The sequence below is a fragment of the Papio anubis genome, chromosome 5 (genome assembly GCF_008728515.1).
Source record: "Papio anubis isolate 15944 chromosome 5, Panubis1.0, whole genome shotgun sequence".
NCBI classification, from domain to species: Eukaryota; Metazoa; Chordata; class Mammalia; order Primates; family Cercopithecidae; genus Papio; species Papio anubis.
Genome location: NC_044980.1, coordinates 93993258 through 94137436, shown reverse-complemented (window position 1 = coordinate 94137436; position 144179 = coordinate 93993258).

Below are 144179 nucleotides of genomic sequence, written 5' to 3'. Positions count from 1 at the left end.
CAAATCTGGAGGCACCATATTACCTGACTTCAAACTACACTACAAGGCCATAGTCACCAAAATAGCATGGCACTGGTATAAAAACAGGCACACAGACCAATGGAACAGAACCAAGAACCCAGAAATACACTACCTTTTTCTAACATACTATAGTTAAACCTTTGAGCCAGTGGTTTAAATTGTCTTAAATGTATAAGAAAAGAGCCTCATTTTTAGTAAATAAGTGTATTTTGACCCTCTTTGGACTTGCTACTTTTCTTATGAATAGGGAACAGACAGCAAAGGCTCTATACCTCAGAAATGATGGGGAGACAAAGGAATACTTTTTGCTGTTGATAGAAGGCAAATGTGCTCTGTTAAGTATACTCTGCTAAATCACTATTTACATGATCTTAAAGAGTGTTTAAAAATCCATAAAATGCCTCGACAACTACTGTATGAGACATACAAAATATTGTTATCATATATTCTGCACATGTGAAATAATATTTTCTTAAGATGGAACATAAAAAAAAATTGCTATTCTAAGAAATGTTTCGAAGTAATTCTAGAGTCCCCAATGGCAAAAAACAAAAAACAAACAAACAAAAAAACTTATTTTCTCACATGAGAAAACTTTAACCAATTATGTATGACCTTTTCTCATAATATGACCTTTTTGGCACAACCGACTTCTCTTCACTGAACCACTTTATTTTATGGTTTCTATTAGGTTGGTGCAAACTTACCTGCAGTTTTTTTCTATTACTTTAATGGCTGGTGCAAATGTAATTGCAGATTTTTTTCATTAAAGTAATGGAAAAAAACACAATTACGTTAGCACTAACCTAATACACAGTTTCAAATTATTTTCTTGTTTAAGCAATTCGTAGATACTTTAAACATTTTGCTAAAGGAAATATATTGAGAAAAATAAGAAGACAAAATGAATAAATGTATATATGGATACTAAATGAATAATAACATAAATAGGGTATACAAACATTTTAATTGAGAACTTTGTCAGGCACTGTTATGTCAGGCACTGTAAGATATCTATATATTATCTATCTATCTATAGATGTATGTATGGGTATGTGTATACATACAAAATGCATATACACACTTATATAATTTTATCTCCAAACAATCACACAATATTATCTTGAAATTCAGGAAGCATAAATAACGTTCTCAAGATCTCAAAGCTATTAATTTTGGAATAAAGATGTGTAATCCAGATGTCTCTGGTTCCAGAGATCATTAGCTCCAAAGTCTGTATTATTTTATGAACTTCCTAAATGATATATTCTAGTTCTAGCCACTTTTTTCTCCAAAGTACCTTACTTATTACCACCAGAATAAAACATAAAATCTCTTAAAATAATTATACACGGCCGGGCGCGGTGGCTCAAGCCTGTAATCCCAGCACTTTGGGAGGCCGAGACGGGCGGATCATGAGGTCAGGAGATCGAGACCATCCTGGCTAATACGGTGAAACCCCGTCTCTACTAAAAAATACAAAAAACTAGCCGGGCGAAGTGGCGGGTGCCTGTAGTCCCAGCTACTTGGGAGGCTGAGGCAGGAGAATGGCGTGAACCCGAGAGGAGGAGCTTGCAGTGAGCTGAGATCCGGCCACTGCACTCCAGCCTGGGTGACAGAGCAAGACTCCGTCTCAAAAAAAATAAAATAAAATAAAATAAAATAATTATACACAAATTTATTTCTCAAACATCTTTTGTGCCTCTTAATCTAAATAAGACTACATTCCTTCACTATAATTTAAAGATTGCATATCATCTGGCCTCTCTGTACTTCCCTATTTAAGTATATTTTCTTTGCATGGACTATGTGTTTTATTCATTTTGGTATATTTATCAGTCACAGCTCATGCCTTGCATGTATATGCCTCTGTGCTTTACTTCTAACCTATCATCTCTCATGCATCTTTTAATTTTACTTATCTGTTTAGATCTAGCTCATGTTCCACCTTCTCCGATCCAGATTTTTTTTTTTTTTTTTACAGTTCATTGGTTAAGACGAAGTTTCACTCTTGTTGCCCAGGCTGGAGATCAATGGCACAATCTCGGCTCACTGCAACCTCCGTCTCCGGGGTTCAAGCGATTCTCCTGCCTCAGGCTCCTGAGTAGCTGGGATTACAGGCACCCACCACCATACCTGGCTAACTTTTGTATATTTAGTAGAGACGGGGTTTCACCATGTTCACCAGGTTGGTCTTGAACTTCTGACCTCAGGTGATCCTACCGCCTCAGCCTCCCAAGTTGCTGGGATTATAGGCATGAACCACTGCGCCTGGCTTGTTTTTTATTTATATCTTATCTTCAGGGTCTACACTGCAGGCTCCAGAAACTGATTAAATATTTTTCTCTTGACTTGCTAACTACTATCTCACTTGATGTTTCCTCCTGCTTGGGATATGAAACAGTGTCTCCCAAGACATAACCATTCATGTATCCCCAATATTTAGGAACCTCCAGAGGAATATGCTTGGGTTCCTTTGATTTTAAACATTTTATATAATTTTTCGTAGAAAAAGTATTTAACGACAAAGTGGCATTTTCGTAGACTCCTGATTTGTGAAAGATTTGTTGTAAGAACTAGCAAAAATTCTCACACTTGCATCCACAGACTAGCCTGTAAATTCTCACTCCTGACTCCTCTCTAGGACAGAAGTGCAACAGAGAACAACTGGTGGATCCTGCAGCGTTACACCATCATCATATTCAACATTTGAAGTTTCGCTTGAATAGAAACTATTGCTTTCTTATATCATGATGAACTGTAATAGCTGGTTTTCTTTTACCAGTAATTTTCTCTTCAGGAAACTAACATTTATATATCCTAACATTTATCACTTCATTAATTATAAGAAAAAATGGTGAATCAAGACAATATCTGGGCTAGGAAACCATGTTGAGCAATAGGTTGTTGAAAAGTAAAGCAACAAACATGACTGTAAAGAAAACCATCCCAAGACGGTAAATATAATCACATTTCTACTTTGATTTTCTGTTTCCTTCAAACTCAAAATAAAGCTGAATGCATGATCCTGACAAAACCAAGCAACCACATATAAGTCATGAAAGTTTATAATATTTACATAATATTTATGTATCTGCTTTTTTCTATATAACTGATCAATCTTGACGTGTTTTATGTTTGTCCTAATACAATTTACACCTAAAATTCCCTTTCTATCTGCATGGAAACCATTGTGGTGCAAGACCTATCAATTCCATTCTAACCACCTAAGTAGTTTATTCATTCATTGAAATCCTGCATTTTGCAGACAGATTAAACCATAAAAAACATTACTTTCCTCATTTCATTCTCTCCCTCTCTCTGTTTCACTCCCTCTCTCTCTCTCTCTCTCTCTCTCACACACACACACACACACTAGCAATCCAATGTTTTGACATGAAAGGTCATGTTACTCAGTTTAGAATTTAAGATAACTTTTAACATGTTCACAAAGTTTCCAAATTCTCTCTTTTGTTTTCCTACCTGAATGCTCCAATCATCACATTCAATAAGATCTATTTGTAGATTTCTGTATATGTAAAATCCACTTTAATTTATCCACACTTGCTTATAATGTGCTTCCAGTCTGTAATGTCATTTCCTTACCCTCTACGTATGTGTATCTTACTGATTCCTTTGGAATCAGTTCACCACCACACCACCACCACCACCACCAACAACCCCCATTGCCCTCACATCCTTCATGGGTTTTCCCTCTGTTCTCTGTGCTATTGTCTGTAACTTTAATATTTCCTAGTGATATTTAGTTATAATTGTATGGATACATGTATAATTCCCTTTGTACTTAAAATTATAACCAAATATCTCTGTAAGAAGAAATGGTGTATTTATTTTATGCTCTTACTGAATTTTATATCTAATACATCTTTGATTTCCTGTTTACAGCATCCAAACAGAAAGCCACATTAATATAAGAAAGTCTACCTTGAATTATTGACAAAGGAAAACTATGTTTTCAACTACTCTGAATGACAAAATTCTTCCAGGATTTATCATATTTCCTGTATATCAATGTTGTTAAGTGAATTAAATATACATTTGAATCAAATGTCAGCATTCAAACGATTATAGTGGCTGGAGGTCAATACTGTATATGGCCAATAATTAATAACTAAAATTAAAATTTTATCACTGTATGAAACTTTTGATTTATATGATTCATGTATTACATTTTAATATAATCTATTAAATTATATATGATAAAAATATTTTGTATTATCAGGTAAAAAAATCACATTGAAATATATACACATATTTGCACTATTAAAAGTTGTCACATTTTTATTTATCATATTTTAAAGTAACTAAGACTGGAGAGAATTTATATACATACATACTTCCATGGAATTTCGCAGGATATAGATCGCATTGCACAATTAATACATGTAAGCCTTATATTTATTATGCTGTGAATGAGGATCCAAGTGAGAATGCCAGAGTTTTTCAATTTAGTTTTGATGATCTTGAATTTGTGCAAAAAGTTTTTTAAGAATGAGGAATTGTAAACAGGGATTTTAAAAGATTTCTAGGTGTGCACATTGTGTTTTATTTTTTCCTATCTTCATGACCAAGGATGACTTGACCTAGCTTTTCTGGAAAGGTCAGCTTCTAATACCTATTTGCATCCAGCCCTTTTATCAGTGTCTATCTCTAGAGATTTCTTTTTAAGTTGCTACACAGCAGTGTCTCAGTGGTGTCACATCATTGTCTCCTTGAACTGTGTGAAGGACAGTAATCATACAATATTCATAGGGATACCAACAATGAGAACTGTGTTGAAAATAAGGGATAATGTTTTAAAGATACAATATATCTATTTTATGTTCATTTGGTGCCAAGATTCCTGAAGGCTACTTCCAAATGCTTTTCTTTGTCACTATACTGATGCTCAAAGTACCTATTTTCAAATAGCAGAAATAAGACAGTGAATGTATTATGCAATGGTCTGACCTCCTGGTTTTAGAATGGGCTATATATGACCAATAAATAACTCTCATCCTGCTGCCTAAACAAAAGGCCTTCAAGGGTACCATCATTTAATTGAAAGCAATCTATTGTGAGTATTCTCAAGTCACCTGAAGTTTATTGCTGTTATTATTCAAAATAAAGTGGTTCTGACAATGTTATGGCATTTATTTGGGTCACAATTAAATGTTCAGGAGCAATAGTCCCGAGGGTGAAATGGTGCTTCAGGTTATACAGAATTACATTTTAAATGTCTAAAATTTGAAGAATTTTCTCATTTGAAATTGAGGTAACTTTTGTTTTGAAATGCTTGTAGAAGGAAGAAAGCTTCTTGGTAGTGTTTTCGGCATTATTTTTTATTCTGACTTAAGAGTAAACATTCTAACATTAAAATATTATTTTTAATAGGTGAGAAATGTCATCTAAAGGTAGTAATAGGTACTTTTAAATTCATTAATATAGTAATTTCCATAACAAATATTTTATTTTTTGTGATACCAAAGCAAAAAAATGTAAAAAACTTCAGTAGAAAATCACCCTATTGATTAATTTGGCTTTCAGTATTCATGGAGCTTCATAAAATGAATTCTTTTTATAATACTATATACCTAAAGGATTATAAATCATTCTACTATAAAGACACATGCACACATATGTTTATTTCAGCACTATTCACAGTAGCAAAGACTTGGAACCAACCCAAATGTCCATCAGTGATAGACTGGATAAAGAAAATGTGGCACATACAAACCATGAAATACTATGCAGCCATAAAAAAGAATGAGCGCATTTCCTTTGCTGGGATATGGATGAAGCTGGAAACCATCATTCTTGGCAAACTATCACAAGATCAGAAAACCAAACACTGCATGTTCTCACTCATAAGTGGGAGTTGAACAATGAGAACACATGGACACAGGGAGGGCATATCACACACCGTGGCCTGTCAGGAGGTGGGGGCCTAGGGGAGGGACAGCATTAGGAGAAATAAAATGAATTATTTACAAATTCTTTTTGATAATGAGATATGCAACTTGGAATAAAGAAATCACTAGTTAAAATTAAATTACCATTTTAATTATCCAAGGGCAATTTTGGTCATTTATTTATTTACCTTTAAAGTTTTTCTACAGAATCTAAAATATTGTAACCTCACAGAAAATGGGCTTCCCCCAACAGTAACGAATTTGTTTACAGACACATTTTATAAAATTTGCTCTTTACCTGATTATTCCATCAGTACAGTCTTAATGAAAATATAAAGTAGAACTAATGCTGCTCAAATATCTGTCAGTAAAAATACATAGACCATATATATTGTATAAATTAAGCATCTGGTCTCAGGATGGGTCTGAGTTCAGCATTGCTATTTCCTTACAAGGTGAGTTTTGGCAAACCACTTAATCTCTTAGGGATGAGGCTTCTAATCTATTAAATGGCTGTCATAATATTTAAATAAGGTTATGCCCTGAAAAATGATAAGCAATATATAAAGCGACTACTATTATTGTTATGATGCTCTGTGGGTAAATTGGTTAAAATATGTATGAGGTTACATTCCATTTCTTGGGATACATAATTGGCAGTGAATTCTTTTTATTTTAGATATTTTCATGATTTTTAACTCCATGAGTAAATATAGTCATTCCCAGTTTAAATAATAATATTGGCCCATAGAAGAATGAAAAGGGATGTAATACAATACACCTTTAGGTTGAAGAAAGTGTTTCATATATTTAGTATATCCATATTTATATTAAAATTGTCATAAAACATAATTTCTAGTATTTGGATGAAGACAGAGTCCCAGAAAGTTAAAGTGCCTATGAATAACACAAGTCAAAATGCAGCTCTCCGTTGTCAGATTTGTAAAGCAAACTAAGATTTTCCAGATGGTTAGGTGGATAAATTTACTCTGTAAACCCAACAGCAAGTCTTAATATTCAGATTTTGGAGCAAAGAGCAGACAACTTCAGTCTGGCCTTAGACCCTAAATATTATTTCTAACAAAGTATACCAAAATCTTTCTATTTGCAAGGTAATAGGCACAGTATAACCACTAATAAAACCAATGCTATTCTTTGACCCTTTTCTGTTTTGTTGTGACAGAAGCCTGAGGGAGAGAATTCATAAATGAATAAGTCCTCCAAGCTTTCATAATTACCATGATGTGGTAACTGTAAATTCTTGAACCACTGTAACTGGTGATTAAGTATATACCGTGACACTAAAAAGTATTATGATATTTTCATTTCTGCCAGATCAGAGATATGATGATTAATTTTATTTGTCAACTTGAGTGGGTTCAGGGATGCCCAGATCACTGGTAAAACATTATTTCTGGGTGTGTCTGTGAGGGTGTTTCTGACGGAAATTAGCATTTGGATTAGTAGATTTAACAAAGGAAATCTGCCCTTGCCAATGTGGGCAAACTCCATCCAGTCCATGGAAGGTCTGTCTGAATAAACAAAAAGGATGAGGAAGAGTCAATTTCCTGCTTCCTTGTGCTAGGACATTCATCCTCTTCTGCCCTGGTGATCCTGGTTTTTGGACCTTTGGTGTGGGACTGGGACTTAGATCAGTACCCACTCTCCCCACTGTAAGTAACATCATTGGTTCCCTTTGTCCTCAGGTCATTGGGCTCAGACTGAATTAAATATTGGCTTCCCTAGTTCTCCTGCTTGCAGAAGGGATATCATGGAACTTCTTGGACTCCATAATTGTATGAGCCAGTTCCCATAATAAATCTTCTTTTTATACCTCTCTATATCTTAATGGTTCCATTCCTATGGAGAACACTGACTAATACAGAGATTTATATTCATTGTGAACACATTCTAGATCTATTTATATTTTCTTCTAGGAACCAGGATAAACCAGAGTAATCCATATAGAACAGTGTTCTTTCTCCTCATGACACCCTACATAAATATGTACAAATATGTGTGCTTCATACAATAGCAAGGGAATAGAGAGACAAAATTCCAAAGCAGCTAGGAAAAGGTAAGACTCTGATGAAATATAGACAGAGTAGCAGGTTAACCACAAAGAAAAATAAAGTATTTCCCTCATAAAATATAGTAAGCAAGATAGCAAGACATGGCAGATGTTGAACAAGATAACGGAGGGAGCAAAACCTTCTAAATAATGCAATTGATTAAAAAATAAAATAAGAATGTGAAGTCTTAATGCACACAAGATTTTTAAATAATGCTGTGATTAGTAATAATGGTTCTGCAACAACAACAACAACACAACAGCATCTATTTTTCCATAGATTAGTACATAAAAAGGAACTCAGAACCTAAAGGAAAGGCAGAGCAAACACAGCCTGAATGGTACAAGAAAATAAATCTAACCCAGATAAATAATCCTTTTAACTATATCTGATTTCATGTATACTACTTGTGAAGCAAAAGTGGCAGGATGACTTGAACCCAGGAGTTGGAGACCAGCTTGGGCAACACAGTGAGATCCTGTGTCAAAAAAGATAAAAGGAAAGAAATCGACATAAACCACTGAGGAATACTGAGAGTCTGTGATAAAAAAAATAACTATACTTATGTTAGTATAGGACACAATAATTTACATTAATTATTTGGTTGTTTCTGTGAAGTCCAGAATTAAATAATTGAGAAGTTGAATTTTGATGCATAGAATGTTGCTACTCACACAGAAAATGTCCATAACAGGAATTACTTTAAAACAATTTTTAAAACTTCCTAAAATAATTTCTATTTTTAAAGCAAATTGACCATAGAAAAAACATTACAAATACAGTACTTTTTCCCAGATATATAATCTTACTTTGAATGTCCTTGAAGGACACTTTAAAATAGGGAACAAATTCATCCCTATTCACTTTATTTCTTAGTTCCTCATTAGAAAATGTATAACATGAGCTGTTCTTAATGACTATCACACATACATACACACAAACACACACACACACAAACACATAAATAATAAAACTAGTTCCATTTGGACCTCAGGGCATATATCTATGCATAGTGGTAGCTGGTCTTTGACTTTTGACGTTGGTGACTAATTTCTGCTTATTTATTACTTGCTGTTCTACAAAAGCACCAACACAAAGTAAACATTCAGTAAACACTTGGTAAGTAGTTAAGTATTGAGTAACGATAATAATCTAATGTACTCATGAGAATTTGCTAAAAAAGTAACACAAAATATTTTGCCTTGTGTATCCAGAAGTTTTTTCCACATATAGCTCTCTCACTAATACAGAGTTCAGACCTATAAACCACCATCTTACAGAACTCACTGAGTAATTCCAGTAGTTTGTCAGTGATCTTCATTAGCATTTAGTTTTTGAAGAAAATTATTATATTATCTGCCAGTAGTGACACCTGTAATGCTTCCTTTAAAAAATATCCATGTCTCTGATATACAAATGCAACTCTAGGGTCATGTTTCACATTTTTGCTCATGGAAGATTTTTAAATTTTTGTGACAAATTTTAAGCAAGTGATAGTAGGTGTTTTGAGGAAGGGGCTGATTTTCCTCATCTATCCAATTTGTTTGAGGCTGGTCTGAACCATTGTGTGGGTTTAATCTCTTTTTCTTATTTGCCTTTACATTTAATTTGTACTATTTCATAGCTTTTATATTCTTGTTTGAGTGATATTTATTTGTGAACTTTTAATTTTTACTATAAACTGGAAGTTTGAGTGTAGAGTTTGTGTTTTACTTTCCTCTATATTCCCTGAAATCTTGATGACATCAATTTTACATTTTAGAGGTAAAAAAATTGGAAAAGCATAACTGAGTGCATTTAAGTTGAAATGGATGTTGGTTGAGAGAATGCAATGCATCCTATTGGCTACGGCCAGACCATTTTCTCAGGTCAGATTTGTTTCCAAAGCTCCCTCCTTATTCCCTTGTCCTCTCTCTGCAAGACGAAGAGAGGAGCTAATGAACCCTTAGCAGTCAAAAGACAAACTTCCTCCTCAAAAAGAATAGCACTGCTTATTCACAGGGGCACACTGTGTGAACCAACCCTACTAAACCCACCAACAACTTTGTGGACTGGAAATAGGAAATACCTCTGTTCATTAACACACAAGGAGACTTGGGCCAGTGCTGTTACTGGAACGAGCATTCCCATAATGATGAACTTTCTTATTCTCACAGCATCTTTTCAGTAAAGCTTGTTATTTCATATGTATTTTTTTATTTTCAAATTAGTTTGTTGGCCAAAGCCTCAGAACACACAAGTATTCCAACAGTGGCTGGCAGAGATATTTTTGGATTAGAAATAAGTGAGGTATTTTTTATGTGCAAAAAATGTTTATTTTCAATTCCAGTGACTACACATGCTGTATTCTATTTTATACTCACATTTATTTCAGATCAAAGTGTCATCTGATGTAGAGCAGTTCAGTGGGCTGTGTTCTTTTCAGCCTGACAAACAGCAATTTGGTGCAGTAGGAACTTCTTATTAAGCTGTGGTGGGTTAGGGACTCCAGGGCTAAGAGAATTTTCATAAAAGACTGGCTGAAGCATTTGTGTTAGCTTAATTGTACATTTGCCCTTTGACTAAAATTAGGGATTAAGTCCCCTCCCTGGGAACTACATCTTAAGTTAGTAAGAAGCTAGACAGCACATTCTAATTAGATCTTTTATATTTCATACTGCCATGAGGTTTTTACCTTGACAACAGCACACCGTTCCATTATGCTCCATTTTAGAAAATATTTTTCCTTCATACTTTATGTAAGACTGCCTCTGTCTTATATTAATAGTGGCTCACCGGTTGTGACTATACATTGTGTAGGAGATTGACTAGCAATTGAGTTGTGGTTATGCTACATAGCACCTTTCCCTTTCCCTTATTTCATTTTGTCAACTTCAACACAGCATGGCTTTGCTTAACAAAGAACTTTCTGAGGGTCTCAAAGCTGGTCAGGTAGCTCATTAATAATGTCTCTCAATATTTGCTTGATCCAGTTTGGGTAATACTTCAGAATTCTCAGGATCACCTGAAAACATCTTCAATTTTTGCATTGTTTTGTCAAAACAACATTCTTGAAAAGAAATATCTGTTACCATAGAAGCTAAGATTATATGGTGCAACAGCATAAAAATAACTTTAAAAATGGTGATGGTATTCAAAACTACATTTAATATTATGTTCCACTGTAATATATTTTTTTTTCTTACTGAATAATAGAGTACTGATTATTAAGGATTATTTGTGGGAACAGTACTCATTTTGTCTTTATTTTTTCCTTCTCTCGGAATTTTTATTGTTGCTGTTGTTCTGGATCCTTTGTAACCTGTTCCTGGAAGAAAAAGGAGAGCCACATTCTGCGTTGAGTTATAATCTCACGTTTCCTAGGTTCCCACATCCTCCCACTGATGCTTGCTTCTACTTCATAACGGAGAAATGAATCACCTATACACATAAGTAAGAAAATGACATGCTGTTTTGTAGTTAGGCAAGGTTTCCTGCATAATGGTCATGTAGAAACAACAAATTATTTCCTTCTGCAGAAAAGAATTCTATATTTGTTTTTATTTTAATTTCTTTTGAAACAAGGTCTCACTCTGTTGCCCAGGCACAGATTACTGCAGCCTTGACTCTTTGGGCTCAGGTCATCCTCCCACCTCAGCATCTTGTGTACCTGGGACTACAGGCACATGACAACATGCCCAGATAATTTTTTGTAGAGATAAGGGGCTTCACCATGTTGCCCAGACTGGTCTTAAACTACGGGGCTCAAGTGATTCACTAACCTTGGTCTCCCAAAGTTCTGCAATTAAAGGTATGAGCCGCCACTCCCAGCCTAAAATAATTATTTAACTTACAATCTGTAACATAAGGAAATGAGAAAACTAAGTTCTAAGAGCCCATTTGGAACAAACATTATATGAACCTATAATTATGTCTTTCTCTAAAGTAAGAATATATTACTAAATTGTATTTTCCAGGAAACAGAAAGGCAGCAGGCTGAAATCATAGAAGGAAATACAAAGAAAATATAAAATGTCTGCTTCGCTATTAATTAAAATGAACACTTAAAAAATCTTTAAATTAGACTTTTTCTCAAATGTGTAAAGGCAGCATATATCTCATTCTCTTTCCTGAGGCTTTCTATGGCAGTTCTCCTCTGTGAGGGGCAATGTGAAATGCATCAATGCTGCTAAACTCTCTAAGTCTATTCCCAAATGCAGGGCTTATCTTCCAACCAGGCTATGGAATTATTTCCCTTTGTATTACAATAATTTATATAGAAACTTTTATCTCTTTGAGTTTTAATAAGTTGAGTTTATGACTGATAGTTCAGACTCTAAAATAGAATGCATTTTATGGCCTTCAGGCGCAGTTCTTATACAGCAAGATGAATAACAAAATCAAATACTTGCCATACATTAAAGTTGAACACAGTTAAAAGTGCTTTAGATACTCAAAACTTACCAGAACTGAAGTTAGCACAACAGTGGAAGTAAAAAATTGCATTCCTTTAAATTCTTATTTGTGATATTAAGATGAATCTATATTTCTTAACTCTCTCATACCCTTTTATAGCAATGGATTTTGCAATATATCATTTATATAGTGATGGAGGTCTCAAGAATTTCCAGTTGGTAAAATAGTTCACATGGTATTACCTAGAATTGCAATCTTCTTATCCAATTTTGTACAATTCCTTAAAAATCTATGTAAGAAACCATCACAATAGGTTTACTCTGACTTACAGAATAAAAGAAAAGTAACCCAACATGTAAAATACTTCCAGGAATACTACCTTCTTTGCAATAGTATTTTTTTTCCTTTTCAACTGTCAAATGGATCTAGAATTTTGACCTGTCCTTGAATAATTGCAGTTCCAAATGAATGAAATTATGATAAGAAAAAAATAACATTTTAAAATCTGTTTTTTAAAAATGTTTCTATAATTACTCAAATAATAGAGGAATACAATGTGGGAAAAATGTCAAACCTTCCCAATAAAGTGAAAATATCATTGTACCTTCATATAATCCTATTTTCCTCCCTAGAAATAACCACTGGTATAGCCTGGTTTATACATGTCCAGACCTTACTGTATTAATTTACAAACACCACACACACACATAAACACACATGATTTTTGTTACCCTGTTTTTAGTAGAGTTTTTAATAAACCGAATTAGATCATATGTAATTTTCTCTGAATTGCATTTGATGACAATATGACTTGGAGATTTTCTTGTGTCAGTATGTTTAAATTTACTTATTTCTTTTAAAATATTAAACAGAATTCTGTGGTATATGTGTAATTTATTTTACTCAACCATCTTTTCTGATGGCATTTCATTTGACTTCAAGTTTTTGAAATTAAAATGTATTTTTAAATCTTAGAGTTCTAGAAGTGTTTTTATTTTCTCCTAATTCTTTGAAAATACAGTTTTTCTTACATTTATTACTTGAAATTTATGTTTTTAATGTTGCTTGAGAAAAATTTCTAACTTTTAAAATGAATATTCAATTTTCTTCACACCATTTATCGGGTAGCCCATTTTTAACTAATTACTTGAAACTTCATCTCCATCCTACACTATTTTTCAATGTACACAAAAACCACTTTCGGTCTTGCTGTAAATTAGTAACCTACTGACAAAAACTCTTTAACCTAAATTATCATTAGCTACTGTCAAAACTCCATTAAATGTTGTGCAGGTATCAATGTCTCAGTGCCAAATGAAGAATATACTTTCTTATAATATAGGTCTTAAATTTATCTCTTTATGGCTCAGCTGCTGAGACCTGCCCTCCTCAATTCTTTCAGATATCTGTAAATGATTTGAATGTGGGGATAAACTTAGGGTAATTAGGTATTCAAGAGCAGTTTTCTTTAGGGCCTGTACTTTGCTTATTTTTTGAGTCTTCTAAGCATCACTTCCTCTCTCAGAAATTAAATCCTCTTATACTGCCTCCAGCTACCTAGAAATATGTGTGAAATCCGTAGAGACCTCCTACAGGCTGAGTTCACTTGTCCATGCATCCTTCATTTAATTAAACATGTATTGTTCTTATGCTATGTCTAAGGCACTTTAAAGAAATAAATGTTATCTGACATGGTGACGCTACACTGCCCCACTGGTGACGAAGGGAATTAAAGGGCAAATGAGACAGATAGGGAAGCAGGGATTGTAACACTCCTGGGTCTAGCAGCATATCTAATCATCACTGCATTGTTAAGGTTGGCTCACCAAGGAACAGAAACCACAGAATTCTTTATATGGGAAACAAAATAAATTTTAGAAGGAGGAAAAAACGCACAAGAAAATTAGAAAATTAATATCCACTATTGAGTATTAGAGAAAGCACATGTTAATTACTTATTTTTAGGATGGCAGCTCTGCCTTTAAATCTCAGGATTACTAGAAAGATGAGATGTAAATGCTAATACATACCAATTTAGAGGGAGAAGTTGGGATTCATCAAAACCAGTTAGAAAAACTGACTAGTAATCGTGTTGTAAAAAAAAAAATTCAAAAGGATTGTAATGGAAAAAAAAAAAAATGAGGGTTCTTATCTCTAGGAGCCCTTATATTCATTCTATTGAAAGTTTAAAACATAATCTAAATTAAGGAACATGCATTCTATACACAGTCTTCTGATTTTCTCTAACTTTAAAAATTGCCTTTAATTATCCTGTAAAATTTCCTGTGATCACTTTCCACATCTTGTCAATTTTACCAAGGGGAAGAGGAATTATAAGAAAAAGAAAGAACCAGAATAAATTGGAAGGCAAGAAATGACAGTTCTACAACCTGATTCCCTCTGACTAAAGACATTCTCATTTATGCAGTGAATTTATGTGTGTTGTCTGTGTGTATATACATACACATAATTAGTTGTCTTCTTGTGTTAGACCTAATTTAGTGCTCTAATTTCTGCTGATATTGGAATGGTTACTATTCATCTGTTATTTCTCATATTTGCTTTCCTATGTTTATTTGAATTTTTTTCTTATTATTGAATTTTGGTTTTGTTATATTTTTATAAAAATCCTTTTCTAAAATACGTGATTTGCAAATAGTTTCCCCTAGTCAGTAACTTATTTTTTATTTTCTTAACAGTGTCTTCTGACAAGCAGAGTTCTTAGTTTTTATGAAGTTTTACGTGGTCGATTTTTATTTGTAATTTACTCAATGTATATCAACAGGAATGTATTCAATTTAAATCACTTATGGAACTGAGCTCATGATGTATCATATAAGGTTTACATACAAAGCCTAAGGTCATAAATATGTTCTCCTATGTTTTACTCTAAAAGTTGGGGGGTTTCAGTTTTTGCTTTGCTTCTGAGCCTATAATGCATTTTGGGCTCATTATTGTATATGCTGTAACTTTGGGACCAGCTTATTTTTTTGAATATGGATATCCAAATTTTCAGCAAGATTTTTGTGTAAAAACTATCTTTATTTCACTAAATTGCATTTGCAGCTCTGGAAAATAGACGTATATGGTTGTGTCTATTTCCAGACTCTATTTTGTTCCTTTGACTTATTTGTCTATTTAGACACCCATACCATCCTTTCTTTCCTAGACAAGCTTTAGAATAAGTATTGAAATCAGGCAGTGTAATTTCTCCAAGTTTGCTCCTTATTTTTCAAAATTGATTTTAACTATTCAATTTCCTTGTCATTTCCACTTGAATTTTAAAACCAGCATTATTTTATTAAATGTCTGCTGCAATGTTGAATACAATTGCCTTTAATTTATAGATTGATTTGGGGAAAATTGATATCTAAATAGTGTTTAATCATCCAGTCCATAGACACATATAGTTCTTCATTTATTTTTCTTCAAATTTCTCTCTGAAACATTTTTCAGTTTTTATTGTATGTGCTTTTTAAAAATTTTGTCAGCTTTATCTCTAAGTTTTTCATTTTTTGATGCTCTTGCCTATGTATAGAAAGAAATTAAAATGTCTCTGCGTGTGTATGTATACACACAAATATATACACACACAGACACATTTTAATTTCCAATTGTTCATGACTAGTACATAGAGATATAGTTCATTTCTCTCTGTTACTTTTACATAGGTTTAAGCTCTATGATAGATTATTTTGTTTCAATAAATTAATTGTATTTTTAAATTTTCATATAACAAGGAAAGCGTCCTTATGTTTGCCTATGTAGTTTCAGTTTCTGGTGTTTTTCATTCCTTTCTGTGGATCTGGAATCCCACTCGGTATGATTTTCATCTGTCTTAACATCTTTGGCAGTTTTTTTGTGACTATGAGGGGTGTGGCAAAACCTTCATCAGGAACTACCATCTGTCCCTTGATCTTGATTCACACAGAAGAAAAGCCATTTCTGCAGCTACTGGCTGGGGTCAAAAATGCCAACGTCTTTGGCAATTCAGGTAACCTAGATCTGTTGGTAATACAGTCTTCAAGCATTTGTATGTCTGAAAAGTCTTTACTTTGCCTTTAATTTTAAAATGAATTTTTATAGGAAACATAATTTTAGGTATATCTTTTTTTTCCCCTCAACACTTTAAGGAATATATCTGATCCATTGTTTCTGACAAGAAATCACATTTGCTGTTTGTTTTTTTTACTGTAGCCTGTAGCTGCTTTTAAGATTTTGTCATCACTCTTTAGGAAATTTGCTTATGATATATCTTCATGTTTTGTTTAGTTTTTATTTCAGACTTGTGCTTGAGGTTCTTTGAGCTTCTTGGATCTGTGAGTTAATAGTTTATATCAAATTTCAAAAATACTCAGCATTATTTATTAAGAGTTTTAAAAATTCAAAATCTATGAATAGCTTAATTTACACGTTCTCAGTGCTGTAGAGTTGTTCTGCAGTCCACCAATGCCATTTTATTTTTTCAGTCTTTTTTCTGTCTGTGTTTCATATTGGATATTTTTAACTATTTATGTATAAAAATTATCAATTTATGAATCTTGTATTCTGCAATATCTAATGTTATGGAATCTTTTGCTGTGTATTCCAAATTTCATAATGTTTTTTTGGAATCTCTAGAAATTTCCTTTGGGTTTTGTTTTCTATATCAGCGATTTTATTTTTATTTATCTTTTTTTTTTTTTTTTTTTTTGAGGTGCGGGGCAGGGGCGGATATCACTCTGTCACCCAGGCTGGGGTGGAGTGGAAGGATTATTGCTCACTGCAGCCTCAAACTCCTGGGCTCAAGGGATCCTCCCACCTCAGCCTTCCAAGTAGTTGGGTTTAGGTGTGAGCCACTGAAATAGTGATTTTATAAAAAACAAACAACAACAACAACAACAACAACAAAAAAAAAACCGTGCTTCTCACAGAAAAAAGCTAAGCTCCTCAGTCTATAGTTCTTTAAACAAAGCAATCTGAGATTTAGCTGGAGGTAAGTATCACAATTGTGCAGAGCACCTTGTCTTCAATACAATTCAGTGACTCTCTATTTGTAGGCGAAGATAAGCCTTATTCTTGTTTTGTTTAGGAGGGATATATACATTGAGATGAGAGGCAAAACTATTTTCCATAAGATTGTTTCATCTTGGTCATTTTATTTTCCTGTCAGAATCATGCACATGCATGACTCCTGAGACTTTGTTTCACTGCAAACCTTTGCCACCATCAGCATTTTCACACATAAATGAATGCTCCGCTTCATGAAAAGAGAAAATACGGTTCTGGAGTTTAACCGGTTGTGAAGGTTTTACCACAGCCTTCTCTTGGCCATCAGTATATATCCCTTTTGGAGGCATGAGTTTTCATGTGCTGCTTAAGACAATCTTTGCATTTGAATGTTTTCAGAGACATCTGTCACACATTTCCTCTCATGCTTCATGTGATACTGTCTCTTTGTGTTTCTCTCACATTTCAAGAAGCTCAATCCATGGTTTTACCTCAGAGGAAAGTCTTGTCTGACACACAGAGCCCTCTGAACCTATCTTCTTTCTTTCAACCTGCTGGGTGAACCGAAGTGTCTCCCACATCCTCATGGTTTTCTTGAAGAGTGTTTCATCAGTATACTGGCACTGAAAAATTTTCAGCTGCTAATGTTTCTTAAAACTCGTCTTCCAAAGTTCAAAATTACCTACACATTATTTTTACTGATTTGATTCTGTTTTGAATTTTGGCCACAGCCAATAGTGACAGAAATGTCTTCTCTTCTGTGTGAATCAAGATGAAGGGACAGGTGGTAGTTCCTGATGAAGGTTTTGCCACATGCCTCATGGTCACAAAAAACCTGCCTCTTCCCCACCCTGTGTGTTTGCCCAGATGGCTTTTAGCTTCTAGGTCTTGTAATTGGCAATGACATTGGGTAAGGAGGGGAACATCTCTCGGGAACTGCAGAGGTGACACAGGGCAGGGCTAGGTTCTCACAGTCTAAGGGGAGCTACACTGCCTGGATCACCCAAGTGGACAGCTCCAGGGTAGTAGCTTCTGCACCAAGGATGGACACTGCCTGCTCCAGCTCTCAGGACGAACTCCAGCTGTGACATGAGTGCACTTTCAGGAGTGGCCCAGGGTTGGGTGTGTGGGAGTTGAGTCTTTTTTATACCTCCCCTAATTCTACATAATACGTTCGACCTTTCCTGTAGCTTCTTAAACATACAGAATACAGTTATAATACAAGATAAAACATTCATTTATAATACTCCATCTGTGTCTTTTGGGGATATTTTTCTGTCAGCTGATTTTCATTTTATGGTGGGTTGTACTTTTCAGCTTCTTTGCATGACTGTAATTTTTCAACAAAAACAGACAGGAGGAATTTTATCAGGTACTGCAAATGTTTGTATTGCGATAAATACACTGAGCTTTGTTCTGGGGTGCAGTTAGCTATCTTGGATATTGTTTAACTCTTCATGATCTTGATTGAGAATCTTTTTAGGTGTAGCCAGAGAAGTCTTTAGATTAGGACTAATTGTGACCCCTACAGATTCAAAATCTTTATGAATATTATTCTGAACAAATTTTGAAGATTTCTAATTTAGTTTTTGGGAAGAGGATTGATTCCCAGTCCCATGTGAGCTTGGGGTTTTTCTCCTTAATCCTCTCATAAATTTCCTAGTAGGAATTGTTCTTCCAAACCCTTTTTTTTTTTTTTGTGGTGGGGTTACTTCCCCTGGCCTCAGATTATTTCCCTTTGTGTATAAATTATGCAGTCTTCAACTCTATCTTGAAGGGGACCGTTTATCATTATCTCAAGATGATTCTCTGTGTCTCTTTCTTCTCTCTTGTATTCTGCCTTGCTAACTATTGTTGCCTTGCTCTCCTTGGTCTCCTAGATTTATCTGCTTAAAGAGACAAGAAAACCAAGTTCCACATGATTCTCCATCCTCAAATCGCTAGCTGGGTACTTTCTCCATGCAGTAAGCTGGGCCAGCATAAGACCCACCTTGTTCAATTCTTTTCTCTCTCAGATCACTAATCTTAATTGTCTGATAACCTATGTCTTAAAACTTTGGTTTTACATGTTGTATTGGTTTTATTGTTGTTTAGGGGTAAAGGATAAATCTAGTACTGTTATTATATCTTAGCTAAAAACATTAAAATTTTTTAATTTCATTAAGTTCATCTGTCTTTTATCTTTTATTGTTTATAAATATCATGCCCTATCAAAAAATATTTACTAAGCACTATAAATATTTCTGCTCAGTTTTCTTATATATTTTTTGTAGTTGTAACCCTTACACTTAGATCCATTATTTATAGTGATTTAGTTTTGTATATAGAGTGTGGTAACAGGTAGGTTCATTTTTATGCATTTAGGTATTTAATAGTTTCATCAACATGTCTTGAAAGTTCATCATTTATGCATTGAATTACCTTGATAGTTTTCTGAAAAGTTAATTTACCCTATGTGTGTATTTCTATTTTGGCCTTCCTATTATTTTATACTGGCCTATATTTCTACCATTATATCAATATCACACTACTTCTGTTAATATAGCTTTGCAGTAAGTCTGGAAATCAGGTAATTTTAGTTATCTAACATTGTTTCTCTATAAAGTTTAAGAGAAGTTTGTTGATTTCCATTTTGGTTTAGATGACTTTAAAATTTTAAATAAATTTAGAGAGATTTGAAATCTTTATGATATTGGGTCTTCTGATCCATAATAATACTACTGTTTTTAATTCACTTAGGTCTTCCATAATTTCCCTTAGCAATATTTCATACTTTTCATTGTGTAAAACTTGCACACTTCCTGTTAAATATATCCCTAAAAATTTATTAAATTTGATACTGCTGTGTAGAGAGTTGTTTTTCATTCATTTCAATGTTCATTTGTTTATTGCTTGTATTCAGCAACATGATAAAAGTATTTAATAGTTCTCAAATCTTTTTTGTAGATTTTTAAAAAGATTTTGTACATAGAACATATCATCTGTGAATAAAATAATTATTAAAGCCCTTATTTATTCAACTTTTGGTACTCTCCTACTTCTTCTGAGACTAGTAGACAGTATTAGGCAATTTGATATTGTCATACTAGTCAACAAGGCTCTGTTTTTAACTCTTATTTTTCTCTATGTTTCATTTGAGTATTTTATATTGTTTTGTTTTCAATATAACTGGTCTCTTCTACAATGTCTAATCTGCTGTTAATCCAATGCAGTGTATTTTTCATTTCAGATATTATGTTTTAAATGAATGGAAATTTATTTGAGCCATTCTACATATATCCTATGCCTCTCATCATTGTATTCATCTTTTTCTCTACTGTCTTAAATGTGATACCTATTTATAAATTTTTTAACATCTGTGATTGATAATTCTATTATCTTGATTTTTGATTCTGTTTCTAGTAGTTTATTTTTCTCCTGGTTGAGAGTCATGTTTTTCTGCTTCTTTGCATGTCTGTTGAATTCTTGATTGGGTAATGAACATTGTGGTTTTACATTATTGGGTCCATAGTTTTATTGTATTCTTTTAGTGTTGGATATTCCTTTGGTATCCAAAGTAAATACTTTGTCATTAGATTAATTGTTTCTAAGCATGCTTTTAAGCATTTCTCTCAGATGTAACAGTTTTTTAGTGCCTATTGTTTACTGTGTGAAAACTGTACTTTCATATTTTTTGCATACTTTTTGTTTTTATTTTTTAATTTGAAGATTGGAGGGAAAATCTATTCTCTCTTACTCTAAGAGAGTTGCAATTTTTTGTTGTTTTAAGGGTTTTCTTCACTTAATATGGGATAAATATTGCTTCATGTAAATGTGCATTTATGTCATCACATTCAATTAATGATTACATCAGAATGTCTGGGTATTTTAACAATTATCAATTCAGAATTGATTTATCTCTAGGTTATTTATAATTTTCCAGGATCGAAAAAAATTTCAAACAGCATCATCTATTGAGAATGAGTTAGAAGTTGTCATGACTTTGTAAATATTTAATTATTTCCTATTTATTTAAAATTCTAATAGCACAATTTGATGGAAATAGTCATTGTTTTCTTATTTCTATTTCCAGGGTATTCAGATAGCACATTGGTAAAATTTGGTAACTAATACATTGGTTAAAGGGTGATAATCAAATGAATTAAGTAATGTACAAAGTCTTAACATGTACCTAAAGCCACTAACGTCAGTTAAGAGCATGGAAATAAGGGGAAATATTTAAAAATACTTTTTAAAAAATTTTAATTCATCTTTTACTTGACTATATGACACACAGAAATTAGAGAAAAATTTGATACCATTTACTGACACCATTATTTAATTATTCTTTATTCCTTTCTGTCTATAATCTGTAATGTCAGAAGCCGGGAGAGAGCCAAGAAAATATCTTGTAAGTGTAGATTATTCTGAGTATCAATCACCAGAGAGGGGAAAAAAGAGCTAAGTTTAATACTTCCTTCCTCTTTTTATAACACCTCTCAATTACTTCCATGTGCAACTGATACTTTAAAAACTTTTACCTTCAAATATTCACTTATATTTTAGCTTTTGAGATTTGAAGTTGCTGCATATCAATTTTTAGGCATTTCTAAAAGCATTTTATCAAGTGCAGCAAGAGGCTAATAGTAGAGGAATAAGAACATGATGTAAATGAGGGTCATATTTCCTAGATGTGTTATTATATCATCTCCAAATTCAAGCAATTTTTATAGTTTCTTACAGTGAATCTGTGGTAAGACTGAAAAATAGAATTTTATAATCTGTGCTCCAATGTCTGTATGGCTTGAAACAGTTAGATACTGCAAATCTTACCTAAGGTTTTAAAAGGAAAAACGTAACCCAGAAATGAGATAATAGTCTGCAGTTATTGACGCATTTGAGTAACTTTGCTTATTTAAAATATAGAGAATACAATATTGACTTGCATATCACAGTTGAATTTTTTTCTGTCAAAAGACACCCAAACAATAAAGCAAGTCACCAGGAAACTTGCTTAAATGAAAGTCTTTAGAAAGATAAATTATGCAAAACTCTTTTTCATTAATATAAACAATGCAATTAAGTACATTGGGAAAGGTAAGAGTTTTGACGAATTTAGATGTTGATGAGAGTAAAGCCTTTGTGGTACAGAAAGATTATCTCAGTGTAAAAGACAGAGAGACAATCACAGACACATTCTCTCTTCCAGGATTTTAAGATTTAAGGGTATTAATTGGAACAAAATGTGATGTGTCCAAATGCAGTAACAGTCCTATAGATGATTCTAAATAATTTCCTTTTTAGGTTATCTATGGATGGAAAACAAACTATACCAAACAGTGACTTAAGACACTAGCTATCATTTATTCTGCTCATGAATATGGAAGTTGCCTACACTCAACTGTGCAATTCTCATTTGTTAACTCATACAGTCACATCAAGAGGTGCCTGCAGTCTTCATGAAGGCTTCTTCCCTCACATGTTTTGCACTAGAATGAAAAGATTCAAATATATAGACACTAAAACCAGTGGAATTACTGGGTCTCTCTCTTTCTCTTTTTGTGGTCACTTTCTGTGGTCCTTTCATATAGTGATCATTTGATAGCTGGCCTTTGTACATTGTAACCAAGACTCCCAGAGAGAACTACTAGAAGATTCATGGCATGTCATAATCTAACCTCAAAAGTCACTCAGAGTCATTTGCACAGCATTTTATTAGAGAATACAGTCATAAATACCTATCTAGATTCAAAAGAACAAGTTTTATTTAAATCTCTTTATGGGAGGAGGATTAAAGGATTCATAGACTAACTTGTTCCTCAGTTGGATCAGTAAAAAAGAAAAAAAAAATTAACAGACATATTTTTAAACCAAGAAGTTCACACTGAAATTGTTTTGCTTTAGAGAAATTTCATGGTGTTGGGGAAAAAATAGTGGATGTAAGCAAACAAACATATTCACATTGTCCAGACAACCAAAAAATTCTAAACTTTTAAAGATAATGAGCATATACTTCTGTAGCTAGCCTGTGCTTTATCAGCCTAATTACCTAAAGTATAACTAACAATTCAGTGAGAGAAAAAAAGTTAAAATAGAATTTTTTTTCCAGAAATTTATATTTTACTAAAATAAACTACTTTATGAAGTGTTTCTTAAATGATTTGGACCTTTGGGTCATATGTTTCAAAGCATATAAATTTTAATCAATGAACATCAGTTTACCATTATTTCAGTCTATCTTAATGACAAAGACAAAAGAGAATGCAGTATTATACAAGCCTTACATGTCTGGAAGAATATGGAGTGTATGTATTTTTTAATTTTTTAAAAAATTATTTATATACATTTAAGGGGTACAAGTATAGTTTTGTAATACTATACAACATGGATATATTTTGTAGTGGTGAAGTCAGATATTTTAGTATAACCATCACCCAAATAATGTACATTGTACCGATTATATAATTTCTCCTCTCTCACCCCTCCTCTATCCTCCTATGCTTCTGAGTTTCCATGTCTAATATTTCCCACTCTATGTCCATGTGTACACATTATTTAGCTCTCATAAATAAGAACATGTGGGATTTTACCTTCTGTTTCTGAGTTGTTTCACTTAAGATAATGCCTTCAGTTCTGTCCAAGTTGCTGCAAAAGACATGATTTCATTCTTTTACATGACTTCAATAATATTCATTGTATACCATAATTTTTTGTCCAATAATTTGTTCATGGAAACATAAGTTGACTCCATGTCATTGCTATTGTGAATAGCGCTGTGATAAACATACAAGTATAGGTGTCTTTGTGATATAATAATTTCATTACCTTTGGGTAGATAAATAGTAGTGGGATTGCAGGATCGAAAGGTAGTTCTACTTTTAGTTCATGAGAAATCTCCATACTGTTTTCCATAGAGTTGCAATAATTTGCTTCCCCAACAGCCATGTATAAGTGTAACTCTATCTCCACATCCTCACCAACATCTATTATTTTTTGTCCTTTGAGTAACAGCCATGTTAACTAGTATAAAGTGGAATCTCCTTGTGGTTTTAATTTGTACGTTTCTGATGATTAGTTATCTTGAGCATTTTTAATATAATTCTTGGCATTTGTGTGTCTTCTTCTGAAAAATGTTGGAAATAGAAAGGTGAGGATATGTAGATTTTTTTCTATTTATTCACTTTTTGGTTGTTTAGATCTTGGCTTCATTTTAACTATTTTTAGATGAATTTTAGATTATAGAAGAGTTGTAGAGATAGAAGGAAATATCTCTATACATCCTTCACCCAATGGCTCCCTATGTTAACATTTTACATTACCATGAGTATCAACACAAGAAAATAACTCTGGTACCCTACTATCAGCTAAACTAGAGACAGTATTCAAATATCACCAGTTTTCCCACTCATTATCTTGTTGTTTTCTTGAATATAATTAGTTATTCCACAATACTTTTAGTTAGCATGTCTTCTCAGCCTCCATATTTGAAATAGTATTAATTTTTCCTTATTTTTCATGACCTAGTGTATTAATGTGTTTTCAAATTGCTGATAAAAACATACCCAAGACTGGATAATTTATGAAGGAATAAATATTTAATGGACTTACAGTTCTGTGTGACTGGAGGGGAGCTCACAATCATGGCAGAAGGCAAGGAGGAGCAAGTCAAGTCTTGCATGGATGACAGCAGGCAAAGAGAGAGTTTGTGTGGGGAAATTCTGCCTTATAAAACCATCAGATCTTATGAAACGTATTCACTATCAGAAGAATAGCATAGGAAAGATCCACTCCCATGATTCAATGATCTCCCACTGGGTCCCTCTGACAACATGTGGGAATTCAAGATAAGATTTGGGTGGGGGCACAGCCAAACCATTTCATTCTGCTTCTGGCCCATCCCAAATCTCCTGTCCTCACATTTCAAAACCAATCATGCCTTCCCAATAGTCCCCCAAAGTCTTAACACATTTCAGCATTAACTCAAAAGTCCACAGTCCAAAGTTTCAGCTGAGACAAGGCAAGTCCCTTCTGCCTATGAGTCTGTAAAGTCAGAAGCAAATTAGTTACTTCCTAGATATGATGGGGTGTAGGCATTGAGTAAATACAGCCATTTTAAATATGAGAAATTGGCAAAACAAAGGAGCTACAGGCCCCATGCAAGTCTGAAATCCAGTGGGGCAAGTATTAAAGCTCCAAAATAATCTCCTTGGCTCCATGTCTCACATTCAGGTCACACTGATGCAAGAGTTGGACTCCCATGCCCTTGAGCAGCTCCACCACTGTGTCTTTTCAGGGCATAGCCTCTCTCCTGGCTGCTTTCATGGGCTGGCATAGAGTGTCTGTGGCTTTTCCAGGCACACGGTGCAAGCTGTCAGTGGATCTAGCATTCTTGCGTCTGGAGGATGGTGGCCCTCTACTCACAGCTTCAGTTGGCAGTGTCTCAGTGGGGACTCTGTGTGGGGATCTGACCCCACATTTTCCTTCTGCACTGCCCTATCAGAGTTTTTCCATGAGGGGCCTACTACTGCAGCAAACTTCCAGGGACTCCCATTCATTCTCTGAAATCTAGGCAGAGGTCCTCAAACCTCAATCCTTCACTTCTGTGCACGTGCAGGATCAACGCCATGTGGAAGCTACCAAGACTTGGGCTTCCATCATCTGAAGCAATAGCCCAAGCTGTACCTTAACCTCTTTTATTAATGGCTAGAATGGCTGGATGCAGGTCACCAAGTCTCTAGACTGCACAGAGCAGAAGGACCCTGGACCCAGCCCACAGAACCATTTATTCCCCCTAAACCTCCAAGTCCATGATGGGAGGGGCTGCCACAAAGGTCTCTGAAATGCTTTGGAGTCACTTCCCCCATTGTTTTGGTGATTAACACTTGGCACCTCGCTACTTATGCAAATTTCTGCAGCTGGCTTGAATTTCTTCTCAGAAAATGAGATTTTGTTTTCTATCCCATTGTCAGGATGCAAATTTTCTGAACTTTAATGCTCTGCATCCCTTTTAAAGCTGAATGCCTTTAACAGCACCCAAGTTACCTCTTGAATGCTTTGCTGCTTAGAAATGTTTTCCACTAAATTCCCTAAATCATCTCTCTCAATTCAAATATCTAGGGAAGAGGCAAATATCTAGGGAAGAGTCTTTTTGCTAACACATAACAAGAGTCACCTTTGCTCCAGTTCCCAACTAGTTCCTCATTTTCATCTGAGGCCACCTCAGCCTGGACTTTATTGTCCATATCACTATCAGCATTTTAGACAAGTCATTCAACAAGTCTCTAGGAAGTTTCAAACTTTCACAAATTGTCCTGTCTTCTTCTGAGCCTTCCAAACTATTCCAACCCCTGCCTGTAAACCAGTTCCAAAGTCGATTCCACATTTTCAGGTATCTACAGTAGCACCCCACTCTACTGGTACCAATTTACTGTATTAGTCTCTTTTCTTGCTGCTGATAAAGACATACCAAAGACTGAGTAATTTATTCAGGAAAAAAGGTTTAATAGGCTTACAGCTCCACGTAGCTGGGGAGGCTTCACAATCATTGTGGAAGGCAAGGAGGAGTAAGCCACATCTTACATGTGTAGGAGATCAGTCAGGGTGGTGGAAAAATTTATAAGAAAATTTACAGGACAAGACACAAACCCTCTTGGAAGGTCTGGAGGTTTTGCAAAGCTTTGGGAGAGAACAAAAGTTGAAGGCAGCTAATTCCCTTACCCTGAGGCAGAGGGTGAGAAGTAGATGCAAGGGAGTATTAAGGAGTTTATCTAGGTAAGTTTATTTATTTATGTTGTCAAGAAACTGACCGTTGATCATCCCCATGCAAGACTGCTCCTTGAAAGTGGGGATGACAACGTTAATTATCCACAGGTTGTGTTGGCTCCAAGCCTTTGCCATGAAATATACTGAATAAATATAAGCAGCTCAGGCTTATCGAGACTGCACTCTCTCTTCAGCATGTCAAAGCTGAGCAGTCCCCTAGCCATGCTCACACAAAATACCTGTGTCTGTGTATTCCTTTCATCCATTGCTTGTCCAGAGTCTGCAGGACAGACACAGCATACATAGATGTCAGCAGGCAAAGAGAGAGTTTGTGCAGAGAAACTCTGCCTTTTAAAACTATCAGATCTCATGAGACATATTCACTATCAGGAGAACAACATGGGAAAGACCCACCATAATTCAATTACCTCCCACCAAGTCCCTCCCCAACACGTGAGAATTCAAGATGAGCTTCAAGTGAGGACACAGCCAAACCATATCACCTAGAAACATTTAAATAATTCTGGTCAGTTACATTGTAGAATGTCCTCCATTTTTTTTTCTTCTGAAGTGTCTCCATTATTAGATATACCTTATATATTACTGGAAGCAATACCACAACTCTGATATATCCTTCCTACTATCTTGTATCAGGTAGTTCTTGGTGAAGATATGTGTTACTGGTAATGTTAACTTAATCATTGGTTAAGGTACTGTCTGAGTGATTCTCCATTGTTACTTTTTTCCGTTTATAACCATTTAATATTTTGAGAGGGACATTTGAAGCTATGAAATATCTCTTTCTGCTTAAATTTTTACCCACTAACTTTAGCATCATCCCAATGGATATTGCTTGTGAAAATTATTAATGTGTGGTTTTAATACCAATCTTCTGTTTTTATCATTAATTTTACATTTGTTACTCAAACTTATTCTGTCATGAACAGATATATTCCTGTTCTCCATTTACTTATATATTTAGTTATTTGTATCACCATGATCCTAGAAATTTCTCTTTTTCAAGTATTTTGGTTATTTTAGTTCCTTAGATTTCCTATATAAATTTGAATATAATATTATTGATATCTACCAAAAAGCCTGAGAGAGTTTTGTTTGAGATTCCATTTAATCAGTGGATTATTTGGGGAAAGAACTGACATCTTTACAATATTGAGTCTTTCAATTCATAAGCATATGTATCTCTTCATTAATTTAGGACTTCTTCAGTATATTATTTCATTTTCATGCCTCTGATAAAGACATATCCAAGACTGGGAAGAAAAAAGATTTAATTGTACTTACTTAGGCCTCAGAATCATAGTGGGAGTTGCAAGTCACTTCTTACATGGTGGCAGCAAAAGAAAGAATGAGAAAGATGCAAAAGTGGAAACCCCTGATAAAATAATCAGATCTCACAAGACTTATTCAGTATCATGAGAACAGTATGGAGAAAACCATTGCAATGATTTAAATTATCTCCCACCAGGTCCCTCTCACAACATGTGGGAATTATGGGAGTACAATTCAAGATGAGATTGGGGTGGGGACACAGAACCAAACCATATCATTCTGACCCTAGCCTCTCCAAATCTCATTTTCTCATATTTCAAAAGCAATCACTCCTTCCCTACAGTCTCCCAAAGTCTTAACTCATTTCACCATTAACCCAAAAGTCCACAGTCCAATGTCTCAACTAAAAAAAAAAAAAAAAGACAAGTTCCTTCCACCTATGAGCCTGTAAAATCAAATACAAGCTAGTTACTTCCTAGATACAATGGGGTACAGGTATTGCATAAATACATCTCTTCTAAATGGGAGAAATTGGCCAAAACAAAGGGGCTACAGGCCTCGTGAAAATCTAAAATTAAGCAAGGTAGTCAAATTTTAGTTCTCCAAAATAATCTCCTTTGACTCCATGTCTCACATCCAGGTCACGCTGACATGCTGTTCCAAGAGGTAGGTTCCCATAGTCTTGGGAAGCTCTGCCCCTTTGTCTTTGCAAGGTATAACCCTCTTCCTGGCTGATTTCATGGGCTAGCATTGAGTGTCTGTGGATTTTTCATGCACACTGTTCAAGCTGTTGGTGATCTACCATTCTGAGGTCTGGAAGACAGTGGCTCTCTTCTCACAGCTCCACTATGCAGGGCCCCAGTAGGGACTCTGTTTGGGGGTTCCCACACCACATTTCCCTTCTGCACTGCCATAGCAGAGTCTCTCCTTGATGGCTCTGCCTTCAGCTTTTATTCTCTCCCAAAGCTTTGCAAAACCTCCTAAACCTCAATTCTTGACTTCTGTGCACCTGCAGTCTCAACACCACATGGAAGTTGCCAAGGTATGGGCTTGCACCCTCTAGAACCATTGGCTTAGGTATAACTTGGCCCCTTTTCGCAATGGCTGCAGCAGCTGGGATGAAAGACACCAAGACCCAAGCTACACACAGCATGAGGACCCTGGGCCTGGCCCATAAGATCTTTTTTTCTTCCTAGACTTTGAGGTCTGTGATGTGAGGGGCTGCCATGGAGATCTATGACATGTTGGAGATATTTTTCCCATTGTCTTGGGGATTAACATTTGGCTCCTTGTTACTTATGGCAATTTCTGAAGCCAGCTTGAATTTCTCCTCAAAAAACTGAGGTTTTCTTTTATACTGCATCTTCAGGCTGCAAATTTTCTGAACTTTTATAATGTTTCCCTTTTAAAACAGAATGCTTTTAAAAGCACCAAAGCCATCTCTTGAATGCTTTACTTCTTAGAAATTTCTTCTGCCATATAGCCTAAATCATCTCTCTGTAGTTCAAAGCTTCAAAAATTTCTAGGGCAGGGAAAAAATGCCACCAGTCTCATTGCTAAAACATAACAAGTGTCACCTTTGCTCCAGTTCCCAAAAATTCCTCATCTCCATTTGAGACCAACTCAGTCTGGACCTTTTTGTCCATATCACTATCAGTATTTTTGTCAAAGCCATTCGATTAATCTCTAGAATGTTCTAAACCCTCCCACATTTTCCTGTTTTTTTTTTTTTTTTTTTTTTTTTTTTCTGTGCCCTCCAAACTGTTCCAACCTCTGCCTGTTACCCAGTTCCAATATCACTTTCACATTTTTGGATATCTTTTCAGCAATACCCCACTCCTGTTACCAATTTACTGTATTAGTCCATTTATATGCTGTTGATAAAGACTTACCCGAGACTGGGAATAAAAAGAGGTTTAATTGTACTTACAGTTCCACATGTCTGGGGAGTCCTCAGCATCATGACAGGAGGCAAAAGGCACTTCTTACATGGCTGCAGCAAGAGGAAAAATGAGAAAGATGTAAAAGTGGAAACTCCTGATAAAACCATCGGATCTCATGATACATATTAGCTACCCTGAAAACAGTATGTGAGACACTGCCCACATGATTCAAAGTGTCTCCCACTGGGTCCCTCCCACAACACGTGGGAATTATGGGAGTACAATTCAAGGTGAGATTTGGGTGGGAATACAGAGCCAAATCATATCATTCAGTTTTTCCCATAAATAGTTTCTTTTCCTATTTCATTGGATTGATTATATTCTGGCTTGTATGGTATCAGATCATAATTTATATATTTGTTTATCTGTATTTAATTTGCCTTTTTGCCACGTTTGCTTTATTATTCTTTGTCTAATGTTTTCACCAGTTTGAATCTAATGTACACACTTTTCTTTAAAAAACATCAATTGTTTTGTTCTGAGATTTGTGTTTTTATAGTTTGATGATTGTCATTAATTCTGAAATATTCTCAGTCACTCTTTTTTAAACAATTTCTCTTGTCTTATTCTCTTTTATTTTCCTCTAGAATTCTAATTACACGTAAGTTAGACCATATGGTATTGCCAGACAGCTCTTGAGTGTTTTATATTTTTCTTTTTGTTTTTCAGTCAGTATAATTTCTATTGTCTGAATTTTCTGATTTGAGTTTATTGTTCCCTCAGGTGTTGTACAAAGACAGTCTTTATGTCTCTGTTACTATGTTTTTAATTTCTAGTATTTCCACTTGAATTTTTTCTTTTGTTTGATTTGTATCCTGTACTTGTATTGTTTTAATAATTTATTTTTTATTGGTATAATTTTTTCTACTGCAATTCCCAATATGATCCTGAATATTGTATACCTTTTCCATGGGATGTTTTAACATATCAATCATAACTATTTTAAATGCCTTAGTATAAATTCTAATATCTGTGTCATTTAAAATATGGTTTTGATTATTACTTGGTCTCTTAGCAGTGTGCTATCTCAGATAATTTTGTTTGTCTTATAGTTTTCGTTGAAAACCATCTGCAATCTGCTTAGGACAATACACACTGCAGTAAACAGTTTTTTAATGCTGAAAATGGTTATACCTTTTCTCTTGAATGCTTTCAGTGCAGGAGTTTAAGCTAACTAATTAATTAATTCAGGTGATGAGCTGAGAAGAAGTATATTGTTGCTATAGTTATTATCAATGCATAATAGGATGCACATTCATTTAGCAATACCATGTGTTTAGTGTATAGATTGGTTTGACCCTGAGTCTTGGCCTTCCTTTTACATTGTGCCTCAGAGAGTGTTATTTTTCACATGCTCTTACTCTTTTCTAATCCTGCTCTCTGCAGTTCTCAATCATTACTTGTTTTTCAAAGCTTGGCGGCTTGGCTCCCAGTACTTGACAAGCATTCTTAAATGGTTTTGTCAAACTTTAAGTCTTAGGCAGTCACAGTACCCTAGGTTTGGGAAATGGCTCCTACTTATTTCTTTTCACCTCCATTAGATTAGTTCAGAGTCCAGTTCATGGATCTTCACCTGATTCAAGAGTAGATATTTTTCCCATGTTTTATTCTAGATGCAATAAATTTTCTCCAGTATCATAAAGGCAGTGGTGTATGTTGCCCACCTCTGCATAAATGAAAGCTTTTGCTCTGTAGTGGATTTAGAGGAGAAGCACTCAAGTGGAGTCTTCTCTAACAGAACTGCTATTGCCCTCCTCTACATTTGATCTACAATGGAAACTTCATTAGGACTCATTTTGATAGTTTTTGTGAATATTCAGTGAGATTGTTGATAAACGCTTTCCACAGAGTGTAAAATACCTCATTATCTGTAACACCCAGGGCATTACAATGTCCCACCAACTCAAATGCAGCCTTCAACAATTTGCATTATATATGCTGAGCTCCTGTTGCAAGTACCCATTTATGTCTTCAGTAAGTAAGCCAGCACTCATTTCTCTCTCCCTCCAGGTTTCTCTGCTGTCTCTGCAAATTGCTATCTCTAATGAAATTTTGGGGCAGTGGGTTGATCTGAATGAAAAAACATGAAAACTGTTTTTCCTAAACTTTCACTCCACAATCAACATAGAAGACTTCTGTGTCTAAATGTGTAGGTATTTTTCCCCCACATGCCAAGAAAGCAATAAATTCTGCAACTGGATGTGCACTAATTCAAGTCTGGCACTGTCTCCCTGGAGATAGCATCAGATCGTACAGGTTGAGGGCTCAGTTCCACAAAATTGCCTTCCACTTCTGATGCCAACCATGAGCCCCAGGTTTTTTTACGTGTGTTTATGATTGACCCACTATAAATTGGGGCTTTCACAGCACCTCTCTGGGTTCAGTTAATTTGCTGGAGTGGCTCACAGAACTCAGGGAAAATGTAACTCAAGTTTATCAGTTTATTATAAAAAAAATAATGCAAAGGGTACAAATGAAAAGATGCATAGAGCAATGTATGGGCGAAGAGGCATGGAGCCTTCATACTTTCCTCATGTATGCCACTCATCAAAAACCTCTACACGTTCAGCTATCCAGAAGCACTCTGAATCTTGTTTTATGAGGGGTTTTATGGAGGCTTTATTACATAGGCATGATTGATTAAACCATTTGCCATTGGTGGTCAACTGAACTTTTAGCCCGTCTCTCCCCACTGAAGGTTTAGGAGTGGTACTGAAAGTCTCAGCCCTCTAATCCTGCTTTAGTCTTTCTAGTGACCAACCCAATCCTGTGGCTACCTAGAGGTTGTCAGCCACTAGTCAAGTCAGTAACATAGAAAATTTTATAATACTGGATATTCCAAGGATTTTATGAATTGTATGTCAAAACATGGGGACTGAAGACCAAATACATGTATTTCACAATATCAGAATTGCTCTGTCAACTTAACTTTATAATGGGTTCAAAACTGGTCATGAATTTAGAGTTTGTTGCATTTTATTTTATTGAAAATATGAGAATAAAGTACCTTCAACTTCTCAACATCTAGAGATGAAGACAGAAGTTTCATTTGTTCACTTTTGCATGGTTTAGAATTTTAACAATAGCATACATGACATTAGAATAGTCCAGATATGTTTAAAAATATATACCTACCATAAATGCATCTGCTTAGTCCCTTGTAAAAATTAAGGTACAATAAACAATATTTCTTGATTTGTAATGAGAAAAAAGTAGTTTAAAAGGATAAATAAAACAAATATTTTAAGAGAACTCCTAGTGATTATAGTGTTTCTGACTAAAGTATGATGCAAACTAGCACATGTAAATGTGTACCAAGGGCAGGACCACGGAAAATATGTTTGCTTAGGTTATTTCTACATTTTGTATAGATTTTCTGTGAGAAAGTTTCCTAAACTTTGCAAATAAAGAATCTGGAGAATGGAAGAGAGATGAAAGGACAAGTTGGAGAAAAGGGGTGAGTTTCCTGATGAAAGGTAATGTGTGTATTGTTAAGAGTAAAGGATGGGAATGGTGGCTACAGAATGTCAAGTGAAATGTGGAATGAGAAGAACTAGAGGAAGAGGGTTTTCAAAGTGTTGTGAATTACAAGAAAAAGTAATAAAATGTTATTTCTGTGTAAATATCTTTTGGCTGATAGATTGATGTTTCTTTGACTATAAGATTGTTTTCTGACTAGGCAATAGAGATTCCAGGATCTAATTTCAGAGTTAAGTGTTTATATGTAAATCCACCAAATGTTTAGAGTTCTTTTATAGAGTGTTAATTAGACTTTTCATTTCTTCATTTTACTGTTTTTATTTAATAAATTTTCACGAGATAAAATATAATATTTTTATGATAAGAAAATCAATAAGAGCTATTTTTAGAAGTCAGTCTTTAAATTGAAGTCCACCATAGTGTGGAAAATTAATAAAGAAATAAAATGACAATATATACCAAAGTGAGAAGTTTGTCACCACCTATCTGGATGACCTTATATTAGAGAACAAACTTCTTTAAGCTTCAGTTTTCACACAAATTAAATAATAACTTTAAATTGGGTTTGTTATTTTTCACAACTATTCATCAAAAAACTCTAAGACCTAGAGGGTGGCACCAGGGGCCTCAGCAGAAAGCCCCTCAGGACTACTTCCTTGTTTGTTTCTTTGTTTGTTTGCTTTAACATTAAGCTGCCTGTTAATTTTAAAGTAAAGCTACTGATGTACAAAATCAAACATTAAAAAATTTGTGACCTAAAGCAATTTTAATTCCTAAATTGACAAAACACTCTGAGACATTTTGTTAGTTTCCTAGAATAGTCATAATCAAGTACTACCACAAACTATGTGGTTTAAAAGCATATATTCTCTCAGAGTTCTGAAGATCAGAAGTATAAAATTAAGGTGTCTGTAGGCCTATGATCCCCCTAAAGTTCTTAGGTAAGAATCATTTCTTGCAACTTCCTAGCTCTGCTGGTTGCCAGTAATTCTTAGCATTCTTGGACTTGTAGATTCCTAAATTCAATCTCAGACTCCATCTTCACATGGCATTCTTCCCTCTGTGAGCCTGCATATATTCAACTCTTCTTATAAGGACATGAGTCCTACTGGATTAGGACCCACCTTAATCTAATATCACTTTATTTTAGCTTGGTTACATCTGCAAAGACCTTGTTTCCTGAAAAAGTCACATTACAAATATGAGGCATTAAGACTGCAATATATCTTTTAGAAGGACACAGTTCAACCCACAACAGACACTAATGGGGTAAGTATCACATAGCATGGTTTGGCATGGAATGGCACAGCATAGCATAGCATATTTGTTTTGAAAGACCTATAGTAATTGAGATGTTTAAAAGATATGTTCTTATCTGAGACTGACACGTTTTAGCTATATGAGCTTGAGCAAGACTCTTAATTTTTCCAAAACTAATACCTTTATCTGCAAAATGCAACTAATAATTTTACCTATCTCATAAAGCGCTTGGAGATTCATGAATTTATATATGTAAAACACTTGGAACAGCAAATGATGCATAGCAGATGTCCTGTAAGTATTTGTAATTATTATATTTGTAATATATAATAAGGCTGTATAAATTAACTGCCAAGTTAGAGACTAACTCTTTAAAAGAGAATTGAATTCAATGTAGAATGAAGTAACACGGGCGTCCTCGAATCACACTGAACTTGAGCCTTCAACTACCACTAGAGATTGGATAGATGAAAAGAAATGTTTCATTTTTGTAAAGTGATGTAGATGAGCAAAAGTAATTACTTTCTGTAATTTTCCCTCTGTATTCAAACAGAAACAATTATTTCTACTTGATTTCAATGTTTTTCAACATGAAAACATTTACTATTCCTTGTTATAATTTTTCTTTAAAATATGTATTACAAATCATAAGTGTTTAATTTCTAATGGCATGTGAATATACTCTGCAAAAGAAAATAATGAACTGAATATTTCTTGCCCATTCTTTAAAAAATTCTGGAAAATACAGGGTGGAGTCACAAAGATAGTCAGCTTTATAAACTAGTGTAGTATCACAGGTTTTGAGTAAATGAATAATTATTACATATGCATATAATTATGATATAATGTACACATACTTATATATTATTATATAATATACTCTACATATAATTTCTATTATCTAAAGAAAGATTAAGAGCAATTGGCTGTATACAATGACTTAATATTTTTCCATTTTGAGATGTAAGCAAATGCTCAAATTTTAAATTATTTTTTGAATGTTGATCAACAAGTATTCAGAAATGTGCTAGCAAATATGAGACATGGTTGTGTTTCCAAATCTTATATTTAAGTAGAGGGATATTTAAACACATGAAAATACATGTCACTCAGGAATTCGACAGCAATGCAAATACTGACTGGAGGCATCACAGGGCAAAATAGTACTTCATAAAATGTTTAATGAGAGTCTTAGGGATTTCTATCAAAATCGTATGAACTGCTTTCTCTTTCTTCATCATGGTAAAATACATATAAATTCTGCCATTTTAATTATTTTAAGTGTATTATTAAGTGGCATTAATTACTTTCACAATGTAATTCCAATGTTGTCCAATCATGTCCAACCATCTATTTTCAAAACCTTTTTAACACTCCAAACAGACACTCTTTGAGAAGTAAGCACATATTTCCAATTCCCCTTTCCCCAACTCCTGGTAACTTCTAAACGACTTTCTCTCTTTATACATTTACCTATTTTAGATATTTCAGATAGATTGGAATATACAATATTTGTTCTTTTGTGTCTGTGTGATTCCACTTACCACAATGCTTTTAAGTATAAATCATTGTTGTAGCATGTATACAAATTTTATTTTTTATTATGGCTGAATAAATATCCCATTGTATGAATATACCACATTTTGTTTATTTATCTGTTCGTGGAAAGTAAGTTGTTTGCATCTTTTAGTTACTGTTAATACTGCTGCAATTAACATTGGCATGGAAATATTTGTTTGAGTCTCTGTTTTCAGTTATTTCAGGCATATATCTAAAAGTGGAATTGCTAGGTTGTATGGTAATTACATGTTTAAATTTTTGAGGGAACGCCAAACTGTTTTCCATAGTGGCTGCTTCATTTTACATTCCCATCAGCAATATAAAAGGATTTCAATTTCTTACATCTGCACTAACACATATTTTTTATTTGTTTCTTAATAATGGCCATTCTAATGGGCATGAAGTGACATCTCCTGGTTTTAATTTGCATTTCCCTAGTGATTACTAATGCTCATGTGCATTTCTCTTTTGATTAGTGAATATTTGAAAATCTTTTCATGTACGTATAGCCCACTTTTATATCTTTATTGAAGAAATTTTTATCCATTTACATTTCCCATTTTTAAATTGTATTGTTTATTTTTGTTCTTGAGTGTAGGAGTTCTTTATACATTCTGAGTAAAAGCCTTTCTCAGATATATGATTTGAAAATATTTTTTCATACTCTGTAGGTTTTTTTTTTTTTTCTTGACAATGTCCTTTGTGGCACAAAAGATTTTAGTATTGCCACAGTCCAAGTTGTCAATTTTTCCTTTTTTTTTTTTTTTTTCATTGCTTTTAGTGTCATATATGAGTATCTGTTGCCAAAACCATGAACATAAAGGCTTATGTTTTGTCTGAGGTATTTTATAATTTTAGCTCTTACATTTAGGTCATTGATACATATTTAATCAAGTGGTCTAATTGTGTTCTTCTGCATGTGGAAATTCAGTTGTTTCAGTACCATCCATTCTGATAAACTATTTTTTCACCATTGGTGGACTTAGAACCCTTGTCAAAAATCAATTGGTCATAAACACGTGGTTTAAACTCTTAATTCCATTCGATTGGCCCATATGTTTATTCTTCTGCAAGTATCAGATTGTTTTGATTATGGAAACTTTGTAGTAACTTTCCAGAATAAAAAGTGTGTGTTCTTGAACTTTGTTCTGTTTTTCAAAATTGTCGTGGCCTTGAGGGGACCCTTGCAATTCTGTATGTATTTGAGAGTTGGCTTTCCTGTTTCTGCAAATAAAGGCTTTTGAAATTTTGATAAGGAGTGTGTTGAATCTGTAAATTGATTTGATTTTTTTTAATTGCTCATTGCTGTTTATAGAACCACAACTAGATTTTGTGTGCTGATTTTGTACTATAATTTTTTTTTAATTTTTAACTCCAATGCTTTCTGAATTATGTGGAGTTTTTAAAATTATGTAACATCAAGTTATCTCTGACTACAGACACTTTTATTTTTTTCCTTTGCAATTTCAATGCTTTTTATGGCTTTTGCTTGTTTAATTTCTCTGGCTACAATTTCCAGTAAAATGTCAAATAACAGCAATAAAAAAAGCATGTTTGTCTTGCTCGTTATCTTAGTGGGAATGCTTTCAGTCTTTACAATGGCATAGATACTTGTTAGTGTGAGATCTTATAAATGTTCTTTGTTATTGTTTAGAAAATTCCTTTGTATTCCTACTTTTCTGTTTTTATCATGAAAGAGTGCTGATTTTTGCCATGTTATTTTTCTGAAACAACTGAGATAATCATTTTTTTTTCTTTTTCTTCCTACTAATGTAAGATATTATGTAGATGGATTTTTCTATGTTGAACTATCCTTGAATTCCTTAGATAAATCCTGGTTGGTCATAGTGTATAGGTCTTATATGTTGTTTGATTAGGTTTGCTAATATTTTCCTAAGGAGTTTTGCATATGTATTTATAAGGGATATTGTTCTGTGTTTTTTCTTTTCTTGTGATGTTTTTATCTGATATTTCCATTGTTAGCTTCATAAACTGAATTTTAAAATATCTCTTTATTATCAAGGTTATTTTGGAAACAGTTTGATTTTTGTTTTGTTTTGTTTTGTTTTTTCTTTTTTTGATATTTGTTATGATTAACTACTGAAGACATTTGGTCCTGGTTTGCCAGTTTGGTTGATCTTCTCAAAGGCCCAACTCTTGGGTACCTTGATTATATTGTCTGTCTATTCTCTGTTTTATTTCTCCACTTTAACCATTATCATTGTTTTGTTTCTGAAAGCTTTGGGTTTGGTTTTCATTTCTAGTTACCACTTTGTTGGTATTTTCCCTAGTTCCTAAAGATGTAAATTCCTTTTTGTAATTCCTCAAGATGTACATTTGGGCTACTAATTTTAGATCTTTTTTTTAAAATATAGGTATCTGCAGCTATAATTTTCTCACTGAGCACTGCATTTGTTACACCTATCAAGGTTTTACATGTTGTGTTTTATTTTAACTCATCTCTAAGTATTTTCTAATTTTTTGCAATCTTCATTGACACATTCATGGATTAATATTCATAAACAAAACAAACTTAGAGTTACAAAACAAAATTACAAAAATACTAAATTCTGTACTTGTCCATATATTTACCTCTACTGGTGATATTTATATCTTTGTATTGCTGTGAATTACATCCAGTTGCCTTTCATTTCATCCTAAATGTTCCTTTTGGCATTTTTTGTAAGGAATGTCTAGTGGTAATTAACTTTCTCAGATTTGGTTATCTGAAAATGTCTTAATTTTACTTTATTTCTCAAGGATAGTTTGTCAGGTATAGAATTCTTTATTGACATTCATTTTTTTTTATTCAGCATTATAAATATATAATACTCATGCCTTTGGCCTTCAAGTTTCACTTGAGAAATCAGCTCCTAATCTTGTTGAGGATCCTTACATATGATGATAAATCATTTCTCTCTCACTTCATTCAAGATTGTCTTATCTTTGGCTTTTAGCAATTTGACTATACTGTGTCTTAACGTGGGTCTGCTTAATTTTATTATACTTCGATTATGTTGATCTTCTTGGATTTGCATACACATGTACTTGATAAAAAGGGTAGTATTTTTGTTTCATTTATCTTCAATATTCTCTCTTCCCCTGTTTTCTATTTCATCTAGTTCTGAGACTTTCATAATTTGTATGTTCTTGAATTGATAGTTTTCATCAGGTCACTTAGGCTCTGTTAAGTATTCTTTATTACTTTTTTTTTCTTTCTGCTCCTCAGAGTCAATAATTTTAACTGTCCTATCTTAAAGTTCACTGATTCTTTCTTCTACCTCCTCAAATCTGCTGTTGAGTCCATATAACAAAACATTCACTTTGGTTATTGATTTTATCTCGAGAGGTTTTGCTTGGTTTCTTTGAATATATTTATCATTTTAATATTATTGTCATTTTGTTTAGACATTGTTTTGTTAATTTTGTTAGTTTTTTATTTCTTTCTATTTCTTCTCTTAGCTGTTTAGCATATTCAGGAGAGTTGTTTAAAGATTTGTCCAGTCAATCGCATGATTGGGCTTTCTCCAACAGTTTCAAATGCTGTAAGAGAAAACCATAGAATGGACATCTTAAACAACAGAAATTTATGTATCACAGTTCTGGAGGCTGGAAGTCTGAGGGTAAGGGCCTGGTGGATCTGGTGTCTGGTGAGGGTGTGTTTCTTGGTTTGCAGATGGCAGTTTTCTTATTGTATCCTTTCATTTTAACCTAAAGAAGTCCCTTCAGCATTTTTTTAATAGGGCTAAAATGTAAAGAGCAGGGAGAATGAGTGAGAGAGAGATCAAGCTCTTACGTTTCTTCCTATAAAACTTCTAATCCCACTCATGATGGCTCCACCTTTGCGACTTAATCGTCTTCCAAATGTGCCATGATTTAGCTCCATCACATTGGGGGTTAGGATTTCAACATATACACTTGATGGAGAAACAAACATTTAGCTCATGGCATATTTTGTCAATTTAATTTTTTTTCCTTTCCATAGGCAGGTTTTTTTTTTTCCTGTTTATTTGCATGTCTTGTGATTTTGTTACTGTTTTTAAAAAGTGGACTTTTGAATGCTTTAATGTGGCAACTCTGGAAGTCAGATTCTCCCTCTTACTCAGGATTTGCAGCTTTTTTATAGTTGAAAGTTTAATAGTTCATATGTTTAGTGACTTTTCCAAACAATTGTAAAAATTGTATTCTTTGTCATATGTGTTCCCTGAAATCTCTGATCTTTTATCTTGTTAACACTTTGGAAGAGATTTTCTTGATTGTCATGAGCTAAAAACAAGTAAACAAAACAACAACTACAGAACAGGGAAAAAAAAGCAAACCAAAACACACTTCTCTATCAATCATTGCAGATTGGCTCTGTGCTGGGGGACTTCAAATCTCTGCCAGGTTTCCAAATTAGTCTAGCTCCCAACACAAAATATTAGGAGCATCTCAGTTTTTCTGAGCAAATATCTTGCCCTGGTTATGCATGTGGAATTCTAAATTCTCTTGTATACACAGATGTTCCTAGTTTTCCAAAGAATCTATCACGACTTTACTTACTGAAATTTAGATGGTATATAAAAATGAACAGCTTTTCCACACTACCCACAGTGGGGTCCATATGGCATTGTTCTGTATTCCTGTCAGTCCCAACTTAAAAGGAAACCTTCGCAATGTCCGGAGCCCCTCATGTCTTGCAAATAAAGGAGGAGGATGTCCTTAAGTTCCTTGAAGCAAGAACACGCTTAGGAGGTTTGTGGTATTTATATCAATAAAATATAGTAAAACAGTTTTAAAGAGAATATATATATATATATATGTATGTATGTGTGTGTATATATATGTATGTATGTGTGTATATATATACACACACACACACACACATATGCCTTTAAACATACACACACACACTCACACACACATACATAACCACTGAAAGTTGAACTAATAAACAACAAGCACCTGGGGCAAAAGTTACTCTCTCTCTCTCTCTCTTTCTCTCTCTCTCTATCTATATATATATATACACACACACCCCATATATATATAGATAGATAGATAGAGAGAGAGAGAGAGAGAGAGAGAGAGAGAGGGAGAGAGAGTAACTTTTGCTTCAGGCACTGTGTATATACATAGATACACATACCACATAGATATATAGAGAGTAACCATATATATGGGGTGTGTGTGTGTACATATATATGGTGTAAAGAGATATGCATATATTGCATACATATAAATATATATGTATATCTATCTATATATTTATATGTATGCAATATATGTCACTTTTTTTTGGTCTTATGTAGGAAAAACAGAGACAAGTACCATATGTTAGTTCTTCAGGTAGACCATTTAACAGCTCAGAGCAGATAAACAAAATGCTTTATATATAAGGTTTGCTCTGCTTTTTCAGGAACTGGAGACCAAGGTCCCACACTGAAAACACCAAGTTGCTACCACTTCAAGACGGCTACTGTGTCAGGGAGGTGGTGTGATAAAGGCAAGTAAAAAAACTCAGATTTTTTTGACAATTTCAACTTGCCTTTTTCTTAATTTAACATTCACTTGGTTGACATAAACATTTGACTGTTTTTTAGAATTCTCTCAAAGTTGTTTCTAACGATTTATATTTATTTGTTGCTACTTCTAGGGATGAAGGAGAGATTGGCACTGCCTACTCTACTATTTTGTGGATGTTACTCGGAGATTCATAAATTTTTAAAAAATATTTATTTTTGCTATATTATGCCTATTTAAAATCTAGTGAGTGAAGATAAATCCTGCTTGGTCATAGTGTATAGCTCTTATATGTTGTCTGATTTGATCTGCTAATGTTTTCCCAAGGATTTTTGCATATGTATTTATAAGGGATATTGTTCCGTGTTTTTCTTTTCTTGTGATGTTTTTATCTGATTTTGGCATTGCTAGCCTCATAAACTGAATTTTAAAATATCTTTTTATTGTCAAGCTTTTTTGCTAACAGTTTGATAAGTTTTTTTTTTTCTTTTTTTTTGACATTTGTTATCATTAACTACTGAAGACATCTGATCCTGTACTTTTTTTTTTTAGGAGATTTTATGAATCTATGTTTCCATGTATATATACAGGTAATAACTATATATTTATGGAATACAATATGACATCATGATACATGTATACATTGCGGAATGATAAAATCAGGAAAATTTTAAGAGGTATGTTAAAATCTCTAGCCAGACACATAGGTGAGATCCTTCTCCTACAAGAGGCCAGTCTAACAAGACTGAGAGAGGCAGTAGTCTCATCTGATTCGCAGAGACCAAGACAGTGAAAAAATGAATATACAGAAAAATATATTTCAAATAAGCAAATGATAAATCTCTAGAAACTTACCCAAGTGAAGCGAAGATATGTTTTTTACCTAACAGGAAATTCAAAATTACGTTATTAACTATAGGCACCATTTTATGTTATAGGTCCCCAGAATTTATTTCTCCTATGAAATGATTCCCTTTCTTTCATATAGGGGCCAACACTTGTTATCTTTCATTTTTTTAAAGGTAGCCATTCTAGCAGGTGTGAGATAATATCTTGTTGTTGTTTTAACTTGCATTTCTCTGATGACTAGACATGTTGAACTTTTTTTTACATACCTGTCAGTGTGATACAACTCACTGCAGCCTCAACTTCCTGAGCTCAAGTGATCCTCTCATCTCAGCTTCCCAAGTAGCTGAGATCATAGGCCTGTGCCACCATGCTTAACTAACAATTTTGTCTGCTTTGTATAGAGACTGAATCTCACTATGTTGTCCAGACGTGAACTTATAGGCTCAAGTGATCCTCCTACTTTGGCCTCCAAAACTTACTGGGATTATAGGCATGAGCCACCATACTCAACCCTTTTGTCCATTTTTATTGATTTTTTTTTCTTGTTATTGACTAGTTTGCATTTCTTGTATATTTTGGATGTTAGCCCCTTATCTGTTGTATGATTTGCAAACATTTTCTCTCTACCTGTAGGTTGTCTCTTTACTCTGTTAATTGTTTGATTTGCAGTGTAGAAACGTATTAGTTTGATGGAATCTTATTTGTCTATTTCTGCTTTGCCATCTGTGCTTTTGGAGTTTCTAGCCAAGAAATCACTGCCTTGTCTAATCTCATGTAGCTTTTCTCCTATATTCTCTTCTAGTAGTTTTACAGTCTCAAGTATTACATTTAAGTCTTTAATTTATTTTCAATCGAATTTTGTATAAGGAGTGATATAAGGGTTCAATTTTATTCATATGCATGTGGATATTGGGTTTTCCCACAACTATTTATTGAAGAGACTGCCTTTTCCCCCATTGTGTGTTCCTGGCACCGTTTTGGAAAATCAACTGACCATAAATGTCCATTTTATTTCTTGACCCTTTATCCTATTACATTAGTGAATGTTTGTTGGGTTTTTGTTGTTGTTATTGTTGTTTATTGTTTTGTTTTGTTTGTTTGGTTTTTGCCAGTACAATGCTGTTTTGATTACTACAGTTTTGTAATATATTTTGAAGGTTGGAAATGTGGTAGCTTGAGCTTTGTACTTTCTGCTGAAGATAATTTTGGCTACTTGGGGTCTTTTATGGTTCCACACAAATTGTAATTTTTTTCTATTCCTATGAAGAAAGACATTGGAAATTTGATAGGAATTACATTGAGTCAGTATATCACTTTGAGTAAAATAGATATTTTAACAATAATAATTCTTCCAATGCATGAGCACCAGATATTTTTCAATTTATTTGTGTTATTTTCATTTTTTTGTATCAATATACAGGTTTCAGTATACTGATTTTTCACTTCCATAGTTAAATTTATCAATTTACTGATATTTCATTTTTTGATGTTACTGTAAATTAAATTTATATTTTTTCAAGTCTTTTTTTCTTAGTGTATAGAGACACTACTGAATTTTCTAAACTAATTTTGTATCCTGCTACTTTATTGTGTTCTTTTATTAGTTCTAACAGATTTTTGGTGTAATCTTTGAAATTTTCTCTATATAAGATTGCTATAAGATGTGTGGAAATCAGAGAAAATTTTACATCTTTCTTTTCTATTTAGATGCCCTTTTTTTTTTTACCTAGTTACTCTGGCCAGGACTTCCAGTACTATTTTGAAAAGAGGTGATGATAGTGGTCATTTTTGTCTTGTTCCTAATTTTAGAAGATATGCCTTCAACTCTTTATCATTGAGTATAAAGTTAGCTTTGAGCTTGTCATGAGCTAAGAAAGGAGAAAGAGAAGTGTAAAATAAGTTAAATTTATATACCAAGAAAAACGTTTACATTACAAAGTAATAAGTGAGACAAAAAATAATGAGGGCCTTTATTGTGTTGAGAAACATTTCTTAACTTATCTTTACTTCTTTTTATTTTTTTTTTCTGTATGCTTTTCAGATTGGATGATTTCCAGGGACCTGTCTTTGAGTTCCCTGATTCTTTCTGTTGCTTGAGCTAGTCTTCTGTTGAGTCCCTCTACTAATTTTTTCAGTTCAGTTATAGCAATTTTCAACTCTACAATTTCTGTTCAGTACTTTTTTAAGTTTTCTATCTCTTCGTTGAAATCTTCAGTTTATACATGCATTGCTCTCCTAACCTCAATGAGCATCTTTATGACCATAATTTTGAATTTCCTGTTAGGTAAAAAACATATCTTCACTTCACTTGGGTAAGTTTCTAGAGATTTATTGTTTGCTTATTTGAAATATATTTCCTGAATATTCATTTTTTTCACTGTCTTGGTCTCTGCGAATCAGATGAGACTACTGCCTCTCTCGGTCTTGTTAGACCGGCCTCTTGTAGGAGAAGGATCTCACCTATGTGTCTGGCTAGAGACTTTAACGTACCTCTTAAAATTTTGTGTTTGACCAAACTACTGTCTATGTTTTCAGTGGCTCCCTGGAGATTAGAATAGGCCACATCCCCCACTCTGATAAGTAAGATAAAAGCCAGTCCCTCTAAATGTAGCTGGAAAGGTTGGAAATGTATTGCAGTTTTATCTATCCTCATGGTAAAGCTGAGAACAGGCTCTTATCTCCCTCTCTTTCTGCAGTAAGCCTGAACAAGGATCTATGTCAAATGCCTGTACTCATATTCATTTTGTATGCTCTGATCTTGGGGAGATAGCTGCTGGATGTGGGCCCATTTTATGTCTACTTCTTTATTTTTTTGTGGTCTAGGGCCCTCACAAACACAAATATCCATTGAATCCCAGAGCTACATTGTTAAGAAGGTAGTCCCTTGAGCAGTAGCTATAGGAGTTATGGCATTATGTGCTTCAACCATCTCTTTTCAGGATGAAAGGTAGACCTGGATATATCACTGCAGCAAGCAGGAGGAAAGGCTCAGGAAGCTTCAAGCCCTGGCTAAGGCTACCAAAGGGCTACTATATGTCTATTCTGTTAACTCCTTGATACAAATTTATTAGAAGCAGGGCATTAAGAAGACGCTGAAAGAGAATACAATCAACTTCATTTCAGAGAGAAAACAGAAACTGTACATTCCAACCCTATATCTGCACTGCTTTAAGGGGGCATAGCCACTAGAAGATACTGCACATCATTTTAAAACTACCTCTTTGTTCTGTGATCCAGAGACCCTTGGATATGCCTAGTTCTTTCTGCCCCCAGAGATAAGATGCTTAGGAGGCAGCCCATCTGGTGGGATCCACAAAATTTGGTGCACTTAATGTTTGGCTTAAACCATTTTCTGGCGGAAGAAAGAAACTTCATTTTTAAAGCCCCATTATCTTCACCATTCTTGAGAGATAAGCCGTGGAAGTACTTGAATGATTGCTAACAATTGTACTTTTTTTTTTTTCTGTGTTCTAGAGAGACTTACATATGCCTAGTCCTCTCTGCTCCCACAGCTAGGAGGATTAGAATGCAATACCTTGGGTAGAAGCTGTAAAAGTTGGAGTGTTTGATATTTGGACAAACTCTTTCCAGAATGAATTGATAAACTTGATGTTATCACTGGGGCAAGCAGAAGTAGAAGTCTTGGAAAGTGCTGATCTGCTTCTCAGACTGCTGGAGGGTCACTGTTTGTTTAATCTTTAAGTCATCAATGTATGTTAGGTAGAAGTCAGGCTATAAAGTATTCACTGCAACAGTGTGTCATAAACCCCTTATGGGGAGAAACAAGGAGCTGTTTTTTCAAGCCCCTTCTCTGCACTACGGCTGGAGGATAGAGCCCCTAGAAGTGCTTGCACGTGTATATAAAACCACTCATTTTTTATTTCTTGTGGACAAGATAGACTTTTACATGGTTAATCTCCTTCACTACCAGAGTTAGTGAATTAAGAATCAAATTAAAAGGAACCTTAGAGTGAGGGCATTATATGTGTGGTCCAAGCCCTCTTCTCCATAGGCAGAGCTGAGTGTTTGGGATTTCCTTCCTGACTACATGGTGCAGTATCTGAACAGGGCCTGTACCTGGGTATGCCTCAGCTTTTACTACCCATTCCATGTGGATGTTTCCTTAGCTGCTCCGTGAGTAGGTGTCTCTCAACTATTTCTGAGTTTCTTGCAGATGGAATTGATACATGAATAGATGTTTATTTGGTACATTCATGCTTGGAGTGAGTCAGAAAGCTCTTTTTCCACCATTTTGTTGACATCTCCCATAAAGTCATTTTATTAAGACATTCACTTCATGAAAATATAGATAGACCTAGAAAATAATACAAATAAGGGTGTTTTTTTCTAAGATGGCAGATTGGAGGAACTGTTAATGTGTCTGTCCCACTTGGAAGGACAGAATAGTGTATAGAAATTCACACTGTGACCTGTTTTCCAAGGAACAATGCAGGAAGTTAATAGGAAAACTTAAGTAATCCATAGACCATTTGAAAGAAGTAACAAATCTAAAGCCTGCTCTCTGAGACTGTAAGTCCCCAGAGTGTGAGGAGAAAGAGACTGCCTCTGGGATATATATTCCCACTTGGGAATCTGAAAATCCAGGTCACAGGAGACATTAAACCTACCCAGAGCTGGGACTGATTTAGGGAATGAGAAGAAACCTGAAAGTAGAAGCAGCAGCAGGAAATACTTTGCAAGTATTCCCAGTCTCCAGTGTGGGCTGAAGGAAGCCAGTCCTGATTGTGTCTCATAGGTGACTTTGGGGAAGTCAGTCAAGTAGCTCAGGGAGGGGTCACTATGATGAGAATGAAGCTCCTAACTGAATTTCATAATGTAATCTCAAGTGGGGATGAACTCCCTTGACCAGAACCCAGGGGCTGAGCGGGAAGTATGCTTCAGAAACAAGCACAGGAACTGGGCACCCAGCCTAGTGAGGAGATAGGGAGGCCATAGTTGCTATCTCTGAAGGGTAAGCTTATAGCCTGGGCAGGTCTGAGTTCTGTGCACAGACGGCCTGGGTCTTAATCTGGTGATGTTAGTGGAACAGTGTGGGAGTGACATTGTCCTTGCCAACTGCATGGAAGCTGGGTGAAGCTTACAGCCATCTGCTACTCCCCGCTCCCTTTGCACACTCTTCTGTGAAGCAGAGGCAGTTATACTCACCTTGGGAACACTACTCCAGTGACCACAGAACCACTCCCTGACCCTCACAGGGGTCACAGCTTCTTACTCTAGGAGAGTCAGAGCACAGACTTGACTGACCTTGCTTCTACCTGGTCGTGCCCATCCACCCACCCTGGTAGCTTAACACAAACAACATAAACTTTTGGGAGCCTTATAGCCCTGCTTATTGCCTAAGAATCCAGAATATTGAAGAGGGGCCAAGATGGCCAATTAGAAGCAGCTATGATCCAAGATACTAACAGAGAAGAATGAAAGGGGAGAGTGAATACAGTACCTTCAACTGAAATATCTAAGTTCTCACATTGGGACTGATTAGGGACATAATTTGACTGCGGACAATGAAGAAAAGCAGGGTAGGGTGATGGCCCACTCTGGAGTGTCAGGGAGCCAAGGAAACCCCCACCCCTAGCCAGGGAAACTGGGAGTGATTGTGTAACTCCAGGAAACCATGCTTCTCCCATGGATCTTTGCAACCCATGGATCAGGAGATCCCCTTGTGAGCTCATGCCACCAGGACCTTGGGTCTTACACACAGAGCTGTGTGGAGTCTTCAGATCAGCCGCTCATGCACACACAGAGACCATGTAGCTTTACATACTCCAGCACAGGGATCCCCAACAAACATGTCTGCAACTCATGTAAGGCTGGAGGTCTGCATACAACCCTAGGAAGAGGGTAGAATTCAGAGAACTGAGCATCGTTCTGCAGGTTCCTCTTACGTGACACCTCATGGGATAAGAAAACCTGTTTTGGAATTCCAGTCAGGCATTGGCAATAGGATGGAGCCTGCATGAGATCAGGCTGAGCCTCCGCAGGGAGAGGCAGGTACACCATCTCTGCTGTTTGGTTGACTCAGTCATTCCAACTTTTGGACTTTGGAGAGTCCAAATGGTCCAGATAAGAAAGGGTCCCCGCAGCAGTGTAGCACAGTGGCTTTGCCAGATCATGGACAGACTGCTTCTTTAAGTGGGACCCCAATCCATTCCTCCTTACTGGGCAGGGCCACCCAGCCAGGGCCTGTAGCTATACCCATCTGCAGGTATTACGGAGAAAGCTCTGCTCTCTCTCTGAGACAGAGTGCCTGGAGGGAGGGGACAACAACAACAATAATAACAAAACCACATACACACACACAAACCCATCCAAAGGTCAGCAAACTCAAAGATTGAAGGTAGCATATAAGCCCACAAAGATGAGAAAGAATCAAAGCAAAAATGCTTAAAACTCAAAAAGCCAGATGCCCAATTTTCCTCCAAATGACTGCAACACCTCTCCAGCAAGGGCTCAGAACTGGGCTGTGTCTGAGATGGCTGAAATGACAAAAGTAGACTTCAGAATGTGGAAATAACAAACTTCACTGAGCTATAAGTACATGTTGTAACCCAAGGCAAAGAAGATAAGAATGATGATTTAAAAAATACAGGAGCTGACAGCCAAAATAGCCAGTTTAAAGAGAAATATAATTGACCTGTTAGAGTTGAAAAACACATTACAAGAAGTTCACAATGCAATCACAAGTATTGGTAGAATAATAGACCAAGCAGAAGAAAAAATCTCAGAGCTGGATCACTGGCTTTCTGAATTAAGACAGGCAGACAAGAAGAGAGAAAAAAGAATGAAAAGGCAAGAACAGAATCTCTGAGAAATATGGTATTATGTAAGGAGACTGAATCTACAACTAATTGGGGTACCCGAAACAGATGGGGAGAATGGAACCAAGTTGGAAAACATACCTCTGGATATTATCCAGTAGAATTTCCACAACCTAGCAAGACAAGGAAACATTCAAATTCAAAAAATGCAGAGAACCTCAGAAAGATACTCCATGAGAAGATCATCCCCAAGACACATAATTATTAGATTCTTCAAGGTCAAAAGGAAAAAAAAATATGTTAAAGGCAGCAAGAAAAACCAGGTCACTGACAAAGATAATTCTATTAGGCTACCAACGCACCCTTCAGTGGAAACCCTACAAGCCAGAAGAGTTTGAGAACCAATATTCAATATTGTTAAAGAAAAAAATTCCCAACCCCAAATTTCATATGCAGCCAAACTAAGCTTCATAAGCAAAAAGAAAAAAAAAAAAAAAAAAAAAAGGTTAACATCCTTTCTGAACAAGCAAATGCTGAGGAAATTTGTTACCACGCTGGCCTTACAAGAGCTTCTGAAGTAAGCACTAAATATGGAAAGAAAAGATTATTACCAACCACTTCAAAAACACACTGAATTTCTCAGACCAGTGGCATTATAAAGCAATCACATAAACAAATCTGCATAATAACCAGCTAAGATCACGATGACAGGATCAAATCCACACATAATAATACTAACCTTAAATGTAAACAGGCTGAATATCACAATTAAAAGACACACAATAGAAAGCTGAATATAGAATGAAGACCCATTGGTATGCTGTAATTAAGAGACCCATCTCACATGCAGAGACACACATAGGCTCAAAACAAAGGGTTGGAGGAAAATTTACCAAGCAAACAGGAAACAGAAATAAAAGCAGGGGTTGCAATCCTAGTTTCTGTCAAAACAGGCTTTAACAAACAAAGATCAAAAAAGACAAAGAAGGGGATTCCATAATGATAAATGGTTTAATTTACAAGAAGAACTAGCTATCTTAAACATATATGCATCTAATACAGGAGCACCCAGATTCATAAAGCAAGTTTTTAGATACTTTCAAATAGACTTAGACTCCCACACAATAACAGTGGGAAAATGCAACACTATGCTGACAATTTTAGACAGATCACTGAGGGAGAAAATTAACAAAAACATTCAGGAACTGAACTCACCTCTGGATAAAGTGGACCTGACAGATATATACAGAACTCTACACCCCAAAACAATAGAATATACATTATTCTCCTCACCACATGGCAATAACTCTAAAATTGATCAAAGAGGACTACAAATCACTGCTCAAGGAAATAAGAGAGGACACAAACAAATGGACAAACATTTCATGCTCATAGATAGGAAGAATTAATATCATGAAAATGGTCATACTGCCAAAAGTAATGTATAGATTCAATGTTATACCCATCAGGCTACCATTAACTTTCTTAGTAGAATTAGAAAAAACTCCTTTAAATTTCAAGTGGAACCAAAAAAGAGCCTGCATAGCCAAGACAATCCTAAGCAAAAAGAACAAAGCTGGAGGCATCACGCTACCTGACTTCAAACTGTAATACAAGGCTACAGTAACCAAAACAGCATGGCACTGGTACCAAAACAGAGATATAGACCAATGGAACAGAACAGAGTCCTCAGAAATAATACCACACATCTGCAGCCATCTGATCTTTGACAAGCCAGACAAAAACAAGAAATGGGGAAAGGATTTCCTTTTTAATAAATGGTGCTGGGAAAACTGGCTAGCCATATTCAGAAAACTGAAACTGCACCCTTTCCTAACACCTTATACAAAAATTAACTCAAGGTGGATTACAGACTTAAATGTAAGACTTAAAACCATAAAAACCCTAGAAGAAAACCTAGGAAATACCCTTCAGGACACAGGCATGGGCAAAGACTTCAAGACTAAAACACCAAAAGCAATGGCAACAAAAGCCAAAATTGACAAATGGGATCTAATTAAACTAAAGAGATTCTGCACAGCAAAAGACAGTATCATCAGCGTGAACAGGCATCCTACACAATGGGAGAAAATTTTTGCAATCTAACCATCTGACAAAGGGCTAGTATCCAGAATCTACAAAGAACTTAAACAAATTTACAAGAAAACAAACAAACAACTTCATCCAAAAGTGGGCAAAAGATATGAACAGATGTTTCTCAAAAGAAGACATTCATGTGGCCAACAAACATATGAAAAAAAAAAAAAAGCTCATCATCACTGGTCATCAGAGAAATGCAAATCAAAACCACAATGAGATACCATCTCATGCCAGCTAGAATGATGATCATTAAAAAGTTCAGAAACAACAGTTGCTAAAGACAATGTGGAGAAATAGGAACACTTAGAGAATGTTGGTGGAAGTGTAAATTAGTTCAACCATTGTGAAAGACAGCGTGGAGATTCCTCAAGGATCTAGAACCAGAAATATCATTTGATGCAGCAATCTCATTACTGGGTATATACACAAAGGATTATAAATCATTCTGCTATAAAGACACAAGCACATGTATGTTTATTGCAGTACTGTTCACAAGAGCAAAGACTTGGAACCAACCCAAATGCCCATCAATGATAGACTGGATAGAGAAAATGTAGCACATATACACCATGGGATACTATGCAGCCATAAGAAAGGATGAGTTCATGTCCTTTGCAGGGACATGGATGAAGCTGGAAGCCATCATTCTCAGCAAACTAACACAGGAACAGAAAACCAAACACTGCATATTCTCACTAAGTGGGAGTTGAACAGTGAGAACACATGGACACAGGGAGGGAACATTACACAACGGGACCTGTTGGGGGTGGGAGCTAGGCGAGGAATAGCATTAGGAGAAATAACTAATGTAGGTGACGGGTTGATGAGTGCATCAACCACCATGACACGTGTATACCTATGTAACAAACTTGCATGCTCTGCACATGTATCCCAGAACTTAAAGTATAACCAAAAAAAGTAGCCCATAAAAAAACAAAAATAAAATGAATCACATATTTGGAGGTAAAGCACTCCTCAGCAAATGCAAATTCTGAAATAATAGAAAGCAGTCTCTCAGACCACTACACAATCCAATTAGACCTCAAAATTAACAAATTCACTCAAAACCACACAACTACATAGAAATTGAATGACCTGCTCTGAGTGAGTCTTGGGTAAATAATGACAATGACATTAAGGCAGAAATAAAGAAGTTCTAATGAGAACAAAGAGACAATTTACCAGAATTTCTGGGACACAGCTAAAGCCATGTTAAAAGATAAATTTATAGCACTAAATGCTTACATCAAAAAGCCAGAAAGATATGTAGTTAACAACCGAACATCACAACTAAAAGAACTAGAGAACCAAGAGCAAACAAATCTCAAAGCAAGCAGAAGACAAGAAATAACCAAGATCAGAGCTAAACTGAAGAAGGCACACACACACACACGCACACACACAAGCCCTTTAGAAAATAAACAAATCTAGGTGCTACTCTTTTGAAAAAATTAATAAAATAGAGAGACTGCTAGTTAGACTAATAAAGAAGAAAAGAGAGAAGATTCAAATAAACACAATCAGAAATAAGGAGGATGTTACTACTGACCCCACAAAAATACAAACAACCAACATAGAATACTATAACCACTTCTATGTATATAAACTAGAAACTCTAGAAAAAGTAGATAAATTCCGGGACACATATACTTTCCCAAGACTGAACCAGGATGAAGTTAAATATCTGAATATACCAATAATGAGTTTTGAAATTGAGGCATTATTAGATAGTCCACCAATGTAAAAAAAGCCTAGGACCAGATGGATTCACAGCTGAAATCTACCAGAGGCAAAAAGAAAACCTGAGACTATTTCTACAAAAACTATTCCCAACAAATTGAAAAGAAGGGACTCCTCCCTAACTCATTCTGTGAGATCAGCATCAACCTGATATCAAAACCTAGCAGAGATTAAAAAAAAAAACAAATAAGGATAATATTTTTGGTGAGCAAAAATCCTCAACAAAATATTGGCAAGCCTAATCCAGCAGCATTAAAAAGCTTACCCATTACAATTAAGTAGGCTTCATCCCTGGGATGCAAGTGTGGTTCAGTATACAGTAATCAATAAATGTGATTTATCATTTGAACAGAACTAAAGGCAAAAAAAAAAAAAAAAAAAAAGATTATCTTAATAGATGTAGAAAAGGCCTTTGACAAAATTCAACAGCTCTTCATGTTAAAAACTCTCAATAAACTAGGTATTGAAGGAACATACCTCCAAATAATGAGAGCCCTATGTGACAAACCCACAGCCAATATCAAAATGAATGGGCAACAGCTGAAAGCATTCCCCTTGAAAACCAGCACAAGAAAAATGTGCCCTGTCTCACCACTCCTATTCAACATAGTATTGGAGGTTCTGGCCAGGGCAATCAGGCAAGAGAAATGAATATAGGGTATTTCAATAGGAAGAGAGAAAGTCAAACAATCTTTGTTTGCAGATGACATGATTCTGTATCTAGAAAAGTCCATCATCTCAGCCCCAAAGCTTCCTAAGCTGATAAGCAACTTCCGGAAAGTCTCAGGTTACAAAATTAATGCCCAAAAATTGCTAGCATTCCTATACACCAACAACAGGCAAATCGAGGGCTAAATCAGGAATGAACTCCCATTCTCAATTGCCACAAAAAGAATAAAATACCTAGGGATGCAGCTAACAAGTGAACTAAAGGACCTCTTCAAGGAGAAATACAAACCACTGCTCAGAAAGATTAGAGATGACACAAACAAATGGAAGAACATTTTATGCTCATGAAAAGGAAGAATCAATATCATGAAAATAGTCATACTACCCAAAGAAATGTATAGATTCAATGCTGTTCCCATTAAACTACTATTGACATTCTTCACAGTATTAGAAAAAATATTTTAAAATTTGTAGTAAACCAGAAAAGTGCCTGAATAGTCAATGACAGTCCTAAGCAAAAATAAAAATTCTGGAAGCATCATGCTACCCATCTTCAAACAATGCTACAAGGTTATGGTAACCAAAACTGCATGGTACTGGTACAAAAACAGACACATAAACCAATGGAACAGAATAGAGAACCAAGAAATAAGACCGCACACCTGCAGCCATCTGATCTTTGATTAACTTGATAAAAACAAGCAATGGGGAAAAATCCTATATAAGAAATGATGCTGGGAGAACTGGCTAGCCATATGGCAGAAAATCGAAACTGGACTCCTTTTTTACACCCTACAAAAATCAAGTCAAGATGGATTAAAGCCTTAAATGTAATACTCAAAACTATAAAAACCCTAGAAAAATCTAAGTAATACCATTCAGGACATAGTCACGGACAAAGATTTTATGATTAAGATGACAAAAATAATTGCAACAAAAGCAAAAATTGACAAATGGAATGTAATTAAATCAAAGAGCTTCTGCACAGCAAAATAAACTATCATCAGAGTGAACAGACAACCTACAAAATAAAATTTTTGCAATCTATCTGACAAAGGATAGATTTGCATCTAATAGTCAGCATCTACAAGAATCTTACATAAATTTACAAGGAAAACCAATCTCATTAAAAAGTGAACAAAGAACAAGAACAGATACTCCTCAAAATAATACATACATGTGGCCAACAAACATATGAAAAAAAAGCTCGACAGCACTGATCATTACAGAAATGCAAATGAAGACCATGATGAGATACCATCTCACACCAATCAGAATGGCTACTATTTAAAAGTCAATAAACAACAGATGCTGGAGAAGTTGTGCAAGAAAAGGAGCACCTTTATACTGTTGGTGGGAATCTAAATTTGTTCAAATATTGTGAATGACAGTATGGGGATTCCTGAGATCTAGAGGCAGAAATACCATTTGACCCAGCAATCCCATTACTGGGTATATACACAAAGGAAAATAAATCATTCTATTATAAAGATACATGAACAAATATGTTCACCGTAGCACTATTCACAATAGGAAAGACTTGGAATCAACCTATATTCTCATTAACAGTGGACTTGACATAGAAAACATGATACATATACACCATGGAATACTATGCATCCATAACAAGGAATGAGATCATGTCCTTTGCAGGAATATGGATGCTGGAAGACATTATCCTCAGCAAACTATCACAGGAACAGAAACCCAAATACCACAAGTTCTCATAAGCAGGAGCTGAATGAGGAGAACACATCAACATATGGTGGGGAACAACACACAGTTGGGTCTATTGGAGGGAGAGCGTCAGGAAGAATAGCTAATGGATGCTTGGCTTAATACCTGGGTGATGGGATTATCTGTGCAAAAAACACCTTGGCACACCTTTACCTACATAACAAACCTACACATCCTGCACATGTACCCTTGAACTTAAAAGAAAAGTGGGAAATAAAAAAAAAGAAACCAGAATACTTACCCTGGGCAACTTAGAGAAGGCTCAAATCCCACTGTTACTACTGCAGCTGGTGCTCTTTTGAAAGTAACACCTCCTGGCTTGAGGCCAACCAACACTGTCCATTAAAATATCTCTAGGTAGAATAACATGGCACTCAGGAAGGAGAAAATGACTGCACAGGTAGCTATCACCACCACCCACAACACTCTGGATCTCAAGAGATCCTGATTCTGTCCACGTGACAAGTTCACTACAATTATAAGTAGCATTTGAGTAAGCCAGCACACTGTCTACAACAAGGAATCTCACAGAGTCTATGTCAATCTCCACCCCCACCCATTAGAGCTGGCACTGGTATCCACTGCTGGGAGACTTGAAGACAGATCACATCACCGGCTCTCTTGCAGATATTTTCCAGCAATGGCCCAGAGTGTGGAAGCCCCACTGGGTGGCTCAACCCAGAAGAATAACAGCAATCAATGTAGTCTGGCTCTCAGGAGCTCCTACTCCTAGTGGAAGAGGGAGAGCACTACATCAAGGGAACACCCTGTGGAGCAAAAGTATAAGGACAGCAGTCTTTGAGTCTCAAATCTTTCCACTGGTGGGAAGTTTCTTTCAGCAGAGGCACAATGGCAGGCTGGAAACAGGAGAAAAAGTCTGCATCTCTATCCTCTATCCCAATAATCAGGCAGTCTGCATGCTCACAAAGGGTCTAGGTGAAGGGGTCTTTGTTCCCCTCTTTCCACCACTGCAGGCAGAGCTGGAACTCCTCCCATGGCAAGTCAGCATGGATGCAACTGTAGACAGCCTTCCTGGAAAAATTAAGGGTGATTATATCCCCACAGGAAGAGCACTCCCCAGTTTCAGGCTCGAACAAGGACAGTGTCACAATTTCTCTCTACTTGGAACATCAACATTCCTACAGATTAGAAAAAAAAAAAAAAAAAAAAAGGTGCCTGTCTGACTTGAATAGCTGGAACACTGGACAGGAGTGAGGTAGATAGCTTTCTTGTTGACCCAGCAGAGGAGCTGAGGTCACTGTCACCCTTCTTTCTGATAAAACCTCAGTGCATCTAATTGTGAGCTCCCACAGACAACTTTATCAAGGCTGGGGCCTCTGCCCAACACTGGGTATTGCATCTACCCACCTGCTTTAGCTACAACTATTTTTTTTTACCCAGGGGTACATCCCCTACTGGTATGAAGCCTGAAGCATCAACTTGGTAAATAGAAAACTGAGGAAATAATAAATAAATTTAAAAGTACACATAATGGAGGAATTATTTAAGCTTCAAGAGATCCTTGCCATTCTAACCTCATAACAGACAATAAGCTTGACCGCACATGAAGTACATAACTACTACAATCAGCATTTGAGAAAGCCAGCACATGACTACTCTATATAACCAAGGAAATCATAAAGAATTTTCCATCCTAAAAGCACCAGGAACCAAATTGGGTTATAATAAACTATAAACATTAAAGTCACATCCTTAAGAGAGAGAGAAAAAAAAAACATAATCAAATCAAAAATAAATTCAAGAATAATTGGAATAGTCTACCAAAATTAGAAGAAACAAAAAAAAAATTAATTCTGGTAATGTGACAAAATAGTGCTCCATAACACCTCTAAACGATCACAGTAGCTTCTCAGCAACATACCTAAACCAAGATCAAATATGTGAAATACCAAATGAAGAATTCAGGAGAATGATTATTCTTTATATTGGTTTTCACCTTTCTCTGCTACCTACTCAAGGAGATAGCAGAGAAAGGTGAAAACCAACATAAAGAAATTAAAAAGCAATTTAGGATGTGAATGAAAATTTTCCAGCGAGATATAATTCATAAAGAAAAACCAATCAGAACTTCTGTAAATGAAAGATGCAAATAGGTAAATTTTTAAAAATGCAGTGGAACATTTAAACAATAGACTAGAACAAGTAGAAGAAAGAATATCAGAGCTCAAAACAAGTCTATTGAATTAACCTAATTAGACAAAGATAAAAATAAAGAAGCAAACAAACAAAAAAACAAATTCTGCAAGAAATTTGGGATCACATTAAACATTCAAACCTAAGAATAATTGATGTTCCTGACGGAGAAGAGAAGGCTAAATGTCTGGAAAATTTACTTGAGAGAATAATTGAGAAAAACTTCCCTAGCCTTGCTAGAGATTTAGATATACAAATACAAGATGCTCAAAGAACTCTTCGGAAATTGATTGCAAAAAGATAATCACTAAGGCGCGTTCACCAGGCTACCTAAAGTCAAAATGAAGGAAATAATTCTAACAGCTGTAAGATGAAAGCATTAGGTTACCTGCAAGAGAAAACCTATCAGAGTAACAACAGACTTCTAAGCCGAAACCTTACAAGACAGGAGGGTCTTTGGGTCCTATCTTTAGCCTTCTTGAACAAAATAATGGTCAGCCAAGAATTTTGTATCCTGCAAAACTAAGCTTTATAAATAAAGGAAAGATAAAGTCTTTTTCAGACAAACAAATGCTAAGGGAATTTGCCACTACCAAACCAGCAATATAAGAAATGCTAAATGGAGTTCTAAATCTTGAAACAGAAGCTTCATGTGCACCAAAATAGAACTTTCTGAAAGCATAATACTCACAGGGCCTATGAAACAATAACACAGTGAAAAAATAAAGTACCTAGGTAAAAATTAACATGTTGTATAGAACAGTACTTCCCATGTGGATATTAATGTCGAATGTAAATGGCCTAAATGCAACACTTAAAAGCTACAGAATAGCAGAATGAATTTTAAAAACCATCAACCAACTATCCATTGTCTTCAAGAAACTCACCTAACATGAGGATTCTTAAGAACTCAAGGTAAAGGGTGGAAAAAGATATTCAATGCAAATTGAAAGCAAAGTGAGCAGGAGTAGCTATTCCTATATCAGACAAAACAGACTTTAAGCAACAACAGTAAAACAACAAACAAAAAGCCGACACAGAAGAACATTATATAATAATAAAAGGATCAGTCCGACAAGAAGATATTACAATGTTTTATTTATATGCACTTAACACTGGAACTCCCAGATTCACAAAACAATTGCTACCAGACTTAAAAGATGAGATAGACAACAACAACAAAATAGTGGGGAACTTCAATACTCCACTGAGAATAGAAAGTCAACAACAAAAAATGGACTTAAACTATACCCTAGAACAAATGAAGTTAATGGATATTTACAGAACATTCTCCTCAACAACTGCAGCTTACACATCCTTCTTATCGGCACATGGAATATTCTCCAAGATAGACCATACAATAGGTGGCAAAACAAGTCTCAAAAAACTTAAGTAAATTGAAATCATATCAAGTATCTCCTCAGACCACAGTGGAATGAAACTGGAAATCAACTCTAAAAAGAAACCTCAAAACTATACAAATACATGACAATTATATAATCTGCTTTTGAATGATTTTGGGGGTAAATAATAAAATCAAGATGAAAATTTTAAAAATGTTTGAAATGAATAATAACAGTGACACAAGTTATCAAAACTTCTGAGGTACAGCAAAAGCAGTGCTAAGAAAAATGTTCATAGTGTCAAATGTCTACATCAAAAGTCTGAAAATCACAAATTAGCAAACTAACGTCATACCTCAAGGAACTAGAAAAACAAGAACAAACTAAATCCAAAATCCAGCAGAAGAAAGAAAAAAATAGTAGAGCAGAACTAAATTAAATTAAAACAAACAAACAAACAAACAAAGAAGATAAATGAAACACACAGCTAGTACTTCGAAAAGATAAAAAAAATTGATAAACCATTAGTGAGATTAACCAAGAAAAGAGGAGATAAAATCCAAATAAGCTCAATTAGAAATGAAACTAGAGCTATTACAACTGATAACACAAAAATACAAAATATCATGTAAGGCTACTATTAACACCTTTGCACACATAAACTAGAAAATCTAGAGGAAATGGATAAGTTCCTGGAAATATGCAACCCTCCCAGATTAAATGAGGAAGGAATGGAAACTGTAAACAGACCAAAAACAAGAAGTGAAATTTAATCTGTAATTTAAAAATTGCCAGCAAAAAAGTCCAGGACCAGATAGATTCACAGCTAAACTCTATCAGATATTAAAGGAAGAATTGGTCCCAATCCTACTGAAACTATTCCGAAAGATAGAGAAAGAGGAAATCCTCCCTAAATTATTCCATGAAGCCAATATCTCACTAATGCTAAATGCAGGGAAAGACATAATAACATAACAACAAAAAAGAAAACTATAGCACAATGTTCAATCTATGAACATAGATGCAAAAATCCCCAATAAAATACCAGCTAATTGAATCCAACAGCAAGATAATACCTCATGATCAAGTGGGTTTTATTCCAGGAATGCAGGGATGTTTTCACATATGCAAGTCAATAAATGTGATACATCACATATTATACAATTTCTAGAAGATAATATTGGAAAACCTTTTCAGGATATTGGCCTAGGAAAAGCATTCATGACTAAGATCCAAAAAGCAAATGCAACAAAAACAAAAATAAATAACTTGGACCTAATTAAACTAAAAAGTTTCTGCATAGCAAAAGAAGTAACTAGCAGAATAAACAGATAATCCATAGAGATGAAGAAAATATTTGAAAACTATGCATTTGACAAAGGACTAGTATTCAGAATACACAAGGAACTCAAACAAATCAGCAAGAAAAAAAATAATCCCCTGAAAAAAATGAGGAAAGGACATGAATAGACATTTCTGAAAAGAAAATATACAAACAACCAATAAACATATATAAAAAGTTCAACATCACTAATCATCAGCAAAATGCAAATTAAAACTACAATGAGATACCACCTTACTCTTGCAAGAATAGCCATAATTTAAAAGTCAATAAACAATAGATGTTGATTTGGGTGTGATGAAAAGGGAACACTTTTGCACTGCTGGTGGGAATGTAAATCAGTATAACCTCTGTGGAAAACAGTATGAACATTCCTTAAAGAACTAAACATAGATTTACCATTCAATCCAGCAATCCTACTACTGTATATCTACCAGAAAGAAAAGATGTCATTATATGAAAGAGACACATGCATGCGCATGTTTGTAGCAGCACAATACACAATTACAAAGATATGTAACCAACCTAAGTACTTCATCAACCAAAAGATAAAGAAAATGTGGTTTATACATACCATGGAATACTACTCATCCATAATAGAAATGAAATAATGTCTTTTGCCACAGCTTGGATGGAGCTGGAGCCCATTATTCTAAGTGGAGGAACTCAGGAATGTAAAACCAAATACTGTATGTTCTCATTTATAAGTGGGAGTTAAGCTATGATGACATAAATACATACAGAGTAATATAATGAACTTTGGGGACTCAGGATGGGAAGGGTGTTTGGAATAAAAGACTACATACTGAGTATAGTGTATACTGCCCAGTTGACAGGTGCACTAAATATCTCATAACTGATCACTATAGACCTCATCTATGTAACCTAAAACCATCTGTACTTGGCCGGGCGCGGTGGCTCAAGCCTGTAATCCCAGCACTTTGGGAGGCCGAGGCGGGTGGATCACGAGGTCAGGAGATCGAGACCATCCTGGCTAACATGGTGAAACCCCGTCTCTACTAAAAAAAAATACAAAAAACTACCCGGGGGGGGGTTACTCGGGGGCAACAAAATTCCCCCCCACACCCCACACCGGGGAAAAACGAAAAACCCCAAAAAAAAAAAAAAAAAAAAAAAAAAAAAAACCATCTGTACTTTAAAAACTATCAAAATAAAAAATAATAATTAAAAAATAAGGGTGATAACATGCAGACATAAAGACTGACAAGAAACGTTAAGTTCTAATAATAACCTGACAATTGAAACTAAAAGTCAATGAATTATCATACCTTGCCTAACTGCTCTTTATTTTATATACATTTTCCTCTAACAAAACATGGAGCTAGTGGGGAGTTTAATTATATGACAAAATTGGGCCTAGAATTGAGGTCTGCTAGTTGACAACGCTGTTTTAGTAGATCCACATCAAGGAGAGGGATGAATTTAGGGCAGAAGAGAATATTACCAATATGGTAAGTATTTTTTTCTTGACTTATTAAAATGCTGTATTTTTGCAATCTGTATCTGTTTGCTAGGGCTACTACAACAAATTAGCACCGGCTGGGTGGCATCAACAACAGAAATTAATTATGTCATAAATCTAGAAGTCATAAGTCTGAGATCAAGGTGCCATTAGGTTTGATTTCTTCTAAGACCTCTCTTCTTGGCTTGTAGATGGCCATCTTCTGCCTGTGTCTTCACATAGACTTTCCTCTGTGTCTTAATGTCTTCTTCTTGAAAAGAAATCAGTCATACTGGAGTAGGTCCTACACTACTAACCTTATTTTGGCATAATTACCTCTTTTAAAAACTCTATCTCAAAATACAGTTACATTCTGAGATAACGAGGGTAAGGACTATAAGATACAAATTTTTGAAAACCCAATTTTGCCCATAACACAGTCTTTCTAACAAATTTCTCTATTACTTTAGCAAGAATTCTGAAAATTATGTAGTTTATACAACATATTTTTTTGAAATTTATAGAATTATTTCACTTGAGTTAGCCCTGGGATATCTAGGTCTCACTGATAAGACAAAAATAATTCAGAATATATGTGATATTTAGCTTCTAGTTCCATTTAATCACATTTTTATTGACCTACATAATAAGATTAAAATATTTTCAGGGTTCCCTGTATTATGACCATTTTGAACTACAACAAATTTCATTGTGACCTCTCTTCTAAATGTATGAAAAGCTTGAAACACTACATAATGATTCTAAAGGCCTTGGGTTATAAATAGTTTAGTGTTACCATATTTTTCAGCAATTTGTTACTCTTGTTTTGTAGTGTGAGTTCAAAACACATTAATATGAGAGGTTTAGATGATTAAGTTGTTATAAAATGGTTAACTACTATGAACTATGATTAAATATAAGGGATTTTCTGAGAAAATGCCATTCTGCTTTTTTGACTTAATTTCTGTTAATAGAATTTTAAAACAGATAATTTTGAGTTAGTAGACTATTAGTATTATGCAACCCAAGGGTAAAAAGTAGGCTAAGTGTTGACTCATTAAGCGATTAAGAAATTTCAATTCACCTCTTGAATGGCCTCCAGTATTATGACATTACTATTTCCTATGAACAGACATGTGTAAATTACTTACAATGTTAATATACTCCTTTAATTAATTATGCAAAATTTCTGAACTGCATTAATTGTCTTTTTGTGAATAAATAATTTAAGAAAAGAAAATATTACTTATTGGTTTTCAGAATGTCTTTTTGATAAAAAAATACTAATACATTCTTGAAAAATGTTTTCTTTGTGTTGTTGGATATTTGGAGGAGTTAATCAAAATGGTATTATGAATATAACGAAGACATATCGGTGAAACTCTGAGAGTTTAAATCTGAAATTCTCCAAAATCTACTTGTTATCCCAGCTACTCAAGAGGCTGAGGCAGGAGAATCGCTTGAACCCAGGAGACAGAGGTTGCAATGAGCAGAGATTGTGCTATTGTATTCCAGCCTGGGCAACAAAAGCAAAACTCCGCCTCAAGACAAAACAAAAAACAAAAACAAAACAAAACAAGCAAATAAAAAAAACATATAATTTTTGTGCATTATATGTTTTTTCTCCCTTTAATTCTAATACGTTTAATTTCTAAACATGGCAGAAAATGGCTCAGATGAAACCTTTTTTGTGTTTATTGGTGCAAGGTTTTGTTTTGTTTTGTTTTGTTTTCCTTACACTCCCTTTTGGCTACAATTTTCTATGTAACTAATTTCTAGTGGTAAGACATATAAAACGTTCTCCTATGGAATTCATTGTTATAGGGAAAGTGACAACTGATGCCAATAACTGCCTTTCTTTCTGCTTTATAAACAGATATGGTGTGTGAAACTAGGGCAGCAATTTTGCAGTTGTGTTGTACAAAGTATGAGAAAGAAAGTTATTCCTCTGAGGTTGGTAGGTGGGCCATGTGGTAAAAAAGTATAAGAGAGCATGCATTAGCTCTTTTCCCTAATGCTCTCCCATCCTCTCCCCACTCTCCCCAGACAGGCCCCAGTGTATGTCATTCCCCTCCTTGTGTCTATGTGTTCTCATTGCTCAGCTCCCAAAAGAGATAAACAAATTATGATATACTATATATCAGTATAGAATAGAATAGAAAAGAATAAATAGAACAGATTATGTTAACAGGAATAAAAAAGAGGGAACATTTTTACTACACACAACATGGATGGATGTCATAAATATATTGCCAAGTGAAAGAAACCAAGCAGAAAAGAACACATATGTATTACTCCACTTATATGTAGTTCAAAATCTGCCAAAGCTAATCCATAGTGTTTTAAGTGAGCAGTTGTCTCTGGAGAGAATAGGGAGTAGCAACCAAGGAGGACACAAGGATAGTTTCTGGGGTGCTGGTAATATTCTATTTCTGCACCTTGGTGGTAGATACACAGGTATGATTGATCTATGAGAATTCATCAAAATGTATATTTATAACATAATTTCCATCATTGTAAGTATATTATAATTTTTTTTTGTTCTTTGAGACGAAGTCTTGCTCTTGTCGCCCAGGCTGGAGGGCGCGATCTCAGCTTACTGCAACCTCGGCCTCCTAGGTTCAAACGATTCTCCTGCCTCATCCTCCCAAGTAGCTGGGACTACATGTGCCTGCCACCATGCCCAGCTAATTTATTTATATTTTCAGTAGAGACGGGGTTCCAGCATGTTGGACAAGATGTTCTCAAACTCCTGACCTCAGGCGATCCATCCACCCCGGCCTCCCAAAGTGTTGGGATTACAGGCATGAGCCACCGCGCCCGGCCATAATATACTTTTTAAATATTTAAAAACATATAAGTAATTACACCTGAAGAAAAGGAGGAGAAGCATGGAGGGGATGGGCTTGGAAACAAGCCTTCTTCGATTCTGTCTTGTGGCATAATTTTGTCTTTGAAATCATGTGAATATTTTACATATGCAAATAAATAAATTATGTAAAATCAAATGTAAGGCAGAGTCTCCGGTAGTACATTTGAGGAGCTGAATCAAAAGAAGTAACTCCCTTATGCCAGGAATATTTGGTCATGCATGGACAAATAAACACTTGTTTTTTTAAGCCATAGTCAATAGGGTTTTCTGTGTCATACAATGGGATGCATTCTTAACAAATAGATAGTTTAACAATAAATAGTTTCTACAATGGGATACATTCTTAACACCTCATTGTGTAAATTATATCGAAAAAAAGTAGAAAGAAAAAAATGAAAAAGAAGAGAAACAAATATATCTATCTTGCTCAGTAATCAGGAGGTCACTAGAATATGTAGCGCCAATGTGTCTAATTAACTGGGCATTTCTCCCGAGACAGCAAGATATCTGCTGAAGCTTTAGTCATTATATAAGAATGCACAGCTGGAGAAAAGGGGAAATACAGATAATGATGTCATTGTGCCTTACCTTTAATAATGATTAACTTTAGGTTAACTTGAAAGGGCTAAGGGATGTTCAGATAGCTGGTACAACACTTTTTATGTGTGTCTGTGAGAGTGTTTCTGGAAGAGCTTAGCATCTGAATTGGTAGACAGCACAAAGATGATCACCCTCGCTGGCATCCAATCTGGTGAGGCAGAGGAAGGGCAAATTTGCTCTCTCTGTTGGATGTGGGTCATCCATCGCCTCCAGTTCTTGGACACTGGCACTCCTTGCTCTCGGGTCTTCAGACTTGAAGTAAATTATACCACCGGCTTTCCTGGTTCCCCAGTTAGCAGATTTGTTGGCCTCCATAATCAATTAATCTGTCTCTCTCTCCTATTATTTCTGTTTATCTGGAGAACCTTGATGAATACACCTTTTTTTTTTTTTTTTCTAAGAAAAAAATAAAAGATTTTCCTGATAGATATCACTTTTCATTTGTTCTCATCGGACAAATCCATGCCTCAAGTCCACCGTTTGCTATAGAGAAAGTGTGAAATCAGAGTGGACGTAATGTGATGGGTGTAATGTGATGGATTTATTGCCACAATAAACTAGATCAAAATGTTGCATTTAAGAAGAAAGTAGAGGTGAATAGAGTTAAGATAGACAGAAGTGTCTGCAACAAACATTTAATAAAACAACAGGAATTTCCAGTCATTTTTTTCTTTATAACGTTTGACAAGTAAAAAATAAACAAATGTCAAGTATACTATGCTAAAACAGATATTGTAGGCAAACTGGATCAGAAAAAAGAAAAGTGAAACAGAATAATACATAAGCCCATCAATAAGTTTTTTTAACAAAAAAAAAGAAACAAAGTATAAATATAGTATGTTATGTAAGGTCTTATTTAAATGCTTTTTCTATGGTTACTGAAATGTCCTTTTCTCTGACAAATTATAGAGGACAAGAGCTCAGATATTGAATATTTAATATATTTTTAATTTCATATTTTATAGTAATTGCTAACTTCCTAGTAAAAATGTCACTACGTAACTAAATTGTTTCATATTCTCAAGCATGCTGAATAAGAAAAAGAACCAATAAAAACAAATATTTTCTAATTTACAGGGTCATTAGCCCTGATACCATCAATCTTAGTTAGCATACATAATAGCACAAAAATTACCAGTAAATAGTTCTTCAAATTTATTTAACTTTTCAACATAATATCTGATATTTTTCATAATTATAGGGGAAAACCTTTGCTATAGGGAGATTCAGGAGTTGGGCATAGAGACATATGTCTGCAGTTCAGCTACTCAGGAGGCTGAGGTGGGAGGATTGCTTGACCCCAAAAGTTTGAGGCTGCGGTGAGCTATGATTGTGCCATTGAACTCCAGCCTGGGCAACAAAGCAAGATGCCGTCTCAAAAAAAAAACAAAAAAAAAAAAACAAACAAGTATATACATAAATGAATAGCTGTTTTAAAAAATAATAAATAGGTTCAGGGATGTGAAGAAAACTAATCTCAATCCTTGAAGTTGTTGGGATAAAGATAACAGTTATGAAAATGATGAGGATGATATATTACATTTTTATTATGCTTCTGATAAAAATCTTTGTAATGTATTTTATATTTATTTGCAAAAAAGTTATCTTTGTTTTACACGTGAGAAAGCTGAATTCAAAGATGCTCAATAAATCATTGATAGATTGCAGGTAACAAGAGACAGAGATGTAAGCATTCACTATTGGTTACTGACATCTCTTCTGAAAAATCAACATTTCATTAATCAGGTGTGTTGAATTCTTTCAATAAAAGTAATCATTTGGAGTGGGAAAAACATTCAGACTCAATATCATGTAAATGATATAAGTGGAATTCTTCTTTTGTTAGTTCAGTATTTTGTCACCATAAAATACTTGTGAAAATATGATAACAACGAGTTGGTTCAGTACCAAAGTTTTAAATTTTTTAAAATTATTTTTGATATTTACTTGACTCAATTTTAGTAAATAGTTTATTATTATTCTGACTCCCACTAGACACTAGATAAACACAAAATTAAGTGGATTAAAAGAAAATTTTAAATAAAAGGAAGTATTTTACGTTTAATATATTTAATCTGTCTAAAGTGTTTGAGAAAACCTGCTTATCTCCCTTTATTCCAGGGAATAAGCCTTTGATTCATCATAATAAATCAAGAAATCACTTAAGATAAATTTCAAGTCCTTATCTTTGTGATCAAAAAATAGATAATAGGCATGTTTACAATTACTTCCATTACATACTGTGAATTAAAATAAGTTAAACAAGTGATATATTATAAAAGTGTGGAGTTCTAGAATTGCAAGATATTACAGAAATTACTGAAACATCTTCATTTTATAGTGAAAAATTCAAACTCAATAAAATTAAACAATTTATCCATGTCCCCAATGCTACATAATACAATTCAAGATGGAAGGTGCCGTTTCTAACCACAAAAAGGTGAGAGATCATCTAACAATCTTGGTTTTTAACAATTCTCTATATTTCATCTGGAATGTCTGCCTAGCATATGAATTTCAAAAAATATATCTTAGTTAATTTAACAACAAAGTTTTACTGTAGATTTAAGGAAAATATTTTACTGTACATTTTCTAACATACCCACACACACATTTGCATATCCTTAGCAGCTCAGGAGAAGACTTAGATAAGTATTTGTTTAAAAATAGTATTACATTGCCAATGAATGTAGATTCTCTAAGATTTCTAATGTTTAATGTTTTATTCTATCATATGACTAGCAAAAAAAATCAGTATCTTTGTAGAGGGTCCATTTACATCTTACATGTTGTCAATAGTCTAGACTGAATGAGTATATCCCAATAATTAGGCTATTTTGACTTCTATTTTTATACATACTTTTTGTAACTATTAATTGTCACTGTTTTGATGTACACACATGTATATTCTTGTTACGAGAGAATAATAAATGGCGCTAATTTCAAAAATCACAAATGGAGAATGATGTAATGAAAAGGATTGATCAATTGATTATCTAGAGTTAACTGATTACGTTTAGAATAGAGTAGAATAGAAATAATTAAATTCCTTTTCCCAAGGGAACTTGCCAATCATTGCAGTTTCATTTTACAAAGTAGGCAAGACGTGCATTTGTGCTGACTTTTTTTTTTTAGTCTGTTTGTTTCTGTTTTTCCCTCTTAATTACCTTACAGCTGAATTTGATATTTTTTCAATTTTATACAATTATTATAATTAATTTAAATTTCATACCAAATAATATAGTGTTGCTTATTTTCTAATATCTTTGTCAGGACTCTTTATTCATTTAGGCGCCAGTTATTAGAAAATTTAAGCTTCGATCATATAAGAGAATGTTATCAATTTATTAATACTGTAATCAAAACTCCAGCTAAATATGCTGCCATTTACTTGGCATACAAGTTAAAAAACTGGCTACATGGGAGACTCAATGTAATTAAAATTGATGATTTAAAATGGAGTTAATTATGCACAGTTGTTTTCATAAAAATCAAGTTCCTGATGGCACACATTCCTCTGCAGACCACATTTATAGAGGCATCATTAATACTTAATATTTATAGATGTAATATATATTGCTATAAGTGAAAGCAGAGCTAGGTTTCCTGTCCTAGTGATCACTTATCTATATATAAATTTAGGATGATCCTGAATCAGAGAAGTTAAAGATAATAATGAACAAAGTAGTTTAATATTTTAGAAGATAGGAAGAAAATAAAAGTATTTTTATTTCCATTTATCTTAAACATCATGAACATAAAATTATTTATCTTAACTTCTAATCACTCATTTGAATGCAGTTAAAATTATTTGGTCAAATATAAATAAATATAAACATAGGAACACAAACGTTGATGGTGTGACATCCAAATATAATATCATCATAAGCAGTGTTTTTCTGAGGGAAGTAAAGAAACTATCATACTGATCTTAGTAAATTTTAGCCTACTATTTTATCTAATTTTGTTTCATTTGCAAATTTTACCCTGAAAGATAATTTCAAATATTTAAAAGATAATAATGTGGGAAAGTAGTAGAATTAGTCTATATTATTCCAAAGAGAGAGATTGAAATAAGCCTCTGAAAGAAAATCAGATTCTAAATCAAGAAAAGAAGTGTATTTGTGTATTAAATTTACCATCAATTTCACACACACACACACACACAAAAGCTAAAGCCCTGAGATAGAAGCATAGATCATAGGGGATCATAGTTGAGTACATGTAAATCAAAAAACAGTTTAAATGAGTTTGCTAAATAACTAACAGTTATGTGATTATTTTCAAAAGCATAAAATGTTGAATTCACGAATAGGCCATAATTCATCAAGAAAAGACAAAGTAAATTAAGTACAACAAAAAGGCCACAGAATGAGAAAGATGAATAAACTTTCAGACAATGTTAATTAATAAAAGTAATTGTTACACTAAATTGGGCAAAGATACAGCAACCAATTATAAATAGCACATTGGTAAACTGGAATGTCCAAGGTTAGAGTAATTGGGATGGTGAGTAACTGGAAATAACCATATATGAGAAGCCACTATATTAATGACAATATATACTTTGGAAAAGATAATATTATAAAATATATACAGTCAACCGCAATATTTGTTAGTTAAAATAAATGGCGGGTTTGTTCTTGCAATCTTACAGAAAAATAAGAATGAGGATCAAAAGTACACACCTGCAAGTAAATAAAGTTTATTTCATTAAAGAAAGAATTTTGTAATGTTTTCAATAATGGAATGTAATATTTTTGAAATAGTATTTCTACTTCGTTAGAAATGTTCATTAAGGTTTATGTTGTGGGGTAGGTGGGTGCTATTAGGTGATGGTATTCGGATATGAGGATTTTGTGAGGTGATTGGGTCAGGAGGCAGATTTATTATGAATGTGATTAATGGCTTTATAAGACAGGTCAAAAGAAATTATTCTCTTCTTTCTCCATGTGGGGGCACAGTGAGAAGGCATCCTCTATAAAGCAGGAAGCAGGCCCTTGCAAGACTGCGAATCTGTTGGGACCTTGATTTTGGACTTCTCAGTCTTCAGAATTGTGAAAAATACATTTCTGTTGTTTCTAAGTTACCTAGTTTATTATATTTTGTAATAGAAGCCTGAATAGATTAAGACAACGGTTGGTTTTGAACAGATTTTGTTATTAGAATATCTGAAGCCCCATGTAGTTCTCTAAAGTCATCTTTAATTGTAACTAGGAATGCATGCTCATTTACATCATAAAAATCAAGGCCATAGTAGTGTTTTGTAGCTCTAGAGGTAAGAATTGAGTTTCCATGACAGATACATGCTCAATATAACATCCTAATGTAAGTATACAAAATAGCTAACATGTTTTGTAAGAAAATCAATCAAATATTTAAATGGAAATCATGCAAAATCTAAAAGAAAACACTGTAAGACAAGAGTGAAGAAATAATTTATTGTTATGACTGAACCCAATACAAAAATAGAAAATATAAATACGTTTGCAACATACAAAAAGAAAAACTCCATGAAAAAAAACTGTAAGCAAAAACAGAGGATAAAACACTAGGAAAAATGCAGCAAAGAATCAGTATCATTAATATATAAATATCTAAAATATGCAATGCACAAACAATAACATAATAGAACAAAGGGAAAAAGAGATTATTCAAAAATTTAAGTAAAGTAAATATAAATAGTCCTGCAAACACTAGAGTGCTCAATATCCTCATCATTAGAGAAATGCAAATGAAAACCATATAGTTAGAAGCTAGCTTTATAGCATGTTTCATTTGGTGTTACTTACATAGGCGTATACATTTTCAAATGTTCACTGAAGACTCGCACATTTTAATCTGTACAATTAAACTTAATTAAAAATAAAACAAAGCACAAGCACAAAATAGAGATTTTTGGGGAAGGATTTTTCATACTTTGAGAAAACACAGAGTATCACACTGTCAAACCAGAATTAATTTAATCACAGATACCACCCAGTACCAACCTTTACCCTTATTTCAAAATATACAGGCCATTTGAAGCTTGTAAAACATTATTTTCTTGAGGAAGTTCAAGACTGTCAACAAAGTGTTATAAAGATTCTTTCTGTTCTGTATTAGAATGCATTCTGAATGTGATTTAACATGCTATATTTAAGCAATTCATGCAGAATATTACCTTCACACAGAGAGATGTTTTATTGATGAACATATTCCTGTAATTATCCTATTAAATACACAACCTATATGAAAAGGTCTAGCCAAACATGCCCAAATTGCTGCACCATTTTACATTCCCCCCAATAGTGCACAAAGGTTTATCTTTCTCCACATCTTCGCAGACATTTGTTATTTGTTTGTTTGTTGTTGTTTGATGGCTCTTCTAACAGGTGTGAGGTGCTATCTCATTGTGGTTTTGATTTGCATTTTCCTGATAATTGGTTATTTGAGCATTTTTTCATATATATGTTGCCCATTTGAATGTCATCTTTCAGATTTTCTGTTGTTAGCATCTAGAAATACAACCAATATTTGCATGCTGGTTTTGTTTTCTGCAACTTTATTGAATTCATTTATTAATTCTAACACTATGTTTATCTATGTGTGCATGTATGAATCTTCAGCATTTGCATGTGCTAAAATAGATACTTTTACTTCTTCTTTTCTGATTTGTCTTTTTTAAAGTTTTTATTGTATAATTACTTTAGCAAGGACTTCAGCTACCACATTGAATAGAACTGGCAAGAATGAAGTATTCTTACCTTGTTCTTTATGCTGGAAAAACATATTCAGTTTTTCATCATTTATAGTAATATTAGTGTGGGCAGTTCCTACATGGTCTTTACTATGTTGAATAATTCTTTTTTTTATTCCAGGTTTAAGTTCTTTAAATCCAAAAAGGGTGTTGAATTTGTAAAATGATTTTTCTGCATCTATTGAGATGATCACTTAATTTTTAACCTTTGTTCTGTTAATGTAGTATATTGCCTTGACTGATTTATATGTGTTGAATCATCTTTGTGTCTAAGTCATTAATTCTAATTGGTTGTGGTCTATGATTCTTCTAATGTTCTACTGAATTCAGTCTTCTAGTATTTTGTTGAGAATTTTTGTAACTATGATTATCAGGGATATCAGCCTGTGCATTTCTTTTGTTATAGTTTCTTTCTTTTGCTTAGATATCACAGTAATGTTGAGTCCATTAATTATTGTTTAAATGTTTGGTAGAAATTTCCAGGGAAGCCATCTTGTCTGGAGTTTTTCTTTACTGAGAGGTTATTTGACTGCTTTTCAATCTCCATGACAGCTATAGGTTTTTTCAGATTTTATATTTTTTCATAATTCAGTTTTGGTTGGCTGTATGTTTCCAACAATTTATCCATTTTTTAGGTTACTCAGTTTGTTAGTGTATAATTCTTCCTAGTAGACTCTTAACAATCCTTTATATTTCTGTGGCATCAGTTATAATGGTTCCTCTTTCACTTTGATTTTATTTATTTGAACCTTCTCTCTTTTTTCTTTTCTACCTCAAGGTTTGTCAATTTTGTACATCTTTAGAAGGAAAAAGAAACCTCTATTTGATTTTTCTACTGTTTTCTGCAGTTTTTTTTCAGTTTTTCTAGTCGAGATATAAATTTACATTGTTTATTTAAGATGTTTCTTGTATTTTAATGTTGGCATTTACTGTAATAAACTTCCCACTTAATACTGTCTTTGCTGAATTATATATATTTTGATATGTTTTCTTTTCATTTTTTTCAAGATTTTTCTAATTTCCATTCTGAAAAGGAAATCAAGTAATGGATTTATTCTTTCACTCATCGGTTGTTAAAGAGTGTCTTGTTTAATTTTCATGTATTTGCAGATTTTCTTGTTTTTCTTCTGTTAGTGGTTGATTTACTTTCATTCCATTGTGGTCAGATAGAAGATATTTGGTTTGATTGAAATAATACCAAATAGGATTCAGTAAGACTGGTTTTGTGACCTAACGTGATATATCCTGTAAAAAGCTCTATGTGTGTTTGAGAAGACTATGTAGTTTGCTTATACTGATAGAATATTCTGTATATTCTCTAAGGTCCAGTTTGTCTAAAGTGTTGTTCAAGTCATTTGTTACATTATTATTCGTTTATCTGAATGCTATATCTATTTTTGAAAGTGAGGCATTGAAATCTATTTTTGTGTTGCTGTCAATTTCTCCCCTTAGTTCTGTCAATATTTTCTTTATGTGTGTGGGTACCTTAATTAAATCTGGGTACACACACACACACACACACACACATAATCATTGTTATGCCTTTTTTGTGAATTGATATTTTTGCTATAATACCTTTCATTCTTCCATTGTCTTTCATGGCAGTTTTGACTTAATGTCTCTTTTGCCTCATATAAGTACAGTCACACCTGCTCTGTTTACTATTTGCATGAAATATCATTTTCCCTCCGATCACTTTCAGGCTCTGTATGTCCTTAAATCTTACGTGAATCTCATGTATCTCATACAGTTAGGTCTTATTTCTTTTTATTCATTCAGCCACTCTATGTCTTTTGATTCAGAGGTCAATCTATTTACATTTGAAGTAATTACTGTTAAAGAAGGTGTTATTATTGTCATTTTGATCATCTTTTCCTGTCTACCTTGTAGGGATTTTTTTTCCCATTCTTTTCCTCTCCCACTAGCTTCATTTGTGTTTAATTGATATTTTGTGATGGCATGCTTTGATTCCTTTTTCATATTCTTTTGTGTATCTCCTATAGGAATTTTCTTTGTGGTTATCATGATGTTTTCATAAAACATAATTTATGACAATATAACAAACTATTTGACACTGATAACAACTGAACTTCAGTCACATACTGTATTAGTCAGAGTTCCCCAGAGGAACAGAACTGATAGGATATATGTATTAATATATATGAAAGGGACTTTATTAAGGATAATTGACTCACACAATCACAATCACATTTACACTAGAATTAAAAGTAGAGGCTCAGTTGAAATCCCAAAGCCTCAAAAGTAGGGAACAGGACAGGGTAGCCCTCAGTCTGTGGCTGAAGGCCCGACACGCCCCCTGACAAACCAGTGGTTTAAGTCCCAGAGTCCAAAGACGGAAGAAGCTAGAGTCTGATGTTAAATAGCAGGAAGCATCCAGCACTGCTGAAAGTTGAAAGCCCGAAGACTCAGCAAGCCAGCTTATTCCACCTTCTACCACCTGTTTTTTTCTAGTCATGCTGTCAGCTGACTGGATGGTGTCTCCCTCCCACATTGAGGGTGAGTCTTCCTCTCCCAGTCCACTGACTCAAATGTTAATCTCCTCTGGCAAAGGAGACTAACACCTTCACAGACACATACAGAAACAATACTTTGCATCCTTCAATCCAATTAACACTGAATATTAACCATGACACATTTAAAACCTCTACTGTTTTGCTTCCCTTTCTCACATACTTAATGTTACTGATGTCATAAGTCATATCTTTATAAAAATATATCTATTAATATTTTATAATTGTTATTTTAAATAATTTTATATTTAACTTTTATACTAGAATGAAAAGTGATCAACACACCACTGCTACAGTATTACAGTATTCAGTATTTGTCCGTATATTTATATTTACCAATGAGTTTTATTTTTGTATGATTTCATCTTGCTGTCTAGCGCATCTTGAGTTTTAACATCAAGGACTCCATTTCACATTTCTTATAAGGCAGAACAAATGATGATGAACTCTCTCAGATTTCATTCATCTGGAAAAGGCTCTATTTCTTCTTCATTTTTGAAAGACAGTTTTGTCAGATAAAGAATTTGGAACTGAAAGTTTTGAGTTATTTTTTTTTTTCTGCTAGCAGTTTGAACGTCTCACCCATTCCCTTCTAGTCTTCAAGGTTTCTGCTGACAAATCTACTGATAATATTATGGGGGCTCCGTTTTATATGAAAAGTTACTGTTGCTGCTTTCAAAATTCTCTTTTTGCTTTCTACTTTTGACAGTTTATTTATAATGTGTTTTGATGTAGACTTCTTCAGGTACATACTACTAGTTGTCCATTAGCCTTGTTCAATCTGGATATCCATTTTCTTACCTAGATTCAAAAAGTTTTTGACCATTACTTCAAATAAGCTATCCACTCCTTTTTAATTTTATTCTTCTGGAATTACTATACTGTGTATAATTATTTTGATTTATGGTGTTCCATAAGTCCTTTAGGATTTCTTTACTCTTTTCCATTGTTTCTTCTTTTGGTTGTTTAGACTAGATAATTTCAAATGACCTGTGATTGTTTCTTCTGCCTCTTGAAATGTGCTGTTGAATTTTTCTAGTTAAATTTTAAATTTAGTAATAATAGTATAACTACAGTTTTTAGTTATAATATTGTTTGGTTATTTTTTAATATTTACTATCTCTGTTGATATTTTAATTTAGTTCATGTATTGTTTTTCTGAATCTGATGAGCATCTTTTGATGGTATTTTGAACTTCTTGTTTCTTCAGGCTCAATTTCTAGAGGTTTATTATCTTCCTCTATTGAGTAAGTTTTCCTTATTTATTTGTGTGTTTTGTGTTGGACACTACACATTTAAGAAAACAAAAACAAAAACAAACAAACAAACAAAACACTTCTTCCAGTGCTACAGACTAACTTCAACAGTGAAATACCTTCACCTATTAGTCTGGTTCAGGATTCTGAGAGCTTCTCAAATTTTTTCTATGAATGTATTTTTCTCAACTTGCGCTTGTAAATTGCAAGTAGAGGTTTTGCCAGTTTCTTTTTCTCAGGAGCTTATAAGTTTTTTGCTTTCTCTGGTGTCTGTCTCTAGTACTGCAGATTCTCTGAATCTGCTGGAAGATGCTGGAAGATTCTCTGAATCTGCTGAAAGATTGCTTTCCCTGGTGTCTGTCTCTAGTACTGCAGGTTCTCTGAATCTGCTGGAACTGAACTTGGTCTCAGAGAGTTCCAGGCTTGTGCAATGTGCCAGACTCCATCAACATTCTAAGATGGACAAGACAAAAACCAGTCCGTTAAGCAGCCCTCTAACAAATGATAATATTGGACACATACTCAATTCTTCTCTTTCTTCTTTCTTTCAAGGAGGAGTCTTCTGAGATGTGTCAGCCTCTGTCTGCTGTAACACACGTCCTCTGGAGTAGCAGCAAGCTGCTTATCTCTCTCTTGTTTTCAGTGACCCTCAGGCATCTATGCTGGGATTTATCAGTACTCCAAGACAAGTGAGATAGAAAACAGTCCCTTGGGAACCATCTTGTAAAGCCAGAATGGTAGATTTATTCTTCAACTCTTTCTCTCACCAGGAAAAAAAAATACAGGAGTTACGAGTTTTCTCTCCTACTTCTGTAGTGAGCTGTGGGGAGGGAATATGGCTAGTGAGTGAATGCTAATCTAAATCACTCATTGTCTTTGCTCTCAGTGGGTCTTAAACATATACCCTTTCCTGTCAGTGCTGAAATGCAAGCAAGGTAGAAGCTACTTTTTCAGGTATCCCCCTAGAAAAGTCAGAATGTTGGACATATAGTCTAGTTTTTTTCTTTCTCTCCCCATTGTGTAGCTGGAAGAAAGGGTTTTTTTTTCCACTTATAAATTATACTGTGATATGAAGGAGGGAATGGGCTATGGTGAGTGAGTCCCCTGAATTTCCCTACCACCTTTGATGTGACTTGTTTCAGACACACCTCAGATAGAGAAACCTCTTAATTTGTTTGTGGATTCCTCACAAAGTAAATTGGTCCATGTATTACTGTTGATTAAGAGTCTCCATGGATGGAAGAGGCTCTGAGGCTTTCTATTTGCGATCTTGCTGACCACTAGTTTACCTTCTGAATTTAGACAATATCTCCTTGTAAATGACTTCTCAGATTTTTTTCACAATTTGCTTAAACATATATCCTGTCCTGTCAGTAATATTTTCTGTAATATTTTATATAAAATAAGAATAACAATGCTAAGAAGACTACAGAAAGTATATTGTTTTAAAGCAAACATATAAAGTAATATTGACACTTTTTGTTGTACAGATCTGTATGTTTTGATCCAAGTGCAGATTTGTATAAACACCACCACCATCATAATACAGAACAGTTGTATCTCCAAAAAACTACCTCGTGCTATCCCTTTTAATCATATCTTATTCTCAGTTCATTCCCTGGCAACTGATACAATAGATTTGTCTTTTCCACCCCCATGATCCAATCACCTTCCACTAGGTCCCTCCCTCGACACATGAGGATTACAATTTGAGATGAGATTTGGGTGAGGACACAGAGTCAAACCATATCACTCCCCTTGATTTTTCTCTGCATTTTCTTGAGGGGTTTACAGTGTTGAATATAGTTTGATGTGCTTATTTGTCATCTGTGTATATTTTTTGGTGAAGTGTTGGTTCAAGTCGGGTAGTAACTTTTCTATTGCCACTGGGTACTGGGTACACTTTATTCTTACATTTGTATGTGCATGAAGTATTGTTATTTAGTACATGGGTATACTAGTATATTGTTATTTAGTACATGGGTACATAGCCAGGAAACCCACAGATTCCCTTGTTTCATTAACGAATATGGGCAGTTGTAGGTATCTGATTAAGGTATGTACTTCATAATTCAAATCCTCTTTTAAGGTAGCCAGTGGGTTTTTGAGTGAGCCTCTGTATGACTTACTTCAATTATTTCTTTAAATTATCATAGAGACTTTCAGAATAGTCCATACATGACTATTTTCTGCAATTATGTTGGGCCCATTTTCTTCACTCTACTGCAAGGCCAGGGCAAAGGCTCAAGACTCAGAAAACATCAAAAAACACCCTTGAAGGAGTGTCACTAAGCATTTTTAAAAATCATTATCTAAATATTACTCAGCTTTGCCCATTGTGCAGATGTTCTATTACCTTGTTCTTTTAGGGCATATGACAACTGTCTCCAAATAATGTCACATTCAATCCCGGAACTCTCGATGGTGAGTCAGCAGTGTGTTCTGTCATGGCTGGAAAAGAATGCTGGGAAACAAAGCAAGGGAGAACTGGAATGCTTCGTGTTTGGTAGTGTGGGGAATGACCTTCCCCTAAGCTTCCCTCTGGTGCATGTAATAGAACACACCTTTACCATTTTATAGATGATGTCTCTTAAGCTTCTCCTTTTATCCAAAATTTTATGTGCATACTCAAGATATAATAGCTATTTTCATTCTCAAGATTAATTGATGTATTTCCATGGTGACACACTTTCAAGCAAAATTCAGTGATCAATAGCAATTGTCTTTTAAGTAATCTGCAAGGCAGCATTTAATTACAGAACCACAAAAGTCTCTTCCAAGTAGTGGTGTAATAGTCCATTTTCACGCTGCTGATAAAGACATAGCCAAGACTGGGCAATTTACAAAAGAAAGAGGTTTAATTGGACTTACAGAATGCAAGGAGGAGCAAGTTACATCTTTTTTTTTTTTTTTTAGAGGGAGTCTCGCTCTGTCACCCAGGCTGGAGTGCAGTGGTGAGATCTCGGCTTACTGCAACCTCCACCTCCTGAGTTCAAGTAATTCTCCTGCCTCGGCCTCCTGAGTAGCTGGAATTACAGGTGTGCACCATTACGCCCAGCTAATTTTTTTGTATTCTTAGTAGCGATGGGGTTTCACCATGTTGGCCTTGGTCTCCCAAAGTGCTAGGATTACAGGTGTGAACCACGCGCCTGGCCACAAGTCACATCTTACTTGGAATGGCAGCAGGCAAAAAGAGAATGAGGAAGGCACAAAAGTGGAAACTCCTGATAAAACTGTCAGATCTCGTGAGACTTGTTCACTACCACAATAACAATATGAGGGAAAACTCGCCCACGATTAAGTGATCTCCCACCAGTTCCCTCCCACAACGGGTGGGAATGATGGGAGTACAATTCAAGATGGGATTTGAGTAGGGACACAGAGACACATCATATCATTCCACCTCTGCCCTCTGCCAAATCTCATGTTATCACATTTAAAAATCAATCATGCCTTCCCAACCATGCCCCAAAGTCTTAAATCATTTCAGCATTAACTCAAAAGTCCACAGTCCAAAGTCTTATTTGAGACAAGGCAAGTCCCTTCTGCCTATGAGCCTGTAAAATCAAAAGCAAGCTAGTTATTTTCTAGTTACAATGGGGGTACAGACATTGACTAAATACAACCCTTCCTAATGGGAGAAATTGGCCAAAATAAAGGGCCTACAGGGCCATGCAAGTCCAAAATCCAGCAGGGCAGTCAAATCTTAAAGCTCCAAAATGATCTCCTTTGACTCCATGTCTCACATTTAGGTCACACTGATGCAAGAAGTGGGTTCCCATGGTTTTGGGAAGTTCAAATTCTGTGACTTTGCAGGGTACAGCTTCCCTCCTGGCTGCTTTCACAGGCTGGCATTAAGTATCTGTGGCTTTACCAGGTGCACGGTGCAAGCTGTCGGTGGATCTACCATTCTGGGGTCTAGAGGATGGTAGCCCTCTTCCTACAGCTCCAATAGGCAGTGCCCCATTAGGGACTCTGTGTGGGAGCTCCAGCCCCACATTTTCCTTCCACACTGGCCTAGCAGAGGTTCTCCATGAGGTGAATCTTCCTACAGCAACCTTTTGCCTGGGCATCCAGGCATTTCCATACATCTTTTGAAATCTAGGCGGAGGTTCCCAAACCTTAATTCCTGACTTCCGTGCACCACCAGGCTCAAAACTAGGTGGAAACTGCCAAGGTTTGGGGCTTCCATCCTCTGAAGCAACAGCTGAAGCTTTACCTTGGCCCCTTTAAGTCATAGCTGGAGTGGCTGTGAAACAGGGCACCAAGTCCCCTAGACTGCACACAGCACAGGGACCCTGAGCCTGTGCCACAAAACCATTTTCTGTTAGGCCTCTCAGCCTGTAATAGGAGGGGCTGCCATGAAGACCTCTGACGGGCACTGGAGACACTTTCCCCACTGTTTTGGGGATTAACATTCAGTTCCTCGCTACTTATGCAAAATTCTACAGCCAGCTTGAATTTCTCCTCAGAAAATGGGTTTTTCTTTTCTATCACATTGACAGGCTGCAAATTTTCTGAACTTTTATGCTCTGCTTCCCTTATAAAACTAAATGCCTTTAACAGCATCCAAGTCAACTCTTGAATGCTTTGCTGCTAAGAAATTTCTTCTGCCACATACCCTAAACCATCTTTCTCAAGTTCAAAGTTCCACAAATCTCTAGGGCAAGGGCAAAATGCTGCCAGTCTCTTTGCTAAAACATAACAAGAATCAGCTTTCCTCCAGTTCCCAACAAGTTCCTCATCTCCATCTGAGACTACCTCAGCCTGGACTTTATTGTTTATATTACTATCAGGCTTTTGGTCAAAGCCACTGAACAAGTTTCTAGGAAGTTCCAAACTTTCCTATATTTCCCTGCCTTCTTCTGAGCCCTCCAAACTGTTCCATCCTCTGCCTCTTACCCAGTTCCAAAGTTGCTTCCACATTTTCGGTTATCTTTCCAGCAGTGCCCCACTCTACTAGTATCAATTTCCTGTATTAGTCTGTTTTCACAATGCAGATAATGACATACTCAAGACTGGGCATTTTACGAAAGAAAGAGGTTTAATTGGACTTACAGTTCCACATGGTTGGGGAGGCCTCATAATCATGGAAGAACCCAAGAAGAGCAAGGCACATCTTACATGGAATGGCAGCAGGCAAAGAGAGAATGAGGAAGATGCAAAAGTGGGAACCCCTGATAAATCCATCAGATCTCGTGAGACTTATTCACTACCATGAGAACAGTATGGAGTTAACTGCCTCCTTGATTCAATTATCTCCCACAGAGTCCCTCCCACAACATGTGGGAATTACGGGGGTACAATTTAAGATGAGATTTGGGTGGCAACCCAGAGCCAAAACCATATCAAGTGGAATTCTAGTTTTGCTAATGACTTGATTCTGTATGCCATGTGAAATCATCTGAGGGTTAGTTTATAGCCGAGGCCATAGACCATTGTAAGTCTTTAATGCTTATTTTTGCATCAACAATCATTCAAATTTAAATTTTGGTGAATTAATGAATAAGGGCAGCCTAACTCATGGAAAGAATGAAGTTTTATCAAAATGAATGAGTATCACAAGTTTCTAGGCTTCCTTTTTAGTGAAATATCAGTAAAAATAATTTATTTTTCTAATTTGAAGGATACTGCTATTTCTCTTGTCCACTTAATTCCAACAATTTTCCACTGAACCAGGTCTTGCTGGTTTCATTAGCTGACCTCTCCTCATTATAGGTTACTATACTCTTACATATACTACTCCATGTATATTTCTTGAGGAGAAAATTATAATACCATCACTAAGTGCACTGAATTACCCATAATTGTTATTAATCTCATCATTCTGCAATACTATATTATGATAGTATACCAGTGAACTTAAGTGTCTCTGTGGGAAAACCACAAATATATATTTTGAATAACTCCATACATGTTAATCCATGATATTGCAAATTATACCTATCAGAGCACCAAGGTGGAAACCAAAAAGATGAAATCAGTCAAGTTTTTCTTGGGTTGTTAGTGTCTGAACTATACTTGAATAAAAATCTATTATAAATCTGGTATTTAAGAAATACTACATTTGAGATAATGTAAATGAAAAGTTAAAGTTCTGAACATTTTTGATGAAAAATCAGGTTGAAAATTCATTTTTGAAAAACTAAACTGCATGAGCTAATTTAGATGATTCAAATCACATTTCTGAGCTATTTTGATATAAAATCAGCTACAAAATTATAGTTTCAGAAATTACTTTGTGATAATTTTAATGAAAAGCTTAATTCATAAAATTCCTTATGAAACACAATGTATAAAAAGCAGTGAAGAATCACATGATTCTTAAACTACTAGTTTGGTTTCTGGAAACTATTACTTTCCATGAGTTTTTGCTCTTGGCAAGGTAATAAATGATGAATAGATGACACTGATGACAAATAAATGACAATGATGACTTGTTAACAGCATTCAAGACTGTTGCTGAAAGTATTTTCTCTACTTCAGCATTTTAAACATTCCCTTGGTTGATATTCTGCCACCACTCTAGTCCAACCTATAAAAATCTTTCTCTTGTGTTACTCAAATACACTTCAAAACAGTACCTCTACTCCTTCCTTTGTTTACCATCCTTAGTCTCTTCATAATACAGCCACCAAAGTGAGTCTGCTAAAATATATCAGATCCTGAGATTTCTTGTTTCAAAACCTAGCAAATTCCATCTCTCTGAGAGCAAAAGTCAGTATCCTAAAATGATCTATAAGCAAATATATTTTCTCGCCTTCTGTTACCTCTTTGACCCCATCTTCTCTTATATTATCTCTCCTTTTTCTGTTGAAGCCATAGCGTCCTACATGCTGGTTTATAAACATACAAGGCAAGTTGCTATCTCAGAGCTTTACACTTGCTGTTTTCCTTCACTACAATTTTATTTCTCGTGGTATTATGGCCTGATCACATATTTACTTCATGTTGCCACTCAAATGTCATTTCTTTAATATATCTTTCTCTAAGTATCCTATTTTTCTCCTTTGCTTATTCTTGCTCTCTTTTCCTTGTTTAGTTTCTTTGCATTTATTATTCTTTTGAGAACTTACATATTTTGCTGATTTTGTGTTGTATTATTTTCCCATCTAATATAATTTATGTTTCATGTGAGCAAAAGTTTTTCTTTACATGATCACTGGTAAATTTGCACTGCCTAGAGTAGCGAGTACATACATAATATACACACTTCTTTTAGAAAGAAATTATTTTAAGACATTATGATTGTGCCATAGAAGTGTGTATGAAGGAGTCTTAGTGCGGGAACGTTAATGCTTAGAGAGGGTGAAAGATTTGAAAATTATTTCTACTCATTTATAATGTATGCACTAGCAGAAATAATGGTAATTGTAATGGAAATTTATGGATGTGTGGTTCCCTGTATGCGTTACTTTTCAAAGGCCTCTTAAATCTCTGATTTTCTAAGGAATCCACAAAAATGTTAAAAGGTAACACACCCTTCAAACAAAGAAAAACTGTACTCCCTACACTTTGCAACATTCACTGTGGTGGGCTGCCTTCCCCTTCTCAATACCTCTTATGACCAGTTGTTTAATGGTAAAGATTTGTTCCATTCTAATTATGAAAGGATATTTTTTGTTTGCTAAGCTTATTTGCAATATTTATTAAGGTTGTTATAAACATAACCAAAACTTAAGCATGTAGACTTGATTTTTTTATATAATCACAGGATTGCAGGTTAGGGAATAAATATAATATTGTTTAACTAGACACAGTTAAGAATATTAGCATAAAAAAGTACTCTTTGACTTGGGAAATTTTCACAATGTGGTAGAAACTATGCTTTCTAACTTTCATATGATTATTCTGTAATTATGAAAGCATTTTTATGCATATTGAAAAACACCTTTCAAAAAGTTTTAAAGTAATTTACTGCTTAATATTAAGTAACTATTTGTATCATGATATCCAACTGATATTCTAAATAATTGAAACAAATAAATATTTAGCTCATATTGTCCATATAATTAATAAAGACAAAAATATCAGGAACTGATAATAACCCTCTACAATGTAATACATTTATGGGACTCTATGTAAATGTGCGCGTTGATGTCTCAGAGAATCTCTTTGAAGCTTATGACATATATTAGTTCCTATTTTTGTATGATTTCAAAAATCTTAAGCAGTACTCAGATCTGTGTGGGATATAAGTGAACAAACAGTTTAATTTATCTGACTCTGTTCCAGATATTCTTCATTGTATTGTGTTCAGACTACCAACATATCTGTTAGTGTTCTGCAGTTGCTCATATTATCAGCTTTATGCACTTGCTCTTGCCACTCTGCGCCTTTCTATTAATTAAGGGTGGAATACAGGTGGGTTTTTGTTTGTTTGTTTTTTGGTTTTTGGTTTTTTTTCCCTGTTTTGGAATTGTATTTACAGCACAACATTATGACAATGATTTAACATTTCTGAAAGTCTATATTCATCGGAAGTATTCTTCATCACTTTATGTTAACAAAGCACAAGGAAGGTAAATGTTTGATCTGGTACAGATAAATGATAGAACAGAGAGTGTTATCTATAAATGAGAGTCCAAACTTTTCTATTTTCTAAAATTTAAATTGCATAAGCCGTTTTCAATAGTAATGCTATAAGAGATACAATATATGAAGTTACATTTTTATTTATCCTTGGACATTAAAAATTGTGCTAGATGTAAACTTCTCATTTTAATGCTCTACGAAATCTTATATTGTCATTTAGCTATCTGACACCAGCACTCTCTGAGACGATGCTAATGCCAAATTAATGTAATAGTCTCTAGAATTGTAGAAAAATAATACTATGAGATAGGGACAGTGTCTATCTTGATCATTGTTGATTTTCTATTCCTTAAGCCAGTACACGGTACTGTGGAAGAGACAGATAAATTTTGATTAACAATTAAATACCACCACCTGTACATTAAAAGACGTGGGAGAGATAAATATCAGTCAAAGATGCAGAAAAATTTAGAAAGCAGTAACACATTTAATACTGCACAAATCAAATGGCTGAGTATGGGACATGCTTAGAAGTGTATTCACTAAGAAATATTAGTTGCATTGACTTTATGTTTCATGGAGAGTAGGACAGTAGGAGAGAATTAGACAATATGTGATCTTAAAACCAATTAAAATGAGAAAACTTACCACAAACTGTCAGAAGAATTTGGTAGTGTTAATACCAATTCTGATTTATAACCAGGATTTTTTTTTCTAAGTATAACAGGGTTGTGACTGAAGCCCAATATTGAGAGTAAAGTTCTTAATAGCCAAAATCAACATTTGGAAAGTCTGTAACCATTGGGCTCAGCCACTTTCATAGAGGTTCCCTTTGAAAGGTGCTCACACCATCATCGTCATAAACACTCCTCAATCAATAGAAAGGAAGGTTAGAAGAAAGGTAGCCACATTTTGAAGAGGAATTTCAATCTGTACAGAACTGAGTAGGCATAGAGAAGATGAGTCGAAGCAAGTTCTTCTACATCAAAAACTGAGCAAAGTGGAGTCCCACATAGGGTCTTCCAAAGTATTCACAAATACATTTGAAAGTGAAAACAAATTCAGAATCCAGCCCTTACAGATTTTTGAAAGCCAGTCTTTGTAACAAAACAGCAACAGCCTTAAAAAGGATTACTTTGTCACAAAGCATCAACAGCCTTAAAAAGGATTAACTACCGGCCAGACAAGTAAAGGAATCTTTATCCTTTTCATTTTCTCTCTTATGCCCCTCAGTACTAGTGGATTCAACACATTGAAGAGAGCTGACTAGATGAATTTCAAATACTAACCATGTCTCTCTTGCTATCTGGTGAGCTTTAACAGCGTATTAGGGGTGAAGGAAGAATCGTCGAAAATAGATTCAATTTAGTCCTAAAAAAATGTTTAAGGTCATTCTAATAACCCAAGGTGCTAAGAAGGAGAGCTTGGACAAGATGCAAAGTTAGAAGTGTCTTTAACTTTTGCGGAAATTTAAAAACAACACAACAAGTTTCACGTATAATTTGATAAAAATTCTTAGTAAGATAGATACACTTTTTGACATATATGTACCTGTTTACACAAAGCTAGAAGCTTCATCTGCATAAATAATTTTCTATTAAAGATGTTTCTAGGAGGTGGAACTTGCAGTGAGCCACGATCGCACTACTGGAAAAGGTGTTTCCGAAATCACAAATGGGTGAACAGAACACAGAAAGTGAATGAATTGTAGGGGTCTGAGACATTCTATGAGATTGGTTTTCGATACTTGTGTACTTTTTTTACTCTATAGTGAAATATATAATAATAATATCAACATTCTACAAATGTTTTAGAAGACTTTCTTATCCCTGGGTTTTGTCATATCTTTTAATGCCTGTGTCTTCATTATTCTATATAAGTACATTGATGCCAAGTGTAACTTCTCTTGTTACTACAAGCAAATAAGAACGAGAATTGTTTTAATATTTAAAAGATAGGTCAGCCTCTAATACTTACATGACAGTGATGTCACTATATGCTGAAATTAAAGGTATCTCAATAGTTAGAATACAGAAAATCATTGGGAGAATTAAGTCATCACAAACACACATGGTAGTATAAGCATGCCCCTTGTAGACAACCTACGGAAACATGAATCAGAATTATGTTCATATAACTGACAATGATTTGGTATCTACAAAACAACATTAATATTCACCTTAATTTAATGTTATTTTAATATTTATTTAAAGTTTTTTATTTTTATTTTATTTTATTTTATTTTTGAGATGGAGTCTGGCTCTGTCGCCCAGGCTGGAGTGCAGTGGCCGGATCTCAGCTCACTGCAAGCTCTGCCTCCCGGGTTTACGCCATTCTCCTGCCTCAGCCTCCCGAGTAGCTGGGACTACAGGCGCCCGCCACCTCGCCCGGCTAGTTTTTTTGTATTTTTTTTTTTTAGTAGAGACGGGGTTTCAGCATGTTCGCCAGGATGGTCTCGATCTCCTGACCTCGTGATCCGCCCGTCTCGGCCTCCCAAAGTGCTGGGATTACAGGCTTGAGCCACCGCGCCCGGCCCTAAAGTTTTTAAAATTACTTTATTCACTTGTATAAAAATTTTAAAGTTGCTAAAATAAGTAAAATACAGATATGTAAAGAATGTATTAGCAATTTCTCTGATATTTACTTTTATTCCTGAATCACACACACACTCATAAGTAATTAATTTTAAAAAGTTGGTGCATTGATATTTATATATTTCTTTGTGCTCATAATAACATAAAGGGCTATACTGATATCTGTAAATAGTTTCAGATGTTTTTGTTCTGCCATTTTGGACAAAAAATGGAAAAAATATACACATTATTTTCATTATTTATGCATTCTTGCTTTTATTTTGACAGCATAGATTTCCTAAAGTTAGAATTTTGTATTAAAAGGATTATAAGTCATTCTACAATAAAGCACATGCACACGTATGTTTATTGCAGCCCTATTCACGATAACAAAGACTTGGAGCCAAACCAAATGTCCATAAATGATAGAGTGGATAAAGAAAATGTGGCACATATACAACATGGAATACCATGAAGCCATAACAAAGAATGAGTTCATGACCTTTTCAGGGACATGGATGAAGCCGGAAACCATCATTCTCAGCAAACTAACATACGAATCAAAAACCAAACAATGTATGTTCTCACTCATAAGTGGGAGTTGAACAATGAGAACTCATGGACACAGGGAGGGGAACATCACACACTGGGGCCTGTTGGGGGTAGGGGGCAAGGGGAGGGAGAGCATTAGGACAAATACCTGATGCATGTGGGGCTTAAAACCTAGATGATGGGTTGATAGGTGCAGCAAACCACCACGGCACATGTATACCTATGTAACAAACCTGCACATTCTGCACATGTATCCCAGAACTTAAAGTACGTTAAAAAAAGGAATGTAAGAGTTATAACCAATTGAATTCCTGTAATACTTGAGATGATTCTTAAACAAATATAAATTTTAAGAAATTTTTTAAAAAGGTATTTGTACTTTTAATAGATATTGTCAGGTAATATCCTGCTAATTTTTCAGCAGTTCACATTCCCACCAGCAGGTATGGAATGTACAGTATTGTCACTCTTGACAATTCTCATTGTTGTAAATAGTTTTAAAAGTTTTAGGATGCATATGAATGAAAATCTCTATTTTATTTTAATTCATTTTGCTTTTCTTAAAAAATGTACTAGCTAGATAGGACAGCTTTTCAGGTATTTCTTAGGGAGCCCTTTATGTTCATTGTTTGCTTTTGTATTTGCCTTTTTCTAATGGATTGCTTGTTTTTCTTCTTATCATTTTGTAGGATTATTTCCAAATTAGTAATATGAAACCTTAGACTGTACTATAAAATATAATTCACTTATTTTGAGATTTTTTCTTTTTACTTCATAGATTTTTTTAATGCTAAAAATAGTATGTTTTATGAAATTAATTATGTTATTTTTCTTAAGGTCTTTCTGGTTTCTTCCCTTGCTCAAAAGGACAAAGCATGCTAAAGGTTTGAAAAATAGTCTCCTAATTTACTCAAGAATGTATGAGAACTATATATAACACGTTTAAAATACCCAAAACTAATGGGAGAAAATTATTTCTTAATTGATTTTGGCATAACAACTTTTATCCACCTAAGAAAAAGAAATATAGACTAATTCATATAACAGTCAACATAAATTATTTATATTAAAATATTTAAAAAATAAATTTTACTACTTGAATAAATTTTTTTCTAGTATTAGCTTTTATTAGAATAGAGAAATCTATTATTTTTAATATTTGTTCACCATCAATAATAGCATAAAAATAATATGTTTAACACTAAAACACTCATCATCCATTGTTAAATCTCAACAACTTTGTCATTTAGTTTTTAGATCTTTAGATTTTATATAAATATAAAACATTAGGTATGATGAAGTTTCTGTTTGAATTTCTCCTCTTATTTTTAATTCCTTCTCATATTTTGTTCTCAGATGTAATTATTTTGGTAGATTTCATGCTTCTATTTGTCATTTTAAAATTTTGTCTTTATAAAATTGTTGTCATACTGTCTTTAAACTTTTGAAACTCTTAACTTATTTATAATATTACTTTGAATATTTGGCTGTATTTTTATCTATACATATTTTTCATATTGACTGGCATATAGTATTCCATTGCATAAGCATACTTTTCTTGAATTTATTTCTACCATGCCCTTTTTTGTCATGTTTAGTATCATATTTATTTCCTTCTATTATTATCTTCCATTCACAAATTCATAATTTTAAAATATTCATTTTCTATTTTTTGTTTCTGCTAGATTGGAAACTTTATATTCAACTTTATTCTTTAATGGTTAATTTTAAGTTATTAACATTGATATTTATACATTAATTTGCTAACTAAATATGCACTTATTCTTTCCATCTTTCCACCCCACATAAGGTAAAAAGCTTAGAATGCACAACTCTCCCATTATTATTTATTTCAGAATTGCTTTTTCTTAGGTATAAATTAACTTTATATTGTATGGTGGTTTATTAGTTATATTTATATTACTATTATTTCAATTTTTGTACTCATCTGTGATTTCTAATTTTAATTCATGAATTCTCTTGATTAAAAATATTTTTAAGAGGTTTACATATCTAAGAGGTTTGCTAGAATTTACATGATTTTATAGGTCTATTAGGAAAGTCTGTGACTGATAATCTAATATATTTGTCCATTCTCTGGAATGAGCTTGTATATGCATATACAATTTTTTGCATACTTGTATGCTGGTTTTTGTTTTGGGCCTTTTTTTTTTTCTTAGTACTTTGAACATCCCAAATTAACTTAATGTAATATCATCTCTAAGTATCTTCCATCGTGACAACTTTGTCCAAAATGAATTTGTTTCACAGTTGTTGCTTATGTTGGCTGCTCTGTTATCATTTTTGGTTGCCTCCACCATCCATTCCACACTCCAGTGTGGTAATAAAAAGTTTAGATATTCTGCCTTTGCTTATCCAGGTGATATTCAAAAGCCAGATACCTTGGTACTGCTCTTGGTCACAAACCCATGTCTATGCTTTTTAATTTCTATTGAACCAAAAAAACAGTCCACATTCAGTGCATGAATATCTTCTCCTTTTGTTTGTTAACCTGTTATTTTTCTTCTCTCAAAATATTCGACAGAAAGCAACAAAGCTCAGTATTTGGATAGAGACGAAGCTCTCATTCTACAGTGCCTTGCTTTAGGCATGAGGTTGAAACACTTCCGCTCCACTTTACCTAGGAGAAAACAAACTCTTGACCTCCACTGTCTATTTCTAAACATAGTGCTCAACAAACCTGTGTTTTATATTTTTTTACTTCTATATGTAGATACTGTCTCATTTGGGGCCTACATACTTGCTTTCATTTTCTTTTTTAAAATAACTATATCACAATCTGTTTTGAAAAAGTTAGTAATACAAGAGTAATATAATTACATTTTCTTAACTAGAATGAAAGTTTATGACTTTTTAATTTTTGCATTATAACTGCCACTTTATCAAATTTTGTTAATAATTTTAATATGCTTATTCGTGTATCATTGAATTCTTAGATCATCTTTAAATTCAGAAATGTTGAATACTTAAGCAATATTTATTACATATTTTGTTAAACATCTTTAAAATGTTGAATAACTATGAGGATAGTGTATATTCCTATTTTATAGATAACTATGACAATATTTTTAGCTTTTTCTCATTTAATTTGCAATTGATTATTTGTTTTGCCAAAGAGACTTTATCATTTTTACATACCATTGTTTGTTCTTACTTTATATATTTTAGAACTGGTATATTTGTTATTTTTTTTATGTTGTTTGGTAAACTAACAAAATATGTCATTTGATTACTAAAGTTGAATATAAAATGCAAAACAATGGACATTTCTAATTTATTGTGATCTATTTCTAATATATTTATGGAATTCAGAAGCGATTATCTTCTGTAGATTTCGTGTTTTATAAAACATACTTTTAAAATACATTTCTAGAAAAGTCATGCCAGAAGTGCTGAAATGAATACAATATCACTAAGTGAACACAAAATAAGTAGTATAATATCATTAGCTTCCTAGAACCTTGTCTTCTTTCTCACTTCAATTATTACTACCTCTTTCCTTCCCTAAAATAATCATATCCTGAATTTCAAAGCCGTAGGTTTACTTTCATTGTATTAAAACTATATATGAATAAGATCACATACAGTATATGTATTTTTTTACTCATAGTATTTTGTATATGGATCCATGTTACTTCTTCCTGTAAAATTTCTTCATTTTCAGGCTTATAGTATACTCCATTATTTGCCATGCATTGGCCATTTTCTGCTAAGACATGTAGATTTGGTGGTGTCATAATAATATATATCATAATGACAAAAATCATTTTGTATGTTCTTCATGGATATTCTTGTATGGTAAATTAGGTGCATATATATATGTGTACCTCTGTGTGTGTGTGTATGTATGTAGGTATATATGCATTCTATCACCTATAACCTAAGAGTAGAAATGCTTGGTCATAGAAAGTTCATATGTTCAACTTTAGTAGATATAACCGTAAGTACATGTGCATGTATGTTTAGTGTGTGTGTGTGCTGTCTGCATGTAAAAATGTGTGCATTCTATGTTGGATTTTTAATATTTGGGAATATCTTCTACGACGACATTTTTTGTTCTTGCGTGCAAGTAATGGTGAACAACTTTTTAATTTTGACATACGGTAATTTACATATCATAGCATATGTAAAAAAGTTTTTCTTACTTCAAAGTAGTGAAGATATTTTTATATTTTTGTCATGGCTTTTCCCTTTAGATTAAAATCTACAATTCATCTGGAATTTATCTTTACGTATTCTATGATGTATGAGAAAAGGTTTCTTTTTTTATGCTGCTGTGTAGTCAATCCAACACTATTATTGTATAGAATGTCCATTCTAAACAGATTTATTTTCTGTAAATCAAGTACCATTTATTTGTACACAGTTTCTCAAGTTTCTATATAGATTCAATTTCATCTTTTTATTAATAGTTACTTTTATCTGTCATTGTGACAATACCACATTCCCTGAATTAATAAATCTTTGTAGTAACTCAATAGCCAATGTAAAATTCTTATATCTTAGCTATTCTTGGTAATTTTTGATTTTTATAAAATTTGTGATTGTCATGAAAATAACTGCTTTGATTTTGATTTTTTATTACATTGAATTATAGATTAACTTGGGAATAATTTAAACATTTTATTTCCATTTCATGAATGTATCATTGCCTTCAATTTATATGTCTTTAAATTTATCCCTATGTTTAATTAACTAAAAGATAATTATATGATTTTCAGTACATTTATTCTTAGATATTTTATATTTTGTGATACTACTGTAAATTTAATTATGTTTATACATCTGACCTTAGTAATTAATCACTTATATATGAAATTCCATAGAATTTTATACAGAATTTGTTTCCAGTATTCTTGCTATATACACCTATTGATTGCAGTGATTTAATTTTGAATATCATGTATTTTCTGCATTCAAAATTATGTCATGTAAATAATAAGATATCTTTCTTCCTTTTCAATTCTTATATTTTTTTCTTCTTGGAATGGGGTAGGGAGAGCTTTTCTTATTACACTGACTGGATTCTACAATAAAATGATGAAAAGAAGCTGAAATAATATGCACACTTGCCTCATTCCTGAATCTCATGGGGAAAGCTTTGAAAATTTACATTAAGTGTAATGATAGCTGTAAGTATCTTGTAGATATTCTAAATGCATATAAATTTCCCATCCATGCTTTATTTGCTATAAGCTTTTATTGTGGATTAATTTTCAACATTATCAAATGTTTTCCATATCCACTGAGTACATCACACGTTCTCCTTTATTCTGATATTAATATATTAGCTGGTTATTTAATGAAAAACAAAACCTTTATTACCAAATAAGTATCCAACATAATAACATTAACAAACAGAGCTGGGTTTTTAAATGCTTACATATATAATATGTATACAAATATATATTATATAATTATGGGATGGATTTTTAGTTTTTTTCATATAATGTTCTTTTAAGATTTTGAGATAAGTATCATGCCAAACTTTAAAAAGTTTGTTTTGTAATTATTAAATTATCAAATAAATAAATAAGTCCTTCCTTAACTCTAGAGATTTGAAGTGTGCAATACACACACACATCCATAATAATATGTATATAAATACATACATAGGTATTCATATTGTTATCAATTTGATAAGTTGTATTTTATATATTTGTACTAAATTTGTAAATATATATCTCATAATTATACACTCTAATTTTCTTTATTTCTGTAAAATCACTTGCTGTGTCATCTTTTGCATTTCTATAAACATTAATTATTCTTTCATCCTGCTTAGTTCATAAACCTTGTTAGAAAATTAGTATTTTTACTTTTTCAAAATAAACTAAGTTTTCACTTTTGTACATTCTTTAAATTTTTTTCTATTGCATTAATTGCTCAATATTGTTTAATTTTCTCATATTTCCATTGGGTTTGCTTTGACACTTATAGTTTTTGAGACAGATACTTAGATAATTGGTTTTTGTCAACTTGTTTCATACTTGTATAGGTTTGGGGGTACAAGTGTAGTTTTGTTACATGGATATATTGCATAGTGGGGAAGCCCAGGCTTTTAGTATAATGATTACTAGAACAGTGTACATTGTACTGAGTAGAAAATTTCTCATCCCTCACCCTCCTTCCAGTCTCCCACCTTTCTAAATCTCCAATATCTATTATTCTGCTTTCTGTGCCCATGTGAACACATTCTTTATTCCCAATTATAAGTGAAAACATGTGAGATTTGACTCTCCAAGTTATTTCACTAAAATAATAGCATCCAGTTCCATCCATGTTGCTGCCAAAGACATCATTTTATTCTTTGATATAGTTTAGTAGTATTCCGTTCTGTGTCTGTGTGTATTACATTTTATTTATCCAGTAATTAATTTATAGACATTTAGGTTGATTTTGTCTGTTTGCTACTATGAATAGTGCTGTGATAAACATAGGGGTACATGTATCTTTTTTATGCGCTACTTTTGATTTCCTTTGCATAGATACACAGTAGTGAAACTGCTGTATTAAATGGCTTTTTAGTTATTTAAGGAGTCAAGGAGTCTCCATACTGTTTTTCATAAAAGTTGTACTAATTTACATTCCCACCGACAGTGTATAAGTATTCTTTTTTCTCCACATTCTCATCAACATGTTAGCTTTTCACATTTTAATAATAGCTATTCTGACTGTTATGAAGTTGTATCTCATTGTGGTTTTGATTTGCCTTTCTCCAATTATTAGTGAGATTTAATATTTTTTCATATGTCTCTTAGTCATTTGTATTTCTTTTTTGAGAAATGTTTGTTTATATCTTTTGCCCATTTTTAAATGGTTATTTGTTTTGTCTTGTTGAATTGTTTGAGTTTTTTAAGATTCTAGATATTAGTCCTTTGTCAGATGCATAGTTTGCAAATATTTTCTCCCATGCTTGAGGTTGTCTCTTAACTCTGCAGATTATAATTTTTATTGTGTAAAAGCTTTTTAGTTTAATTAAGTCCTATTTGTCTATTTTTGGTTTTGTTGCTTTTGCTTTTGAGGTTTTAATCATGAAATATTTGCCTGGGCCATTGTTGAGAAGAGTTTTTGCTAGGTTTTCTTCTAGAACTTTCATAGTTTCAAGTCCTGAATTTATATTTAATCCATCTCATTTTTTAAAAAAAATATGAGAGTGGTCTAGTTTTATTCTTCTGCATATAAGTATCCAATTTTCCCAGCACCATATATTGAATAGGGTGCCCTTTCCCCAGTATATGATTTTGTTGACATTGTCAAGGATCAGTTAGATGTAGTCTTTATTTTGGTTTTCTCTATTATGGTTCATTAGTCTATGCATCTTTATTTATATACTATATAGTACTATAATTTTAAGTCAAGTAATTTGATGTCTCAAACTTTGTTCTTTTTTGATAAGAGTATATTTGCCTATTCAGGCTCTTTTTTGTTGCCATATGAATGTCAGAATTATTTTTTCTAATTTCTAATTCTGTGAAAAATAACATTGGTATTTTGATAAGAATTACATTGAATCTGTAGATTGATGTGGGCAGTATGGTCATTTTAATAATATTAATTATTCTAATGTAGGAGCATGGGATATTTTACCATTTGTGTCATCTACAATTTCTTTCAGTGTTTTGTAGTTTTTCTTGTAGAAATTGTTCACCTCCTTAGTTACATTATTTCTAGGCATTTTGTTAACAATTGTAAGTGGGATTTTTTCTTATTTTATATCTAAGCCTGATCATTACTGGTGTGTAGAAATGCTATTGATTTTTGTATGTTGATTTTGTATTCTAAAACTTGAATGGATTCATTGGTAAAATCTAGTTTCTAGGCACAAGGTGCTATTGTCAGCAAATAGATAATTTGACTTTTTATTTTCCAATTTGTATGGGTTTCATTTATTTCTCTTGCCTGATTGCTTGAGCATTTTCGTATTTATGTTCATCAGGAATTTTTTTTTTTGTTATGTTCTTGTCTGGCTTTAATATCTGGTAAATGTTGGCTTTGTACAACAAATTAGAGAACTGTCTCATTTCCTTGATTTTTTGGAACATTTAGAGTAGGATTGGTACCAGTAGTCCTTTGTACATCTGGCAGATTTTGGTTGTGAGCCCATCTAGTCCTGGGCCCTTTGTTCATTGGATAATTTTTTATTATTGCTTCAGTGTTAAAACTTGTTATCATTTTGCGCAGGGTATCTACTTCTTTCTGATTCAATCTTGGGAGGTTGTATGTATTAAGGAATTTATTCATTTAATCTAGGTTTTCTGGTTTGTGAGCATAGATATGTTCATAGTAGTCACTAATAATATGTTGTGTTTCTGTGATATCAATTATAATGTCTCCTTTTTCATTTCTGATTGTGCTAATTTTAATCTTCTCTCTTCTTGTCTTGGTTAGTTTAGGTGGTGGTCTTATAATTTTGTTTAACTTTTCAAAGAACCTACTTTTCTTGTAATTGATCCTTTGTATATTTCTGTCTCAATTTCATTTAGTTCTGTGCTGATCTTTGTTTTTATTTTCTTCTACCAATTTGGGGTCTTGTTGTTTTATTTTTTTTCTTTTTGATTTTTAAAGGTATGATATTAAGTTGTTGATGTATTTGCCTTTTTTTTTTTTTTTTAGTGTTGGCATTTAATTCTTTAAACTTTTCTGTTAGGCCTGCTTTTGCTGTATCCCAGAAGTTATTACCTGTTCTGTCTCAATTTTCATTTATTACTAAAATTTTTTGAATTTTCATCTTGATTTCATCATTGACCCAAAGATCACGTAGAAGCAGGTTGTTTAATTTCCATGTATTCTAGGTTATTTAATTTATGGTTTTGAGAGTTTCTCTTAGAATTGATTTTGAATTTTATTTCACTGTGGTCTGAGAACATACTTGATATAATTTTCACTTTTTTGAATTTACTGAGAATTATTTTGTGGCCTAACATATGGTCTGTCTTGGAGAATGTTTCACGTACTGATGAGAAGATTGTATTTTCTGAGGTTGTTAGCACAATGTTCAGTAAATTACTGTTGGGTCTATTTGGACTAAAGTTCAATTTAAGTTCAATGTTTCTTTGTTGATTTTCTTTCTCAATAATCTGTCTAGACTTGTCAGTGGGCTGTTAAATTTTCCACTATTATTGTATTACTATCTATTTATTTTATTAGGTTGAGTAGCATTTGTTTCATACATCTGGATGCTCCAGTGTTGGATCCAAGTAAGTTCATTTAATTGATTCCCTTAGTACTGTATAATGACTTTTTTGTCTTTTTTTAAAGTGTTGTTGATTTAAAGACTGCTTTATCCAACACAAGTTGAGATACTCCTACTTGTTTTTGGTTTTCATTTGTGAGGCATATCAATTGCTACCTTTTACTTGGAGTCTATAGGTTTGCTTTATTGATTTCTTTTAATATATTTTTTTAATTTTTTACCAGTTAGGTGAGTTTCTTCTAAGCAGCATATGGTTTGATCACACTTTGCAATTGATCCTGCCAATCTCTGTCTTTTAAGTAGAAAACATAATTCATTTACATTAATGGTTAATATTAGTATGTGAAGTTTTGCTTCTGTCATAATGTTAACTGTAATCTGGTTTCTTGCAGTCCAACTTATGTAATTTTTATAAGACCTGTGATTTTATACTTTCATGTGTTTTTATGATTGTCAGTATCAACCTTTCATTCCCATATTTAGAACTTCCTTGAGTATTTCTCACAGGGCTGATCTAGTATTGACAAATTCCCTTGGCATTTGCCTGGGAAAGACTTTATTTCTTCTTTATTTGTAGCTCATTTTATCTGGCTGTGCGGATTCATCCTTACTAACAATTAGATTGCAAATCTCAGTTGGGATCTAGTGTGACCACCTCCTGAGGTGGCTGGCAAAGTTCCCTGAGGTCGCCTGTGAATTAGGATCAGGAATGGCTTCGTTTTATTCGCACAAGGGCCTGGAAGTGCATGCAAAACATTTCCTGATACTATTACCTCTTAAAAACTATCCTCTGTTCATCAAGTCAGATCCATTGCTGGGTAGGGTCAAGGAGTTCCCTGTAGCTTGGATTGCCTGGCTCCCCAGTGGGAATGTATAGGATGAAGGCAGTCCCTCCCCACTTTCATGCTCTGAGAACTTGCAATTTTCCACCTGGCTGCTGCCTGCCACTCCTTTCAAAGTACTCAAATATGCTTTCAATTGTTTTGTTGAGCTCCCATGTTCCTTCTCAGATAGAAGTTCAAAGTGTGAATATCTATACACTATTTTGCTCCTTCCAAGGGGGTGAACTATGCTAACAAAGTATCCAAATCTGCCATTTGAACGAATAAACAAGTCATCATCATCACAATATACAGTGTCAACCTAAAAGATTAAATTTTATTCTTAAATGAAAGCAACCAACAATTTTATTGTCATGATGATTTTACTTTAATACTTCATGGAGGGTCATATATCAATAACCAGACAGGTAGCTACTAAACATCAGAAAATCCATGAAGTACCATGGATGGATCTTGGAAAGGGTCTGTAAGATTCAGCTATGGGAAGAGTTCATGTCTCTGAGACTATGTACTCTCAATTCTTTTAAATAAATTTTTATATTCTGCAATATAATTTTTCTGTTGGGCAAATCTTAACCTAAAGTTCACAATTTTTTACTTCTGTGATTTAATTATCATTTATTTAGTTTTTTCTAGATAATTTCCATGTTTTAGCCCTGATTTGTAACTGCATTTCTTAAATTTCCAAGTATTTGATGAGTTTTTAAAAATCCTTATCACAAATTCGCAAATTAATTGTATTGGTAAAAAAATATGTTCTATAAATGTTCATCCTTTGCCTTTTGATAATAAATGCTCTTTAGCCCAGGGTATAATAAACAATATTAAGTGTCTCATATAAACCTAAATAAGGTTTATTCTTTTATTGATAAATTTCTGTGCCCTTTATACAGACATTGTGTCAATTCTGCCCATGTTATTGTTCAAATGTCTTATATTCTTACTACATTTTTTCTCTTTTTAAATAACTATTTTTGAGAAATATTGGTGGTTGTTGTTGTTTAATTTTGTCAAATTTTAAAATATATTTTAAGTGTATGTTATTCATTGCATATTCATTGTGTATTTAATTTCTGGAAGATGGACTTTTTCCAAATTATAATAATTCCCTCTTGTTCTCAAATAATGCTTCTTGCTTTCAAGCCTACTCTATCACTATTATATTTTAATATTCATATGATGTGTATTGACCATATGTATGTATATACATGATATGTGTTTAAATATTTCTATATCTCTATTTGTAAAATTAATCTCTTAGAAGTAGAATATAATAGGCTCTGCATTATCTTTTAATTGACTCTCATCACCTTTATGTTTTGAGGTGATTTTTCATATCTTTTGTATCTACTAACATAGTTGGGTTTAGTTATCATTGTGCTGGTAAATATTAAACAATAACCTCTTCAAAATATTATGTGTACATATACATATAAATATATATATACATACAAACACATATATTTTTTATAAACTTTACTGATAGGCAGAATATGCAGCATATAATTTAAAAATACTAATGAATTATAATACTAAATGGTACAGTATAACAAATTTCATATAGTCAATTTAATCTTACTGAATGCCTTCATTAATTTTTGTCAAACTGTTGTTTTCTGTGGTCCAATTATGATTTTGAATGACAAATGAGTGTTGTTTTACCATATTTTTGTTTATGTTCTGAGAAAGACAAAAGTGAAATAATAAAGATATAAATCAAAATTTTACTTATTTTTCAACGTGATGAGCATCTCTCAATCTAATGGTAGTTTTAAACACTGAAAGAACATTTTTTTTCAAAACGCTGCCACACTTCAGTTGAATTTGCATTATCATCACTTTTAAATGCCTGGAAAATCAGGAACACAATCAATTCAGCCCTATTTGTATATTTGGTAATTTTTGTGATGTAAATGCCCTACCGAAGAAGATTTCAAGGTGATGTCAAGGTAAATATGATTTCATTGAACATGGTGTTGCAAAGATAAGTGCAGTAGCAAACTAACATCATAGTTACACCAAACATATATAATAAACATACATAAGCAAATGGTTATAATTAAACTATATTAAAATGTAGTAAAAATAATTTGAATTAGGGAGCTTATGTTGTAGTAATATGTGGAAGTGTTAGTTTTGCTGTGTTTTACATTTTCAAGTTTTTATGGCGCACACACTGTAAAAGGAAAGACGGAGGAGGATATTGATATTTTCATAACAAAAATTTTTTCTCTGTATGTTTACATGATGTATGTTATAAAGAAAATATTCAGAAATTCTGAATTTTCAATGAATTTCATATTATGCTTCCACTCAGGTGAGAGAAATTTTTATGCATCTGTGAGGTTCTACCTCATGAATTCAGTGCAGTCTGTCACAGAGCATACTGACCACCTTTAAAATTTACTAACTACATCCATATTTCTTCCTTTTGTTAAAGAAGACAACTTATTTTGCTTTTGAACGGCATTGAATTCTGAGTGACACAACAGACACATTATTATTTTAGGACAATAGTGCATTTGTAAACTGTTTTAGTCTACGAAATATTTTAGTAGCCCTCTGTCAGTTTAGTCAATGATATTAGATATTCAATTTTATGACTATTACCTTTCTTTCTCAAATAAACAAAATAATTAGAGGAAATAGTGAAGTCACAATCTACTTAACATTCATAAAAACTTCTGTTGGTGTAGGTTTAAAACTAGGCAACTAAAGTAGCTATCCATCTTGTTTTTAGAATAATTGCATTTTAAATGTTATCTCAGAGCAGAATAACCCTGGCAATTAAGCACCTTGCTTTGTGAGCAAGCAGTGTCTTTGCAAGCAGTCTGTCACTGAAGCAGAACTAAGGAAATAAAATAATATTCAGAATACTATTTTTTTTTCTTGAAGCAGTTTGTCCCAATTAATTGGCTGAATACAGGCTGTTGAATGAACCAAAGTGTTTGTGTATTTTAATGGACTAAAAATATGACTCTGTTTGCACCACTTTATATTCTTTTCAGCAAAAAGAGAGTTATTGCTATCAACTATTTTCATAAATCTTGTGCTTTTCTGAGTGTTTTAGGGAAGATTTGATTATATTTTACTCTTACCAGTCTTGAGTATCAGGTTAATATATTATTCCCATTCATCTGAATGATTCAAAATTTTTTCTTTGTCTTCTCTGAAAATAAATGAGTATTAAGTTTTGATCCTCACTTACATGACAGTGATTAAATAGGCCAAACATACTGAGACAAAACAAATGTTACAACTCTGACCATATGGGCACCGTGACTGCTTGAGTTTTTTTTTTTTTCTAATTCATTGGTAGCACCCTCCAGCTACTCCATGTCAGGTGTTTTGTCTAAAAGTACAATTCTGAATCATGGTTCCCAAACTTAATAACTTTGACTTTAAATGATCTAATAAATATACTGTATTAAAAACCATTAAAAGGATTGCTTAGGGCAAATTTTATAATAAGAGTTAAAAGAAATTACCTTTTGCCTGTTATAAGATATACCAATAATAAGTATTTTTAAAATAAGTCAGTACATAAAATGTTCACATTTTATGGAGAGAATAAATATTCACTAAGTACCCTAATTCAATAAAATTAATATTTATTATTAATTATGGCTTAATTTGTTATATTTTATAAAGTCATATTGATTATCTCACAATGAGCACCAATTTACTGAGAAAATTCTCTGTTGAAATGTTTTAGGAATTAAAATGAAGTTAATAGTCCATCGAGCCAAACATGAACTTTCAAACTGATTTTTTTTTTTTACTCAAAAATGCTCTGGTCATAGGAATATTTAACTTCTAATTTTAACATTGTATTGGTCTGTTCTCCCACTACTAAAAAGAAATACCTGAGACTAGGTGATTTGTAAAGAAAAAAGGTTTAATTGCCTCATGATTCCACAGGCTGTAAAGGAAGCATGACAGGCTTCTGGGGAGGCCTCAGGAAACTTTCAGTCAAGACAGAAGGTAAAGGGTAAGCAGGCATGTCTTACATGGCCAGAGCAGGAGGAAGGTGGATGGGGGAAGTTGGTACAGACTTTTAAACAACCCGTTCTTTCTTATGAGAGCTCTATCATAAGAACAGCACTAAAGGAATGGTGGTAAACCATTCATGAAAGATGCACCCCCATGATTCAATTACCTCCCACCAGGCCCCATCTCCACCATTGGGGATTACAATTGAACATGAGATTTGGGTGGAGACGCAGATTCAAACCATATCACTCCAGCCTTGGCTCCTTCCTAATCTTGTGTCCTCACATTGAAAAATACAATCATCCCTTCTCAACAGTCCCCAAAGTCTTCACCCATTCCAGCATTAACCCAAAAGTCCAGAGTTCAAAGTCTGTCTCTGAGTCAAGGCTATTGCCTTCTGCCTATGAACCTATTAGTTACCTCCATGATACAATGGGAATACAGGTGTTGGGCAAATATTCCCATTACAAGAAGAAGATTTTGGACAAAAGAAAGGGACTTCGGGCCCATGCAAGTGTGAAACCCAGCAAGGCAGCAATTAGATCTGAAAGTTCAAAAATAATCTCCTTTGACTCCATATACCACACCCAGGGCATATTGATACAATGGGTGGGCTCTTAAAGCCTTGAGCAGCTCCACCCCTGAGATGTTGCAGGGTATAGTCCCCATAGTTGCTTTCATGTGGTAGGATTGTGTGCCTGCAGCTTGTCCCAGCACACAGTGCCAGCTGTCAATGGGTCTAGAAGTCTGTGGTCTGGAAGATGGTTGGCTCTCTTCTCACAGCTCCACTAGGCAGTTCGCCAGAGGGTACTTTGTGGGTGCTCCAACCCTACATGTCCCTTTTACACTGTCCTAGTACAGGTATCCATGAGGGCTCCACCCCAGCAGCAGACTTCTGCTTAGATATCCAGGCTTTTCCATACATCCTCTGAAATCTAGGTGGAGACTCTCAAGCCTCAGCTCTGGTGCTCTGTACATCCACAGGCTTAACACCACATGGAAGCTGTCAAGGCTTATGGTTTGCACCCTCTGAAGCACCAGGTTGAACTGTACCTGTGCCACTTTGAGTCATGGCTGGAGTTGGAGTAGCCAGGATGCAAGATGCCATGTCCCGAGACTGCACAGAGTAGTAGGAGCCTGGGCCTCGTTCAAAAATACATTATTCCTTGTAGGTCTCTGGGGCTGTGATGGGAGGAGCTGCTGTGGAGGTCTCTGAAATGCCTTGGAGACCTTTTCTCCATTGTCTTGGCTATCAGTATTAGTCTTCTTTTTACTCATCCAAATTTCTGCGGCCTGATTGCATTCTTCCCCCTGAAAATGGGTTTTCATTTTTGACTGCATGGCCAGGCTGAAAATTTTCCAAACTTTTATTCTCCACTTCTCTTTTAAATGTAAGTTCTAGTTTCAGTTCATTTCTTTGCTCATGCATATGACAAAAGGCTTTTAGAAACAACCAGACCACATCTTCGATGCTTTGCTGCTTAGAAATTTCTTCTGCCAGATCATCTCTCTCGGGTTCAAAGTTCCACAGACCCCTAAAGCAAGAACACAGTGCTACCAGTTTCTTTAATAAAGCATACCAACAGTGACCTTTACTACAGTTCCCAATAAGTTCCTCATTTCCATCTAAAACCTCCTCATCCTGGACTTCATTGTCTGTATTACTATCAGCATTTTGGTCACAATATTTTAACAAGTTTCTAGGAAGTTCCAAACTTTTCCTCATCTTTCTATCTTATTCTGAGCCCTGAGAACTGCTCCTACCTCTGCCCATTACCCAGTTATCAAGATGCTTCTGTGTCTGGAATTGGTGGGTTCTTGGTCTCACTGACTTCAAGAATGAAGCTGCGGACCCTCGCAGTGAGTGTTACAGTTCTTAAAGATGGTGTGTCTGGAGTTTGTTCCTTTTTGATGTTCGGACGTGTTTGGAGTTTCTTCCTTCTGGTGGGTTAGTGGTCTCGCTGGCTTCAGGAGCGAAGCAGCAGACCTGTGCGGTGTTACAGCTCTTAAGGCAGTGAGTCTGGAGTTATTCATTCCTCCCGGTGGTCTCACTGGCCTCAGGAGTGAAGCTGCAGACCTTTGCAGTGAGTGTTACAGCTCTTAAAGGCAGTGTAGACCCAAAGAGTGAGCAGCAGCAAGATTTACTGCAAAGAGCAAAAGAACAAAGCTTCCACAGCATGGAAGGGGACCTGAGCAGGTTGCCACTGCTGGCTGGGGCAGCCTGCTTTTATTCCCTTATCTGACCCCACATACATCCTGCTGATTGATCTATTTTACAGAGAGCTGATTGGTCCATTTTGAAAGAGTGCTGATTGGTGCGTTTACAATCCCTGAGCTAGACACAGAGTGCTGATTGGTGCGCTTACAATCCTTTAGCTAGACACAGAGTGCTAGACAGAAAAGTTCTCCAAGTCCCCACTAAGTTAGCTAGATACACAGTACTGATTGGTGTATTTACAAACCTTGAGCTGGACACAGGGTGCTGATTGGTGTATTTACAATCCCTTAGCTAGACATAAAGGTTCTCCACATCCCCACTAGACTCAAGACCCCAGCTGGCTTCACCTAGTGGATCCTGCACAGGGGCTGCAGGCAGAGTTACCTGCCAGTCCAGTGCCATGCGCCCCCACTTCTCAAACCTTGGGGCAGTTGATGGGACCGGTGCTGCGGTGCAGGGGGCAGTGTTCCTCAGGAAGGCTCAGGCTGTGCAGGAGCCCAGGTTAGGGGGAGGGAGGAGAGGGAGGGGTGCAGAGGAGGCTCAGGTATGGCAGGTTGCAAGTCCCAAGCCCTGCCCTGTGGGAAGGCAGCTGAGGCCCAGCGAGAATTCGAGGGCAGTGCTGGGCCAGTACTGCTGGGGGACCTAGTGCACCCTCTGCAGATGCTGGCCCAGGTGCTAAGCCCCTCACTGCCCGGGGCTGGAGGCACTAGCCAGCGGCTCTGAGTGTGGGGCCCACCAAGCCCACCCCCACCCGGAACTGGCACTGGCCAAGGGTGAGTGCGGCATGCAGTCCTGGTTCCCGCAGGCACCTCTCCCTCCACATCTTCCGACAAGCAGAGGGAGCTGGCTAAGGCCTTGGCCAACCCAGAGAGGGGCTCCCACAGTGACGTGTGGGGCTGAAGGGCTCCTCAAGCGCTGCCAGAGTGGGCGCTGAGGTGGAGGAAGTGCTGAGAGCAAGGGCTGCTAGCATGCTGTCACCTCTCACTTCCACATTTCCAGGTATCTTTATAGCAATACCCATTACTGGTACCAATTTTCTGTATTAGTCCTTTCTCACGCTGCTATAAAGAAGTGCTTGAGACTTCTGATAATTTATAAAGAAAAGAGGTTTAATTTTCTCACAGTTCCACAGGCTGAATAGGAATCATGATGACATCTGGGGAAGCCTCAGAAAACTTTCAATCACAGCAGAAGACAAAGGGGAAACAGGCATGTCTAACATTACCAGAGCAGTAGGAAATTGGGGAGAGGTGCTACACACTTAAACAACCAGACCTCATGAGAACCCTATCACAAGAACAGCACCAAAGGGATTGTGCTAAATCATTGATAAAGGATCTGCCTTCATGATCCAACCTCTCCACCCTGGGGGATTACAAATGAATATGGGATTTTGGTGCAGACACAGAACCAAACCATATCAAACATGTATTAAGTAGCTATCAGATTTAACCTGCACATTTATTTTTACGTATCAGGCCACTTTCCTTCAACAGTTAAAAATAAATTTGAGCAGTGATTTTTAGAAATTCTATTATGCTGTAACCATAGTGCCGATGTAGGATTGTCAAATACATTTAATTAGTTGTCCCCATGTATGTGAGGTAACTTGCCTCCTTTCTTTTTATATTGTGCAATTGGCAGGAATTATAACTAGATACAATCTCTCTTTTCACTTGGAATTTGAGAGGGAGGTATCTTTTACTCCAGAGGTATTACAATGTAGACTTGTTAAACAGGCTCCTTGAGTGATGGTTAACTAGTTCATGTATGCAAAGATAAAGTAACCATTGCCATAGGAAAAATGAATAAGTTTTTGGCCTAGCAAACAGTTACACAGAGGCTATGAAACCTAGAGGGTCAAATGTATAATCCATAGACATTAGAAAAATCAGTTTTTCTCAACTCATAAGTTATTACCTCCTTGCAAATATCTCAGATTTTCACTTTTCCATGCCTAGAAAATCTACATTCCAGTCCATGTTATCCCAGACATCTAAACAGTTTCATCTCACCCCACTAAACATGATTCACTCTTATACCTCCCTTATTTCGAGTATCTCTAGCTATTTTGCTCACTCAACTTTTCTCTATAGAATATACCGATACTCTTTAAATTTATCTTCCTTTCATTTCTCTTCCATTTCTGCACCACATTAAGCCCAAATTCCCTTTGCATAGTTCAAAATAGAAGAAACAATAGAAAGTTTAGACAATAGAAACAGAAAATGCATTTGTTAATATATGTCTTTCCTATGAAGGTTTTTTTTTTTATTGGAAGGGGATAGTTATATGTAGTATAATTTGAAATTAAAGAAAAAATGTCAAGACTTTTATTTGGTGACTTGTAAACAAAGGAAGAGTTATGAAACTAGCAATTTTTGGAATCCAAGTAGCTGTGCATAATGTTTATACTGCTAAAGAAAAGAGTGTCAGGGTTACTGTACTTATATCACTATAAAAGTCAGAACATAGCTTCTACATTCCGTAAACATATACTAGACTTTGGAAAGCTTGTTTACAACAAAATAAACTAAAAACATTCATTACATCTTCTGACTCTTATCACCTGTTAGTAACATAGCACAAGAGAATGAACTGCATTTTGGACTACAAAGACTTGGTTTTAAAATGGTTTATTTTTTATGTTAATTGTGAGCTCATGTGCATTTTTCTTAACCTATGTTTTCTTGTATGCTGGGATAATTTTCATTATCCTTAAAGTTTTGCTGTAAGAATTAAACATAATGTATATAATTACCCAACAGAGTGTACCTGTCACGTTAGTATGTACTTAACAAATGGCACTAAAAATTTCTTAGTATATTTATTTTTATGATTAAAGATTGACATATAGATGCAAATGTGTTTTATTTATTCACTCATTCATGATGGATACATTTAGCTGACACAATATATGCACAAATATTAAAAATACATTTATCTCCCATTATTACATTCACAGAGATTTTTGCCTTTTCATCTTGCAAGAAATTCCAAATGTCTTATAGTACATGAAAACAAAAAAGGAAAGAATAAAAAGAGCTTGTTAAATATTACTAAGCAAACATTGCATGATAGACTGTGTCTGTGATAACTTTCAACACCTTGGCAAAAGCTGACAGCAAGATTTTCTAAAGTTAAATTATAGATGTGATTAATTCAGTGATCAATATAAGAACATTAATTAAATCTGCCACTTTGGGCTGCATGAACCAATTTTTCTTTAATAAATTTCATAGGTCAAAAGTTCTCAAATGAACTAACTAGAAATTCTCGAGCAAGTGATCAGAAGAACACTCAAGGTCAATCAAGCAGTGCAATATGAAATTAAACTTTATGTTTACACACACACCTTTCATTAGACATGTGTTTACTCAAATTACATAAAATTATTGAAAAGTTTGAATGAAACTACATGTGTTATCTCCACTTAAAGTAAAAAAAAAATTGCATGAATTTTTGTGGTAAATTTGCTGTCTTTCTGAGCTCTAGTAACTTCAAATTATCATCACTCTTTTATATTTGCAAAAAGCTTTCACTCAGTTATAATTTTTCAATGTCATATTTAACGAATGAAACAAAACAATTTGAATTTTTAAAGTTATTTATCTAGTCAGTCAAGCAAACATTAAACCTATGTCCTGAAGTACTAGAGTGTTGAAAATACAGAAATGTTAGATGTTTTATGTAAGAGATAGTTGCATAAATGTTCCAAGATGAAATTTTATTGGGGGTGTTGTTTATATGCCTCAAATTGTCTGAATTCTATATCATGCTTAAATTCATGTTTAAATTTATGACTAAATTATATGACAAAAATATGTTTGAACAATTTATCTAGAAAAAAAATAGCTGCTTGGCACAGTGGTTCATGTCTGTAATCCCAGCACTTTGGGAAGCTGAGGAGGACAAATCACGTGGGGTCAGGAGTTTGAGACCAGCCTAGCCAACATAGTAAAATCCCGTCTCTACTAAAAATACAAAAAATTAGCCAGGCATGGTGGCGCATGCCTATAGTTCCAGCCACTTGGAAGGCTGAGGCAGGAGAATCGCTTGAACCCAGGAGGCGGAGGTTGCAGTGAGCTGAGACTGAACATTGCACTCCAGCCTTGGCAACAAAGCCAGACACCTTCTCAAAAAAAAGAAAAGAAAAAAAAAAAAAGAAAAGAAAAGAAAAAAATAACTACTTGGTTAATAAATTAATCATGCTTATGTTTAAGAATGAACAAGGTTCAGTTTATTTACACTATGCTCTCTACTAGCTGAAATCTAGGACCCAAAACTACAGGTGAGCATTAGTAAGTGCTCAGTTAATATTCACCATTAATTTATTGTTGCTTACCAGTCTTTCAAAACGTCATATTGGTTGCCTTCTCATATTGAACATTGGTTTTTAAAGACAAATCTGTGTTAAGTGTTAAAGAAAGAAAAGTTTGTTATAGATAGTTCTTATTATTTTGAGGTGTGTTCCTTCGATACCTAGTTTATTGAGAGTTTTTAACATAAAAGGATGTTGAATTTTATCAAAAGCCTTTTCTTCATCATTTGAGATAGTCATATGATTTTTGTTTCTAACTGTGTTCATGTGATGAATCACATTTATTGACATGTGTATGCTGAACCAACCTTGCATCCCAGGCATGAAGCCTACTTTACTGTGGTGGATTGGCTTTTGATCTGCTGCTGGATTTGTTTTGCCAGTTATTTTCTTGAGAATTTCTTATCAGTGTTCATCAAGGATATTGACCTGAAGTTTTCACTTTTTATTGTGTCTTTGCCAGGTTTTGGTATCAGGATGAAGTGGGCCTTATTGAATGAGTAGGGGAGGAGACCCTCTTCCTCAATTTTTTGGAACATTTTAAGTATAGATGGCACCAACTCTTCTTTGCACATCTGGTAGAATTCGGCAGTGAATCCATCTGGTCCTGGGCTTTTTTTTTTGGTTGGTAGGCTATTTATTACTGATTCAGTTCTGGAGCTCATTATTATTATTAGTCTTCAGTTAGGATTCTGAATTAGGAATTATGATTCAGTTTCTTCCTTGTTCCATCTTGGTAGAGTTTATGTGTCCAGGAATTTACCCACCTCTTCTAGGTTGTATAGTTTGTATGCCCAGAGCTGTTCCCAGTGGTTGCTTCTGGTTGTTTGTATGTCTGTGGGGTCAGTGGTAACATTCCCTTTGTTATTTATTCATGTTTATTTGGGTCTTCTCTCCATTCTTCTTTATTAATCTAGCTAGTGGCCTATGTTTCTCTTTAATTTTATTCAAAAAACACAAACTGGATTTGTTGAACTTTGGAATGGACTTTTACGTCTCAGTTTCCTTCAGTTTGGTTCTGATTTTGATTTCTACCAGAAAGGTAGAAGAAGACTTTCTGGTTGGTTTGTTCTTGCTTCTCTAGTTCTTTCAGTTGTGATGTTAGGTTGTTAATTTGAGATCTTTATAACTTATCGATGTGGGTATTTAGTGCTACTAATTTCCTCTTAACACTGCCTTCACTGTGTCCCAGAGATTCAGGTATGTTGTATTTTTGTTCTCATTAGTTTCAAAGAATTTCTTGATTTATACATTAATTTTCTAATTTGTCCAAAAGTCAATCAGGAGCAGGTTGTTTAATTTCCCTGTAATCGTGTGATTTTAAGTGATGCTTTTAGTCTTGATTTCTATTTTTTATTGTACTGTGGTCTGAGAGCATGTTTGGTATTATTTCATTTTATATAGCAATTTTTGAGGATTGTTTTATGTATGATTATGTGGTTTACTTAGAACATGTGCTATATGGTGATGAGAAGAAAATATATTCTGTTATTTTTGGATGGAAAGTTCTGTAGAGGTCTATTGTATCCACTTGATCCAATGTTTAATCCAGGTTGTAAATATATTTGTTAATTTTCTGCGTCAATAATCCGTCTAATACTGTCAGTGGAGTGTTAAAGACTCCCACTTTTATTGTGCAGAAGTCTAAGTCTCTTTGTAGGTCTCTAACAACTTGCTTTATGAATCTGTGTGCTCCTATATTGGGTGCATGTGTATTTAAGATAGTTAGATCTTCCTTTTGAATTGGACCCTTTACTATTATGTAATTCCCTTCTTTGTCCTTTTTTTCTCTTTGCTAGTTTAAAGTTTGTCTTGTCTGAATTTAGGAGTATAACCCCTTATTTATTTCTGATTTCCTTTTGGTTGGTAGAGTTCCCTACTTCCCTTTTTTTGAATGTATGGGTGTCATTGAGTGTGAGATAGGCCTCTTGAAGACCCATAGTCAACCTCACACTAAATGTGCAAAAGCTGGAAGCATTCCATTTGAAACCAGCACAAGACAGGGATGCTATCTGTCTCACAACTCCTATCCACATACTATTGGAAGTCCTTGTCAGAGCAATTAGGCAAAATAAAAACTAAAGGGCATTCAAGTAGGAAATGAAGAAGTCAAAGTATCCCTGTTTGCAGATGACATTATTCTATATCTACAAAACCCCATAGTTTCAGTCCAAAAGCTCCTTCACCTGATAAAGAACTTTACCAAAGTTTTAGGATACAAAATCAATGTACAAATATCACAAGCATTCCTATACACCAATAGCAGCCAAGCTAAGAGCCAAATCAGGAATGCAATCACATTTATAATTGCCACAAAAAGAATAAAATATCTAGGAATACAGCTAGTCAGAAAGATGTATATAATGAAATTTACAAAATACTGCTCAAAGAAATCAGAGATGACACAAACAAATAGAAAAACATTATAAGCTCATGGACAAGAAAAATCAGTATCATTAAAATGGCCATACTGCCCAAAGCAATTTACAGATTTTGTGAAGAAAAGATGCAGTATGGCCATTTTCACGATATTGATTCTTCCTATCCATGAGCATGGAATGTTCTTCCATTTGTTTGTGTCCTCTTTTAGAGGAGTGGTTTGTAGTTCTCCTTGAAGGGATCCTTCACATCCCTTGTAAGTTGGATTCCTAGGTATTTTATTCCTTTGAAGCAGTTGTGAATGGGAACTAACTCATGATTTGCCTCTCTGTCTGTTTTTGGTGTATAGGAATGCTTGTGATTTCTGCACATTGATTTTATATCCTCAGACTTTGCTGAAGTTGCTTATCAGCTTAAGGAGATTATGGGCTGAGACAATGACATTTTCTAAATATACAGTCATGTCATCTGCAAACAGGGAAATTTTGACTTCCTCTTTTCCTAATTTAACACCCTTTATTTCTTTCTCTTGACTGATTGCCCTGCCCAGAACTTCCAACACTATGTTGAATAGGAATGGTGAGAGAGGGCATCCCTCTCTTGTGCCAGTTTTCAAAGGGAATGCTTCCAGTTTTTCCCCATTCAGTATGATATTGGCTGTGGGTTTGTCATAAATAGTTATTATTTTTAGATACATTCCATCAATACCTAGTTTATTGAGAGTTTTTAGCATGAAGGGCTGCTGAATTTTATCAAAGGCCTTTTCTGCATCTATTGATATAATCATGTGGTTTTTATTGTTGGTTCTGTTTATGTGATGGATTATGTTTATTGATTTGTATATGTTGAACCAGGCTTGCATCCCAGGGATGACATTGATTTGATCCTGGTGGATAAGCTTTTTGATGTGCTGCTGGATTCGGTTTGCCAATATTTTATTGAGAATTTTTGCGTCGATATTCATTAGGGATATTGATCTAAAATTCTCTTTTTTTTGTTGTGTCTCTGCTAGGCTTTTGTATCAGGATGACGCTGTCCTCATAAAATGAATTAGGGAGGATTCCCTCTTTGTACCTCTAGTAGAATTTGGCTGTGAATCCATCTGGTCCTGGACTTTTTTTGGTTGGTAGGCTATTAATTATTGCCTCAATTTCAGAGCCTGTTATTGGTCTATTCAGAGATTCAACTTATTTTTTGTGTAGTCTTGGGAGGGTATATGTGTCCAGAAATCTATCCATTTCTTCTAGATTTTCTAGTTTATTTGCATATAGGTATTTATAGTATTCTCTGATGGTAGTTTGTATTTTTGTGGGATCAGTGGTGATATCACGTTTATCATTTTTTATTCTATTTGATTATTCTTTTTTTTTCTTTATTAGTCTTGCTAGCAATCTATCAATTTTGTTGATCTTTTCAAAAAACTAGCTCCAGGATTCATTGATTTTTTTGAAGGGTTTGTTGTGTCTCTATATCCTTCAGTTCTGTTCTGATCTTAGTTATTTCTTGCCTTCTGCTAGCTTTTGAATGTGTTTGCTCTTTCTTTTCTAGTTCTTTTAATTGTATTGTTAGGGTGTCGATTTTACATCTTTCCTGCTTTCTCTTGTGGACATTTAGTGCTATAAATTTCCCTCTACACACTGCTTTAAATGTGTCCCAGCAATTCTAGTACGTTATGTCTTTGTTCTCATTGGTTTCAAAGAACATCTTTATTTCTGCCTTCATTTCGTTATTTACCCAGTACTCATTCAGGAGCAGGTTGTTCAGTTTCCATATAGTAGTGGGATTTTGAGTGAGTTTCTTAATCCTGAGTTCGAATCTGATTGCATTGTGGCCTGAGAGACAGTTTGTTGTGATTTCTTTTACATTTGCTGAGGAGTGCTTTACTTCCAACTATGTGGTCAATTTTGGAATAATGCAATATGGTACTTACAAGAATGTATATTCTGTTGATTTGGAGTGGAGAGTTCTATAGATGTCTATTAGGTCTGCTTGGTGCATTGCTTGGTGCATAGCTTGGTGCATAGCTGAGTTCAAGCCCTGGATATCCTTGTTAACCTTCTGTCTCGTTGATCTGCTAACATTTACAATGGGGTATTAAAGTCTCCCATTATTGTTGTGTGGGGGTCTAAGTTTCTTTGTAGGTCTCTAAGGACTTGCTTTATGAATCTGGGTGCTCCTGTGTTGGGTGCATATATATTTAGGATAATTAGCTCTTCTTATTGAATTGATCACTCTACCATTATGTAATGGCCTTCTTTGTTTCTTTTGATCTTTGTTGGTTTAACATCTGCTTTATCACAGACTATTATTTTGAGCCTATGTGTCTCTGCACATGAAATGGGTTTCCGGAATACAGCACACTGATGGGGTTTGACTTCTTATCCAATTTGCCAGTCTGTGTCTTTCAACTGGGGCATTTAGCCCATTTAAATTTAAGGTTAATATTGTTATGTGTAAGTTTGATCCTGGCATTAAGAGTTTAGCTGGTTATTTTGCCTGTTAGTTGATGCAGTTTCTTTCTTTAGTGCTATAAATTTCCTTCTACACACTACTTTAAATGTGTCCCAGCAATTCTAGTACATTGTGTCTTTGTTCTCATTGGTTTCAAAGCATCAACGGTCTTTACAATTTGGCATGTTTTTGTAGTGGCCGGTATGAGTTGTTCCTTTCCATGTTTAGTACTTCCTTCAGGAAGTCTTGTAAGGCAGGCCTGGTATTGACAAAATCTCTCAGCATTTGCTTGTCTGTAAAGAATTTTATTTCTCCTTCACTTATGAAACTTAATTTGGCTGGATATGAAATTCTGGGTTGAAAATCCTTTACTTTAAGAATGTTGAATATTGGCCCCCACTCTCTTTTGGCTTGTAGAGTTTCTGCTGAGAGATCCACTGTTAGTCTGATGGGCTTCCCTTTGTGGGTAACCCGACCTTTTTCTCTGGCTGCCCTTAACATTTTTTCCTTCATTTCAACCTTGGTGAATCTGACAATTATATGTCTTGGGGTTGCCCTTCTCACAGAGTATATTTGTGGTTTTCTCTGTATTTCCTGAATTTGAATGTTGGCCTGCCTTGCTAGGTTGGGAAGTTTTGCAACTTGGTTCCATTCTCCCCGTCACTTTCAGGTACACCAATCAGATGTAGATTTGGTCTTTTCACATAGTCCCATATTTCCTGGAGGTTTAGTTCATTTCTTTTTGCTCTTTTTTCTCTCAACATCTCTTCTCACTTTATTTCATTATTTTGATCTTTAATCACTGATACCCTTTTTTCCACTTGATCGAATCGGCTATTGAAGGTTGTGCATGTGTCACGTAAAGTTTTTGTGCCATGGTATTCAGCTCCATCAGGTCGTTTAAGGTCTTCTCTAGACTGTTTATTCTTGTTAGCAATTTGTCTAATCTTTTTTCAAGGCTTTTTAGCTTCCTTGCAATGAGTTCAAACATCCTCCTTTAGCTCAGAGAAGTTTGTTGTTACCGACCTACTGAAGCCTACTTCTGTCGCTCACCAATGTCATTCTCTGTCCACCTTTGTTCCATTTCTGGTGAGGAGCTGAGATCCTTTGGAAGAAAAGAGGAACTCCAGCTTTTAGAATTTTCAGCTTTTCTGCTCCGGTTTTTGTGCATCCTTGTGGTTTTATCTGTCTTTGGTCTTTGATGTTGGTGACCTACAGATGGAGTTTTTGTGTGGATGTCCCTTTTGTTGATGTTGACGCTATTCCTTTCTGCTTGTTAGTATTCCTTCTAACAGTCAGGCCCCTCAGCTGCAGGTCTGTTGGAGTTTGCTGGAATTGCACTCCAGACCTTGTTTGTCTGGGTATCACCAGCAGAGGCTGAAGAACAGCAAATATTGCAGAACAGCAAATATCACTGCCTAATCCTTTCTCTGGAAGCTTCATCCCAGCAGGGCACCCACATGTATGGGGTGTCAGTCAGCCCCTTCTAGGAGGTGTCTCCTAGTTAGGCTACACGGGGGTCAGGGACTCACTTGAGGAAGCAGTCTGTCTATTCTCATTGATCAAACACTGCTGGGAGAACCACTGCTCTTTTCAGAGCTGTCAGACAGGGATATTTAAGTCTTCAGAAGTTTCTGCAGCCTTTCGTCCAGCTATGCACTGCCCCCAGGGGTGTGGTCTATAGAGGCAGCAGGCTTTGCAGAACTGCAGTGGTCTCTATCCAGTTCGAGCTTCTTGGCTGCTTTGTTTACCTCCTTAAGCCACAGCAATGGCAGACACCCCTCCTCCTGCCAGGCTGCTGCCTCTCAGGTTGAACTCAGACTGCTGTGCTAGCAGTGAGCAAGGCTTTGTGGGTATGGGATTATAATTATATCCCAGGCGTGGGATATAATATCCTGGTGTGCACTTTCCTAAGACCATTGGAAAAGTGCAGTATTTGGACGGGAGTGTCCCGATTTTCCAAGTACAGTCTGTCACAGCTTCCCTTGGCTAGGAAAGGGAAATCCCCTGACCCCTTGCACTTCCCAAGTGAAGTGATGCTCCGCCCTGCTTTGGCTCATCCTCCGTGGGCTGCACCCACTGTCCAATCAGTCACAATGAGATGAACCAGGTTTCTCAGTTGGAAATGCAGAAATCACGGTCTTCTGTGTCGATCACGCTGCGAACTGCAGACCGGAGCTGTTCCTATTTGGCCATCTTGGAACGGATGCCTCTCCTTTTCCTAGTTTCTTAAAGTGAAAACTGAGGTCACTGACTTAAGACCTTTCTCCTTTTCTTTTCCTTTTTTTTTTTTTTTTTTTTTGAGATGGAGTTTCACTCTTGTTGTCCAGGTGGGAGTGCAATGGTGCAATCTCAGCTCACTGCAACCTCCACCTCCCAGGTTCAAGCGATTCTCCTGCCTCAGCCTCCCAAGTAACTGGGATTACAGGTACCCACCAGCCCAGCTAATTTGTTTTTTTATTTTTTAGTAGAGATGGGTTTTCACCATGTTGGCCAGGCTGGTCTCAAACTCCTGACATCAGGTGATCCACCCCACTCAGCCTCCCCAAGTGCTGGGATTACCCCCTTTTATTATACTATACACAAAAATCAACCCAGGATGGAGTAGACTTAAATGCAAAGCCAAAAACTATAAAAACCCTGGAAAACAAGCTAGACCATACCATTCTGGACATAGGAATGGGCAAAAACTTTATGATGAATATGCCAAAAGCAAAAGTTGAGAAAGAGGATTTAATGAAACTAAAGATCTTCTTCACATCAAAAGAAACTATCAACTGAGTAAACAGAAAACCTACATAATGGAAGAATATTTTTTCAAAGCGTACGTCTGAAAAATGTCTAATACACAGTATTTATAAAGATCTTAAACAAATTTACAAGAAACAAACAGCCCTATTAAAAAGTGGGCAAATGACATGAACAAACACTTAAAAGAAGATACATGCAGGCTGCAGGTTTACGTATATATAGAGAGAGAAGCTCAATGTCACTGACCATTAGAAAAATGCAAATAAAAATTACAAGATACAAGCTAACACCAGTCAGCATGGCTATTACAAAAAGTAAAAAATAAACAAAATTAATTAATTAATTAATTTTTTTAAAAAAACAGATGCTGGTGAGGTTGCAGGGAAAAAGGAACACTTTTACACTGTTGGTGGGAGTGTAAATTAGTTCAACCATTGTGGAAAGTAGTGACAATTCTTCAAAGATCTAAAAACCAAACTACCGTTTTTACCCAGCAATCACATTACTGGGCATATCTATAAAAGAATAATAAAATATTCTATTATGAAAGCACATGCAAATATGGGTTCATTGCAGCACTATTCACAATAGCAAAGACATGGAATCTACCTCAATGCTCTTCGATGGTTGACTAGATAAAGAAAATGCGGTACATATACACTATGGAATACTGTGCATCCATAAAATAGAATGAGATCATGTCCTTTTCAGGAACATGGATGGAGCCGGAAGCCATAATCCTTAGCAAACTACGCAGAAAAAGCCAGCCAAATACCACATGTTCTCACTTATAAGTTGGAGCTAAACAATGAAAATACAGAGACACAAGGAGAGGAACAACAGATACCAGGGCCTACTTGAGGGTGGAGTTTGAGAGGAAGGATAGGGACAGAAGAAATAACTGTTGCCTATTTGAGTTAGTACCTGGGTGATAAAATAATCTATACAACAATCCCTCATGATATGCATTTACCTATGTAACAAACCTGCACATGTACCCCTTAACATAAAATAAAAGTTAAAAAAAGAAATAAAATAACTCATCAAATAAAATATAAACTTCCAAAATGTCCTAAATAATTTTTACCCCAAAGTATTCTGACCATGGAAATATTTAATTTCTTAATTTTCCACAATCTGTATAGGCTGTCATAACATGTTTTATAAAACCTTAGTTAGAAAAAAAGATATTTGGAAGAGGGATTTGTTAAAGTCACTTTAGAGTTTCCACCAGTGTTAAAGCAGGGTTAAGTTCATCATTTTTGCTTTCTTCATTTTAAGTTTACTAGGACTTAATATTCTGAATCATATAGGCTTTATACTTCATATTTTCGCTTGGTTTTATATTGGTTCTGTTACGGTCATTGAGTCTATTGGTATTTTAACATCTGCATAAACAGATTGTCCAAAGTAAAGAGGTTAAGTGATTCTGAATAATGATTAGCATGGAAATTATGTTTAACAACAAATTCCAATAGCACAATTTGGCCTCCACAATCCTTATCTATTTTTTTTTTCATATGTCAAATAACTCGTTTGGATAGAAATATGACTTTTTGTAGAATATTTTACCAAAATGCCCTGAAATAAGGGACAACATTGTAACCTTTAATAGTCTTAATTTTCTAATAGAAATACCTCTCAATATAAAATATATATACATAAAACTTTGTTTAGAGAAATAAGGAACAAAAATAGGTTAATAGTTTGAAAGAATAGACTCTCTATGTCATTTTCACAATAATAATGTATAGATTCAATTCAATGTCAATCAAAACAACAGACTATTTTGCATAAATTGAGAAATAATTCTAAACTTTATTGTTAGAAATGCTTATTCTCTCTCATTATTTCACTCTTTGGATTAGAAAACAATGAGAATCTTTGTTAAGTTTATTTGCACACAACAAAACAAAACTCAGATGCTGCCACCCCTTTCACAGAAAACTTGGAAGACTACCAGAATTTCTGGACAGCAACAGGAACATAGGAGTAGCTGAGACACTTCACAAGTTGCTCATGACCCAGAATGCTGTAAGAGATTATGTAACTATTTCTGTTAAACAAACGGAAATATCTGAGAGGTGCTTGGGGAATCTAGGAGGACTCATGTCTGAGATAAGAGTAAGGCATAGGGACTTGCTTGGATACACGATTTCACATAGAAATATCAATCAAAGGGAGCAGCGAAAGAAGATGATGACCAGTTGTCAGTTGCCCTTCTATATCCAGATCACCCAGAACTTCCACTCAAGCACAAGACTATGAAGAAAAGGAATAGCAAATCCCTAAATTTATTTAAAACAAAATAAAAGCCCTGAGAATTCACTGATTTATTTGCATGGATAAAACTAAGTTTTGGCCACAAGATAAACTAGAACATTAAAAGTATTATACTCAATTATAAAAGTAAAGCTAGTTTTACTTATTTTCATACTTTTTTCCTGTGGCAAAAAAAAAAAAAAAAAAAAAAAAAAAAAAATTCTACAAGTGATACATAATTAATTGACTCTTGTTTCTACTCAATCATATCTTTTTTGCCAAAACAATTATTTATCTTATATGCTGAGTTCATTCATATCTTTTCTTTATTTGCCTGAAAGAGTAACAAAATTAGTTCTTTTTTTTTTTTCTTATAGGCTTTATTTACTAAGTCTTTAATCATAAGCACTATTTTTGTGGAACCTCATAATTGAATTTTATTTTTTTAAATTTACAAAACATACTTATTCATGTTATATCATATTATCATGATATATATTTTATATTTACAAAATATTGGACAGCTCAAAATAGCAAGTATGTATGTATGTGTATATATAGGGGTGTGTGTGTGTATGTGTGTGTGTGTGTGTATATATATATATATATATATTTTTTTTTTTTTTTTTAATGCAGGATCCCAAACTAGGCCATTACTCTCTAAGAATTGTCATGACAGCTAAAGCAAAGTTTGGCTTATTTCAGACTTTACTAGCAGAAATACCAACCTATTTTTAGTTTTCTAAAGAACATGTCCAGTACTGACTCATACTCTCTGCCAAGGAGATGCTGTATTTAAAACTATCTGGATATTTAAAAAATACATATATGCATCTTTTTACATACCTAAATATACTTTTTTTGGTCCATCTTTCTGTTCTCTACTTGTTAAATTATTCCATTTTTTAAATCACCTTTAATACTTTCTCCTGACCTGAACTTTGGTTTCTTCTGCTAGTTTGGATAAACATACCCTCTTACCTTGAAAGAAAATTAAGAACACAATTGCTGCTATGGATTAGGGTCAATTAATAAAATCCATGGCCTAAAGCCTGCCAGAATGTGTACAAAAATTCAAAGAAATGTCTGCTTCTTAAATAAAGAAAATGAAGGTGTAGGAAAAACATGTCTTTTAGACATGTATTTGTTTTTGTATGGTGTTTAGATAATTAAATATAGAGTTAAGAGTAATTATCTATGGGCTTGTTAAGCTGAAGAAAGATTTCTGAAATGCGTTAAACAAACAGAAGAATGCTTTGTTACTATTTCATGAATCCACTATGAGAAGACAATGTTAACAACTCTACTTAAACACGATTGAAATTTCTAAAAATAAAGAAAAAGTAAACTAATTTTAGAGATGGTGATTGGTCACACATTGACCTTTGAGTGGCACTTACTAAATGCTCTGAGGCTCTTTTATTAGGAAATGAAAGTTCAGGAACACCTCCAGTGTAATATTTCTAATCCACTGTTTTCTACATGTCAACAAGCAAGTTGAGGTTCTTGGACACTGGGCTACCAGAGTAATCATCCATTTAATCTGTTCTGTGTTTCAGTAATAAGTACTTGTGAAATATTGGACAGCTCAAAATAGCAAGTATATAACATTTAAGATATAAGCTTAAGAACTAAAGCAACTTTAAGAGAATATAGTTAATATAGATTAAACATTGCATAAATAGCCAAGCAGCATCCGTTTGGCCTTCTAGGAGGAAACTAGCACAGAACACTACAGGCTGATTGATATCAGGATTTACTCTACGTATTTAAAAGGTTTTGCTTAACAAATAAACACACTTTAGATTAACATCTACTAAACCATTTTGGACAATAACAAAAGTCTAAATATTTTAGGAGGTTACATATCATATATAAATCATATGATATTTACTGATAAATACAATTGCATTAAAATGTACTTTTCCAAATATCCTATAATTTAGAGCTTTTAGAATCACAGATATTTATGTTCTTCTTTCAGATATCTTTTGCTATATTACCCACATTTTACCACATTTAATATATTTTATTTTGCTAACTGATGACAACTAATAACTCATTAACATTAGTTTACCATATGTGCATGTTTTAAAAATTATTTAAGTGGAAAAATAATTTATAATGCAACAGAAAGCAATATGACAACAATCCTTACATTTGATTTCATAAATTTTCAGGAAAATATATTGATAGAATAAACTTCTAGGCCGAGTGTGGTGGCTCACTCCTGTAATCCCAGCACTTTGTAGGCCGAGGCAGGCGGATCATGAGGTCAAGAGATAGAGACCATCCTGGCCAACATGGTGAAACCCCATCTCTACTAAAAATACAAAAGGTTAGCTGGGCATAGTGGTGCATGCCATAGTCCCAGCTACTCAGGAGCCTGAGGCAGGAGAATCACTTGAACCCGGCAGGCAAAGGTTGCAGTGAGCCGAGATCGCACCATTGCACTCTAGCCTGGTGATAAAGCGAGACTCCATCTCAATAAATAAATTAAAAAAAAAAAAAAAAAAACCTCCTTCTAAGTATACCATAGATGATACCAATTTTTTAAAAGCAATGCCTTTGTAGCTTACTCTGTAATTTACTAACCTATTGTTAGAAACGGACTAGTCCTTTGGTAATAATTCATGAAACTTAATTTGAATAATTATTCTTGCTAAGTTATTCATAAAGCAGAAAGATGATAATGATGAATCCTGCTTAGTGTTTTTCATATGCCATTCAATACTTTGATGTATTTAAAAAGTAATGATGAAAATGGATAAATATTCATTCTGGTTTTGATCTCTTAAATACAGACATTTTCATATAATTTTAAAATGTTAAAAAGGGAACTGTGTTTATATATTATTTAGATTATCCTAACATAAAATAAATTTCAAATAACATGTAACTATTAAAAGGCTTAGAAATTTCCCCTGATATGTAAAGCAAAACTTTAAAAAAGTCATACTTTTTAAAAATAAAAGCTGAAAGTTTAATAGGATGACCCAGTAAATTGCAAAGCAAATTAGAAATTACTTAAATCATCATATAGGAAAAAGATTATCCATGTTAAACATAGGCTTGTGGGTTCTTTAGAAGTAAATATTTCAAACTCAGTAATTTGATGATGGAACAACTTTCTGTTGCTCTTGTTAAATCAGCATCTACAAACAAGTATGGCAGTTATATTTATTATACAGATTTCCAAAAATTGAAACTAAATAGCTAATTGTAAAGGTATTAGGAGTGTCTTCAGTCTATTTTGTGATAATCATTACATGTAAGTCTTTTGCGGTTTGGGTAAAACTCTATACATATTCTTCTATTAGCTAATTAAAACTGATCAGTGGTCTCTGTTAATATAGTATGCTGTTTTTTGAACAACCTTCAAAATCAACCCACGACCCTGGCAAGATAAACGTCAAATAAATTACTCCTTCTGTTTGGTGCCTTTCTGTAATACATGCCTTACTTATTTTGAGCCTCACGTCTCATCACTCGGACAAATGATGACCATGGCAATTAAGTAATGTCAGGCCTCTGAGCCCAAGCTAGGCCGTCATATCCCCTGTGACCTGCATGTATAAATCCAGATGGCCTGAAGCAACTGAAAAACCACAAAAGAAGAGAAAATAGCCAGTTCCTGCCTTAACTGATGACATTCCACCATTGTGATTTGTTCCTGTCCCACCCTGACTGATCAATTAACCTCGTGACATTCCTTCTCCTGGACAATAAGTCTCTGGAGCTCCCCACCGAGCACCTTGTGACCTGCCCGCAAGAGAACAACCCCCTTTAACTATAATTTTCTACTACCTACCCAAATCCTATAACATTGCCCCACCCCTATTTCCCTTTGCTGACTCCTTTCTCCGACTCAGCTCACTTGCACCCAAGTGAAGAAACAGCCTTGTTGCTCACACAAAGCCTGTTGGTGGATTCTTATCACACAGACACATGTGACAATTGTGAAATATGTGACAAGTAACATATTTCCAAATGAATGGCAGGGTGATATGGTCAGGCCTTGTGTCTGTACCAAAATCTCATTTTGAATTATAATCCCCATAATCCCTGTATTCCCCACATGTCAAGGGAGAGACCAAGTGGAGGTAGTTGGATCATGGGGGTGGTTCCCCGATGTTATTCTCATGATAGTGAGTCAGTTATCATGAGACTGGATGGTTTTATACGTGTTTGATAGTTTGTCCTGCATTCATTCTCCTTCCTGCTGCCTTGTGAAGAAGACTGTTTGCTTCCCCTTTGCCTTTTGCCATGATTTTGTTTCCTGAGGCCTCCTCAGCCATGCTGAACTGTAAGTCAATTAAATCTCTTTCCTTTATAAATTATCCAGTCTCGGGCAGTTATTTATAGCTGTGCGAAAACCGACTAATATGCAGGACAAATAAGAAATATCAATAGAAAATAAAAAAAATCACTTTCAGCTGAATGTAAAAATGACCTATTAAAACTCTGCAATTGGGCTACATCTTTACAGTGAAATTTGTATCATCATAAGCAAATCCTAGAAAAGAGGGAGACTTAAAAAATAATCCTATAAGTATGTACACAAAAAGAAAAAGTGGCAAACACAAAGCAAAGAAACTAGACAAATTATATAACAAATCTGCCAAAATTAATGAAAGGATAAACAAATCTACATAGAAAATTGTGCTTCCCACAGAAAAGCAGCAATCCCAAAATCTAAGAAAAATATAATTCATCAAAATTGAAAAAAAGATGTGAATACTTTGAACATTCTGATAAGTAATATAGAAACTATGACTGTGATTTTGAAAAAAAAATCTAAAGACATATTTAGAATAAAATGCCCTCTCTGGTAAATATATATGCGATGTTAAAATATTTAAGAAATAACACCAATTTTCAAAAAAACCCTTCAGAGAATATATAAAAAAAAAAGTGACCTTCTCGCCAGGCGCGGTGGCTTACAGCTGTAATCTCAGCACTTTGGGAGGTGGAGGCGGATGGATCACCTGAGGTCAGGAGTTCCAGACCATTCTGACAAACATGGAGAAACCCCCTCTCTACTAAAAATGCAAAATTAACCTGGCGTGGTGGTGCATGCTTCTAATCCCAGCTACTTGGGAGGCTGAGGCGGGAGAATCGGTTGAACCTGGGGGGCAGAGGTTGCGGTGAGCTGAGATTGTGCCGTTGTACTCCAGCCTGAGCAACAAGAGTGAAACTCCGACTCAAAAAAAAAAAAAGAAAAGCCAAAGAAGTGACTTTCCCAATTTAGATTATGAAATATTATAACAAGGATTTTTATCAGGAAATAAATAACATCTTTAATAAAGATAAAAGGAACAATAGTAAATAAGATATTAATCAAGTTATAACAAGAGAATATACCATGGCCATGTAGTACTTATTCTATAAATTCAAAAATAGTTTAGTATTCAATAACTAAGTAAATAAAGAGAAAATAATATAATAAAATTAATAGACTGACATGAAAATGTCTTTTATTGAATATATTTAATGTGTATAACATGATGTTTTGATATATGTTAAAAAAAAGACTACTGCAGCCAAGCAAATTAACATATCATTCCACATAGCTACCATTTAAATATATTATTATTATTTTAATTGATGAATAAAAATTATATATAATTATGGCTAAAATTGTGACATTTTGCATATGTATACATAGTGTAATTAATACATTAAGCTTATTAATATATCCATAATATCTCATACTTACCATTTTTTGTGAAGAGAACACTTCAAATTTCTCTTAGCAATTTTCAAGTACACAACACATTATTTTTTACCATAGTCAGCATGCCCTACAATAGATTTCCAGAATTTCCTATCTAACTCTTAAAGAGTAACTTGTGGCTGGGTGCGGTGGCTCACACCTGTAATCCCAGCACTTTGGGAGGCCAAGGCGGGCTCATCACGAGGTCAGGAGATCGAGACTATCCTGGCTACAATGGTGAAACCCCGTCTCTACTAAAAATACACACACACAAAATTAGCTGGGCGAGGTGACGGCCACCTGTAGACCCAGCTACTTGGGAGGCTGAGGCAGGAGAACGGTGTAACCTGCGAGGCGGAGCTTGCAGAGAGCTGAGATTGTGCCACTTCACTCCAGCTCCAGCTTGGGTGACAGAGCAAGACTCCATTCAAAATAAATAAATAAATAAATAAATAAATAAATAAATAAATAAAGAGTAACTTGTAGTTTTTAACCAACATCTCCCCAGTATCCCCATTCTTCACCTCCAGGCCCTGGAAACTATCATCAGCTCTCTACTTCTATGAGTTCAATTTTTAAAATTCTACATATGTGTGAAATTATGCAGTATTTGTCTCTCTGGGCTGGTTTCCTTCGTTAAGTATAGCGTCCTCCAGGTTCATCCATGTTGATAAAAATGACAAGATCATCTTTTATATCTTGGCTATTATAAATAATGCTGCCATGAACATGCGAGCACAAAAATCTCTGTGAGCTGCTGATTTAATTTCTTTTGGTTAAACTTAGAAGAGGGAATTGTGAGTCATAGGATAGTTTCATTTTTGATTTTTTAAGAAACCTCCACACTCTTTTCCATGCTGGCTATACTAGTTTACATCCACGCCAACAGTGTACAAGGGTTACCTTTGCCCCACATCCTTGCCAAAATTTGTTATCTCTTGTCATTTTTATAGCAGTCATCCTAACAGGTGTGAGGTGGTATCTAACTGTGGTTTTGATTTGCATTTCTCTTATGATTAATGATGATATTTCTCAAATGAAGACATAAAATTGTTCAACTGTATAAAAAGGCATATGTAGGCCTTTTCATACACCAGTTGAACATCTTTATGTCTTCATTCGAGAAATATGTATTAAGGACTTTGACTATTTTTTAATCGGTTCATTTATTTTTGCTATAGAGTTGTGTGATTTCCTAATATATTTTGGATATTAGTCGCTGGATACACAGTTCACAAATATTTTCTCTTATTCCATGGGCTGCCTTTTAATTTTGTTAACTGTTTCCTTTGCTGTGCAGAAGTAGTTTGTTTGATGTAGTCCCACTTGTTTATTTTTGCCTAAGATTTTAGTGCTATATCTAAAACTAAATCTGCACTAAGGCCAATATCAAAGTGCTTCTCTCCTACATTTTCTTTTAGTAGTTTTATGGTTTCAGATCTTAGAGTTGATGTTTGTGTATGACGTAATAGAGAGACCTAATTTCATTATTTTGCGTGTGAATATCCACTTTTCTCAATTCAAATTATTGAAGAGACTATTCTTTTTCCATTGTGTCTTCTTGACGCCCTCGTTAAAAAATAACTTGACTGTATATGCTTGAGTTTATTTGTGGGATCTCTGTTGAAAATTTAATATTTTGATGGATTATGACAAAGAGATTGTAGGAAAGAAAAATAAATGTCAATTTCTTTTATGACCTTGCATGCCAGAGCTCTTTGTTGAAAAATCTCCCAACTAGAAAGACAGATTACAGGGCTCAACAAGATATAGACACGATCGACTCCTGAGAGAAAGAGACAAAGAGGGAGAGCCAGGCACGGTGATAGGAAATGGAAACCGATATTCAAGGGGAAAGCACCTGTCTTCTGACCTACTCATTAACAGCTGTTCTAAACCTTTTGGTATAGCTTTGGCAACAACAGAGTTCTCATTTGAATATTTTCCTTCATTTGATTTCACAGATTGCTTACAGCTTATCTTCATCATCATTCTAAAATAGTTCACAAATCTCAGTATCAGTCTGTGATTTTTGTTCCTTTAGGTAGCATTGATTATTTTAATTCTAAAAACAGAAGCCACGTAAGTTAGGCAAACACTGTTTTTCTGAAACATCTTACCAAACAAGGACAATTTTGTTAATTATTTATCATTATTGATGTTTAAACAATATTAGTTATAAAAAACACTTGAGCTCAAAAATTATTTTGTCTGTTTACTCTGAAATAATATGTATATGCACACATATTTACTCTGAAAGTATATATATCTACATATATATTCACTCTGAAAGTATATATCTGCATATATATTTACTCTGAAAGTATATATATGCATATATATATACTCTGAAAATGTGTGTGTATATATATAAAATGAAAGGATTGCAGGCCAAGAATAACTAGACTAATCATTTGTACTCAATGAATTGCTGGTATAAGTGGTAATATAGTTTTAATAAAATATTCAAATACCTGGAAAAAAAAAAAAAGAAAAATCTCCCAACTAAATATAGCAAATCATACCTGATGACATATCAAAAAAGAACAGTACATAACAACCAAGTTGAGTTTATTCAAATAATATAAGGGCAATTTAATATTCAAAGCTTGAACAACAGAAGTCACAAATTAATTTAAAAATGGGAGAAATACTTTGGTCACCAAAATAAATTTGGAAAACATGTTTATAAAATCTCATTATATTTTTATGTTTAGAGTCTGATAAAAGATGTCCCTTAAGGTGGAAGTCTATTAGTCTAATAGAGTATATGTAAGACTCTGCATAGATATCAGAAAGTTAAAATATTGAAAGTTATACTCCTGAAGTCAGTAATAACACAAGATGTCATTAGCATGCCTTCTAGTCAAAATTGCTCTAGACACTATAGCCATACCTCTCAAAAAAATGCATTACAAGATATCAACATTTAAAAACAGCAAAAAAGCTACAACCTGGCAAAATTAGTGCATGTGCTGAAACCATAAAACAATATACACATAAACTGAAAATTAAATAATGAACTTTTCAACATTGTTGAATACAAGGATAACATATACATCTTAGTAGTACCTCTATATGCCAGAAAGAGACAAAAAAGTGAATTAAAAACACCATTCATAATAGCATTAAAGGTATCAATAATTCATACTAAATATAATGCAAAATGTGCACAACTACTTCCTTAATAACAACAATATTGAAAACCATTAAGGAAATTCTAAATAAATTGAGGGGTGTGCCAAGTTTACAAAATAGGCAAAATTGTAAATGTGCTTCTTCTATATAAATTGATGCAAAAATGTTGTGCAATCTGAGTCAAAATCCCACCAGTTAGCCCTATGGAAATTAAAAAGCTGCATTAAAAATTTAGGTGACAAATATCACAGCTGAAGACTTAATGCAATGGTAAGTAATGCAATGATGTCTTGACACAAGGCTAAAGAAATTGAACAGTATGACAGAATGAAGTGTCCAAAAGTATACCCATACTTCTAGAGTCACTTGATTTATGATCTAGGTGATAACATGGTGTAGTGCATTGGAGAAATCATTATTTTTCAATAAATATTACTGCATCAAAAGGATAAAAATATGGACAGAATGTGAATTTTAAATGCTATCATATTGTACAAAAAAGAGCTCCAAGTGGATTATATATTATTATAAGTGCAGAACCTTTAGATGGTAAATAACATTGAAAGTAAGAAAAATCAAGGTCACCTTTTCTGCCATTCATGAATTGAGCAACCAAACAGAACTCAGCCATTGGAAATAAACCTCTCTACTTGACCTCTCAGTTAAGCAAAAATGGAAAATCTGTGGCCCAAGATTTATTTTTAGGAGGAGTGGAAAGACAAGTGTGAGAAAAGAGTGAAAATGAATATATGTAAGTAAAGCCTGAAGCCATAGGGAAAAGCCAAAACACACTGGACCAAGAGAAACATCAGGAAAAAAACTGCAAGTTTGGGACAGAAGATGGAGACAAGAAACATCAGTACACAAGATAAGTCTTTTTCAGGGCACCTTTGAAGGGTCCTAAGTGCAAACATATGTCTTCTAAGGAGGCTGAACTAGTTTTGACAACAATTTGCTTTAGTCATGTTATTGGTTAGTTATGGCCTGTGTGGTAAAAGCAAAAATATTTTTCAAAATAAGTATTTCAGCTCTGAAAATATGTGCTCATTTCAATGCTTGGATTCAAATAACTATGACAGCAACTAAATAAGAGATGTAGGCAGTGAAAGGAGAAAATATACCTCCACATCATAAAGTCTGAAACATTTACAGAATACTTATATCTCAATCATTTCATTTAATAATTTTTAAAAAGATAGGTATGCACAAAAATTTAATTGTATCCTACCAGAAATATTTATTTTTAAGTAATAATTGCTTTAATAAATATATTACATTTGTACTGCATTCTAATACCAATAGACAAAGCTGAAGGGGGAAATTAGAATAAAAAAACTAACTGCTTAAAAATGCCTGAATGAAGAGGCAGCCATGCAGAAGAGTCATGTATGTAGCATATCAGAACAATTCAGAAATTTTCCCTGTTACCACATGAAGCACAGGCCTAAAATAAAAAAGATTGACAATACCAAATGTGACCAAATGGAATCCTTATATAATGCAATTGAAAATGTAATGGTGATACTATACTTTGGAGCTGTCTTTTTGGCAGTTTCTTTTGAGTATATATTTACACAGTGATTCTGCAATTAATCTCTACATCAAAAAATAATAAATAAATAAATAAATAAAACACTGGTACGGGTATACTTATAACAGCTTAGCTCCCAAAAGCTAAGAAATGCAAAACCAATAAAACAAAAAAATGTTCTAGCTATAAGAGAATGAGTAAATGACATGTGCATGATCATACAACAAATACTATTCAGCAGCATAAAATAATGAGCTGCTGATGACTGAATCTTGCTACCGCAAGACAAAATTTGAATGAAAATAAGCTAAACAGGCTGGGTGTAGTGGCTCACACCTATAATCCCACCACCTTGGGAGGCCGAGGCGGGTGGATCACTTGAGGTCAGGAGTTCCAGACCAGACTGGCCAACATGCTGAAACCCCATCTCTACTAAAAAAACAAAAAAACAGAAAACCAAAAACCAAACAAACAAAACACACACACACACAAATTAGCCAAGCGTGGTAGTGTGTGCCTGTAATCCCAGCTACTCAGGAGGCTGAGGCAGGAGAACCACTTGAACCCGGGAGGTGCAGATTGTAGTGAGCTGAGATAGCGCCACTGCACTTCAGCCTGGGTGACAGAGTGAGATTTTATTTCAAAAAATAAAAATAAAAAAAAGCTAAACATAAAAAAGTTGGTGAAATGTATTATTGGTGATAGAAGTTAGAATGTTGTTGCCACTGGAGGGACCAGGATAAGAAGAGAACCTATACAGGGACACTGGAAAGTTCTGGGGAGATGCAGAGTCTATTTTGTTTTACATGGTACATACATAAGTCTATTTAATCAGCAATTTCGCCAAACTGAGCATAAGATCTGTTTATTTTATTACTTAGAAAATTTCCTCAATTGACAAAAAGAAATAATAAATTATAAGGTTTTCCAGTTTTAAAAGATAAGGGCACTATGTTATACATTTTGGAAAAGAGATTGGGTCAGGAAAGAAATCACATTGATATCCATATCCATATTTATATACTTTGGGACTCTAAGCAGATACCTAGTTTTGTAGATTTATAGATTATTTATTTTAGATACGGTAAGCTTTAAAAGGATAGCTAGAGTGGAAATATGACAAAACTATTCCCTTGAAGTAAATTGACAGACAGATTTATTTTTCCTTGAGAGGTGATGATGAATACACTATATTATTTAACTTTATTTACTGTTGTTAGCTATTTTAAAAGAAATATCACCCTATATTATTGTTCAACAGTCTGCAAAAGTTCCAAGAATGGGATATAATAACTTTCTCTACCAAATTTAGGTTCTCAATATAATTTGACCATATGCCAACATTTTATCATTCAGATATACTTTATTGGCAAATTATTTTGATATATCTTTATACTCTATTAGAAAAAAAGCAGTGTTGCTTATGAACAGAGAGAAATAATTTAGCATGCTTTGCTGTCTGTGTGGATTGCTCTTGCCTGTCTCATTTACCTTAAATCTTTATCAATGGGTAAGTATTTTGAACTTCACCCAGTATATAACGGTTTAATGTAAATAAATAGATGAGTTATGTAGCTAATTGAAATTGAAGGAATATTTTTAAAAAATAAATTCAATAAATCAAAGTGAATTACTGGTTTCCTACAAATTTGTTGTGTATTAAAGATTATAAAAATTATTATACACATCAAACTTGAGCCAGTCTATCACTAATTCTAAACTGATGACAGCTTTGGTATAAACAGTCTTCAGATATCTTTGCTGATGGATCTCAACACTGGCTGAATTTTAAAGAAAGTTTTTGAAATCTATGGATACACAGGTCTCATTTCAGAAGAACAATTTCTGGATGTGGGCTAACCATATGTAATTTTGAAAGTTCTGTCCGAGTGCAGTGGCTCATTCCTGTAATCTCAGCACTTTGAGACACTGAGGTGACCGATTGCCTGAGCTCAGGAGTTCAAGACTCCTGAGTCTGGGAAACATTGTCAGATGTCATCTCCACAAAAAGCATACAAAAATTATCCAGGTGTGGCAGGAACGCCTTTAATCCCACCTACTCGGGAGGCTGAGGTGAATCACTGGAGTCCAGGGGGCAGAGGCTGCGGTGAACCGAGTGCATTACAGCCTTGGCAACAGAGGGAGAGCCTGTCTCAAAAATAAAAATAAACTAGTTTCTCAGGTGATTCTAACATGCAACTGATTTGTAGAATTCCCTGGTAACTCTGAGGGCTTTTGAAGTGTCAATTCTAATCCCCAAGCTCAGGCTAAAGAGAACTAAGATAAAGTTTGGGTGCTGCACTAGTTAGGTCAAAAACAACTCTGTGCTTGTCTCCCTCATAGGCAAATAATGGTGTCAGATTTATTGATCATTGGATTCTTTTCTCAGTCTGTTTTTTCTTTTTTTCTAAATGTTTCTTTTCCTATGATTTTTCGTGAGATGTGAATAAGTTTGGCTTTCTTCCTTTGTTTTTCAAAATGTCATCTTTTCTTGGAAAGAGAGCACAAAAAGCCAAAATCATCATGAGTATTGTCCTTTCATATAGAGGGACTACTTTCAATTTTTGTTTTAATTAAATCCAGTAAAGTAAAATAAAATGTCTAAGTATAGTGAATGTGCTTCCAAATGATTAGTATACTGAGGCTTACTATACATTTTTATTTAAGATACTTTCATCTTAAATTAGGGAATGCTTCTCACTTTTGTTTGGAGACAGTAAACACACTGAAGAATTAAGTGGCCAGCAAGAGGAACAACTCCCTCTCTATGTCTTGGGTCTACTCAGAATTACTAACATTAAACTGAAAGGAATCCTGCCCAAATTGAAAAGCAACAACTATTATTTTATCAATATTGACAAAAATGATGTCATTTTTCATCCTATAACCCTAGTGCTGCTGATTATAATTAAAATCATATTTCTATCGATTCATGTTAGAAAAATGTATAAAATCATTATTTTTGATTTGTATTATACATAGTTTCAATTTCAACATGAATTTTCATACTTGTTTAACTCAGTTACAAATCAATTTTTTCTTTTCTTAGAACTTCAAATTTATCTTATTCATATACATGTGACACTGGTAAGAAAAATAAAATCATACTACCGTTTATTACTCTGTTGCTAGAATATATTTGAAGCATTTATTTTGTTTTATCAAAGTCCTGAAGTGGAATAATAGCTATAAAATTATTTCAGACTCAAGCAAGCACTGGAAAAAGCATAAGATCAGTGAATTTGTTGCTGTTTGTGATTTCAACACTTTCATTAACTGCCACTTATTCACAGCATGTGCATGCATAGACTGAAAAAATTTGACAGGTAGATCCATGAAACTGCTCATAAAGGTTGCTTTAGAAAACTCGGTGCAAATATTTCCAAAGTCTATAATACAGTGGATTAATACGGTAAAAGAAACATCAGTCTCTAGTTTAAAAATTTCGATAAATCAGAATTTTTGACAAGGCCACCAATGTAGCCTGACCCCATTGATGTTCAGGGTCTGGATGAGGATGTGGTGCAGGGAAGAAGGGAAGAAGGACACAGAAAGGTATGTCTTTACTGTGTAAGTTGTGACCTTAATTTGATTCTCTAAATTTAAGGAATTGAGAGCATAAACTCACTGAAATGATTTTATGAATGATTCTGAGGAAATTCATTCCCAGTGATATTGTGTAACACAGAATGATGAGAGGACCATGTGAGAGAAAACGGAAGTCTAAAATTCTACTATGAAGGAAAATAAATTTTATATTTTTCTGCTGTTAAAAGAGAAAGAGAACACTCCTTTCCTTTTCGTATTTACTTGAGATAACTTGATATTCTGAATCTTTCCTCTGTCACCTTAAGATGTATGCAAATCTTTTTAAGAGCCAAATAAGACTCTTGCTAGTTTTGCATACCAGAAATGTCTTACTTGGGGGACTTGGAGTCATCTCTTTAAATATGAACATCAAGGTGACAGACACCCTGTCTTCTGTCACTTTAACTTAGCTTAGATGCCTGGCGCAGAGTCATAACTTGATACTTGTCACAAAGATACAAGAAGTTTTACTTTTTCTTTGGATAAAGATACTTAACACATATGTAATAGATTTTATCTTCCTAATTCTATAAAAGGGCGATATTTATTTTTCTCTTTGTAATCTCTTTAGTAAATGGCCTGTGATATGCATCACAACCTGATTTAATGCTAATTTAACAATAAAACTGTTTTACTATTTTCGACATTTTTGTGGAGAGGTTTTGCTGGATTGCAGGAGATTTCATATTTAACTACTTCTTCAAAGCCTACACCTGTCAAATTTGCATATTAGCTCTAAAGGAAGCCAGAGTCAAAGAAATAGCTGTAGTAAGAAAGAAAATGCATTGTCAAAGTTAGCATAATGTAATTACCACAGCTAGCCTGTAGAAGTATGAACTGTCTTTGGGGATGCTCCCATATAAAAGGGAAGGCTTTCCGTTTGGATAGTTTTAATTATAGAAGCAACTAGTTTCAAGTAATTATAATGTGCCTTATTTCATACTGAAACACAACCAAAGATTATGCATATTAATCATAGACACAATAATCATATTCTGAATCAAAAGAACTTGGGTACATCTCTTCTGTGGTTCCTCAAAATTTAAGAAATCTCTTTTACCCCATTTGTAACTTATTCTTAGAGAGCAAGATAAATAATTTGAAAAGTACAGTACATCTTTCACACTACCTGAATTAAATAGTAGTCTAGCAATCAGAAAAATGTATTACCAGAGTACATTTTATTTTGACAGATTTACATTGCTATAGCTATTCTCTATTTCAATAACGGGCACCATTAAAATGACGTTTATTTTCTATGACTTGATAATCCACACACAGAGACATTCAGTAAATGTGACTATGACCATCTCTCTTTTCTCATTTTTTTTCCTTTACAAAATAAATAAGCTATTTGTGAAGGTGTAAAATGAAGGCACTGATAGAAAAGATGACAGAGGTATTAAATCAGTTATATAATGTAATAGTATTTTCAGATGTCAATTTGTAGTAAAAAGAGATAAGATAGTGGAGTAAGCAAGAATTGAGAATGGAAAACATACAGTTAAGGAAAAGTAAAAAGAGTAGAAAAAATCTGCTGTCAATTTTAAGGTAGAAGAGGCAGATTTGCTGTGAATGAAAAGCAGTGAAAATATGTTTCCTTCTTGATATTTTTGGATTGTCTTGCATATATCTTTAAAACTTAATTTCTCTCTTCCAAGATAAATTGACAGACCGAACACAAACTATCATAAAATAATTATATTATTTGAAGCCATACACAATAATAGTATAATCCTGTTACTTACAGATTCTGAGGTACAGAGGAGTATCTAACTTCCTGCAGCCCAGCAATCCCCAGAGCAAACTAAATACAACTATTAATAGATTGAAGTATTCCTTGATAGACCAAGGATTTGTGGTCTTATAATTTGTTTGTATTATAATTGATTTTTGCATACATCAAAAATGAAATAATCTGAATTATAAAAGTGGATAAATTTTATGCATTAAAAAATTTTATTTTTATGGAAAAATATATTTCCACATAAAGGGAAATGAACCAAAGACATTAACTGTGTTAATGTCGATTTACTGGAAAATGTAAAATTTAAAAATTTTTAAATGGCTTCTCCTAAAAACAACGTACTGTTATATGCTGACCAAAGCTGGCTGTCTGGATGGTATATGTATTAGCCCGTTCTCACGTTACTGTGAAGAACTGTCCAAGACTGGGAAATTTATAAAGGAAAGAGGTTTAATTGACTCACAGTTTCACATGGCTGGGAGGCCTTAGGTAACTTACAATCTTGGCAGAAGGGGAAGCAGGCATCTTTTTCACAAAGCAGCAGAAGAGGGAGAGAGTATGTGAAGGAGGAACTGTCAAACATAAAACCATCAGGTCTCCTGGGAATTCAATTACTATCACAAAAAGAGCATGGGGGAAACCGTCCCTATGATCCAATCACCTCCCACCAGGTCCTTCCCTCAACAGGTGGGGATTACAATTAGAGATGAGATTTGGGTGGAGACACAGAGCCAAACCATATCAGTATAGTACCTTCTTGCTAAAGAGACTAGTTACTATATGTTTTCACTTACAGTCACCAGATAGCATTCAATATTTTTAAAGATGTCAGCCAAAAAGGTTATGAAAGATAGCTGTTTGATCTATTTTTCAAAAGGATAATTTGACATTATTAACAAGTACTATCCTGTTATCTTCTACACACGGAGAGATAAATGAATGAGAATACCTTCTTTCTTTCAAATAGTAACACAAATATTCCATCCTTTGAATATTTATGTTAATTGCCACAAATTAGTAAAAGGAAATGTGTATTTTCCAAGTACTGAACATAGTGTGCTCTTTGTCAATCAAATCCATATTTAGCTATTACACAGAATTACATATGAAGACGTTTTCTTTAAAGGTATCTCATGTTTTCTAAGATTTTATTTTACATTTGATTGAAATGTACTAACTTTTTGAAATAAAAGCTAGTATCAAAAAAGTTCTGTAAATCTGCATTCTCTTCCTCCAGGTTATAATAAGAAATATATTTATTCTAATGCATAAGGAATATGTTGAAGTGGAGTACAATATTCCATGCAGTTTACAGAAGCATAACATAATGACTTCAGGATACTCAACTCATAAATATTTTGATGAATTACTTTAAAAAATTTGTCATTAAAATTTCTAATACTCTTGTCTAAATCTCCACACATCACCAGATAAAGTAATACCTAACCATTTTTTTGTTATTCATATATTGATTTTTTAATTTCTTTTAAAATAATTCTTACTTCTTTCACTACTTTCCAGAACAAAACATTCTCCTCTTAATTAAAATTTCTGGCCTATGTATGAACTATAGAGAATCTGAAATGTGTTCTATGAAATCATCATAAGTGTAGCTACTGTCAATAAAAGCTTGATATCAAAGAAAGAGATTACTGTTCTAGCAGATATCAGACTATGAAAGACTGGGCATGGTGGCTCACGCCTGTAATCCTAGCACTTTGGGAGGCCGAGGTGGGTGGATCACTTGAGGTCAGGAGTTCGAGACCAGACTGTCCAAAATGGCGAAACCCCATCTCTACTGAAAATACAAAAATTAGCCAGGCATAGTGGTGCATGCCTTCAGTCCCAGCTACTAGGGAGGCTGAGACAGGAGAATCGCTCGAATCCAGATGGCAGAGGTTGCAGTGAGCTGAGATCGTGCCACCACTAATGGAGTGTCAGAAGCAGAAAAGTTTACTATGAATTACAGGTGTTACAGAAGGTTTTAGAGTAAAAGTTGATCTTTATCTTATTTGAGTATGGAAATAATTTATGACTAAGACCTCAAAAGCAAATGCAGCAAAAACAAAACTAGACAAATGGGACTGAATTAAACTTAAAAGCTTTTGCACACAAAATAAATCATCAAGAGTCAACAGACAATCTTCAGAAAACGAGAAGACATTTACAAATTATACATCTTATAAAGAGCTAATATTCAGAATCTACAACAAATTCAAACAACTAAACAGAAGAAAAACTAATTCTGTTAAAAAGTCGGCAAAAAACACGAATAGACAATTCTCAAAAGAAGATATACAAACAGCCAAGCAGCCAAAACACATGAAACAATGTTCAAAATCATTAGTCATCAGAGAAATGTAAATTAAAACCACAATGTGATACCATCTCACACCACTCAGAAAAGCTTCTTAAAAAACCAAAAAAACAACACATGTTGGCAAGGATACAAAGAAAAGGTAATGTTTATATACTATTGGTAGGAATGTAAATTAGTACCATCTCTATGGAAAACAGTGTGTACGTTTCTCAAGGAACAAAAAGAAACAACTACCATTCGGCCTTGTAAATCCACTACTAGATATCTACCCAAAGGAAAATAAATCATTACATCAAAACTATGACTGCAATAGCATGTTTATGGCAGCACTATTCATGATAGCTAAGTCATGAAATCAATCTAAGTGTCTATTAGCAGATTACTGGGTAAAGAAAATGTGGTACATACACACCATGGAATACTATACAACCTTAAAAAGCTGTACTATATTAGGAATATTTTGGTGTCTTTGGTAGCAACCTGGATATATCTAAAGGCCATTAACCTGAGTGAAATAACTCAGAAACAGAAAACCAAATCCTTCATATTTTCACTTGTAAATGTGAGCTAAATAATGGATACAGACTGACATAAATATAAATATAATAGACACTGGAGACTCCAAAAGGTGAGAAAGTAGGAGGGAAGGTGAGGCTTGAAAAATTACCCGTTGAATACAATGTTCACTGTTTGGGTGATGGGTATACTAGAAACTCCAGCTTCAATATTACATGATATACTAATGTAACAACCCTTCACATATACCCCCTGAATCTGTAATTTTCTTAAAAAATTGCAGAAGTAAAAAGAAAAAAGGAAAGTACTCTAGGTAGGATTAATGTCTTCAGAGTAAGACAAATTGTATTTTAAGAAGATACTAAGAAACTGGTTCTCCAAGAGCAAGGAATTTACTAGGAAATTTGGCAGAGTGAGACCAGATTTTGGATTAACTCAAAACCATTCAAATTAGTTTAAATCTGAAGTGGGAAATAGGATCTCATTTCTCAAGTGTGCTTTGTTTTGGTTTGGGTTTGCTTTATCTAAACCTCTAGTAATTTTTTTTTTTTTTTTAATGAGAGAGGGGTTTCATGACCAAATAATCAGTTTTTGAAATGTTGACTACTATATTCAAAGATTCAACATATAATAATTATGTATTTAAGTATACAAAAAACAAATATATTTAAACTAATGTACTTGTGTTTACTCTAGACAATTAATAAGCTAAAGATTTCACATGCATTAACTATTTCCTTTATAGCCAGAGTTATGTGAAATAGGTAAATAATTATTATATCTATTTTATTTTTTTGGTTTAAAATTTTATTATTATTTTTTTATTATTATACCTTAAGTTCTAGGGTACATGTGCACAATGTGCAGGTTTGTTACATATGTATACATGTGCCATGTTCATTTGCTTCACCCATTAGCTCGTCGTTTACATTAGGTATGTCTCATAATGCTATCCCTCCCCCCATTCCCCCACCCCACGACAGGCCTCGGTGTGTGATGTTCCCCGCCCTGCGTCCAAGTGTTCTCATCGTTATTATATCTATTTTATAAATGTCGAGAACAAAATACGGATCAAAATAATTTCCTCTAATTCATAAACATAGGAAATAATAGATACAAGATTGACAGTCTCTTATTCAGAATATGTTACTTATTTCTAATTAGTATTACTCTCGTGGAGATTTGTATCTCTGTATTTATTGAGCATGAATTTTTTAGTAGGCATTGGGTAAAAGGACAAATTATTGAATATTTTCCCTCTGAGTTTGCTCATGTGATAAATATTCTTTCTACCCTCATTTTTTGAAGAAATATTTTACTGTAGTAAAACTGTGTAAAGAGAAAGTATGTCAAGAAGAAGAAATAAATTACTAACAGGGAATAGATTAAAATCGTTATTATTCAAAGATGCTATAATTAAGAATGAAGAAATTCAAATGAATCTAAAATATATTATAATTAATAAAGATGAAAAATGGGTGAATCAAACAAAATTGAAAATTTAGAAGTAGATCATATATATAAAATCACCTTATTTATGATAAAAGTGCCATTAATATCTGGGAAGTAAGGATAGTCTTTCAAACATTATTTTGTGTCATTTTGATATTCATATGAAAAAAGAGTATGGGAACCCATAGAACTATTTTCAAGTCAATTGTAGATGGATTGCAAATCTGAACATGAATGTTAAGAGAATAAATATAGGAGAAATATTTAAGAATACTTTAGTTACCCTGAAATGAGCAAAACTTTTGCTATGAAGGAAACAAATAAAATGTTATCATGGTCTACATTAGGATTTAGAACATCTGTTCATCCAAAGACTATTCAGGCAATGAAAAAACAAATAACAGAGTGAAAGGAGGTATTGGTAGTATGTATATTTGGTACATAGAATACAACTGACTGGTATCCAAAATAAAGATAAAATTATTAAAACTCAATAAAAAAAAGAATAAAGAAATCAATAGAAAAATAAACAAAATAACTTCTAAAAAATTCACCAAAGATGATAACCAATGAAAATTAACATAGTGAAACAATGTTTAACTTCATTCATCACTAGACAAATGTAAAATAAAACCACAATAGAACTACTAGACACCTACCAGAATGGCTAAGTGAAAAAGGCAATATCCATTTTGGAGCAGTTCAAACCCTAGTACGTTGCTACTGTGATTGTAAATCATACAAACATTTTGAAAAACTGCTTGGTGGTATCTGCTAAATGTAAATATGTTAGCCTGTGAAACACCTATTCTATTCATATGCACATGAATATGTTCATCTTTACCAAATTGTATATAGAGTAATCACATATTAATCATCTTTCCAAGGGAATGCAAGCTAGAAATAAGCTAAATGTCATTACAGTATTAATAGAATAGATAAATGAATGGTGATATATCTACATAACTAAATATTCTTCAACAATGAGCATTTACAACTACAAATATAACTGTCACATATATCAACAAACACAATAAGCAAAACACAAAAAAGTATTTATGGCATAATTATTTATTTTTGAACTTTCATTTTAGGTTCAGGGGCACATGTGCAGATTTACCATTCTTTTTATATAATGTTTAACAGTTGGTCAAATTAATAAATGGTGTTAGAATTTAGGAAGTCATTGTCCTTGGAACGGCAAGCTAGGCAGTGACTGAAATGTGGCAGGAGACAGCTTCACATGTTGTGGTAAATGTAATTTCTTAATCTGAATTTGGTTATGTGGGTATGTTAACTTTGTGAATATTCAACAAGCTATCCAATTTTTTTATTATTTGACTTATATATGTTTATATGTCAATATAAATGTTTACGTTTAAAAATACAAGATTCTGCAAAGTTCTTCAGGACAGACGTGGCCTCATTGCATAGTTTACCCATTAAGTTTTATCCTTATTTCACTTTGGCCTGAGGATTTCTTTCATATTGCCCAATTTTTGATCCAATGAGAATAAATTGTGTGTATATATATATATATACACACACACACATATATATATGCACATTTGCAAGTACCTATAGTTCATTATTCATTACTGTGAGTACTAAGCCATAATATTATTTCATTTATTATTGCTGGGGACTACATCACAATTTATTAATCCATTTATTGCTTGATAGACATATGGGTTCTTTATAAGTTGAATATTATGAGTAAAGTTGCGATAAATATTCGTGAACAGTCTTTATGGATATATATTTCATTTATCGGGCAAATACTTAGATGTAAAATTGCAGTACAGGCATGATCGGAGATGTTTAACATCCAGCTTTCTGGATGGCAAGAGGAAGAGAAAACTTTGATTGTCGGGGTTGCCAGTTGCCATAGTGTAAATATTTTAACCATGACTGATATCAACCTACAAACGTTACATCCCTGAAGACAGAGTTGAGAAGATGTGTATAAAAATCTCTCATAAGGCCAGCATGAGTGAGCTCTAGAACTCACTTCATGAAACTGCTGATTTAAAGGGTAAAAAGGGTAAAGTCTCTGTCTTTAAGAAACTTCAAAACTGCTAAAATGGTTGTCCATTTTGACATATTCACAAGAAGTACATGAGATTTCTACTAATAGTTAGTCGGGTCAGACATTAAAAATTTTAGCCAGTATAGCATGTAGTGTTATCTCATATTTGCCTGATGACTAATGATGGTGAACACCTTTTAATTAGCCTATTAATCATTTATATATCATCTTTAGTTAACTGTATTTTAGTTAATTGTATATTCATATTTTTGCTTATATTAAAGTTTAGATTGTTTGTATTTTACATTGTTACAAGAATTCTTTTTAAACAGTCCTAAACCCTTATTTTCAGCATGAAACCAATTCCAATTAATACATAGCCTTAAGCAGGGAATCTCAGCTGATCCCAGTCTTGATTGACTGACTTGATAGAATTCTGCACACATGTGAATGAAATATAAATCTTATTTCATCATTGCAATACTTGAAGTTCTTTATTTCACCAACTATTTTTGCACTAATAAATTATTAATACAGGATTTGGCACTTAGAAATGAGATCATAAAATAATGGCTTTAAGGTTCTGGTCAGATGGAGCGGTAAAGGAAACAGCATAAAGATTAATTGAGGAAGTGATTGGCTCCGCCATAATCAACACTGGGAGAACCGAGAATAGTGGATACGAGATCAGGAGATCGAGACCATCCTGGCTAACCGCAGTGAAACCCGTCTCTACTAAAATACAAAAACTAACCCGAGGCGGTGGCCAGGCGCCCTATAGTCCCAGCTACTCAGGAGGCTGAGGGCAGGAGAATGCGTGAACCGGGGCCGGGCTTTGCAGTGAGCTGAGAGATCGGCCACTGCACTCAGCCTGGGTGACAGAAGCCGAGACTCGTCTCAAAAAAAAAAAAAAAAAAAAAAAAAAAGAAAAAAATTAATTACTCATATTACATAGTGGTGAAACAATTGGTAAAAATATTACCCGTGACAATTTAGAAAGAATAAAAATACATTTAATAAACTTGTGCTGATCGACAAGTAAGTTTTGAAGCAAAATATCGTTGGGAGTTGACTTATCAAATTGTGTAAGGTGTTAAAAGGAAATGATGAGCCCTCAGAAGTGACCAGTTTGCAAATATAATTGTAAAATAGAATGTGAAATAATTCCCAAAATTTCAGTGTTAAAAAGTGAATATGCTTCTCAATAAATCAAACTTGCCTGAAAACACAGCTTTAAGACAAAGAGAACCCTATAATATTGCCATTAAGAAAAAGCCTCATGACAAAAACAGAAGTTAAGTGAGTGCTGTAACCTCATTATTTAGAGCTCTGAAAGAATTATTTTGCTACTAAGTTATTTAAGCTCTTCAAAGAGATTCCAAATAGGGAACTGAGAGTCTATGTGCCCTACAGTCATCCTTCAGTATCCATGGGAGATTGGTTCTAGGACCAGGATATAAAAATCCATGGACGCTCGAATCCTTTATATAAAATGTGCTACTACTATTTGTTATACACAACAATGAGGCTATAAAATAAATTAAAAGCATGGAAGTAAGAACAAAGAATACAATTTCTCCTTTATTTGCAGATTATTGGAGTAAGTCATTAAAAATCCCAAAGAATGTAAAAACAGTGCTGGAAAAAAGAATTATATTAATGGAAAAAATTAATCTTAAAATCCCAGACATTACAAAAAGCAACTTGAATTATCAACTTATGTAAGAGCTGAAATGATAAACCTGCTAGAAGAAGACATAAGAAGAAATTCTTGTAAACTTGGAATATGCAAATTTTTTAAGGAAAGAAAGAGCACATCTATTAAGGTGGATAAATTGAACTTTAACCAAATTACAATTTTTGCTTTTCAGAAGAACAGTAGTAAATTGTAAAAACAACAACATATATTTATAAAATATTCACAATGCATGTATCATACAAGGGACTTATACCTACAATAGAAAAACTGAAACTCAAAAATCAAACTCAAAAATCACAAGACAAAAATTTGGGAAATAGTTAAACAAACATTTTACAAAAGAAGTTACACAAAATGTAATAAGCATATAAAAATCAGAAAGAAATGCATGTTAGAACTTTATTTAGAAACCACTACAGAAACTTTAGAATGACTAAAATTTCAACATCTGATCTGTATGTAGAGTACCTGGAATTCTTGTTATTTCTTAATGAGAATGCACAATGGAGAATCAGTTGTGAAAAGATTAGACAATTTCTTGTAAAGTTAAATAAACATCCAACCCTAGACATTTATAAAATGAGATGAAATTATAACTCCATGGGAATATTTGTTCAGAAATATTCATGGGTTTTATTTATAATTGCTAAAAATTAGAAACAATCCAAATGGCTTTCAACTGTTGAATGGATAAACAAGTTCGAGATCAGCCTGACCAACATGGTGAAATCCTGTCTCTTCTTAAAATACAAAATTAGCCAGACATTGTGGCACATGCCTGTAATCTCAGCTACTTTGGAGGCTGAGGCAAGAGAAGCGCTTGAACCCAGAAGGCGGAGGTTGCAGTGAGCTGAGATTGCACAATTTTACTCCAGCCTAGACAACAAGAATGAAACTCCATCTCAAAAAAAAAAAAAAAAGGAAAAAATCTCCAATTTTTTTAGAATGATTTTCAACAGACTAAATACAGAAGTATCTATACAATATTAAAATTAAACCTTAATTTAATGAGGTCAGCAAATTCTGAAATTAATTTATTTTCATGTTTGTATAAGAAAAGGTAAAATTAAAGTACTATATATAATTATCTTTAAAGCATTGCATTCCTCTAAATTTTTCAAAAATGTGTAAGATATTTACACTAAAAAAAAATCACAAAGTACTATTGAGAAAAATTAGAGACCTAAATAAATGGGAGAATAAACCATGTTTATAAATTAGAAGATTTGGTAAAATAATGGTAATAACTCTCTCATAATTGTTCTTCAGCTCCAATGCAATTTCAATGCAGATTTCAGCAGGTTTTTTCACAGATATTGTAAAACTACTTTTAAATGAATATGCATTGCAAAAGGCAAAAGTTGGCAGGATGGCCTTGAGGAAGAACATCAAAGTTGGAGTACTTATACTAGCAAATATCAAAACTTACCATTAAAAAAAGAAGAAAAAGCTGTACTATGGCATAAAGGATGGCATATTGTAGAACCAGTGGTTTCATTCATCCAAGAAGCCAAAAAATGCATGGTAAAATGGTAAAAATCACTTATCATCAGAGAAATGTAAAACCATTCAGAATGATTATTTTTAAAAAGTTGGCCTGGTGCGGTAACTCATGCCTGTAATCCCAGAACTTTGGGAGGCCGAGGCGGGGAGATTACCTGAGGTCAGGAGTTCAAGACCAGCCTGACCAACATGGTGAAACCCTGTCTCTACTGAAAATACAAAAATTAGTCGGGCGTGGTGGCGAGCACCTGTATTCCCAGGTACTTTTGAGACTGAGACAGGAGAATCACTTGAACCCAGGAGGCAGAGTTTGCAGTGAGCCATGATCATGCCATTGCACTCTAGCCTGGGTGACAGAGCAAGACTCCACCTAAAAACAAAAAACAAGAAAGTTAGCCAGACATGGGAGCCCATGCCTATAATACCAGCTGTTTGGGAGGCTGAGGGGGAGAATCGTTTGAACCTGGGAGGTGGAGGTTGCAGTGAGCCTTGATCCTTGATCACACTA